Genomic DNA, 112,099 nt, shown 5'->3' on the forward strand with positions numbered 1-112,099 from the left:
CAACACCAAGGACAGAAAAGGTGTTAAACACTCAGATATAGCACCCGCCATGGCAGCAATGGAGGCGGTAAATCCCAGCAACAAATAAATGTTTATTCTGGTTTACGAACACATCTACAATCAAGAGCTCAACTTTCTTGGGAACATAAATATTTAAAGATTGGGATGCCATAAAATTAAATTGTACATATATGGCCACTCCTTCCCTTTTCTGTAATCTGTCACATCTAAATACATTATAATAAGAGACAAAACTATTTAACCATGTTTCCATATAATCATGTTTCCAGAATGTCAGACCAAATATAAATTGTGTCCTATTTTATTAATCATACTTTGCCCATTTACAGTGGGGCAAAAAAGTATTTAGTCAGCCACCAATTGTGCAAGTTCTCCCACGTAAAAAGATGAGAGAGGCCTGTAATTTTCATCATAGATACACTTCAACTATGACAGACAAAATGAGAAAAACAAATCCAGAAAATTACATTGTAGGATTTTTAATGAATTTATTTGCAAATTATGCTGGAAAATAAGTATTTGGTCAATAACAAAAGTTTATCTCAATACTTTGTTATATACCCTTTGTTGGCAATGACAGAGGTCAAACGTTTTCTGTAAGTCTTCACAAGGTTTTCACACACTGTTGCTGGTATTTTGGCCCATTCCTCCATGCAGATCTCCTCTAGAGCAGTGATGTTTTGGGGCTGTTGCTGGGCAACACAGACTTTCAACTCCCTCCAAAGATTTTCTATGGGGTGGAGATCTGGAGACTGGCTAGGCCACTCCAGGACCTTGAAATGCTTCTTACGAAGCCACTCCTTTGTTGCCCGGGTGGTATGTTTGGGATCATTGTCATGCTGAAAGACCCAGCCACGTTTCATCTTCAATGCCCTTGCTGATGGAAGGAGGTTTTCACTCAAAATCTCACGATACATGGCCCCATTCATTCGTTCCTTTACACGGATCAGTTGTCCTGGTCCCTTTGCAGAAAAACAGCCCCAAAGCATGATGTTTCCACCCCCATGCTTCACAGTAGGTATGGTATTCTTTGGATGCAACTCAGCATTCTTTGTCTTCCAAACACGACGAGTTGAGTTTTTACCAAAAAGTTATATTTTGGTTTCATCTGACCATATGACAATCTCCCAATCTTCTTCTGGATCATCCAAATGCTCTCTAGCAAACTTCAGACTGGCCTGGACATGTACTGGCTTAAGCAGGGGGACACGTCTGGCACTGCAGGATTTGAGTCCCTGGCGGCGTAGTGTGTTACTGATGGTAGGCTTTGTTACTTTGGTCCCAGCTCTCTGCAGGTCATTCACTAGGTCCCCCCATGTGGTTCTGGGATTTTTGCTCACCGATCTTGTGATCATTTTTACCCCACGGGGTGAGGTCTGGCGTGGAGCCCCAGATGGAGGGAGATTATCAGTGGTCTTGTATGTCTTCCATTTCCTAATAATTTCTCCCACTGTGGATTTCTTCATACCAAGCTGCTTACCTATTGCAGATTCAGTCTTCCCAGCCTGGTGCAGGTCTACAATTTGGTTTCTGGTGTCCTTTGACAGCTCTTTGGTCTTGGCCACAGTGGAGTTTGGAGTGTGACTGTTTGAGGTTGTGGACAAGTGTCTTTTATACTGATAACAAGTTCAAACAGGTGACATTAATACAGGTAACGAGTGGAGGACAGAGGAGCCTCTTAAAGAAGAAGTTACAGGTCTGTGAGAGCCAGAAATCTTGCTTGTTTGTAGGTGACCAAATGTATTTTATTTATTTTCCACCATAAAAAATCCTACAGTGTGATTTTCTGGATTTTTTTTCTTCTCATTTTGTCTGTCATAGTTGAAGTATACCTATGATGAAAGTTACAGGCCTCTCTCATCTTTTTAAGTGGGAGATCTTGCACAATTGGTGTCTGACTAAATACTTTTTTGCCCCACTGTAAGTGCATTAGTCCAAGTCCCCTATGAGATTTAAAGTCAGAAGGGGTATTAAGCTCCTTCCCATAAGAGCTAAGAGTCATAGCGTCATCTGCAGCTATTTGTTGAGAGAGCTGAGACTTTGTCAAGGTCCCTGGCCAACAACGTGAGAGCAGAGCAGAATGAGCATTTGACAGACCTCCCTCAAGAACTGGGAGAGCAGTGTTTGCAGAGCTCAGTGCACCCAGATGTCCTAGGCCTGTCCTGGGGATGGGAGTAGGGAGGGTAACCAAAACTAACCTGGAAGGGAGGTTGTGGCGGAAATTGATGAGGTTGGTATGGAGGGCAGTGTGGCTGGCAAAGCTCAAAACTCTCATTATATGTAAGTTGATGATGAATATGATACATGGTGTGGACTGCATCATGTGGTGCACTCCCATTGACAGTGTTTTGTCAGACCCTAGGGTAGAGCTGGGCTGAGTTGAGGTGGGCCTGGTCTAGTAGAGCTGTGATGGGCCGGCTCTGGTAGAGCTGTGCTGAGGCGGGCCGGGTCTGGTTGAGATGTGTGCTGTGACGGGCCGGCTCTGGTAGAGCTGTGCTGAGGCGGGCCGGGTCTCGTTGAGCTGTGCTGAGGAGGGCCTGGTCTGGTAGAGCTGTGCTGAGGCGGGCTGGGTCTGGTTGAGCTGTGCTGAGACGGGCTTGGTCTGGTTGAGCTGTGCCGAGACGGGCCTGGTCTGGTTGAGCTGTGCTGAGACGGGCCTGGTCTGGTTGAGCTGTGCTGTGGTGGGTAGCATGGGAGGGAGGTTTTTAGAGGGAATTGAAGAGGGAAGTGTGGCCGGCGATGCTCCAAACTCTGTGTGGGGTCTCTTTTACTGGGTATTGCTTGGGCATAGCTCAGTGTATCTGCATACAGTTCCTGGGAGATAAGTGGTGGAGAGTGGTGTGGGGGGCAGTGTCTGCTGGCTGTTCTCCAGTCTCTGTGAAGCGCCACCAGATACATGTCTAAACGAGTGTCTGATTTGTCTAGGGGAGTTGGTGGCTGGTCTCCAGTCTCTGTGAAGCGCCACCAGATACATGTCTAAATGAGTGTCTGATTTGTCTAGGGGAGTTGGTGGCTGGTCTCCAGTCTCTGTGAAGCGCCACCAGATACATTTCTAAAGGAGTGTCTGATTTATCTAGGGGAGTTGGTGGCTGGTCTACTGCTCCTGTGGGGTGAGGCAGACTGGCCACACAGAGCAACATCTTTTAATGCCCTTTCGAATGTGGAGACTGTCTCTTTGTACATGTGTACACTATCATAAAGACAAGTCCAGGCTGAAGATGGGATGGTGGGCCAGGTGTATGTTGGGGCATAGCACACAGTCCCGAGAGAGGCTGACATTTACCCTCTTGATGGTGGCGGGGTGGAAATCTCTCCTCTGGTGTAGTGTAGATATGACAATCTTCTAAGGGGGAAGATGGTGGAGGCCCTCTCTATCACTCATTGATGTGTAGATATGACAATCTTCTAAGGGGGAAGATGGTGGAGGCCCTCTCTATCACTCATTGATGTGGCTCTCCTGTGAGATGGGGATGAAGTGGGTCAACTGTGTTGGTGCGTTGGTTGGTTGGTTGGTGGGTACTGATTCAGCTGTTGGCTTGGTTCTGGGTTTTTGTGGGACTCTTTTAGAGTGGATGGTTGCACCTGCCTTAGCTCGTGTACTGTAGCTCCTTCTGCATGTGGCTGGTGTTGTCTGTGCTGGACAGTTCCTCCCAAAGTCTGCGCACTTCCATCCTGAGAGCCTGGTTGTTTTTATTTGATTTTTCATTTAAGTTTATTGACTGGAGTGCTGTCCTATTTTTGTTCTTTGGATTATATACGAGGATTCAGTGCCCGATTTAAGTTTATTTAATGTGGAGTTGAGCGTGTTGTTTATCTTTTAAGCAAGCATGGCCCTCATTTATAAATACAAAGCAGGCCTATATGAAACACTGTGAGCTCATAACTTACACCATTGTGCTGTGACTTTGGGTGGACACCAGAGAGATTTTCCTACATTTCCATGGCTGTGCCAGTCAACATAAACATGCACCCAGTAAGCAAAATTATGTTGAAATCACGTGCTTTTCAGGTTAGAATACCTCGTTTCCGGATGTCAGAAATACGTCTTATATGAACGTTGAAAATTCTTCTTATACAGACATTTTAGGTGATGAATGAAAGGTAAAAATACATTGAAAATATATAATTTACAGACATTGAAAATACTTTTTTTCAGTCATGGATTCTATGGCCAAATTTCAACTGCTAGACATTCTAAATTAAGTAAGCATCATATACATTAATGATCGTTCACGTCTCTTAATAGGAAAGAGGAGTCAACTTAAAATTGTATCACGTGCACTTATGTTAGCTTTTTCAAAAGCTTTAAAACTGGCAGCAATGATGTTATAAGTAAGCCAACATAAAGAATAAACCAACAGATGACTTCAACTACAATAACATTCTGAGTAATGGTTACAGATTTTTATGTTGTTGCTATGAATGTGGCATTTTGTTGTTTATCTACCTTAGTTGAATGCACTGGATGACCGAAAGCCAAATCAAATGTTATTTCACATGCGCCGAACACAGCAGTTGTAGACCTTACAGCGAAATGCTTACTTACAAGCCCTTAACCAACAATGCAGTCTTAAGCAAAAAGGTGTTAAGTAAAAAAATAGATAAGTAAAAAATAAGAAGTAAAAGAGAAGCAGTAAAATAACAATAGCGAGGCTAAAAACAGTACAAAGTCAATGTGCAGGGGCAGTGGTAAGTGGATGTAATTAAGGTAATATGTAGTTATTATTGACTATGCATAGATAATAACAGAGAGTAGCAGAAGCGTGAAAGGGGGGGGGGGGCAATGCAAATAGTCTGGGTAGATATTTGATTAGATATTCAGGAGTCTTATGGCTTGGCGGGTAGAATCTGTTTGGAAGCCTCTTGAACTTAGACTTGCCGCTCCGGTACCGCTTGCCGTGCGGTAGCAGAGAGAACAGTCTATCACTAGGGTGGCTGGAGTCTTTGACCATTTTTAGGGCCTTCCTCTGACACCGCCTGGTATAGAGGTCCTGGATGGCAGGAAGTTTGGCCTCAGTGATGTATTGGGCCATACGCACTACCCCCTGTAGTGCCTTGTGGTCGGAGGCAGTTTCCATACCATGCAGTGATGCAACCCGTCAGGATGCTCTCGATGGTGCAGCTGTAGAACTTCTAGGTTTTGTAGTGTCCTCTTCATGATTGTCTTGGTGTGCTTGGACCATGTTAATTTGTTGGTGATGTTGACACCAAGGAACTTGAATCTCTCAACCTGCTCCACTACAGCCCTGTCGATGAGAATGGGGGCGTGCTCGGTCCATGGCTCTGGTTGGGGTATGTATGTACAGTCACTATGGGGACGACGTCATCGATGCACTCATTGATGAAGCCAGTGACTGATGTGGTGTACTCTTCAATGCCATCAGAAGAATCCCGGAACATATTCCAGTTTGTGCTAGCAAAACAGTCCTGTAGCTTAGCATCAGAGTGTGCAGCTGAACATTGTATGATGGAAAACACTTGGTTTGTTACTTTATTCCTTAAATGCGAATACCGAACTTGTTTTTGCGTGATTTTGTACGTTTGCCCACTGACAAAGAAATTATCGGTCTATAATTTTAATGGTAGGTTTATTTGAACAGTGAGAGGCAGAATAACAACAACAAAATCCAGAAAAACGCATGTCAAAAATGTTATAAATTGATTTGCATTTTAATGAGGGAAATAAGTATTTGACCCCTCTGCAAAACAAGACTTAGTACTTGGTGGCAAAACCCTTGTTGGCAATCCCAGAGGTCAGACGCTTCTTGTAGTTGGCCACCAGGTTTGCACACATCTCAGGAGGGATTTTGTCCCACTCCTCTTTGCAGATCTTCTCCAAGTCATTAAGGTTTCGAGGCTGAATTTTGGCAACTCAAACCTTCAGCTCCCTCCACAAATTTTCTATGGGATTAAGGTCTGGAGACTGGCTAGGCCACTCCAGGACCTTAATGTGCTTCTTCTTGAGCCACTCCTTTGTTACCTTGGCTGTGTGTTTTGGGTCATTGTCATGCTGGAATACCCATCCACAACCCATTTTCAATGCCCTGGCTGAGGCAAGGAGGTTCTCACCCAAGATTTGACAGTACATGGCCCCGTCCATCGTCCCTTTGATGCGGTGAAGTTGTCCTGTCCCCTTAGCAGAAAAACACCCCAAAGCATAATGTTTCCACCTCCATTTTTGACGGTGGGGATGGTGTTCATAGGCAGCACTCATCCTCCTCCAAACACAGTGAGTTGAGTTGATGCCAGATAGCTCCATTTTGGTCTAATCTGACCACAACACTTTCACCCAGTTGTCCTCTGAATCATTCAGATGTTCATTGGCAAACTTCAGACGGGCATGTATACTGTATGTGCTTTCTTGAGCAAGGGGACCTTGCGGGCACTGCAGGATTTCAGTCCTTCACGGCGTAGTGTGTTACCAATTGCGTGCAGCATGGTAAGCGTACATTACCAATTGTTTTCTTGGTGACTATGGTCCCAGCTGCCTTGAGATCATTGACAAGATCCTCCTGTGTAGTTCTGGGCTGATTCCTCACCGTTCTCATGATCATTGCAACTCCACGAGGTAAGATCTTGCATGGAACCCCAGGACGAGGGAGATTGACAGTTTTTTTGTGTTTCTTCCATTTGCGAATAATCGCACCATGTCACGGCTGGCTGAAGGACCAAGGTGCAGCATGGTAAGCGTACATTTTCTCTTTATTAAAAATGACGCCGACAAAACAAAGAACAAAACCAAACCGTGATGCTTTGGGCTATGTGCCCTGAACAAAGTCAAAGTTAACTTCCCACAAAACAGGTGGGGGAAAAGGGTACCTAAGTATGGTTCTCAATCAGAGATGACGATAGACAGCTGTCCCTGATTGAGAACCATACCAGGCCAAAACATAGAAAAAAGGACATAGAATGCCCACCCTAGTCACACCCTGGCCTAACCAAAATAGAGAATAAAAAGCCTCTCTATGGCCAGGGCGTGACACACCAGCTGTTGTCACATTCTCACCAAGCTGCTTTGCGATGGTTTTGTAGCCCATTCCAGCCTTGTGTAGGTCTACAATCTTGTCCCTGACATCCTTGGAGAGCTCTTCGGTCTTGGCCATGGTGGAGAGTTTGGAATCTGATTGATTGATTGCTTCTGTGGACAGATGTCTTTTATACAGATAACAAACTGAGATTAAGAGCTCTCCCTTTAAGAGTGTGCTCCTAATCTCAGCTCGTTACCTGTATAAAAGACACCTGGGAGCCAGAAATCTTTCTGATTGAGAGGGGGTCAAATACTTATTTCCCTCATTAAAATGCAAATCAATTTATAACATTTTTGACATGTGTTTTTCTGGATTTTGTTGTTGTTATTCTGTCTCTCACTGTTCAAATAAACCTATCATTAACATTATAGACTGATCAATTCTTTGTCAGTGGGCAAACGTACAAAATCAGCAGGGGATCAAATACTTTTTTCCCTCACTGTATATACGTCTAAAATCAGACAAAATCTGAACGTCTATGTTTGAGTCAAATATAGGCCAGTCCGGACATCTGTAGACATCTATGATTGGTTCAGATTTGTTCAGGACCAGACCAAAAGTCTTACGTACATGGACGTTGAAATCAAGGCAAGTCCGGACCAAAAAAAGCCTGCCAATAGACGTTGCCTGATGTCAAATGCTTAATGGGCAGTGTCCTCCTGTTGTTTTTGTCATCCATTCGTATGTTTGTTTATCCTTCGTTCTCAGGAGCGCCCGTCCTCTCCTCATCTGCCCAGACACTAAGGAAAACACAACAACCACCCTTCTCTTTCTCTCTTCTTCTAAACACAGCAGGCATCATGCGTCACCATGGTTACAGACGTATTCATGTGTAGTCATCGCACATCTCACTGGTGTCCTACACACACACACACACACACACACACACACACACACACACACACACACACACACACACACACACACACACAAACACACACACACACACACACACACACACACACACACACACACACACACACACACACACACACACACACACACACACACAATCAACACAAACAGTACATTTATAGAAAAAGTTTGCACAGTCACAACTTTGTACAGTCACAAGCTTAATGTAGTCATTGCGTGCAAGGAATATGGGACCAAAGATGTAACTTTTTACTACTTTAATACACAAGTTAATTTGTCCCAGTACTTTTGGTTCCCTAAAATGGGGGGACTATGTACAAAAAGTGCTGTAATTTCCAAATGGTTCACCCGATATGGATTCTAATTCCCACAAATTAAAGCTGACCGCCTGCACTTTAACGTCATAATCATTGATTCATTTCAAATGCAAATTGCTTGAATACAGAGCCAAAATAACAAAACATTTGTCACTGTCCCTATACTTTTGGAGCTCAATGTGACTATGAATGACATGCATGTAAAGTATGTGGTACAGTACAGTGTGTGATCTTGGCTGTGTAAAGGCAGATTGCTGAGTGAAGGATAAATGAATGAGACTATATAATGTATTGTGTCAGACACAGACCTTGTGCCACCTGCCTGCCTGCTGTAACCGTCGCACTCTGATGACATTCATCATATGGATAAGCCTGTGATGACCAGGGGCAGCATGGTTAGTGTATTTTAGCAGTGTACTACATAGGGAATAGGGTGCCATTTGAGAAACTGCCGTAGTTTGCCATTATAATTGCTATTGGCCTAACTCAGGGATTGGCATGGCAACGCTGGGCCTGGAGAGCTGTATACAATGTGTATAGTCTGTTCTCCAAGCATTCTCCAAGCACTAACACACCTGATTAAACTAGTCAACTAAACATTGCCTTCTATTTAGATCATGATTAGTTTAATCAAGTGTGTAAGTGTTGGGCTGGAACAAAAGCCTGCACAAACTTCAGACCTCCAGAACCGGAAGTGGCAGTTTACTTGGATTTTTTTTGTAAGGTTTTAAACAAACAGATTCACCCGTTTTGAGTGTTCTATTGTTTTTGTGCATCTCTGAGTGATGTTCCGTCGATTCCCAGGTTCATTTCATGTGCATCTGAGCTATTGCCCCTCAAGCAGACAGAAATTCGTCAGGCCCGCTGTAGTGTGTCCCAAATGGCACCCTATTCCCTATATAGTGTGTTTCCATTGACCAGAGCCCTATGAGTGAATGAGGTCCAATTTTCCAATATGTTATGTTGCATCAACTATCTAGAAGCATAACTTATTAAAGTCCCGTAGATCTCTTCACTATTCCCTTTTTGTTTACAAAGCTCTACTACATTCCGACTTACCTAACTCCGCTATTAAAATATAATAACATAAGATACAAAACCTATTCACAAGGATGGTTAACTCTTGAGGTTCCTCGGGTCTCCAGCGAACTAGAAAAAAATCCACTTTTAGTTTTAAAGCAAAGCAAATCAATTCAAATCAAATTGATTTATATAGCCCTTCGTACATCAGCTGATATCTCAAAGTGCTGTACAGAAACCCAGCCTAAAACCCCAAACAGCAAGCAATGCAGGTGTAGAAGCACGGTGGCTAGGAAAAACTTCCTAGAAAGGCCAGAACCTAGGAAGAAACCTAGAGAGGAACCAGGCTATGTGGGGTGGCCAGTCCTCTTCTGGCTGTGCCGGGTGGAGATTATAACAGAACATGGCCAAGATGCTCAAATGTTCATAAATGACCAGCATGGTCGTATAATAATAAGGCAGAACAGTTGAAACTGGAGCAGCAGCACGGTCAGGTGGACTGGGGACAGCAAGGAGTCATCATGTCAGGTAGTCCTGGGGCATGGTCCTAGGGCTCAGGTCCTCCGAGAGAGAGAAAGAAAGAGAGAATTAGAGAGAGCATATGTGGGGTGGCCAGTCCTCTTCTGGCTGTGCCGGGTGGAGATTATAACAGAACATGGCCAAGATGTTCAAATGTTCATAAATGATCAGCATGTTCGAATAATAAGAAGGCAGAACAGTTGAAACTGGAGCAGCAGCACGGCCAGGTGGACTGGGGACAGCAAGGAGTCATCATGTCAGGTAATCCTGGGGCATGGTCCTAGGGCTCAGGTCCTCCGAGAGAGAGAAAGAAAGAGAGAAGGAGAGAATTAGAGAACGCACACTTAGATTCACACAGGACACCGAATAGGATAGGAGAAGTACTCCAGATATAACAAACTGACCCTAGCCCCCCGACACATAAACTACTGCAGCATAAATACTGGAGGCTGAGACAGGAGGGGTCAGGAGACACTGTGGACCCATCCGAGGACACCCCCGGACAGGGCCAAACAGGAAGGATATAACCACACCCACTTTGCCAAAGCACAGCCCCCACACCACTAGAGGGATATCTTCAACCACCAACTTACCATCCTGAGACAGGGCCGAGTATAGCCCACAAAGATCTCCGCCATGGCACAACCCAAGGGGGGGCGCCAACCCAGACAGGATGACCACATCAGTGAATCAACCCACTCAGGTGACGCACCCCTTCCAGGGACGGCATGAGAGAGCCCCAGTAAGCCAGTGACTCAGCCCCTGTAATAGGGTTAGAGGCAGAGAATCCCAGTGGAAAGAGGGGAACCGGCCAGGCAGAGACAGCAAGGGCGGTTCGTTGCTCCAGAGCCTTTCCGTTCACCTTCCCACTCCTGGGCCAGACTACACTCAATCATATGACCCACTGAAGAGATGAGTCTTCAGTAAAGACTTAAAGGTTGAGACCGAGTTTGCGTCTCTGACATGGGTAGGCAGACCGTTCCATAAAGATGGAGCTCTATAGGAGAAAGCCCTGCCTCCAGCTGTTTGCTTAGAAATTCTAGGGACAATTAGGAGGCCTGCGTCTTGTGACCGTAGCGTACGTGTAGGTATGTACGGCAGGACCAAATCAGAGAGATAGGTAGGAGCAAGCCCATGTAATGCTTTGTAGGTTAGCAGTAAAACCTTGAAATCAGCCCTTGCTTTGACAGGAAGCCAGTGTAGAGAGGCTAGCACTGGAGTAATATGATCACATTTTTTGGTTCTAGTCAGGATTCTAGCAGCCGTATAGCACCAACTGAAGTTTATTTAGTGCTTTATCCGGGTAGCCGGAAAGTAGAGCATTGCAGTAGTCTAACCTAGAAGTGACAAAAGCATGGATACATTTTTCTGCATCATTTTTGGACAGAAAGTTTCTGATTTTTGCAATGTTACGTAGATGGAAAAAAGCTGTCCTTGAAATGGTCTTGATATGTTCTTCAAAAGAGAGATCAGGGTCCAGAGTAATGCCGAGGTCCTTCAAGTTTTATTTGAGACGACTGTACAACCATTAAGATTAATTGTCAGATTCAACAGAATATCTCTTTGTTTCTTGGGACCTAGAACAAGCTCTGTTTTGTCCGAGTTTAAAAGTAGAACGTTTGCAGCCATCCACTTCCTTATGTCTGAAACACATGCTTCTAGCAAGGGCAATTTTGGGGCTTCACCATGTTTCATTGAAATGTACAGCTGTGTGTCATCCGCATAGCAGTGAAAGTTAACATTATGTTTTCGAATAACATCCCCAAGAGGTAAAATATAGCTGTGTAGCTGGTCTAGTTTAGTTTCTCTAATTAACTCACACACTACAGCGGTACTGACAGTCCAGGTTCAGATGTGTAGCTGGTCTAGTTTAGTTTCTCTAATTAACGCACACACTTGCTTTTTAAAACGTTCGTACAGCTCAAAAAAAATAAATACATACCACATCGAAGGACAATTAGTCACCACAAGCCAAGGGTTTTTGTGCTTACATGCAAAACTGATTAATGTTACCCAAAATTTTGGCCCATGTGTGCAAGAAAACAGTGTGTGTGAGTGAGAGTTAGCGAGCATGCTAGTGATCAATCTGTGATAGCTAATATGGTGTGTGTTTCTTTGTCTGTGAACATGTGAGCGCTGTGCGTGAGACTGCGTGTGGGCGGAAATGTGTGTGTTTCCATCCAGTTGCGTCAGCGTGCTGTTATTAACGTGGTCAGACAGCAGGTCATTGCTCTCTCAGGGAGCACCAGCTCTCTTATCTGACTGGCTGCTCTCCATCCCACATAAACTAAACATTATTAAAGATTAGTAAATGGCTTCAGCTGGGACTGCAGGTTGGCTCTGAAAAGCTATTAGTTCTCAACCAATATCTGTTTTGGATTTCAATGTTAGAGCCAGAGGGAGAAATGACAACTCTTTGCTGCAGTCTTGTAGAGATAGGGAGAGAATGAGAGAGAAAAAGAGTGAGCCAGAGAGAGAGAGAGAGAGCGAGCTCTATTTTCATGTAATCTGACCATAACACCGGTTACAATCTAAGTTCTCATGCGGTTTAGCAAACTCCCAGCATTTACTTTTGTTGGACGACATGAAAATAGAACTCTTTGGCCACGACACCAGTGGTGGCTTTGGCATCTAAATAAGGATGCGTAAGCAGAAAGGTCAACAGCATCACAAACTTTACCCAGTACCAGGACATTTTAGCCAAAAACCTGGTTGCCTTTGCTAGGAGGCTGAAACTTTGCCACAAGTGGATATTCCAGCAAGTAAATAGCCCCAACAAACATAAAAATCCACAAAGAAATGGATAATTGACCACAATATCAACATTTTGCAATGGCCATCTCAGTCTCTGGATTTGAACCCCCTTGAAAACCTGTGGTTTGAATTGAAGTGGGCAGTCCATAAACTCAGACAAAGGATATTGAAAACATGGGTGCCCTATCATTTTGAGAAAAATAAAAACTTGTTCAACAAAATCTCTTTCTCTGAGAAAATGTTGTATAAAATAATATACTTCAAAAAAAAAAATGTAGCATACAATATAGCTCAGAATATGTATTATATATTTCATACAGTGTTTTTTGCTCCATCTTTAGCAAGGGTCCCAATAACTTGTGTTAGGTGCTGCGTACATGGGTGTGTCTTTTTCTGGGTGCATGAGGGTTTTGGAAGGCCAATGGGGAGGGTTACTTTTGGGGGTTGATTTATAGAATCCACACTCAGCAATAGGTCGTTATCAATAAAAAGTCGCATTAATAAAGTACAGTATTTCTCAGTTATTTGCTGTAAAACTCTGATGATAGAGCTAAATGTGGAATAATCGGAAATGTGTAGTTCTGACTATGCTCTTCAAGAGGTGATGATATTTAAACCAAATAGTTATAACATTTATTTAACAATCCCTTTGAAAACGGGATTGTTAATGGTTTTAACAGAGCTGGGGGTCTTCTTGCCCCCCAGCAGTCAAATCGAACGCTCTGCATTGTATTGTGACGTTTTCTTGAATACGACCTATATAAACAATTGATTGAAGGTTGGTAAATAGTATGTCCTCCATTATTCTGGAGGACATTAAAATTCCTTTCATTCATCATTCCAAGCCTTCATTTGGCAGACTGTGACCAATCAGTGTACTCAGAATAGTAACTCACGGAAACTCATAGGAGTGGTCACCATCTTGTTCTGAGTCATGATCACTTTCGGAGTCAAAAAGCAAGCTGAGATCTACTGCTCTGAATTTTTTTTCCCAACATGACTTACCACGTTTAAGCCTAATGCTAAAAACAGTTTTGTAGGAATGAGGTTTGTGCTGTAGGCCTAATACATAATCACAGCATATTGGCTATATGCTTGGCCTGCCAATGTTGTTCTTTCTCAGACCATATTATATTTCAAAACTCAAGCTTTGATAAAAACATTTATCAGTATCACTTGCAAGGCATATCTGAGCATAAATTGAAATAATTAGCTAAGAATTATGTTTTTAATTTACTGTACCAAATGGTACCTGTATTTGACGGTCAGTCTCAGCGAAGGGAGGGAGAGAGAGAGAGCAGCAGAGGGTCTGCCTCTCACAGTCCCTGCTCTCTTCCTTCCTCCTGTGAGACTGACCAGAGAGAGGGCCACAAATGCATGTTGTTCCTATGAACAGATGAAGTGAAATATTCCTAGATATTAAAATAGACACAATGAGCTGCAAAGAATAAAAAGGCAGGCCTGTCAATACACTTGGCTACTCATTCATTGCAGCTGCAGTGCTTGTTGTAGCATGAGTGGAAGTAGGGAGAAGTGCATCATATGTTTTGGAGAAGTGTTGAATAAACACAGTGTTGGCAGTGCTGAATAAAACTTAAACATGAACTTACTCTTTGCAGTATTCTTTGACAATCTCTCTCCGGTCATGGTTTTAAAAGTTGTGAAATCTCACATAGGCTAGTATCACACTTTGCTGTGGGGTCATGGAAGCTGTTGACACAATGATTTTTAGCTATGAGATTGGCCAGCGCGGTAGGCACACTTGATTTAGCTCTCCTGGTTCACCGGGAGGCGGAATCTGTCCCTTCAGACAAATTAAATGGTTCAAAATGGGAACACGTTGCCTACCCGGTTTGCAAAAAATAGCAGCGCAAGGCTTTGTCGTTAGATATTCTACAGAAATGTTTGGTGATCGACTCGGAATGCCTTGAAGATCGACTGGTTGGTAACCACTGATCTAGGAAGTCTAAACGGTCTCTGATCAGACACAGGAAAGATGAGCCTGCGGTATAATTGGTCTAATGGTGATGTCAGCAGGGGAACGGGATGATTACAGAGCCTAAATTATGTCCAGATGAGATGTTACAGTCCTGACGTTACGGTGATGACGGGGAGCGTCTCATCCTCACTGTTCTCAACTAAGAGCTCCTGTCCTGTGTGGAGGATGACTTTCTATCACATGTCAGGGGTTAGGGGGTATATAGATCAGAGAGATGGATATAAAATAATTAAGACATGTTACATGACTGACCCCTATGTCACTTGTGATGTGCTGATGAGCTATACATAAGGGTTGGGTTTTCTAGATTACATTGTATCCTACATCCTACGAGCAACCCTGGAGCTGTGTCATGCCTGATATGGAAATGCCTACACCTAGAGAACAGAGAGAGATATAGAACATGTCTGTTACATGTTACAGGCCTGACCCCTGTGTGACTTGTGATGTGTTGATGAGCTATATATAGGTTGGAGTTTCTTGTATGACATACTTTAGAATGATACCAATACTATACAACAGGTGGGTCTAATCCTGAATGCTGATTGGTTAAAACCGCATTCAAGCCGGTTGCCACCGGCTAAATCTATGATGTTGAAATGCCTATTTACTCTATTCCATCTGACTGCGCAATCCACTGTCTCATCAGCCCAGCCAAGCAACGTATAAACTTGATCTCCATTATAAAAAGCATCCAGACATTATCTCATTCTTTTACACTAACATTTAGTTTTCAACAGCGGAGATTTGTATAAACCTTGCTGTCTGTCTGACATTTGCAACATTGTTTCAATTTTCAAATTCGATCTCCTGCTGTCCCATAGTAATGAACGTGTCGTGAGTCGGGACGAGACAGACAGGCAGGCAACGTTTCTCAACCAGTTTAAATCACGATTCAGCTGCCATCATTTTTATATAAAAAAAAAAATGTAATTTGAAAAAAAATATAACAAAACGCAGCTAATTTTCAGTCTTTCCAGCTTCAATTTGAAGTGATTGTGTTACTGTATATGTGTTGTTGGAAAGCTCCTCTGAACAACAGTGTCCTGACAAGTAAGCACATTTTCTATGCCAGGCGAAATCGCGTCTCATCAGCTTATTGTTATTGATGTATGCAAATAAATGTCACTAGAAAACAGTTTATGCAAATGCAGGTACTTTGCTGTTATTCTGGCTGCACTTCGTCTTGGGCCTAACAAGTGGCGCAGCGGTCTAAGGCACTGCGTCTCAGTGCCAGAGGGTCACCTCAGTCCCTGGTTTGAATCCAGGCTGCATCACATCCGGCTGTGATTGGGAGTCCCATAGGGCGGCGCACAATTGGCCCAGCGTTGTCCAAGTTTGGCCGGGGTAGGCTGTCATTGTAAATAACTTAAGTTAAAGTTAAATGCATTTTTTAAATAAAAACAACACCCGTGCCAATATATCCTTCAAATATCAGCTTCTTGGTAATTATTACTTAAATAAATGCCTGCAGCTGGGCATGGGGTGGGGGTTTGGCTTTGCGTCAGTTCAATCACTGTGGAGGGTGGAAATACCTGAAAGCCTCATGCAATGCATGAGGTTTACATGAGCAATACAATACCTGCAACATTGACTAATGTTTTATTATTAGGTAACATGGTCTGGGTAAAAGGGCCTGAGATACTAACGTTATCTAACTAACTTCATCATTAAAACGATGTCAGATAGTTTCAGTCAGGGATATCCCCCTGACTTTGTATAACTTTTCCTTGATATTAAAATCAAACCATAACTCTAAAATAATGGTAGGAAAATTACTACTAAGAAATGGCAGGCTTTGAACATCATTTGATAAGGCGGGGGGTGTAACCGACAATATTTCCTCATAATGTTCCCCTTTAGTTTCTCCAGGGAGAAAGTGATTGTGAAATAAAGTCATGATGAAGACAATGAACTTTGTCATACTTTAACAACTGGAGCAGAGAAAAAGAAGAAGAAGTTCTACATACATTGGTATTTGCAGTTGCCATGAGATCAGGGGAGTCTGTTGCCTTGCCGACCTTGTCTCTAAGGATATAGGTACTATTTGACAAAGGTGAGCTCACATCAGTAGTATGCGTGTGGGTGTGTGTGTGTGCGTGTGTGTGTGTGTGTGTGTAACGTTCGTTGTTGGGAGAAAGAGAGGAGGACCAAGGTGCAGCGTGGTAAGTGTTCATAGCGTTTAATGAAGTACAAGAACACTGAACAATACAATAAATAACAAACGAACAGTCCCGTAAGGTGAATGACAAAAACACTAAACAGGAAATAAGCACCCACCACTCAAAAGTGAAACCAGGCTACCTAAGTATGGTTCTCAATCAGGGACAACGATTGACAACGGCCTCTAATTGAGAACCATACCAGGCCAAACACAGAAATCCCAAATCATAGAAAAAAGAACATAGACAACCCACCCTACTCACGCCCTGACCATACTAAAACAAAGACATAACAAAAGAACTAAGGTCAGAACGTGACAGCGTGTGGCAAATGCATTTTTGTTCTCCTTTTCTGTGAGCTATGCTGAGTGGTCATCCACTCTTCTTCTAATCCCCATTATTAGGTGAGATTATGGTGTTCATTAGTGACACGTTTCATTTAGACAAGTATTTATCCTCTCTACTCTATTGTCCCTGCTTTGTGCCCCCATGGGATTTGGAATGTAATATAGAGTAATTTACTCTTCACTGAATAACAGATACTCTTAAATAACAGGTAAATGTACATTAGAGGTATTGCAGAGGAGAGAAAAATAAGACTTGATTGTCCATTGTCATACCTTGAATGTTTTCACTCCCACGTCTGTCTCCATCTCAGCCCTGCAGAGAGGAGAATCCTTAGAGCTGACCTCATACACACATCACAGCCTGTGTTATTACAGCAGTCTAATGAACCAAATACACACCCAGTCCTCACATTTCTCCTGCCCTGGCACAGGCACTCAACACACACACACACACACATGCAAATAGTTTTTTATTCTATCTTTGTGGGGACCTAAAACTTATTTACATTCTAAATGTCCCTTAAACCTGACCCTAAACCTTACCCTAACCTAACCCTAACCCCAATTGCAAACCTAACACTAAACCTAACCCCTAAGCTTAAAATAGCCTTTGTCCTCATGGGGATGTGGGAAATGGGAGCATTTTCCTTGTTTTACTATCCTTGTGGGGACCCACACGCACGCACACACACACACACAGACAGAGTGGAATCGGTCAACAACCTTCATTAAAGCATTTTTAATGAGGGTAAAACACTTCTTACCATTTTCCAGAAAGTCAGAATGATGACGTAAACCACAGTCAGAACAGGTAGAAATATAAATGACAACAAAATCTCCTAACCAACATCCATTCTGTCTGATTAGTTTCCATGGAGACCAACAGTATGTTTTGGTCCAGACACCTGTCTGAAGCATGGAGAGGGTGGAGGTCTGGGTGAGGATAGGGGTGTGTAATGCTTTGGCGAGGGTCGACACTGAAAGCCAATACCGACCTAGAACCAGACCTTCATGCTGAGAAATAACAGGGCTCACTCGTGCCAGATTATCAGAGGAGTGTGTGTGTGTGTGACCTTGCTCAGATTTGACTTTTTATTTCTCTCTCTCTCCTTTCAGGGGTACCAGGCTGGAGTGGGTAGACTGAGCAAGGGAGAGCAGCACAGAGCATTGCTCTCCACAGGTCCTTATAAAGGCAGCAGACGTTGGGTAAATGCTAGGTAGACGTTAGGTAAACTGAAACAGGCAGGACTCAATCGGTAGCTTTATACATAGCACCAATACGCCTCTCTGAGCTGGCACAGGCATCACTCAACATAGGGTACTGGGCAGGCATGGGGTGTGTAAGTGTGCGTGTGTGTGTGTGCACACAGGCATGCATGAATATGGGTGTGGGCAGGTGGATGTGTGTCGGTCTGTTTGTTTGGTTTGGATAGGAGTCAAGAGAAGCATATCTATATCAGAGGGATCAGCTCTTCCCTCTCTAGCTGTCAAATGGAGTAAATGGGTCAGATTCCCCTCTCACAGATTCCCCTCTCACTTTTCCTGTACTGTTGGACAGATGCCTGCAGTGCTGGCTCATAAATCTTCTCAAAAGGTCACAGCACCCACATTTTGTATGAAAGGTGCGAACCAAATAAGGTTTCTGATATTTACCACAGCTCATTGCTGTTTTCCCCTCAGAGGCACTAAAAACTGTCCTGGTAATTTCCCAGTGGGCCAAGTCCTCTGCCACCACTACCACTGACTCTCCTCTCTTGTTTCTTATTACACGTCTGAGAGGCAGAGTTAGAGTAGTGTTTCATCTCCCTGTCTGACCCCTTTCTACACTGCTGCATGTATCACCTGAGAGAAGGAAAAATGCATACCGTTCCATAAGTATATATTTTATTTTTCCCCTAATTCTTTTTTCTCTCTATTATTCTGGTCTTATTTCACTGCATAACTATGCTACTCCATTAAAGCATACGACCTAATTTGAAAAAGGGGTAATAAAATCTATACTTTCAAGCCCAATTATGGGAGCTCAGGTAGTTCTTTACACACACACACACACACACACACACACACACACACACACACACACACACACACACACACACACACACACACACACACACACCACACAAAACTAGTAAAGTTGTTTCAGACGGGTCTCAGAGCCAACAGTGTCAGCCTGATCAAGTCTCCAAGACTTCTGAGGTGTCCGCATACATAGTTTCGGTTTGCTCCTAGCAGAACTAGGCTAGGCGAAGCGACCGTCTGTGCTCTCATACTCCCTATAAAGAACTTTAACTTTATTTTTTTTCAGCAATATTGCTGTCGTTGGTCCCTCTTGAGCCATCATAGCAACAACAAAGCCAGAAACATTTCCTCAAAATAGTCAGAATTATTTTACGTTTTTGCCGATGAGGTCTTAGTAGCTCAATTTTACATCTAGTTAAGGTGCAGTATTTCTCAATAAAAATAAAAAATATATATATTTTTAAATGTGCATTAAAACTACTCCCCGCTCTTTGAATGACAACAAACACTTAATGTTCCCACTCCTACTAGGGTAGTACCATTAACGAAGGGGCGTAAATTTAGGTTCCTGAAATTCAACTTGCCTCAAGAAAAACATTTGCATTCACGAACAGCCAAAAGAAAACCTGTTCAAAACGATCAAAGCAAACAAAATCGTAACCAAATGTTGTTTTAATATACAGTGGGGAGAACAAGTATTTGATACACTGCCGATTTTTTCAGGTTTTCCTACTTACAAAGCATGTAGAGGTCTGTAATTGTTTATCATAGGTACACTTCTACTGTGAGAGACAGAATCTAAAACAAAAATCCTGAAAATCACATTGTATGATTTTAAAGTAATTAATTAGCATTTTATTGCATGACGTAAGTATTTGATACATCAGAAAAGCAGAACTTAATATTTGGTACAGAAACCTTATAGCAATTTTTTTTTTGCACGTGAGATGGGAAAACTAGTTTTTTGAACAAGTGCTCTTGATGATAGAATGTAAACGTTTGGTCAAATCAAACTTGCTCCTTTTTACTCACCATCACCATTCAAATGATATCACAAAACAAGTTTTGGCTTGTTGTTCCAAAAAATTTGCTCTTATGAAGCCGAATTAAGAAACCACTTTGGCCACCTTGTGTAGACTTGATGTCATTATCCATACATTTCTGGAATATTGTCAGGCATTACATGCATTTGAGCAACGATGTAAATCTATCTACATGTATTTGAAATACATTTTACGGGACATTAAAACTTCTTCGGTGTCCCTTCCACGGGACGGTTGAGCTAATGTATGGTATGGTGGAGGACACGTTCCTCCATCGATGGGAGAGGGTTGGCAGCTGCTCCTGCTGACTCCATTTTTAAGGTGTGGGATTCTGTAACGCCTGGGGTGTAGTGGGGAAGAAGTCAGGCGCAGGAAGCAGAGAGTTCAGGGTAGCGTTCACTTTTAATGCACCACAACGGTGAACAGATGGCAACCAAACCAAATGCCCTAAACACGGGGGACTTAAACAGTCCAGCAAAAACCCAAACACACGGACAACCGTGACATAGAGCCGTGTACGCATGTGCATCGAAATAATCCAGCACAACCAGCAGGCGGGCCGGCTGGTAAATAAAGCCCAACCAATCAGCCTAAACTAGACACAGGTGAAACCAATAAACAGAAAAGGGGAAAAAAGGGATCAGTGGCAGATAGTAGGCTGGTGACGACGACCGCCGAGCGCCACCCGAATAGGAAGGGGAGCCACCTTTGGCAGGAGTCGTGACAATACTTCAACAGGGAAGTGAGGTATGATGGATGCTTGTGGAGCAGAACTTTGTAAACAAGAATTGAGCAATGAAGTTATCTACAGGATTTTAGTGAGGTCTAGCTAACCTTCTGATACAGGATGCAGCGAGGAGTATTAAAACTGTCACCTGTAATAAAGTGAAGGGTGCTATGGTAGACGGCTGCCAAAGGTTTAAGAGTAGTGGCTGCTGCATTCTGGTAAATGGTGTCACCATAGTCAAGAACTTGCAGGAAAGTTGACGTTACAAGCTGCTTCCTGCTGTTCATGGAGAAGCAAAATCTATTCCTAAAAAAGAAGCCCACTTTAAATCTTAGCTTTTTAACTAGCTCATCGGTATGCTTTTTAAACGTTAGATCTGTATCAATCCAAACGGCCAGATATTTATAAGTGAAAATGTAGCCCATCGACATTCTTCCCTAATTTAAAGAATAACATATATTTAGTTTCGCCTGCATTAAGTAAACGTTTTATATCAACAAGCGCTTTTTGTAATGTAACAAATCAGTTTTCAGCTATAACATAGCTTGGTCAACAGTCGGTGCAATGGCATACACAACTGTATTGAGTGAATACAGATGGATATTGCAGGATTTAAATCATAGACCAATATTATTTATATAAACAGTAAAGAGAACAGGTCCCAATACGGACCCCTGCGGTTCGCCTTTCATAATATCGAGGAAACTAGACTTGACACCATCAGAAAGCACACATTGTGTCCTGCCTGTCAAATAGTTCTTAAACCATTTGCAAGACTCCTTATCCGGGCCCATTTCAGGCAGTTTTTGAATGAGTAGGGAATGGTCAACGGTGTCGAATGCCTTGGAAAGGTCTATACATAAGGCAGCACAATATTTTTTATGATCTAGGCAGTTTAACACATCATCTAAGACAAGCGTAGTGGCTGAAACAGATCTATGTCCAGGTCTAAAACCAGATTGTTGCATGTTTAGAATACAGTTAGAAGTTAAAGTTCTTAGCTGGGAGTTGGTCAGGGATTCTAATATCTTGTCTCTGTCTTGTGAACAGTTGACAGATAACTTGGATATTGGATGGTAATTATCTAAGTCAGAAGGAACGCCGCCCTTATCTAGGGGGAGGACATTTGCCGCTTGTCAAATCTTAGGGATAACATCAGTAGCAATTGTTAAATAAGAAATACAGGTTCAAGTTTCAACAATGAGTGGGGCAGAGAGCTCTAGTAAGACGGGGTCAAGTAAATCAGCCCCTGTGGATATGTTTTGCGTCGATCTTTAGCAAGGCACTTAATACATCATAGACAAAATGGTTGAACTGAAAATAAAGTATGTGAGTCTGTTAGAGCATCATTCTCCACAATCTGTTTTGAGGTGACTAAAGGACTCCCTCTAGTGGAATGAGATACATTTTCAGAGACTATCATTGTAAACAGCTGTTATTAAAAGCATATCTACAGTATTTCACTTTTTAATGTGTACAGTATTGCTTACTAGGTGTTGTCCAATGAATTATGTATCCACTCCTTCAAATCAAATGGTGTACCTTAGCAGCGCTTCCCTTCCTTCTTTTAGTCTACACTACAAATTTCTAGTTTGGTACAAGAGGCTGTCAAAACCTGCTAGGGCCACAAAGGGGTGAATCCTCAATTCAATAAATATATTGATATTGCTTTTTTAACCATGCATAGATAGACATCTATTTCTGAAATGTCTGAAGGACTGCCACAGACATAACCCACCAGTCACTCAACCCCAGCTAAGACAAAAGATGTTGCTCATTAAAATGTCTATAATATTCATTTGTAATAATTCGTGAGTGAGATTTAAGGCAGTTTAAGGTCTCTTATGATGGCAATGGAACAAATATTCCATTGCCTGTAAACTTATGAGGAGCATTTGTTAGAATAGTAGCTAAGAGAGTCAATTTTTCGGGGTGTTTAATCAAGTTGAGGCGAGTTAGTTTAGTTGAGTTATATTTAGCTCCGTACAAATATCTTTCAGATTATCAGATGTTGGTGTCAACTTGTCCAGATTAAGATCATCCACTGTTAATAATTCAGATTTAGAATAGTTAGACAGCAGGTCAGACAATTTGTTAAGAGCACATATGGAGGCAAAGGGCAGGTGATAAATCCCCACGAGCTTCAGATCATTACCATGGCTCACATTTAAGAGATGACATTCAAATTGCTTAGGCACAGAGATGTTAATGGATACAAAAACATTTAACTTGCTCTTTATGCATATACATATTTTTCGTTATTGAAAATATTTTTCACAGCGGTTTAGATGGTACAATGATTTTTTGATGTCTTGTTACATTTACTGAAATTAAGCAAACTACTATAATTTTTGCAACCAGGAAATGGTGGAGCAATATCTGCATATTGCACCTTTAACTCTGTGGCAGTGTTCCCCATTTAACTCTGAAAGTGTAAAATGCACACTGTTTTCACTATACTGTCCCACTGTTCTGGTGTTAAAATAACACTTTTGAAAGTGTTATAGATTGAACTATGTTGCAGTGTTCCCCATGTAACTCTTAAAGTATTCAAAGGAACTAAATTGTGGTGCTTGCATAGATTTACTGTGGAGTAGTACGCCACACCTACAGTGTGAAACATAACACTTGATTTAGAGAGTAACGTTTAATTTGTATGTTTCCCAGGGTGCCTTTTCTTTTTGAGTAAATTGAGTTAACACCCATGACTGTATTTGTTAACACCCAGAGACATGTTTGTTGAATTATTTCCATTATAAAGGCCCGTGCTTTTGCCAAGTAGGTACCTAGGGGAACGTTATCATTTAAAATGAAACCCTATGCCAATGCATTACATATATCATAAGGTCTTAATTATTAGTATAGTAAATGGCCTAGATTAACCCTAAAACAGTGGTGTTAGGAAACTCCTGGATGACAGGCCACATCAGGTCTGCAAGTCACATTATGCTTGCTTGCAATGGGTATGTGTATTGGAATCCAGCCTGGGATAGGATATCCAACAGGTGGCATTTTTATTCACCCGCAACCTTCAGATTGACTGTGTGGATTAAGATACTTGGTTAAAAAACACTACCTAAATCATTTAAACCGGAAAAAACATAAATCTAACCAATTGATTGGATTAGATTAGCAGAATGTATGTTATATATCTTTGTGTAGCATAAGATTAATGAATATATCAATATACAGTACATGCAAAAATGCAGATATTTAAAAAAATCGACCTGCAGTAGAGCATGCTGGGAAATGTGATAATGATGGGCGTGGTTTTGGACTATTAAATAGGACTATTTTACTTTCCACAGTGTAAAACAATAACTCTAGCTATTAACACCAACACTGGAGGTTATTTTATACCACTGAATGTTAATTTCACTCTTACAGAGTGAATTTAACTCCTGAATCAACAGTAGAATTATTACACTGAAAAATCAACACTGGCCAATTTGCTGTGTGTCTGTGTGATTGTGTGTGTGTGTGTCACTTTTTCAAAGGAATGGTACTAGGAAGTGCTAATTTCTCTGGCTGATATATCTCCTATTCTTTAATTACGTCTTTCTATGAATAACAAGTTTACATTTCAGTTTCCCCCGTTAGTGACATGACTTCATGCTCTTCTCAGGAAAGGACTGTGTTGAGTGGAAGCCTGCCAAGGACCCTCCACCCCCTCTATACACATACACCAACACATGCACAAAATATGCACATGCATACACACACACACACACACACACACACACACACACACACACACACACACACACACACACACACACACACACACACACACACACACACACACACACACACACACACACACACACACACACACAAACAAACTGTGGGTCTAGAAGAGTGTGCAAAGAGGATAATGGGATGATCAGGTGAGGTTCCTCAGTCTTTACTTGGTGCTACTTGTCATCAACACAGTATCCACTTACTCCACTGTTCTAGAGTTGTCCATGGATATACCGTATTGTATAATGTTCCGGAAAAGTTTCCGTCTTTCTTCAGTTACATTCAGCAGAAAAAACACACATCTGTAATTGCCGTATCAGGCCTGTATAGTTAGTTACCTCTTCCCCTTGACTTAACAAAATGACATCATTTTGGAATCTATGAGAATATCTGGCAGACTGTCCCATTTATTTTCCTTTGGTGGGGTGGGATGGGGGGTGGACCCCCAACTCTCTCTCAATTTCCTTCTCTCTCCATCTCTCTCTCTTTACATCCTCCACCACTCTGTCTTTTTTTGGGAGGGGTGGGATAGGGGGTGGACTCACCCGACTCTCTCCCCCTCTTCATCTCTCTCTCTCTCCTCTTCATCTCTTTCTTTTTCTCCACCTCTTTCTCAATTAACCCCCCCCTCTCTCTCTCTTTTAGGCAACCATGTTTTTATGGCAGGAGTCAACCAAATAAAAGCAGCCCCACCAGTCTGTGGGGGAGAAAAGCCGCTGGTTCAATGAAGTGATCTATTCAACTCAGTGTTTCTTTCTCTTGCTCTCTTCATTAATTCCATACTGTCCTGCCTTTTCATCCTTTCTGTCTTTTGTTTTCTGTCTCTCTTACTTTTTATTCCCCTCCTTCTTTCTCTGGTTGGCTGAGCTCTGACAAGGGGATAGAATCAAGAGTTTGGGAGAGGAGAGGGACATTTGGGAGCGAGATGGCGAGTGGGACGGTGGCGTTGTTCCTGTATGGATTCCTGCTCCTGTCTCTGTGGAAACCTTCACTGCAAGGAGGTAGGACGGGATGGATATCTATTTATAGACACCCCTGTGTTTCAGGTCCCCCTCTAAGCTTGTACACACAAAAAATGGAGGGTTTCTCAAGGGTTCTTTGGTAAGGGTGATTGTTCTATGTGCAATTATAATGAGTCAAAGAACCCTTTGAACTCTTCAATGGTTCTTTACGGTTCACAAAAGGGTTGTTTGCTCTTTTAGTGATAATTAAAATGTAGGGGAGTTGGTACATTAGAATATTTTGGGGTGTGGTTTATGCACAGCTCTTTTTGTAAAACCGTGATTGGGAGTGTCATTCTAGTTTATCTTATGTGTTGTGTTACTGTATGAAATTACATATTTTGAATGGCTATGGCTAGTGACAGTGTCTTGTGTCAATTGTGTCAATTGTGTCTTGTGAACAGTTGACAAAATCGGTCAGTGGGTCTTGATTCTTTCCACAGGGACCCCCAGCTGTTCCTGAGAAAGCTCACGTTATTCAACAAGTAAATTAACATAATAATAACGCATTTGGAATTTTAACAATATAAAATGGTTGACCAGAATAAAAAACCCTGTATGGTTCTTCAAAAGGATCTACAAAGAACCTTTCAGTTTGAGAATGTTCTATAAAGAACAATAAAAAGATCTTCTATATAGCCCCCAAAACGGTTGTAACTGTAGCGGAACCCTGTTTTTGAATGGTTCTTTATAGAACCTTAGAAAAGGGTTCTTTATAGCACAGTGCAGGTGTACACGCTCCAAACGCTCTCCCTGCTGCAGGCACTGAAACCATAGTCCTGAAACCATAATCCTCCTCTCCCTGCCGAAGGCACTGAAACCATAGCCCTTAACCCCTGCTCAGGATTTTGGTTGTATAGTTCACCAGCCTGGTACGCAAGTACAAGGTACATGATGCTCCAAGCTGAGCATTAATCCTTGGTAGAGTCAAGGGTGTTTAAGTGTTTTTAGTTTAAGTGTTTTCAGTTTTGAGCGTTGTACTGATTTGCTCAAGACGTATTGATGTATTATGCTATTTTGATAGATTTGTTAAAAATGTTCTCAACATCTTTTAGATTTCAAAGTGTCTTTCAAAGTGTCCAACATTCTGGAGCTCTACTGTTCTGTGGAGTGACATAGAATCGGCCCGTGGAGCTGAGTGTATTTACCTGCTGGTATTCCCTCTAGGAGTGGGGCTTGTAGTTCGAGTCCCACTCCTCTCCCCACTCTGCTCCCCGCTCCGCTACAGTACAGGCAGTTACATAATTCAGAATTACCCACGATGCCATACTATAGGTAGACAGTGAGCTGTCTGATTGGCTCTTGGGTTTTGTTTAGCTTGTTTTGATAGGCCAGCTGAGGGTTACTGGTTCCTATGATCTCTCCGCTCACTGGAACACAGGACTTAAACAGCTCTGAGAGAGGTCAAAGGGTGGAGGGTAATAACTATGTTTCTAACACTGTAATAAGCATGTAATAAGATCGTAATATCAGTATCTCACATGTTCCACCAAGGTGTGTGAACTGTGGAACCAACTGGAAATACTGTATATTCAGCTACTGTTGGAGGAGAACAGAAGTTGAATAGAAAATGCAACTTTATCATTACACACTGATTGAAGAAAAATGGCAAATCTTGCTGGTCTTTGGTAACAGTGAAATAACAGTGAGGTTTGTGGTTCAGGCTTAAGTTTATATGGAGTGTAACTCAATGAAAGGAAAGATTTGTAGAGCATGGTTCAGGTTTGTATGATTGAGTTCCCCATTGATAGAGAAATACTCAATACAGCATAGGGCCCCTACAAGACTCTTACATCTATGCTGATGCGAGAAATCTGTCCTGTTCTGTTGAAACATACAGAACTGTCGTGTTCTTTTACAGACGATTCTTGGCAGAAGGGAATGAGTAATGTTGTCCACTTCACAGATACTGAATCTCCCACTGTGGATTATAGCAACATGCACAACAATTCCTGTACATTTCCAACCCACTGGGGTCTTGGTTAGGTCCAATGTCAGAACATATCACTGGAGTCTCTGGTCAAAATAGTGCACTTTATAAGGGATATGCTGTCATTTGGGGAACAACCTATACCTTTCCGCTCCACCGTGCTCTTGGTCAAGTCCAATGATAGAAACAGATGTCCTTCTCATGTTCAGTTTCCTTTGAACACAGACCACAACTCTCCCAAAACTAGATGCATCATTTCTTAATATCTCTGAAACAGTGAAGAAACATGGCATTGATGAATGACTGAAAAGGGAAAAGACTAAAGTGTAAAAATCAATAATATAACAGATGACAAAACATAAATAAATTATTATAAAACTGCAGTTCCTCACAATAAAATGACAGCTCTTAATAAAAATTGTTTAAAAAAAGACCAGCTCTATACTGTTAACAAAATTATTTGAAACTCACAGCCTACATCCCAAATGGCACCCTCTTCCCTTTACAGTGCACTAAGGACTCTGATCAAAAGTAGTGCACTATATACTGTGTATCGGCTGCCATTTGCTGATGTAGCTGATGTAACTGCACGAGGGGGGCACAACAGACTTCCCTCCGTCGCGTCATCTCTCTAAGGCCTTTCTGTTAGCCTGCTAGCCCTGTGCCGCTAGCTGCTTGAAGCCACGCACTGGACTTGAATGATCACCCGGCTACGCATGTCTTTCCCTAACGTCACCATGCCGTGTCGATTGCTGTTCTGGTTTGTAACTATTGTTTTATTTCACCGTAGAGCCTCTAGCACTGCTCAACACGCCTCGGCTAACAATTTAGTTCCACCCCCCACACACGCAGTGACATCACCTGGTTTAAATGCTATTTCTAGAGACAATATCTCTTTCATTATCACTATATGCACAGGTTTAACCCCACTGTATTCACATCCTACTATACCTTTGTCTGTACATTATGCCTTGAATATATTCTACCGTACCCAGAAATCTGCTCCTTTTACTCTCTGTTCTGAATGTACTAGGCGCCCAGTTCTGTTAGCCTTTAGCCGTACCCTTATCCTACTCCTCCTCTGTTCCTCCGGTGATGTAGAGGTTAATCCAGGCCCTGCAGTGTCTACCTCCACTCCCATCCCCCAGGCTCTCTCATTTGTTGACTTCTGCAACCGTAAAAGCCTTGGTTTCACGCATGTTAACATTAGAAGCCTCCTCCCTAAGTTTGTTTTATTCACTGCCCTAGCACACTCCACCAGTCCGGATGTCCTAGGCGTGTCTGAATCCTGGCTTAGGAAGACCACCAAAAACCTTGAAATTTCCATTCCTAACTATAACATTTTCCGACAAGATAGAACTGCCAAAGGGGGCGGTGTTGCAATTTACTGCAAAGATAACCTGCATAGTTCTGTCTTACTATCCAGGTCTGTACAATTTGAGCTTCTACTTGTAAAAATGAACCTTTCCAGAAACAAGCCTCTCACCGTTGCCGCTTGCTATAGACCACCCTCTGCCCCCAGCTGTGCCCTGAACACCATATGTGATTTGATTGCCCCCCATCTATCTTCTGAGCTCGAGCTGTTAGGTGACCTAAACTGGGACATGCGTAACACCCCGGCCATCCTACAATCTAAGCTTGATGCCCTCAACCTCACACAACTTATCAATGAACCTCATAGATAACACAGTATATCATCCTAACTAACTCACCCTCCAAATACACCTCTGCTGTTTTCAACCAAGATCTCAGGGTCTGTGAGCAAACGACCACCACTCATCACTGTCAAACGCTCCCTATAACACTTCTGCAAGCAAGCCTTTCTAATCGACCTGGCCGGGGTATCCTGGAATGACATTGACCTCATCCCGACAGTAGAGGATGCCTGGTTATTCTTTAAAAGTGCCTTCCTCACCATCTTAAATAGGCATGCCCCATTCAAAAAATGTAGAACCAGGAATAGATATAGCCCCTGGTTCACTCCAGACTTGTCTGCCCTTGACCAGCACAAAAACATCCTGTGGCGTTCTGCATTAGCATCGAATAGCCCCTGTGATATGCAACTTTTCAGGGAAGTTAGGAACCAATATACACAGACAGTTAGGAAAGTCTAGCTTTTTTAAACTCAAAAATGTTCTGGGACACTGTAAAGTCCATGGAGAATAAGAGCACCTCATCTCAGCTACCAGCTACCCACTGCTCTGAGGCTAGGAAACACTGTTACAACCGACAAATCCACTATAATTGAGAATTTCAATAAGCATTTCTCTACGGCTGGCCATGCTCTCCACCTGGCTACCCCTACCCCGGTCAACTGCCCGGCACCCTCCACAGCAACCCGCCCAAGCCCCCACCATTTCTCCTTCACCCATATCCAGATAGCTGATGTTCTGAAAGAGCTGCACAATCTGGACCCCTACAAATCAGCCGGGCTAGACAATCTGGACCCTCTCTTTCTTAAATTATCTGCCAAAATTGTTGCAACCCCTATTACTAGCCTGTTCAACCTCTCTTTTGTATCGTCTGAGATCACCCCCAAAGCCAATTCCTCCTTTGGTCGCCTTTCCTTCCAGTTCTCTGCTGCCACTGACTGGAACGAACTGCAAAAATCACTGAAGCTGGAGATTCCCATCTCCCTCACTAGCTTTAAGAACCAGCTGTCAGAGCAGCTCACAGATCACTGCACCTGTTCATAGCCCATCTGAAAACAGCCCATCTATCTACCTCATTCCTATACTGTATTTATTTATTTTGCTCCTTTTGCACAACAGTATCTCTACTTGCACATCCATCTTTTGCACATCTACCATTCCAGTGTTTAATTGCCATATTGTAATTACTTTGCCACCATGGCCTATTTATTGCCTTAACTCCCTTATTTGACCTTATTTGCACTCACTGTATATAGACTTTGTTTTCTTTTTTTTCTACTGTATTATTGACTGTATGTTTTGCTCATTCCATGTGTAACTCTGTGTTGTTGTACAGGTATCTTATGTATAATCTTAAAGTGCTAGTCCTTAAATTTGTTTGGTATACAATAGGCATCAACCAAGCATTATTCAAGACAATGACAGGAATAAGCATTTCCACACTTTGTTACGTTACAGCCTTATTCTAAAATTGATTCAATAACACATCAATCTACACACTATACCCCCTAATGACAAAGCTAAAACAGGTTCATAGAAATGTTTGCTAATTTATAAAAAACTAAACAGAAACACCTTGTTTACATACATTTTCAGATGCTTTGCTATGAGACTCGAAACTTAGCTCAGGTGCATCCTGTTTCCATTAATCATCCTTGAGATGTTTACACAACTTGATTGGAGTCCACCTGTGGTAAATTCAATAGAGTGGACATGATTTGACAGTGCACAGTTGACAGTGCATGTCAGAGCAAAAACCAAGCCATGAGGTCTAAGGAATTGTGCGTAGCGCGCCGAGACAGGATTGTGTTAAGGCACAGAGCTGGCGAATGGTACCAAAACATGTCTGCAGCATTTAAGGTCCCCAAGACCACAATGGACTCCATCATTCTTAAATGGAAGAAGTTTGGAACCACCAAGACTCTTTCTAGAGCTGGCCGCCCGGACAAACTGAGCAATCCTGGGAGAAGGACCTTGGTTACGGACGTGACCAAGAACCCGATGGTCATGCTGACAGAGCTCCAGAGTTCCTCTGTGGAGATGGGAGATCCTTCCAGAAGGACAACTATCTCTGCAACACTCCACCAATCAGGCCTTGATGGTAGTGGCCAGACAGAAGCTGCTTCTCAATAAAAGGCATATGACAGCCTGCTTGGAGTTTGCCAAAATGCACTTAAAGGACTCTCAGACCATGAGAAATAAGATTCTCTGGTCTGATGAAACCAATATTGAACTCTTTGTCAGGAATGCCAAGTGTCACGTCTGGAGGAAACCTGCACCATTCCTATGGTGAAGCATGGTGGTGGCAGCATCATGCTGTGGGGATGTTTTTCAGCAGCATGAACTGGGAGGATCGAGGGACAGGATCGAGGGAAAGATGAACGGCGCAAAGTACAGAGATATCTTTGACGAAAACCTGCTACAGAGCACTCAGGACCTCAGACTGGGGCAAATTTCCACCTTCCAATAGGACAACAACCCTAAGCACACAGCCAAGACAATGCAGGAGTGGCTTCGGGACAAGTCTCTGAATGTCTTTGAGTGGCCCAGCCAGAGCCTGGACTTGAACCCAATCTAACATCTCTGAAGAGACATGAAAATAGCTGTGCAGTGACGTTCGCGATCTAACCTGATTGGTCTTGAGAGGATCTGCAGAGTTGAATGGGAGAAACTCCCCAAATACAGGTGTGCCACGCTTGTAGAGTCACACCCAAGAAGACTCAAGGCTGTAATCACTGCCAAAGGTACTTCAACAAATTACTGAGTAAAGGGTCTGAATACTTATGTAATTTTGTGTTTTTATTTCATTTGTATTATTATTTGCAAAAATGTTAAAAAACAAACTTTTTCTTTTGTATTGTGTGTGCAAATTTGCATAATGTCCAAAAGTGTGCAATGGAACAAGTTAGAGTAAACTATCAGAACCATACTGAACAGTACAGGCAATGGGGAAATTAAACGGTGCTTTATAAACTATGACAGATTTAATACAGGCTGGGTTTACAAAAAAAGGAACTGAGCCAGTAGAGAAAATCCTTCCTCTATTTTTCTTATTGGTCATCAGTGTTGCTGCCAAAGGCAATGTTTATCACAGACAATCAATCAACCCACCAATCAACCAATCAATCTGGCAATCAAACACACAATGTATTTAAAAAAAAAAACACAAACTCAATCCCATACCTCACTTGACGATTGATTAGGTATTTTGGTGCTGGACTGGAACAAAAGCCTGGACTCCCTATAACTCTCCAGGACCAGAACTGGTTGTGCTATGTTTCAGGTGTGTGCTTTAGTTGTGTGTATACAGTGGTTTAACATGGTTGTGCTATGTTTCAGGTGTGTGCTTTAGTTGTGTGTATACAGTGGTTTAACATGGTTGTGCTGTGTTCCAGGTGTATACATACCTGCTGGTGTAGGTGAAGGAGCTGGGGCTGGATTAGGAGCTGGAGCAGGAGTCAGAGCTGGATTTGGTCCAGGTGGAGCTGGCACCGGTTTTGGGCCTGGTGGTGTAGGCACTGGATATGGGCCAGGTGGCGGAGCCGGAGTTGGACCAGGAGTTGGACCAGGAGGTGTAGGTGGAGCTGGCACTGGTCCAGGAGGTGCAGGCTTTGGCCCTGGAGCCGGTGGAGGTTACACCAAGCCAGGGAAGACGGGAGGTAAGGGAGAACGTTAAACTATCAACTGCTATTTGCCATATCTTCAATTTAAGTCTACTAGAAAGTGTGTGCCCTCAGGCCTGGAGGGAAGCAAAAGTTAGGCGGCAGGGTAGCCTAGTGGTTAGAGCGTTGGACTAGTAACCGGAGGGTTGCAAGTTCATACCCCCGAGCTGACAAGGTACAAAATCTGTCTGTTCTGCCCCTGAACAGTAACAGTTAACCCACTGTTCCTAGGCTGTCATTGAAAATAAGAATTTGTTCTTAACTGACTTGCCTAGTTAAATAAAGGTTAAAAAATAGAAAGAAAATTCCCATACCCAAGAATAGTAAAACCCCCTTTACTGGCTCAAATAGCCGACCAATCAGCCTGTTACTAACCCTTTGTTAACTTTAAGAAAAAAAATATTTGACCAGATACAATGCTATCTTACAGAATTTCAGCATGCTTATAGGGAAGGACATTCAACCAGCACAGCACGTACAAAAATGACTGATGATTGGCTGAGAAAAATTGATGATAAAGAGATTGTGGGGGCTGTTTTGTTTGACTTCAGTGCGGCTTTTGACATTATCGATCATAGTCTGTTGCTGGAAAAGCGTAAACTATCGTTCAAAAGTTTGGGACCACTTTGACATTTCCTTGTTTTTGAAAGAAAATCAAAAAACATTGTCCATTAAAATAACATTAAATTGATCAGAAATACAATGTAGACATTGTTAATGTTGTAAATGACTATTGTAGCTGGAAACTGCAGATTTTTTAATGGAATATCTACGTAGGCGTACAGAGGCCCATTATCAGCAACCATCACTCCTGTGTTCCAATGGCACGTTGTATTAGCTAATCCAAGTTTATCATTTTATACGGCTAATTGATCATTAGAAAACCCTTTTTCAATTATGTTAGCACAGCTGAAAACTGTTGTCCTGATTTAAAGAAGCAATAAAACTGTCCTTCTTTAGACTAGTTGAGTATCTGGAGCATCAGCATTTGTGAGTTCGGCTCAACACGGCCAGAAACAAAGACCTTTCTTCTGAAACTCTTCAGTCTATTATTGTTCTGAGAAATGAAGGCTATTCCATTTCGAGAAATTGCCAAGAAACTGAAGATCTCGTACAACGCTGTGTACTACTCCCTTCACAGAGCAGAGCAAACGCGGTCTAACCAGAACAGAAAGAGTGGGAGGCCCCGGTGCACAATTGAGCAAGAGGACAAGTACATTAGAGTGTCTAGTTTGAGAAACAGACGCCTCACAAGTCCTGAACTGGCAGCTTCATTAAATAGTACCCTTAAAACACCAGTCTCAACGACAACAGTCAAGAGGCGACTCCGGGTGGCTGGCCTTCTTGGAAGAGTTCCTCTGTTCAGTGTCTGTGTTCTTATGCCCATCTTAATCTTTTCTTTTCATTGGCCAGTCTGAGATATGGCTTTTTCTTTGCAACTCTGCCTAGAAGGCCAGCATCCCGGAGTCGTCTCTTCACTGTTAACGAGGCGTTTGTTTCTCAAACTTCTGTTGAATGCACCGAGCTGTCTGTTTGAACTACTGGCACACAGCTCAGACACCCATGCATTCCCCACAAGACATGTCAGCAATAGTCTCTTCAGTCTCCAAGTCCAATGCAAGCAGTAAAATTTGAATGAAAAAAACACTTAAATATACACCTTATGGAACAGCCGGGGAATATGAAGCAACACAAACACAGGCGCAGACACATGCATATAAACACACGATAACATACGCATTACACACTCATGTACAGATGGATTTTGTGTTGTAGATATGTGGTAGGAGAGTAGGGGCTTGAGGGCACACACTTAATATGTCTTGTAATGTTTTTAAAATGTAACTGCCTTAATTTTGCTGGACCCCAGGAAAAGTAATGGACATCCGTATTACATGCAAATACAGCATATTGCATTCATTTCTGTAATGTCATTATTTAAGTCCTGCTGATACTTTATTAACATAGAAAGCCAAGTCCTTTGTATTTAAGATGAACATGGTTATGAAATCAGCCGTCCACTGTGGACTGAAGGAATGAAGAATGGGAAGAAGGAACTGAGCCAGTAGAGAAAATCCTTCCTTTGTTTTTCTTATTGATCGTCAGTGTTGCTGCCAAGGCCAATGTTTATCATATTCCTATTAAAGTCTTACAATGATTCATGCTCTCACAGACAATCAATCAATCAACAAATTGATAATTGCCTTTATTTAGTCTCAAGGTTAGGATGATGACCTTCGATTAAACAAATATCTGTGTTTTCATTTGCTGGGATGTAATTCTGTTGATGTGACCATTGTATCTTGCAGCTGGCTATGGTGGTCAGGTTGTAGGCCAAGGCCAAGGAGGACTGGGGACTGGAGGTCTGGGGGAAGGAAGAGTTAGACCAGAAGGAGCTGGGGCCGGACCAGGAGGTTATGGACATGGCGGTGGTTTAGGAGCTGGAGGCCTTGGAGCAGGTATACTATGAGCTACTCACTGTTTGTGTTTGTTATATTGGTATTTTCTTGGCTTAGAGATGTAATCTTGGCCGAACAACTGCATTTGGGGCCCCAGGGATATTTGTGGGGGAGTGGGGTAGGGCAGATTTAAAGCAAATTTCCTGCTATACTAAACATTTTTCATAATGCTGAGATAATTTTTTATATGTTTTAAAGCTAATTTCCTGCAATTCTACACATTTTGCTATCATATGGTATCTGCTGGCCCGTGCCCTGCGTGCCCTTTCTGTAATCCGGCCCTGGATGTAATGGACAGATTCAGTTGTGGTACTGATACTTGAGTCTTCCTCTCCAGGAGCTGGCAATGGAGGTTGGGGTCCTGGAGGACAGGGGGCTGGACTAGGAGCTGGAGGTCTGGGAGGAGGAGGTCTTAGACCAGGAGCCAGACCAGGAGGTTATGGACCAGGTGGTTATGGGCCTGGTGCTGATCTTAGTCTGGGTGGAGCTGTAGCTGGAGGTCTTGGTGGTGGTTACGGACTTGGCGGGGGTCTAGGTGCCGGAGGTCTTGGAGCAGGGATGAGGCTCTTGATTTGATCATCTGATCAATTATAACTCATTTCAGTTCATTTTACAGAAATGTATTTTTGATGATTGTTGTGTTTCCACAGGAGCTGGAGGAAAGCCAGAGAAGGCAGGTGAGTGACATGCAGTTCAGGTCTGCCTTAGACTTCTTTTAGGGCTCACAAACTATTGACTTGTTTTTTCAATGGCAGCCTATTTCCTCAGTATATCCAAATTAACACTACACATGACAAAGACCCTCCTAAAGCTTTTAAGCCTGTTTGTTGTTATCGAGAGGATGATGCAGTCAATCTTGATCTCCAGGAGCTGGCTACGGTGGTAGAGATCCAGGAGGACAGGGGGCTGGACTGGGTGTTGGAGGTTTTGGACCAGGTGGCTATGGACCAGGTGGAGCTGGTGCTGGACCAGGTGGCTATGGGCTTGGTGTTGGTCTTGGTCCTGGGGGAGCTGGTCCTGGAGTTTTTGGTGGTGGTTATGGACCCGATGGAACAGGTAAAGAACCCTGAGGTTTACAGGAGTACAGTCAAAGATACCGGCCGTGTTCCCAAAGGGCACCATATTACCTAAATAGTGCACTACTTTTTCCCATAATTGGGTGCGTTTTGGGAGTCACACTAACTCATGCAGTACAACCTGATCTTATGGCCTCTGTTATTCCTCTGCTGTTTCTCCATCTTTCTACAGGAGCCAGTGGGAAGCCTTCCAAAACAGATGTGTGTGAATCTTGTCTCTATGTTCAGTAGACCTTTGAGATGTACTTGTTTTTGTCTGTTTGAGTCTGTATTTCTTGTGTTTGATCCCCAGGAGCTGGCTATGTAGGTCGCAGTCCTGGGGGACAGGGGGCTGGATTAGGAGCTGGAGGCTATGGACCAGGTGGAGCTGGACCAGGAGGATATGGGCCTGGTTCTGGTGTTGGCCAGGGTGGAGTTGGTCCAGGTGGTTTTGGTGGTGGTCTTGGAGCTGGCGGACAAGGAGATGCCCTTGGAGCTGGTAGGGTGTATGGCCTAACTCGTATAGCCCATGAGTCTGATATACTGTAACTTGCTACTGTAGGTGCGTCTTTGGGTGCTATTAATGATGATAAAGTCTGTGACTGCTGTAATGGAGTAAAGCCAAAGCCATGCTACCATCTTTATGCACTAGCATCCATAGAATTAGGAATTTGATTATTAGAATGGACTTTCTTATGATGGTCCAAAGGTCAGCCATGTTGGTCAGGGAGTTTGTCAACCATGGTTTGCCAGTGCTGAGATAAGATATTGTGTAAAACAATGAATGTTAATAATTGATCTGCATTTTGTGTGTGTTAGCTAGATAGCCACAGTTTTAGAGGAATGATTCCATTCATTTTTCAAATGAACTGCCAATATTCCATTCAAGCAATGCAGTCAATCCACAGCCATACACTGGCTGAAATCAGTTGATGATACAGATGTACTGTAGGATCTTCATTTGCTCACTATGTTTTTGCTGATAATTTTCCTGCACAGGAGGAAATGCAAACTTCTAGTGTATTTGAGTTTTAAAAAGGCTTCTAAAGTTTGTAATTTCAACTTTGACATTTCAGACTTGTTTTGCCCTAATGGAAAATGTACCGACCCCTACAAAAAGGTATATTAATTATAATTCACATAATAATTCAAATATCCTGTTGCGGCAGGATTATTTTCCTGCTGTAGCAAGCTGTCTCAAATTAAGATCTTACATTAAACAAGTACTCCTCATATAATCAAATATGATATCTCATATACATATACACTCCATGGTCAGTTTATTAGGTACACCCATTGCCTACAGAACAGTCTGAATTATTCGGGGCATGGATTTTACAAGGTGTTGGAAATGTTCCACAGGGATGTTGGTCCATGCTGTAGATTTGACAGCGGTACATTCATTCTGTGAACAGCCCATTCCATCTCATCTCAAAGATGGTCAATTGGGTTTGGTCAGCAGCAATGTTCAGATACACTGTGGCGTTCAATCGTTGCTCAATTGGTATCAAGGGACCCAAAGTGTGCCAGGAAAACATTGTCCACACCAGTACACCACCGCTGCCAGCCTGTACCGTTGACACCAGGCAGGATGAGTCCATGGACTGATGCTGCTTACGCCAAATCCTGAACCTGCCATAAGCATGAAGCAACAGAAAATGGGATTCATCGGACCAGGCAATGTTTTTCCACTCCTTAATTTTCCAGTGTTGGTGATGGCGTGCCCACTGGAGCCACTTCTTCTTGTTTTTATCTGATAGGAGTGGGACCCGGTGTGGTCATCTGCTGCAATAGCCCATCCGTGACAAGGACTGACGAGTTGTGTGTTCTACACACCGATCTGTTTTTGCCCACAGGCCTGCCGCTGACTGGATTTTTTTGGTTTGTTGCACCATTCTCGGAAAATCCGAGACACTGTCTTGCGTGAAAAGCCCAGGAGGGTGGCTGTTTCTGAGATATTGGTTCCGGCACGCCTTGCACCTACAATCATACCACGTTCATTCTAATGTTCAATCAAAGAGTAACTGAATGCCTGCCTGCCTGCCTGCCTGCTTTACATAGCAAGCCACGGCCACTGTCTGTAGGAGTGATACATTTTTGTGAACTGGGTGGTGTACACAATTAACTGGCCGTTGAGTGTATATCATATGATATATACATGCATATATCATATAATAACACAGCTTTCCAATAAATAAAATGAGACATTTATAGTCTGTTTATACAGAAAATGTCTATATAAACTTTATTTAGAATTATATGACAATACTTTAGGTCGATTATATTCCATTACACAATTTCTGATACATCACATGCTTTAATTGTATTTTCCTGCATAAGTGAAAGCAGGAAATGGATCAAGTTATCCATCATTTAATTTCCTCAGACACAACTGAAGCCTGGGGTTGTTATTTGGATTGTATGCACACCGAACATGCACACACACACATACACGCACATGCACGTACACACACATACACGCACATGCACGTATACACAGGCACACACACAGCTTATATAGAATGAGGAATGTTGATGATGTTATCCGAGGAGCAGTTCTCAATGCTTATGACCCGGCTTTGTGGAACCTTTAGTTAGATGTTCCACCCTTTAGACCAGAGGTCTCCAACCTTTTCTAGCATGAGAGCTACTTAATTTTTTTCTAGCTTTTAAATAGGCACATTCTTCTCCTCTCCCATGCAACTCTTCCTCAGGTCCTTAGTGTATAAGAGAAAGTAATGCGCTACGTTTTCTGTCAATATACCTGGTAAAATAATGGTTAAAAAACAACTTTAAGGGGGGCCCTATAAAATTAGATTTTTTTTCCAAAATTATGTTTTAGCAGTTTTATTTTTCCTGGTTTTATAATTATCATACTAAATGGAGTGTCTCGAATTTATGTCCAGAATAATACAAAATGCTCTGAGACCGAGTTGACTTTGCAGTTAACATTTAATTGAGAAGGTTTTGGGGAAAGTATTTCTGTCAACCCACAAGATGGTTATCACATCAACTGGCTACACACGGAGTGATAGACAAATGCGCACACCATACAGACAGACAGGGGCAATATTGCTGGAAATTAATTGGCAGATATTTTCATAGGTTTGGCTTTTTAAGCCAATAGTGGCTAACCAGGGGTGGGACAACGTCAATGTTGTGTTGATTAGACAGTAGCTGAGAGCTTGCAGTGTCAGATACTTGTGTGATTTGTTTATGACAGTTTGCGATGGATTACATAAAAAAATGCATATACTTTCGCAATTGTTTGGTGAGCTACTCATAGGTGGGCTGCGAGCTACTGGAGACCCCTGCTTTAGACCCTGAGATAGAAAGTGTGCCACAGACCTGGGTTCAAACACTATTTGAAATACTTTAAAATATAACGATGAAAAATGTTTTCCAGATTGTATCTTGTCGATTATAAAAATAAAAAAGTATTGGGTTGAAAATGAGACAACCTGGTTCAATTTGGGTACCGGGGTAAAACCAGTTCGGAAACACTGATGTAGTGTAATACACCTGGGAATTAGACTGCATGCTGTAATGTAACTGGCCAAAGGAGGGCAGTGCTTCATACTCCAGGGCTTAGAGCCGGGCTTGGATTTAATTCAAGCACTAAACCCTTATGTACCCAGTGTGTTTTTAGAACATTAATCTCAGTGTTCTATTTTGAAGTGTTATTTAAAATGTCTTTTACATTAACCTCAGAAAAATGTGCCCACAATGCAAGGATGCCATCATGTGTTGGATACATATAAAACATAATTCCTCCTGTGTTCCCATCAGGGTATGGAGGCCTCGGTGCAGGGTGAGGCCACAATTGAATGATGCCGTCATGTGTTGGATTCATGTAACACATCAAAACATCATGTCTATACTGTGTTCCCATCAGGGTATGGAGGCCTCGGAGCTGGGGGACTGGGATCCAGAGCTACAGGTCAGGGAGCTGGAGGACTTGGAGCAGGCCAAGGTCTTGGAGCCGGCCAAGGAGATGGATACAGACCTGGAGGAGGCTACGGTGGTGCTGCTGGTGGTCTGTACCCTGGAGCTGGAGGAGCGGGGGCAGGCCAGAAACCTCCCAAAACAGGTACAGGCTCCGGGAGGATGGGGCTAGGGGTGGAATGACCAGAGCCATATGTCACAGGTATACAGAGTTTGGTTAGCTCTTTATGGCCACCTGGCTATTGCCTGATTGTTCTGTGCATTTCTCTCACCCTTTTTCATTTGCATTAGGAGCAGGAAGCAGACTAGGAGGAGATGGATATGGGCCTGGTGGTGCTGGTGGATATGGGCCTGGTGGCGCAGGTGGACATGGGCCTGGTGGCGCAGGTGGACATGGGCCTGGTGGCGTAGGTGGACATGGGCCTGGTGGCGTAGGTGGACATGGGCCTGGTGGCGCAGGAACTGGGCCTGGTGGCACAGGAACTTGGCCTGGTGGCGCAGGAACTGGGCCTGGTGGCGCAGGAATGGGGCCTGGTGGCACAGGTGGATATGGTCCTGGTGGCGCAGGAACTGGGCCTAGTGGCGCAGGTGGAGTTGGCCTTGGTGGTTTTGGGCCTGGTGGCGCAGCAGTACCAGCTGGAGGTTAGTAAGGGTTTATCAAACCCGAGAACTACGACATCCACAGAGAACATGCAAAAAAACAGAGCGAGACTGAACACTATTTCATTGTGTAAAGTATATATATTAGACTGAGTGGGAAATGAAGGGAGAAGATATGCTGTACAATACACCTCATTAAGATGTATGATGTATATTGTTGCAGCACCAGTACTTCCACAGACTGGAGTCCCTGGGGGTGGAGCTAGAGAGAAGAGCGGTTGGAAGGCCAACAAACAAGTGCCAGGTAAACTACAAGTCCCAGAGGCCAACTCCATATCTTACTGCAGTACAGATGTAAAGGTAGTAGTTTTATTTCAAAACACAGTAGTTTTGTTTTGTCATATATTCCTTACTTTATCAACACAGGTGTTGGAGTACCTGGACTTTATCAAGGTGGAATAGTGCCTAGTCAAGGTATGTCTGCCAAGATGTTCTGATTTGGTTGATATATTGTGAGATTAGATGAGCTGAGATGCGTTACAATACTTTACATGTCTGCTTTTGCAAAACTTTGCTTTGGTGCTCTCTCATTTCTCCTCCATTATTGTGTTTAGGTTTCGGAGGGCGTGGGGTTCTACCAGGTGTTGCCACTGGATCCGGACTTGCTCCCCAGACAGGTGAGTCTGTCATCCACCTGTTGAACTACTGACCTTTGACCCCTAATTCTGCACCCTGTTGACCTTGGTCTCGTCTTTCCTACAGGGGCAGGTGTGCTGGGCCAGGGTGGAGTTGGAGCTGGCACTGGAGCTGGAGGTAAGGGTTTATCAAACAGAGAGGGACAACAGTGTTATAATTGATTTTATAAGACGTGAATATACAGTGAGCTCCAAGTATTGAAACAGTGACATTTTTGTTGTTGTTTCGGCTCTGTACTCCAACACTTGAAATGATAGGAGTTTAACCTCTTAAAGGGCAGACTGTCAGGGCAGACTGTCAGCTTTAATTTGAGGGTATTTTCATCCATATCAGGTGAAATGTTTATAAATAACAGCACTTTTTGTACATCGCCCTCCCCATATTTTAGGGGACCAAAATTATTGGGACAAATTCACTGGCAGTGCATTTTGAAAGTATTCGGACCTCTTATCTTTTTCCAATTTTTGCTACCATAAAGCCTGATTCTAAAATGGATTACGCAAAAAAAAATGTCCTCATCAATCTGCACACAACACACCATAATGACAAAGCGAAAAAAAATGTTTGATTAAAAATCAAAAACAGAAATACATTATTTACATAAGTATTCAGACCCTTTGCCATCATACTCGAAATTGAGCTCAGGCGCATCCTGTTGCCATTGATCATCCTCTACAACTTTATTGGAGTCCATTTGTGGTAAATTCAATTGATTGGACATGATTTGGAAAGGCACACACCTGTATATATAAGGTCCCACAGTTGACAGTGCATGTCAGAGCAAAAACCATGCCATGAGTTTGAAGGAATTATCTATAGAGCGCAGAAACAGGATTGTGTCAAGGTACAGATCTGGAGAAGGGTACCAAAAAATGTCTGCAGCATTGAAGGTCCCCAAGAACACATTGGCCTCCATCATTTCTAAATGGAAGAAGTTTGGAACCACCAAGACTCTTTCTGGAGCTGGCCACCCGGCCAAACTGAGCAACCGGGGGAGAAGGGCCTTGGTCAGGGAGGTGATCAAGAACCAGATGGTCACTCTGACAGAGCTCCAGAGTTCCTCTGTGGAGATGGGAAATCCTTCCAGAAGAACAGCCATATCTGCAGCACTCCACCAATCAGGCCTTTATGATAGAGTGGCCAGACGTAAGTCACTCCTCAGTAAAAGGCACATGACAACCCACTTGGAGTTTGCCAAAAGGCACCTAAAGGACTCTCAGACCATGAGAAACAAGATTCTCTGTTCTGATGAAACCAAGATTGAACTCTTTGGCATGAATGCCAAGTGTCACATCTGGGGGAAACCTGGCACCATCCCTATGGTGATGTATGGTGATGGCAGCATCATGCTGTGGGATGTCTTTCAGCGGCAGGGACTGGAAGACTAGTCAGGATCGAGGGAAAGATAAATGGAGCAAAGTATGAAGAGATCCTTGATGAAAACCTGCTCCAGAGTGCGCAGGACCTCAGATTGGGGCGAAGGTTCACCTTCCAACAGGACAACGATCCTAAGCACACAGCCAAGACAATGCAGGAGTGGCTTCGGGACAAAGTCTCTGAATGTCATTGTGTTGCCCAGCCAGAGCCCAGACTTGAACCCGATCGAACATCTCTGAAGAGACCTGGAAATAGCCGTGCAGCAACTCTCCCTATCCAACCTGACAGAGCTTGAGAGGATCTGCAGAGTTGAATGGGAGAAACTCCCCAAATACAGGTGTGCCAAGCTTGTAGCGTCATACCCAAGAAGACTCGAGGCTGTAATTGTTGCCATAACTGCTTCAATAAAGTACTGAGTAAAAGGTCTGATTGCTCATGTAAATGTGAATATTTCAGTTTTTTTTTAAATAAATTTGCAAACAGTTCTAAAAACCAGTTTTTGCTTGTCATTATGTGGTATTGTGTGTAGATTGATGAGGGGGAGAAACTATTTAATCAATTTTAGAATAAGGCTGTAATGTAACAAAATGTGGAAAAAGTCAAGGGGTCTGAATATTTTCCAAATGCATTGTATATGTGTATAAAAGTAGTAAAAACTTTTAGTTTTTGTTTGATACATTTGCTGTTTGTTTTAGTTGTTTCAGATTATTTTCTGCCCAACAGAAATTTATGGTAAATAATGTATTGTCATTCTGAAGCCCCCCCCCCCCATTATCTAGCATTAATTTGTACACAAATATTTGGGCACAAAATAATCTGAAACGCAACCAAAGCAAACAGCAAATGCGTCCAACAAATTTGTAAAGTCACAAACTTGATGTTGCGTGCTATGAATATGGGACCAAATACATAATTTTTTACTACTTTAATACACATATAAGTGAATTTGCCCCCATAGTTTCCGTCCCCTAAAATGCAGGGACTATGTACAAAAAGTGCTGTAATTTCTAAATGTTCCACCTGCTATGGATGAAAATACCCTCAAATTAAGATTGACAGTCTGAACCTTAAAATCATTGTATCATTTCAAATCGAAAGTGCTGGAGTACAATACTTTTGTAGCTCACTGTATGTACTCTATATAAACACTCACCTTGTGCATTAATATACAGGTAACTGGCAAAATAAAGGGAAACACTGAATAAATGAGGGACACAAAGTATATTGAAAGCATGTGCTTCCACACAGGTGTGATTCCTGAGCTAATTAAGCTATTAACATCCCATCATGCGTAAGATCATTTATAAAAATTCTCAGTTGCCCATTATTTTGTCTACCGTGGCTAGAAGAAGAGATTTTGAAAGAGGGGTCTCTAAGGAGCATAAGTGTGTGTGTGTCTCAGTTACCAGATCTCAACCCAATTGAGCACATATGGAAGATTCTGGAACGGCACCTGACACAGCGTTTTCAACCACCATCGACAAAACATAGAATTATGGAATTTCTTGTGAAAGAATGGTCACATCCCTCCAATAGAATTCAGACACTTGTAGAATCAAATCCAAGATGCATTGAAGCTGTTCTGGCAGCTCGTAGTGGCCCAACACCCTATTAAGACACTTTATGTTGTTTTTTCCTTTATTTTGGCAGTTACATGTACATTAATATATAAATAAATACATTGTACATAGTGTATATTTTTCTCCTCAGGTGGCCGAGGCAGTTTAAATGGAGTGTTCCGTGGATATCCCCTCATATCACCTAAATCTGGAGGTACTGGACACTCAGCCTGGTCTCATAAACTAGATGTAACATAGTAAACATAAATTCGGGACACTCAAATTTGTATGATATGTTATGTTTTGTATGAGACTTAATGAAAGTAGCGTGATTGGTCGGAGTGGATGGGTGGGCAAATAACGCGAACGTCTATCAACCCAAAAGTTGCAAGTTCAAATCTCGTTACGGACAACTTTAGAATTTTAGCTAATTAGCGAGTTTTCAAATATTTAGCATGTTAGCTAACCCTTTCCCTACACCTAACCTTAACCCTTTTAGCTAACCCTAACCCTTTAACCTGACTCCTAAACTTTACCCTAACCCCTAGCCTAGTTAATGTTAGCCAGCTAGCTAATGTTAGCCACCTAGCACCTAGCTATAATTCAAAACATATCATAAGTTTAGCAAATTCGTAACATATAGTATGTTTCAGAAATGTGTAAGATATTGTACAATTGCGGATTCATAATATATATTACGAGTTGCAATTCGAAACATATCATATGAAATAGGTGATGGACAACAACAAATTAATACATACCATAGTAAAAGCAACATTGAACAATTCCAACGATTTTACAGAGTTACAGTTCATGTAAAGAAATCAGTCGATTTAAATAAATTCATTAGGCCCTAATCTATGGATTTCACATGACTGGGCAGGGGAGCAGCCATGGGAGCCAGGCCCCCTCACTAGGCAGCCAGGCCCAGCCAATCAGAATGAGTTTTTCCCTACAAAACAGCTTTATTACAGACAGAAATACTCAGTTGGGTGGTTGGTCTCAGACAATGCCACAGGTGAAGAAGCCGGATGTGGAGATCCTGGGCTGGTGTGGTTACACGTAGTCTGCATTTGTGAGGCCGGTTGGACGTACTGCCAAATTCTGTAAAATTACGTTAGAGGTGGCTTATGGTAGAGAAATCAACATTCAATTATCTGGCAAATGCTCTGGTGGATATTCTTGCAGTCAGCATGCCAATTGCATGCTTCCTCAAAATGTGTGACATTGGTGGCATTGTGTTGTGACAAAACTATACATTTTAGTGGCCTTCTATTGTCCCCAGCACAAGGTGCACCAATGTAATGATCATGCTGTTTAATCAGCTCCTTTATGTGCCACACCTGTCAGGTGGATGGAATTATCTTGGCAAAGGATCACTAACAGGGATGTAAACAAATTTGACAGAAATTAGCTTTTTGTGCAAATGAAACATTTCTGATATATTTTATTTCAGCTCATGGAACATGGGACCAACACTTGACATTTTGTTCAGTATAAATTGAGTGTCCTGTATTTACGTGTGAAATGCTCTGAGACCAGGTTGGGACACTAGAAAACTACTACAACAATCCACAATCCATATCTATTATCCTGCTATTTCTCTTCCTTTTCTTATTTCATTCCTCCTCTTTGTCCTCTTCTTCTCTTCCATTTTTAGGGGCTGGAGGCAAATCAGCTAATTCCCAGGCCAAGCTTGCTGCTAAATATGGTAAGACTGAATTAATAATTAATCCTTTAGGAAGGTGGTAGTTGGTAGGTTTACGGTAAGACTATATGAACTAGTCCTTAGGAAGATGGTAAGTGTATGTTTGGTGACATAACAGGTTTTATTACCCAGGTATTGAATGATTCAGGTATTTGTGGCCTGGGGGGATTCAGGTGTTTGGTGTGGAGAGGCTCAGGTGTTTGTGATGTGGGGGACCTATGTGTTTGGGGGTTCCGTGATAATTGGAGTCAAAGATGAGAATTGTCTATCCCTGGCCAGCTGGAGCTGGAGGTGTACTTCGTCAAGGGGGCATGTCGGGAGCAGGAGGAGTACCTAGCGGTGTACCTGGAGCAGGTGGGGTCCCTGGTTATGGAGTTGGAGCTGGAGGTGTACTTCGTCAAGGGGGCATGGCCGGAGCAGGAGGCGTACCTAGCGGCGTACCTGGAGCAGATGGGGTCCCTGGTTATGGAGTTGGAGCTGGTGGTGTACCTGGTTACGGAGGTGGAGCAGGAGGCATACCTGGATTCGGAGGCGTAGCCAGAGCAGGAGGCGTACCTGGTTACGGGGGCGGAGCCGGACCAGGAGGCGTACCTGGGGCAGGGGGCGTCCCTGGCTCAGGTGGGTATGGATACCCAGGGGGTTACCCAGGTGGAGGGCGGTACCCAGGGGCTGGCCTAGGTGTAGGAGGTGCCTACCCCGGAGGTGAGTTAGAGACATAAAGGAAAAGAAAGGAGAATACTTGCTGCCAAGTTTTTAAATAAATGTTTTGATGTTGTAAAATTTTGACCATATTGACCTAAACATTGAATCTGGTCCTCAACTAACTCTAAGAGCATCTAAACAGTGTGTGGGGGCATTCTCCTATCTTTCCACATGATATCTTACATATCATACACGTGTAGAATGTGCTAGATCTGTGTACACTCACTCCTACCACCCAGCAGGTCCCTCCATCTGGCTACCTCCCATCCTACACTCTGCATGGCTACGCATTTGGCATTTGAAATACAAAAGGAGTTCACTTAAATATTCTTATTTTTTGAAGGATAAGTTATTTAATCTGATGCCAATGCTAATTTTGTTTCTTGCATCGCTCTATTTTACAGGAGCTGGATCTAAGGCAGCCAAATATGGTGAGAGTTTGCTTCAAAACCAAGAGCACTTAACTATGATTTATTTAAGGTAACTGTCTGCATCCTATTCAGTTTTGGGTAAACTACTCTGAAAATATAGTTTACCAAGCTACCAATTACTTCACACTGGAAGACGTTAAGCTACACTAAAGCTACCCTTAAGAAACGTATAGTTTACTTAGCTTAAATTACTTTGGAAAAGTAGTTCACGACATCCAAACTACTTTGGGGAAAATGATCATATCTAAATCTGAAATGTCAGGCTACAAATTGCAAGAATAGATCACTCTGGAGTCAGAATGGGTAATTTAGCCTATTAAACGCAAACTTACCCATATTATTATTATTACTACTTTTATTATTATATATACAGTTGAAGTTGGAAGTTTACATACATCTTAGCCAAATACATTTAAACTCAGTTTTTCACAATTCCTGACATTTAATCCTAGGAAAAATTCCCTACCTAAGGTCAGTTAGGATCACCACTTTATTTTAAGAATGTGAAATGTCAGAATAATAGTAGAGAGAAATATTTAATTTCAGCCTTTATTTCTTTCATCACATTCCCAGTGGGTCAGAAGTTTACATATACTCAATTAGTATTTTGCCGCATTGCCTTTAAATTGTTTAACTTGGGTCAAACGTTTCGGGTAGCCGTCCACAAGCTTCCCACAATAAGTTGGGTGAATTCTGGCCCATTCCTCCTTACAGAACTGGTGTAACTGAGTCAGGCTTGTAGGCTTCCTTGCTCACACACGCTTTTCCAGTTCTTCACACACATTTTCTGTAGGATTGAGGTCAGGGCTTTGTGATGGCCACTCCAATTCCTTGACTTTGTTGTCCTTAAGCCATTTTGCCACAACTTTTAAAGTATTCTTGGTGTCAATATCCATTTGGAATACCCATTTGAGACCAAGCTTTAACTTCCTGACTGATGTCTTGAGATGCTGCTTCAATATATCCACATCATTTTCCTACCTCTGTCACGCGGGACTAGGTGGGTAAAGGAATCAGGCGCAGAGAGTTCCACCGGGGAAAAGTGCTCTTTAATACGGCACACAAAAATGACAAGCCCAACGACACAGGGGGTGGACAACAAAGTGACTACCCAAAAACACAGGGTGCCAAGTCCAGAAAATATAACCACCTCTACCTAAAACGCACACATGTAACATAAAGACAATCCCACACAAAACAAGGGCGGGTACACGTACTTAAAATAGGGAAGCTCATTAAGCCATACAACAGAACACAGGTGAAACTAATAAGACAAAACAAACAGACAAACGAAAAAAGGGATCGTGGCGGCTAATAGGACGGTGACGACGAGGCAGGGGAGCCAACTTCGGCGGAAGTTGTGACAACCTCATGATGCCATCTATTTTGTGAAGTGCCCCAGTCCCTCCTGCAGCTAAGCACCCCCACGACATGATGCTGCCACCACCGTGCTTCACGGCAAGCATCCCGCTTTTTCCTCCAAACATAAGGATGGTCATTAAGGCCAAACTGTTCTATTTTTGTTTCATCAGACCAGAGGACATTTCTCCAAAAAATACGATCTTTGTCCCCATTTGCAGTTGCAAACCGTAGTCTGGCTTTTTTATGGTGGTTTTGGAGCAGTGGCTTATGTCGATATAGAACTCGTTTTACTGTGGACATAGATACTTTTGTACTTGTCTCCTTCAGCATCTTAACAAGGTCCTTTGCTGTTGTTCTGGGATTGATTTGCTCTTTTCGCACCAAAGTACGTTCATCTCTAGGAGACAGAATGCGTCTCCTTCCTGAGCGGTATGACGGCTGCGTGGTCCCAGGGTGTTTATACTTGCAAACTATTGTTTGTACAGATGAACGGGGTACCTTCAGGCATTTGGAAATTGCTCCCAAGAATGAACCATACTTGTGGAGGTCTACAATTATTTTTTCTGAGGTCTTGGCTGATTTCTTTTTATTTTCGCATGATGTCAAGCAAAGAGGCACTGAGTGTGAAGGTAGGCTTTGAAATACATCCACAGGTACACCTCCAATTGACTCAAAAGATGTCAATTATCCTATCAGAAACTTCTAAAGCCATGACATAATTTTCTGGAGTTTTCCAGGCTGTTTATAGGCGCAGTCAACTTATTGTATGTAAACTTATGACACACACTTCCCCAACACTGGTCCTCTAATTGTTGAGGTATAAGCACTCTTCATACAAGACCATTGCCTCCCTTTCTCCAGGTCAGGGTGGAGCAGGCACTGGAGCTGGTGGTGGGCTCAGCCAGGGAGTGCCTGCATCTGGGATTGGAACCGGAAGACTGCCTGGTGGGGCTGGAGGGGAACCAGGAGGCGGTTACAGGCCTGGCGGTAGCTTCGGTCCTGGAGGTGGAGTTGGACCAGGTGGGGCCAGTTATGGACCAGGTGGGGCCGGCTATGGACCAGATGGAGCTGGACCTGGTGGCTATGGACCAGGTAGTGCTGGAAGATATGGAACAGGTGGAGGGGTTGGACCAGGTGGTGCCGGGGAAGGACATGGTGGAGCTGGCTATGGACCAGGTGGAGGAGTTGGTGGAGTGCCTGGTGGTGGACACAGACCCGGAGGTGGTTTACCTGGTAGTGGTGCTGGTTACGGACCTGGTGCTGGTGTTGGAGGTACATTAAACCAGTGGGTCAAAAAATCTAATATGATTTGTCACATTCTTCGTAAACAGGTGTTGGCTAACAATGAAATGCTTAATTACAGGCCCTTCCCAATAATGCAGAGAGAAAAATAGAAAAATAATAACACAAGGAATAAATACACAATGAGTAACAATAACTTGGCTATATAGACGGGGTACCAATACCAAGTCGATGTGCAGGGGTTCGAGGTAAATGAGGTAGATATATTTATTTAACTTCATTTCACCAGGGAAGTCATATTGATACTAAAGTCTCTTTTACAAATGAGCCCTGCACCATACAAAACAAGTGTATCAATAGACAAGTATAGATAAACATAAATATACACATTAAATAGACATTCAGTCAAAGAACCAGGTGAAGCTGGGGAAGGACAAGGAACTGGAGCTGGAGACATAATTGTATTCCTGTTCAGTGACAAGAATAATCTGTAAAAGAGAAAACAGGATGTGTATTTAATTCATAAATGTGCTCCTTTACAGGATATGATGCAAATGCCAAAGCTCGTAAATATGGTGAGTAAATCCAATATCCTTGTCTTTTGTAAAGTTGAAAGTTCTGTTTTGAAATATTTATTTGTATGCATACTGTACCAGCAGGTATAATACTTTAATAGAGAGGTAAATCAATGTCTCCACTGACAGGTATGCTAAGTGGTGTCCTTGGGACCCCAGGAGGAGGACAGGCAGCCAGCCTGGGAGGAGTACCAGGAGGGGGAGCAGGGACTGGAGTAGGCCAGGGTGGAGTGCCTGGATCTGGGCTTGGTGGTGGTGGAGGTGTCCCTGGTGGTTATGGTCCTGGAGCTGGATTTGGACCTGGCCGTGGAACCGGTGGTGGTTATGGACCAGGAGTGGGTGCTGGGACTGGACTTAGCCAGGGAGCAGGGCCTGGAGCTGGGCTTGGTGCTGGTGGAGTGCCTGGTGGTGGATACAGACCCGGAGGTGGTTTACCTGGTAGTGGTGCTGGTTACGGACCTGGTGCTGGTGTTGGAGGTACATTAAACCAGTGGGTCAAAAAATCTAATATGATTTGTCACATTCCTCGTAAACAGGTGTAGGCTAACAATGAAATGCTTAATTACAGGCCCTTAACAATAATGCAGAGAGAAAAATAGAAAAATAATAAGAAGTTATTTATTGCAAGTTATTTAACCCTGTGAACGGGGTTGATAACTTGTAGTTATAAATTGTAACAGTAAAGATAGGTAAGTTGGAAGCTTGTTGAGCAGGGCTTTATAAACAAAAAGAGCGTAATGATGTGATCTACTGTACGTGACTTTCACCTTTAACCGTCCAGCCAACCTTTGGTAAAGAATGCAGTGATCAGTATACAACTGTCTACTGTGATAAAACGAAGGGTACATCAAAGGGTTTAAGAGTAGTGGCAGCTGCACTTTGATAAATAGTATCACCATAATCAAGAACAGCTAGAAAGGTTGACAGCACAATCTGCTTCCTACTGACTAGAGAGATGCAAGATCTGTTTCTGTAATCTTAGCTTCTCATTCATATGTTTAAAAAAAATGTTAAATCACTGTCAATCAACACACCAAGGTATTTGGATGCAGGGACTTGTTCGATTTATAGAACCATCCGATGATGAATGAAGATGTAATCCAGCAGAGACAATTTTAGGAGAACTTCAAAACAGCATTTATTTAGTTTGCCTGTATAAAGCACGAGTTTTAAAATCAGTAAGGGCTTCCTGTACAGCTATAAAATCTAACTGTAGCCTTGTCACAGCCAGGTCAGCAGTCGGGGAAATTGCATAGTAGTATATTACATAGTAGTATATATAGCATATTGATGAAATGTTAACATTTTTTTACAGATTGACCAATTGCATTCATAACATTTTTGAAAAGAACAGCTCCTGGTATCTACTTCTGCGGAACACCTTTATTTTCAAGACATTTGGACTTAACCCCATCAATCAAGATGGCCTGAGTTCTGTCACTGAGTTAATCATGAAACCATGGGCAGGCATCAGAGCCCAGGCCAATCTAGGACAACTTATTCATTAAAATAGCATGATCAACAGCATCAAAAGCTTTTGACAGGTCCACAAACAAAGCAGCACCTTTCATTTTAGAAAAAGCATTGACAATATCATTAACAACTAATGTGCTTTTTGTGATAGTGCAGTGCCCTGGCCTAAATCCAGATGGATTTATATTCAAAATACCATTGACAGATATAAAATAGTGAAGTTGATTATTTACCAAATATTTGAAAATCTTAGCGAGACATGGAAACCTGGAGATGGGACGATAATGATCAAGTTCACGACTATCCCTGCCTTATGGAGTGGCAGCACATAAGCTGTTTTTCTAACCTTTGGAATAGTTCCTGATAACAATGTTGGATTTACATGTACATACAGTGGCTTGCGAAAGTATTCACCCCGATTGGCATTTTTCCTATTTTGTCGCCTTACAACCTGGAATTAAAATATATTTTTTGGGGGGGGGGGGTTGTATCATTTGATTTACACAACATGTCAACCACTTTGAAGATTCAAATTTTTTATTATTATGAAACAAATAAGAAATAAGACAAAAAAACGGAAAACTTGAGTGTGCATAACTATTCACCCCCCCAAAGTCAAGACTTTGTAGAGCCACCTTTTGCAGCAATTACAGCTACAAGTCTCTTGGGGTATGTCTCTATAAGCTTGGCACACCTAGCCACTGGGATTTTTGCCCATTCTTCAAGGCAAAACTGCTCCAGCTCCTTCAAATTGGATGGGTTCCGCTGGTGTACAGCAATCTTTAAGTCATACCACAGATTCTCAATTGGATTGAGGTCTGGGCTTTGACTAGGCCATTCCAAGACATTTAAATGTTTCACCTTAAACCACTTGAGTGTTGCTTTAGCAGTATGCTTAGGGTCATTGTCCAGCTGGAAGGTGAGCCTCCGTCCCAGTCTCAAATCTCTGGAAGACTGAAGCAGGTTTCCCTCAAGAATATCCCTGTATTTGGCACCATCCATCATTCCTTCAATTCTGACCAGTTTCCCTGTCCCTGTGGACGAAAATGCTGCCACCACCATGCTTCACTGTGGGGATGGTGTTCTCGGAGTGATGAGAGGTGTTGGGTTTGCGCCGTTTTCCTTGATGGCCAAAAAGCTCAATTTTAGTCTCATCTGACCAGAGCACCTGCTTCCATATGTTTGGGGAGTCTCCCACATGCCTTTTGGCGAACACCAAATGTGTTTGCTTATTTTTTTCTTTAAGCAATGGCTTTTTTATTGTCACTCTTCCGTAAAGCCCAGTTCTGTGGAGTGTACGGTTTAAAGTGGTCCTATGGACAGATTCTCCAATCTCCGTTGTGGAGCTCCTTCAGGGATATCTTTAGTCTCTTTGTTGCCTCTCTGATTAATGCCCTCCTTGTCTGGTCTGTGAGTTTTGGTGGGTGGCCCTATCTTGGCAGGTTTGTTGTGGTGCCATATTCTTTCCATTTTTAATAATGGATTTAATGTTGCTCCGTGGGTTGTTCAAAGTTCCGGATATTTTTTTATAACTCAACCCTGATCTGTACTTCTCAACAACTTTGTCCCTGATCTGTTTGGAGAGCTACTTGGTCTTCATGGTGCCGATTGCTTGGTGGTGCCCCTTGCTTATTGCTGTTGCAGACTCTGGGGCCTTTTAGAACAGGTGTATATATACTGATATCATGTGACACTTAGATTGCAGACAGGTGGACTTTATTTAACTAATTATGTGACTTCTGAAGGTAATTGGTTGCACCAGATCTTATTTAGGGGCTTCATAGCAAAGGGGGTGAATACATATGCACGCACCACTTTTCAGTTGTTTCTTTCTTTGCACAAGTAATTTTTTCACTTCACACCAATTTTGAATATTTTGTGTATGTCCATTACATGAAATCCAAATAAAAATAAATTTAAATTACAGGTTGTAATGCCACAAAATAGTAAAAACACCAAGGGGGCTGAATACTGTCGTGGTAATTTCCTGTATTACTAAATGAGGATAGTTACAAACCACACACCAGTCAGAGTTGTACTTAAACTTAATATTTTAATAATATGACCTTCACCATAGCCCTGTGACTCTCAGATCAATTCAGCGTCTATAAATGAATTCTGAGAGTGCTTACAAAAGAATACTTCATATTTTATAGCCAAGATACACCCCTCTCAACTCACAATGACGAACCACAAATCTTAGGAACTTCACAAAGGGCCTTTTACTTGAAAGAGGAGTATCCCATAGCCAGATAGAATTAACTATAAATTATCGTTCAGTTTGGTCTCGTAGACGAGGTTCTACTTCTCGTTCTTGGTACTTCATATTACCAAAACATTACCTCATCCAATGGCATATATCAATTGTTAATTCTAGATACTCCCATCTCAAATACACCCCCTCCTGGACAAGCTCACGGAGGAGAGTGAGCCTCCAGGTCATATACTAGGTCAAGAGAAGGGCAACATCAGAGGGGACATAGAATGGTTCCAGACACTGCCATACTCCTCCCCCAATGGGAAAAGAGAGGGAGTGACTTGAGTACAGACATTATGGAGCCCTTCACATGGTTTCACAGATATATTCATTATGAAGACAATGTTCAAACCTGACTTCTCCCTTTCTGATATTCTGCCTATTACCAGACATGTAAAAGACAAGCCTGACCTCTCCCCTCTCTGGGCCCCAAGTGACTTTTCCCTAGAGGAGAGGAAAATAGTCCAAAAGAAGACATTCTAATGACAAGTATAAAGTAAATAAAACATCTTATTTATCTATGTTACCTAACTAATTCTGATTCAGCTACAACAATACTTTTGCAAGGCACTGTATAGGTAGAGGTAAAGTGACGAGGCAACAGGATAGATAATAAGCAGCAGCAGCTGCATGTGATGAGAGTTAATGCAAAAAGGGTTAATGCAGATAGTCTGGGTAGCTAATTGGTTAACTATTTAGCAGTCTTTTGGCTAGAAGCTGTTCAGAATAATGTTGGTTCCAGACTTGGTGCATCGGTACCGTTTCTCGTGCGGTAGCAGAGAGAACAGTCTATGACTTGGGTAGCTGGACTCTTCAACCATTTTTAGGGCCTTCCTCTGACACTGCCTGGTATAGGACCAACGAAGTGTCTCCCATCATTAAAATGTCTCCCATCATGTGCTCTGTCTCACAGGATATCCTGCTGGGGCTAAGTCTCTGAAATACGGTAATCATTATTTTCTCTCTGTGGAGAGTATTTATGTTAAAATCCTTGAAACAAAACAATATGGCTGCCATATTTATGTTGTCTAACCCTAAACTTTGACCCCTCCCGTGTTGTCCTGCCAGGTCCAGGAGGAGGTGGAGGAGCTCCGGGTGGAGGCCTTGGTGGGCGATTCGGTGCCCCGGGAGGAGGTCTGCCAGGAGGAGGCTACGGACCAGGGTCAGGAGGCGCCTTAGGAGCAGGAGAAGCAGGAGCAGGAGGAAGAGTGCCTGGGGGTGGATATGGGACCGGAGCTGGGCCTGGTGCAGGGTATGGAGCAGGAACAGGGCCTGGAGCTGGGTACGGTCAGGGAGCAGGAGGAGTCCCTGGAGGAGGCTATGAAGCTAGGGCAAGAGCAGGAGGACTACCTGGGGCCGGATATGGACCTGGAAGAGGTTAGTCAACAGCAGAGCCAGGGGTTCCCTAGGACAGGTTGGGATATAGGGGCAGCGTTCTTGTTTGTTGAGAATATGTTCTTAATGATTTACCTGGTTAAATAAAGGCAACTAATAATAGTTGGACTTGGGGGGATTATTTGATTGGGAATCCTTGTTGTGTATTCCAGGGAAAACATTGTTTGTTGGGCTTCAAGCTTCCTACTAAATGGCATTGGTTGGGCAGTTTTTTCTGTTGGTTTTGAGTTCAACATTCTGTAGTGAAAAGAGTCGCTATGATTCTACAGGATATGGAGCCGGATCAAAAGCTGCTAAATATGGACAAGTTGCTGGTGGGGCCGGTGGGGCCCTTGGAGGAGGAGCTGGACAAGGATGTGAGTTTATTTGTCTTGTCAGTCTGGTCGTACGTTGTTCAAGGAAACCAATATGGTAATTTGGGTGAACTATCCCTTTAAGGGAATATAAAAGTTGAATCGATGTCCAGAAAATGTCTAACTTTGACCTGGGGGTTACCTCTTACTTCCATAGTCGGAGGGGTACCAGGTGGCTATGGACCAGGTGAGAAAATATCGCCTATTATTTAGCACCAATGTCGACTTTGCCTCTCAAAGCTACTTACTGCACTACCACAATTTAAGTAACAGCTGAAAATTGTACATATAATCACACTGCAACACCACATTCTAGCTAAACAGATGATACAATATCATCACATCCCTATATTAACACACTCTGTATACAAAGGTGGCTTCGGAGCCGGACCAGGTGGCTTCGGAGCCGGACCAGGTGGCTATGGAGCCGGACCAGGTGGCTTTGGAGCCGGACCAGGTGGCTTTGGAGCCGGACCAGGTGGCTTTGGAGCCGGACCAGGTGGCTTTGGAGCCGGGGGCGGAGCAGGATCAGGAGGGGTGCCAGGTGGGCTTCCAGGAGGTTACAGCGGTTCTCCCTGGGGGAAAAGGGGTAAGTGTGAGGAGAGCTGAGAGAGTGGAGAGGATATAGATGGGTTAGTTCGGGTCATTTCACTGACCTTTACTTTACATAGAAGACAAGTTGGTAAGTACATGAAATGTACAGAGAAAGACCAATGGGTAAGTGTATTGTATCAGTATGTTCTGATGTCTGACACTGGTCTCTGTGTGTTTGGTTGGGATCTGCAGGCTACGGTACTGGATCTGGATTTAAGGCAGACAAATATGGTGAGAATGGGTTTTGTTTTCCAGAATACTGCACTGTTGCATTCAAGTGAAGCCGTTCCCAGAGCTAAACCGGCACCCATTACCCCTACTATACCTTGCTGCTGCATTTCCCATCATCTCTCAGATGGAAAGATGCAGACATATGAACTGCCTTGATGTTTATTTTTCTAGGACCAGGTGGGGCAGGAGGGGCCCTTGGTGCTGGGGCAGCTGGAGGTGCAGGGGCTGGGACAGGGGCTGGGACCGGGACCGGAGCTGGGACAGGTGCTGGAGGTAAGGTCAAGTTGGTACTGTTAGGGATAGAGTCTAGGAAGGGACAGAGCTTATGGTTTATCTGTTTTGCAGGTGTGCCTAGTGGAGCCGGAAGCAAACCTGATAAATACAATGAGGGTCCATCCTTTGTTATCCGGTCTAATGATGACGAGGAGGATGTTGAGGATGACTTATTTCTATTTTTACTTAGTAGGTGCAGGACCTACACCTGGCCCTGGCACAAGAGCAGGAGGAGATGGCACTGTGACAGGAGCAGGAGGAGACAGGACAGGCGCAGGAGGAGCAGGCACAGGAGGTAGCTTACATAATCAGAGTTATTGGTCAAAGTTTGAGTTAACTTCACCTCAATTCTTTATGGGTCAAAGTTTGAGTCGACTTAATTTCCATTCATTTCAACTGAATAATCCTGTTTGAACTGGTTCTGGCATCTATTCATCTCTCTTTACCTGCTGCATGCCCTTACAGAAAAAAACAGGCTTCTGGCAAACAGTTGTGGCAATAATATTTTCACTAAACTCGGCAAATTTGCGACGACATGAACATCTGGCAAACAATTCTGGGAAACTTGTGGAGAACACGGTTTGTTGCAAATTTGTTTCAAACTCATTCTGAATATGCAAATTAGATGAGGTTTTTGATTACTTCACATTGAAATGTCTTATTTACATAAAACCAATCCCACATAGCTTAAAATGAACTTGTTTTTCATAGAGTAAACTAAACAACATGTATTGAATGTCTTAACATATACAAATAAATCCAATCAAATTCTTATCTATCCTACAATTAAAACATAATGCCAAGTGTTACAATGTTACCCTTGAAATCATCAGCATGCTAATGAAAAAAAGAGCAAAGACTGAATATTTCCCAAATAAATGGTTTATTTATGCTTTCACATTGCTACAACATTTACATGAGAGAAATGTGAACACTATAGGGATGTTAGCCTATATAGGGATGTTAGGACAGTATATAACTGTATAGGGATGTTAGGACAGTATATAACTGAGCAATGAGCTTTCAACCAATGGGTTTAAAATAGAATAAACCAAATTTAAACAACAAAAACAAAATCAAACCCAGGTCAGAACTATTGCATTTTTTGAGTGAACTTTGGAGTCCTTCATCCAAAGCTTGTTGAATGCATGCACTGGAACAATCAGAGAACACAAAACAAAAACAAAATGAAGATAGAAAACCTAAACCTAGTACCTAAACATTTAATATTTGTGAGGTAGACTCACCAGCTAATGGGTGGGTTATAGGCTTAGGAAAAACTGGTTCAGCTGTAACAAAGTTGCCTTGATGTTGCTTTTCTTCTAACTAAAACAGATATTCTATATATTTTTCAGCAAGGAAACAATGTTTCTGCCTTGTATAAATTCTATGTAGACAAACGATGTAGCTAGCATAAAGTGGGCCTTAGGCCTACTAAATCTTAAATGTGTGGCTAAATCGTTCCTATACAAGATTTTTCTCCAGCCAAGCCTCAACATAATTGATTCAAACGAATTAACTAATTACGATCTTCAATCTAGACTGCATTCAGACATCATGATGAAGAGCCAGATGTCTACTAGCTGTCTCTTATTCCTGATTTGGGTGTATAAGGCTTGTGTGGAAGAAAAGCAACATAAAATTTAGTTATGCCTAATATGGCTATTTATATAATTTTTCCTAAATTAATTATATTTGAGTTACATCAAGGTAATGCATGCAAGAAGTCTTGATTTGGTGCACACATATTTTGCTTTCCTCCGTTTGAAAGCTTCAATCTGTCTTTTTGCCTGGTAACTGATTGCTTCTAGAAAGAGAGAGAGAGCTCCTAATATAAAGTAATGAAAGATCCAATTGTTACAAAGAATGAATGAGTTGGCGTTTGAGAACAATAGATGCATTTTCTTACCTTATCAAGCTTGAAGACGATAAATATATTTATCAATAAAAAAAAGTCTTAGTGTACCACAAAAATCTTTCCAGGGTGTTGATGCATCCTCTTCCCAAATGCAGCTTCTTCCAACACCATGAGTAGGGAAAAAAAGGGTATCCCAATCCGCAAAAGATGTCAACTCAATTAGTTGCTACCGTAGTTGTTGTGCTAGCTAATAAACATGCTAACGTTACTGAACAGTGACGCTAACATATTGACATGTATATTGGTATTTAAAGACAGCAACGTCTTCATCTAAAAATATGTCTTTAAGATATCAATCGAATCATTAGTTAGCTAGTTATAATAGCCAACTTTAGCAAGCTAAGCTAGCTAGCTAAACGCTAACCATTAGCTAGCTACCAAGTAACAAAATGTGTTTCCCTCTATACCATAAAAACATGACAATGCTAACCAGGCATCAAATACCTAGCGAGTTTTAGGTTTATTAGGACAATTTATTAGCAAGTTATCAGGCACAACTTTGGTAGAAAGCTATTTTACTAGGTTTCCAATTCCAATATATTTTTCTTCTATGGTTAAGTATTTTCGGCAGAAAAAAAACCTGATGAACTGTTTGCCATTAAACATTTGCATATTTCTAGCAACATTTTTTGGCACACTATTTACAGTGAACAAAAATATAAACGTAAATGTAAAATATTGGTCCAATGTTTCATCAGCTAAAATTTTTAAGATCACAGAAATTTTCCAGATGCACAAAAAGCTTATTTCTTTCAGATGTTGTGCACAAATTTGTTTACATCCCTCTTAGTGAGCATTTCTCATTTGCCAAGATAATCCACCCATCTGACAGATGTGGTATATCAAGAAGCTGATTAAACACCATGATTATTACACAGGTGCACCTTCTGCTGGGGACACAACACAATGCTACAGATGTCTCAAGATTTGAGAGAGCGTGCAATTGGCATGCTGACTACAGGAATATCCACCATAGCTGTTTCCAGAAAATGTCATGCTCATTTCTCTATCATAAGCCGTCTCCAATGTTGTTTTAGAGAATTTGGCAGTATATCCAACCAGCCTCACATCCGCAGAACACGTGTATGGCATCGTGTAGGCGAGCGGTTTTCTGATATCCACGTTGGGAACAGAGTGGCCCATGGTGGCGGAGGGGTTATGGTATGGGCAGGCATAAGCTACGGACAATGAACACAATTGCATTTTATCTAATACTTGGTAAAGTCAAAGTACCATTTGGGATGTTACCTAGGTTTATGTGGACAGAGGTAACAGTATTGGAGGTACTCTGGATGGTGCCTCCATGGAATTTAGATATTTAGATTTGGTCTGTTGGAGCATGTTTACATTAACAGTTACAGTAAATATGTGGTTACACATGCCTTAACTTTGCAATGGATGTTTAAATAATATCTAGGATGTCCAATATAAACATTTTTCTCCCTTTTTGTTTGCTATGTCACACTAGAATGTCACTGCATGTGTCATATTCATTCCATTAATATTTGAAACTTTCCCAGTTTTCATAGTACAGGTAACTGCCAAAATAATGAAAACACTTGAGTAAATGAGGAATGCAAGTATTCCACACAGGTGTGGTTCTTGAGTCAATTCAGCAATGAGCATCCCATCATATATAAAAATGCTGTGTAGGCTATTATTTTGGCTACCATGGCTATATCCCCATAGGATGACAATGCCCCCATTCACAGGGCATGAGTAGTCACTAAATTATTTGATGAGCATCAAAACGATGTAAACCATATGTCTCAGTCACCAGACCTCAACCCAATTAAACACTTATGGGAGATTCTAGAGTCAGTTTTCCAACACCATCAACAACATTATGGAATTTCTCATGGAAGAATGGTGTTGTATCCCTCCAATAGAGTTCCAGACACTAATCTATGCATTGAAGCGGTTCTGGCCCAACGCCCTATTAATACACTTTATGTTGGTGTTTCCTCTATTTTGGCAGTTACCTGTAGTTACTTTGTTCCACCAGGTGAGCCTGGTGGTGCCGGTGGGGTTCTAGAAGGATCTGGAAGTTCTGCTGGCCCAGGAGATGGTGGGTGTGGTGGGTTAGGCCAAATCCTATTGCTGAAACCATTCTAACATCATTTCTGGCCAATCAAGATTTAGCCATTGACTTCAATGAGTGCAACAGTGGCTTTAGAGAAGAAGCCATAAACTAAGGTGATGTTTTTCACATTATATAATTCTTATAACACCTTTATCATCTCATGACAGGCACCGGCGTCACAGCTGGTGCTGTTGGAGGAGGGGTGGGAGACACAGGAATCCCTAGCATTGGAGGAAAACCAGGTATGTCTGATAACTACCTGATCAAACATCCCTAGTCCCAGTCTTGGGCTTTAGTTGTATGTGTGAACACGTGCATTTCTCTTTCTTTTCTGTTTAACAGATCAATCGGGGCTCGGGGGGACAGCAATCCCAGGTGTGTTCATCTGATCTTTTAGAGAGAATGTAATAGGTCTCTTCTGCATCTGTTAATGAGCACTGTTTGTGTTAAAGTTACCTTTGCTTCATCCTCAACATCACTGCATCCTCTCTGCAACCTCATTGGCAGTGCTGTGTGCGCAAAGTACCAGTAGTTGGTTTTTGTCTGGCTTCATGTGCACACATATGATACCAGACATGCTGTAGAACACAAAAGGGATGCGTGCCAAATGGCTCCCTATTCCCTGTATAGTGCAATACTTTTGACCAGGGCCCGACAAGGGCTCTGGTCAAAGTAGTGCCTGGTCAAAAGTAGTGAATTATGTTGGGAATAGGGTGCGGAAAGCACACAAAGTATTCTGGTATCATATGTGTGCACATGAAGCCAGACAAAAACCAACTACTGGTACTTTGCACACACAGCACTGCCAATGAGATTGCAGAGAGGATGCAGTGATGTTGAGGATGAGGACCGTAGTCATTGTTCTCTGTTGTCTCTTTTGGCAACAGGCATCGCTATTATCATTAGTGACACAGCCCCTGATTCACCCAGTAAGGCAATATGCATCTCGCTCTCACCCTTTCTCACCTCTCTTCGCTTCCAACTCTGAGTTTCTCACACATCAGCTCTCAACCCTTTTCATGCTAACTTTTATCACTATTATGTAACAGATGTACAGTACATAGTATTGTTTCACTTCTAAAATGTCTGTTTCCATTTGGTTCCGTAGGTGGAATTGCAGTGCCAGAAAGTAAGTGATTTAAGAATCTGACGTTATCTAGAGGTATAATATACTAATCCTGAATTCAATAAGGTGTGGTTTCATTGGCCAACATCTGAAATTCTTGTGTCTTATACAGCTGGGGCTGGAGTTGTTCAACCCAGTGGTGAGTCTGTGGTGCATTGATATTATCTTGATGTCTGTGTCACCATTACATGAAGTCTAATACTATCTTTCATGTCTTGTCTTATACAGCTGGGGCTGGAGTTGGTGAGTATCAGTTGTCTTTGTGTTAATTGTGATATCAATATACATATGTAATAACAGCCTTTTAATTATTGATATCTGTCGCACGCATACGTGACTTAAGGTATTCTTTTTCTTTCTTTCTTTCTCTCTCTCTTTATTTGTCTTTCACTCCATCTGGCTTCCTCTCTCTCTTGCTCTAAATCACCCCCCCTCCTCTCCCACTATCACTCTCTTGAGCTGCAGATGGGGTAGGAGTTCCCTCTGGAGGTGAGAAATAGAATAACCACATATTTGTAAACTAATACCATACCCTTATGTCTACGTGCCTATTTTTTGATTCTGTGGTCTGCACTTGGATCACGTGGTCTGTCTTTCTACAGAGGACTTAGGAGCTGGTGTTGAGCACCAGAGCCAGTCTGGTGCTGGTAAGTGACTGTCAGACCCCTGATGTTCCTCACATAAAGAGGGGAACTAGAGACTAATTAAAACCAAATACTTTTAGACTTTTACTCAAGTAGTATTTTACTGGATGACTTTCACTTTTAATTTTTTTTATTTTAAACTTTCTATTAAGTTATCTACTTTACTCAAGTATGACAATTTGCTACTTTTTCCACCACTGTGTGTCTGTATATAGATATCTATGGACATGATGCTCGTCTAGCATACTGTCTAATATACAAAGAGAAAAGGTGGAGTTTTAACTAAATAAGTCTGTTTGATCCAGTCGAATTGGCTGTTTGAAACTGAATGTAGATTATTTGTCTTTCTACAACACTCAGAAGACATGGGAGGAGCATGAAAGTACCTCCAGAGTGATGACCTCATTGACAACAGGTTCATCTCTTTCAACTTATGGTCTCTTCATCAGGTTCCTCTGGTTCTGGGTCAGGTTCATCTGGTGATGCGATTGGTGTGGGGTTTGGTTCTGGTACTGGTGTTGGTGCGGGCACTGTCGGGCTGGGCGATGGTGGTATTGGGTTGGGTATCGGTATCGGCTCTGGTGGTAAAGCTGGAGGTAAATGAAGGCTCTGTGCCTTGACAGACCAGTACCGTATGGTGACTGGAACCTGGTCATAACATGCCATGATATTGACATTAGTATATGACTGGACATTGTCATAACATGTCAGTCCAGTACAGAATGTGACTGGAGCTTACCATAACATGTCAGTCCAGTACAGAATGTGACTGGAGCTTACCATAACATGTCAGTCCAGTACAGAATGTGACTGGAGCTTACCATAACATGTCAGTCCAGTGCAGTATGTGACTGGAGCTTACCATAACATGTCAGTCCAGTGCAGTATGTGACTGGAGCTTACCATAACATGTCAGTCCAGTGCAGTATGTGACTGGAGCTTACCATAACAGGCCAGTACAGTATGTGACTGGGGCTAACCATAACATGTTTATGCAGAACAGTATGTGACATTCATGTAGATATGCCTGAACTTGGCAGTATTCGCCACTAATAGCTTCAAGAAGGAAACAAGCTGCTTGGTTCACTGATGGTCTGCTTGTTTGTACGGTTTTACTACTACTAATAATAATACATTGTGCAAAGATAAGCCCTTTTATAATCAAAAATTTCTGCTTACATAATTAATCATTCATTTTCCAGATGCTCATCATTGTTCAAGATAAGAGTTAAAAGTGATGTCTCAAACACTTAGTTCAGGACTTTAATCTGGTTATTGTTGTGATCTAACCCTGCCTGGTCTAGGGCTAATGCAGGTACAATTTCTGGATTATTCTATTACTGCATGGCTGTCTCAGCCATTTGGAATTGTAAAACCAAAGTACTTTCCTCTTGCACCGAAAACGAATCAACAATCTGATTCTCCATGACAAATATGAGCGTACTGTAACTAACTTGCCTTAAGCAGTTGTTCTTTTTTAAACAAATTAAACAATAACAATGTACCTGTACAACGTAACCACCAATACTTATTAACATATATTAGAAACAAATTAATCCTAGTCTATATATATATGCAAGTGTCTGAATTACCTCCAGTTATAATCTAAACACTGTCCCCACTGGCCTACACACAATACTCCATAATGTCAACGTGGATTTATGTTTTTTTGACATTGTTTCAAATTAATGAAAAATTAAAAACTGATAGAGTCAATAATTATTCAACTATTTTGTTATGGCAAGCCTAAATAAGTTAAGAGTAAAAATGTGCTTAACAAGTCACATAAAATAGAAATAATAGTTAACATGATTTTTAAAATGACTACCTCATCTCTGTAAGATCTCTGACGAGCAGTGAAATTCAAACACAGATTCAACCACAAAGACTAGGGTGCTATTCCAATGCCTCGCAAAGAATGGCACCTAATTGGGACATGGGTAAAAATATTGCGTATCCTTTTGAGCATGGTAAAGTTATTAATTATACTTTGGATGGTGTACCAACCCAGTTACTAGAGATATAGGAAAACTTCTTAAAACTCAGTTGCTGGAGAGGAAGGAAACTGCTCAGGGATTTTACCATGAGGCCAATGGTGACATTAAAAAGAGATAGAGTTTAATGGTTGTGATAGGAGAAAACTGAGCATAGATTAGCAACATTGTAATTACTCCACAATACAAACCTAATTGACATAGTGAACAGAAGGCAGACTGTACAGAATAAAATATAACAAAACATGCATCCTATTTGCAACAAGGCACTGAAGTAATGACGATCAAAATGTGGCAAAGTAATTCACTTTTTTTCCTGAATAGAAAGTGTTATGTTTGGGGCAAATTCAAAACATATTACTGAGTGTAACGGTTTTCTTCTGTTGAAGGAGAGGAGGATCAAAATGAAGCGTGGTTAGTGTTCAACATCTTTAATAAAGACGATAAACGAGAACACTACAAAATACAAAACAACAAATGTGAAAACCGAAACAGTCCTATCTGGTGAAATGACACAAAGACAACCACCCACAAAACCCAACACAAAACAGGCTACCTAAATATGGTTCCCAATCAGAGACAATGACTAACACCTGCCTCTGATTGAGAACCATATCAGGCCAAACATAGAAATAGACAAACTAGACATACAACATAGAATGCCCACTCAGCTCACGTCCTGACCAACACTAAAACAAAGAAAACGCAAAAGAACTATGGACAGAACGTGACAGTACCCCCCCCCCCCCCAAGGTGCGGACTCCGGCCGCAAAACCTGAACCTATAGGGGAGGGTCTGGGTGGGCATCTGTCCGAGGTGGCGGCTCTGGCGCAGGACGTGGACCCCACTCCGCCATAGTCTTTGTCCGCTTTGGCGACCCTCGCCACCGACCTAGAATTGGCAACCCTACTAAAAGGGCCCCACTGGACTAAACAAACTCCTCCGGACTGAGGGGCAGCTCAGGACTGAGGGGCAGCTCAGGACTGAGGGGCAGCTCAGGAATGAGGGGTAGCTGAGAGGCAGCTTCTGGCTGACTGACGGCTCTGGCAGCTCCTGGCTGACTGACGGCTCTGGCCAGTCCTGGCTGAATGGCGGTTCTGGCAGATTCTGGCTGAATGGTAGCTCTGGCGGCACCATGCTGACTGGCGGCTCCATGCTGACTGGCGGCTCTGGCGGCTCATGACAGACTGGTGGCTCATGACAGACGGGAGACTCTGGCGGCTCATGACAGACGGGAGACTCTAGCAGCTCTGGACAGACGGGAGACTCTAGCAGCTCTGGACAGACGGGAGACTCTAGCAGCTCTGGACAGACGGGAGACTCTAGCAGCTCTGGACAGACGGGAGACTCTAGCAGCTCTGGACAGACGGGAGACTCTAGCAGCTCTGGACAGACGGGAGACTCTAGCAGCTCTGGACAGACGGGAGACTCTAGCAGCTCTGGACAGACGGGAGACTCTAGCAGCTCTGGACAGATGTGGCGCACTGTAGGCCTGGTGCGTGGTGCCGGCACTGGTGGTACTGGCCGAGGACACGCCCTGAGGTGCGAGTGCGGGGTGGAGAAACAGGGAGTACTGGGCTCTGGACACGCACAGGAAGCCTGGTGTGGGGGGCTGCCACCGGAGGGCTGGTGCGTGTAGGTGGCACTGGATAGACCGGACCGTGCAGGTGCACTGGAGCTCTTGAGCACCGAGCCTGCCCAACCTTACCTGGCTCGATGCACACTCTAGCCCGGCCGATACAAGGAGCTGGTATGTACCGCACCGGGCTATGCACCCGCACTGGAGACACCGTGCGCTCCACAGCATAACACGGTGCCTGCCCGGTCCCTCTCGCTCTCCGGTAAGCACAGGAAGTTGGCGCAGGTCTCCTACCTGGCTTCGCCATACTCCCTGTGTGCCGCCCCCCAAGAAGTTTTTGGGGCTGACTCTCGGGCTTCCTACCGTGCCGCCGTGCTCGTTTCTCCAACCTCATTCTCCTGTAACACTCCTCGCACTGCTCCAGCGAATCCCAGGCGGGCTCCGGCACTCTCCCTGGGTCGACCGCACACGTGTCTATCTCTTCCCAAGTTGTATAGCCCAGATTCTGCTCCCATGTCCAGAAATCCTGACATCGCTGCCTCTCCTGCTCCTGCCCGTTGCCACGCTGCTTGGTCCTGTTGTGGTGGGTGGTTCTGTAACGGTTTTCTTCCGTTGAAGGAGAGGACCAAAATGCAGCGTGGTTAGTGTTCAACATCTTTAATATAGATGATAAACGAGAACACTACAAAATACAAAACAACAAATGTGAAAACCGAAACAGTCCTATCTGGGGTGCAATGACACAAAGACAGAAGACAACCACCCACAAAACCCAACACAAAACAGGCTACCTAAATATGGTTCCCAATCAGAGACAATGACTAACACCTGCCTCTGAGAACCACATCAGGCCAAACATAGAAATTGACAAACTAGACATACAACAGAATGCCTACTCAGCTCACGTCCTGACCAACACTAAAACAAACAAAACACAAAATAACTATGGTCAGAACGTGACACTGAGTATCACTCTACATATTTTCAAGCTAGTGGTGGATGCATCTGTAACGAGTTTATTCTTCCTCCTCTGACGAGGAGTAAGAGATATCGGACCAATGTGCAGCGTGGTAAGTGTCCATAACGATACTTTATTTACATGAACACTAAACTACAAAATAACAACGTGAAATACCGAAACAAACGAAACAGTCCTGTGTGGCACAAACACTGACACGGAAAATAATCCCCCACAACTCAAAAGTGAAACCAGGCTACCTAAGTATGGTTCTCAATCAGGGACAACGATTGACAGCTGCCTCTAATTGAGAACCATACCAGGCCAAACACAGAAAACCCAAATCATAGAAAAAAGAACATAGACAACCCACCCAACTCACACCCTGACCATAAAACAAAGACATAACAAAATAACTAAGGTCAGAACGTGACAGCATCATGTTATGGGTATGCTTGTAATCGTTAAGGATTGGGGAGTTTTCTGGAAAAAAGAAAGGAAATGGAGCTAAGCACAGGCAAGATCCTAGAGGAAAACCTGGTTCAGTCTGCTTTCTACCAGACACTGGGAGATTAATTCACTTTTCAGTAGGACAATAACACAAAACACAAGGCCAAATCTACACTGGAGTTTCTTACCAAGAAGATAGTGAATGTTCCTGAGTGGCCGAGTTACAGTTTTGACTTAAATCTACTTGAAAATCTATGGCAAGACCTGAAAATGGTTGTCTAGCAATAATGAACAACCAATATGACAGAGCTTAAAGATTTTTGAAAAGAATAATGGTAAAAGTTGCACAATCCAGGGGTAGAAAGAGGCATACCCAAAACGACTCACAGCTGTAATCACTGCCAAAGGTGCTTCTACAAAGTATTGACTCAGGGGTGTGAATACTTATGTAAAAGAGATACATTTGCAAAAATGTCTTAAAACATGCTTTCACTTTGTCATTATGGGGTATAGTGTGTAGATGGGTGAGATTGAAAAAACATTTTTTATCAATTTTGAATTCAGATTGTAACAAAACCGAAATGTGGAATAAGTGAATTGGTTTTAATACTTTCTGAAGGTACTGTAGATGCCAAATCAAGCTCCGCCCCTATAGCCTTCAGTAGTGCTTGACTAACAGTTATGCTATGTGTACAGGTGATGTCATTTTAAGTCCTTTATCTTCATTAGGTTCGGAAACAGGCATCGGTATTGGTGCCGGTGGAAAACCCTCTAAAGAAAGACAAGCAGGTGATGCTTTCATTGTGTACATGATTTCACCAAAACAATCTCCTGTAAAACTTAAAACATGGAATATCAGCTAAGACTGTCTGAATGAAACTGTTAAAAGAAAGGTTATTAAAACTTCTTAGGGCTGAAATCCCGTTAACGGGATCGATTTGACAACAGCCAGTGAAATGCAGGGCGCCAAATTCAAAACATACAAGTATCTTATACCATTTTAAAGCTAATCTTGTTGTTAATCCCACCACAGTGTCTCATTTCAAATAGGCTTTACAGTGAAAGCACCACAAACTATTATGTTAGGTCACCGCCAAGTCACAGAAAAATTCAGCCATTTTTCCAGCCAAAGATAGGAGTCTCAAAAAGCACAAATAGAGATAAAATGAATCACTAACCTTTGACGATCTTCATCAGATGATACTCATAGGACTTCATGTTACACAATACATGTATGTTTAGTTCGATAAAGTGCATATTTATATCCAAAAATCTGTTTACATTGGCGTGTTATGTTCAATAGTTCCAAAACATGCGGTGATTTTGCAGAGAGCCACATCAATTCACAGAAATACTCAAAATAAACATTGATGAAAGATACAACTATTACACATGGCTCTTTAGATAAACTTCTCCGTAATGCAACTCCTGTGCCAGATTTCAAAAAACCTTTACAGAAAAAGCATACCATGCAATAATCTGAGTACGGCGCTCAGAGACCAAACAGCCAAAGAAAAACTCCATGTTGGTCAACATTAGTCAGAAATAGCATTATAAATATTCACTTCGCTTTGATGATCTTCATCAGAATGCACTCCCAGTAATCCCAGTTCCACAATAAATGTTTGTTTTGTTCGATAATGTCCATCGTTTATGTCCAAATTCCTCCTTGTTTTTAGCACGTTCAGCCCAGTAATCCAAATTCATGATGCACGAGCAGACGAAAAGTCGAAAAGTTCCGTTACAGTCAGTAGAAACATGTCAAACGATGTATAGAATCAATCTTTAGAGTGTTTTTAACATAAATCTTCAATAATATTCCAACCGGAGAATTCCATTGTCTTCAGAAAAGCAATGGAACGGGAGCTACCTCTCATGTGAATGCGCATGACCTGCTCGTGGCTGCTGGCAGACCTCTGACACATTCCCCTCTCATTCGGCCCCCCTTCACAGTAGAAGCCTCAAACAAGTTTCTAAAGACTGTTGACATCTAGTCGAAGCCTTAGGAAGTGCAAGATGACCAATATCCCACTGTATCTTCAATAGGGTCTGCTTTAAAAAACTACAAGCCTCAGATTTCCCATTTCCTGTTTGGATTTCTTTCTCAGGTTTTTGCCTGCCATATGAGTTCTGTTATACTCACAGACATCATTCAAACAGTTTAAGAAACTTCAGAGTGTTTTCTATCCAAATATACTAATAATATGCATATATTAGCAACTGGGACTGAGGAGCAGGCAGTTTACTCCGGGCACCTCTGGGCACCTTATTCATCCAAGCTACTCAATACTGCCCCCAGCCATAAGAAGTTATTAACAAGAGACAATTGCAGCAGTTACAATCGTGGTATTCTGTGTTCCACATCGATCTGTCTGGCAAGGTTTGGGTCTGAAGCCTCTGTCACCTGATTGGTTCTACAGGTGCTGCTAACGGTGATATCACTGGAGGGGGGACTCTACCTGGAGCTAAACCTCTGAAGGCTCCAAGAGGAGATACACCTGGTGAAGGAGAGGGAGATGCAGGAGGAGGAGCAATAGGTGTTGGTGGAGGTCCTGATGGTGCAGGAGGAGCAGGCAGTGGATCTGCCGGAGTAGGAAGAGATGGTGATGGTAGAGGAGGAGGACCAGGAGGAGCAGGCAGTGGATCTGGCGGTGTAGGAAGAGATGGTGATGGTAAAGGAGGAGGAGGACCGGGAGGAGCAGGGCGGAAAGACGGTGGTGCAGTTAGAGTGGGAGGAAGTCCTAACGGTACAGGGGGAGCTGGAGGTTCAGGAGGTGGAGGAGCAGGAGTAGAACCTGGAGGAGGTGCCGGACCAGGCAGTAGTGACAAACCACCCAAAGGTACAGTGTAAAAGCTACTATAACAAGACTATATAGGGCTGTCACTGTCAACGAAGTGAAGATTAAGATGACACTTTAATGATCTGTTGGTCTCTGCAACTTTAGGTTATGGAGCAGGTGGGGCTGGCAGTCTGGGTGCAGGAGGTGCTGGAGGAGCAGCTCTGGTCCCTGGGACTGGTGGTGCCGGTGATATAGGAGCTGGAACCCCCAAACCAGGAAAAAGTAAGCCATGACTGCAAACCAGATAAACCAAACAAGTCTTCTGGTTTCAACTCAACACCACAACAAGATGATTGTCCTGATGTTTTCATTATGGTAATTATTCTCTCTGCAGGCTACGGAGCTGGTGGAGTCCTGCCAGGTGGAGGTATGTTAAAGTTACTGCCCTGTCAGTCTGAAAGGAGTTCACACACATAATGTTAATTTTATTAGAGCATTAATCACAGGCTTGGTTTCTCAGGTCTACGTTACCCAACTGGGGCTAGAGAAGGACTGGGCTCAGGGAAGCCGGGCAAAGGTACCTTTGAGCATTCTTTCAGCTGTCTGAATGTCTTTCTGTGTTTGTATCTCTTCTAAAAAAAATATCTGCTTCAGGCTCATCCATGTAATTTCTCTCTCCTCCACTTAGGATATGGTGCTGGCCAATTTGGAGCAGGAGGACGACATCCTGGAGGATATGGTGCCAGACCAGGCGGATACGGAGCCAGTCTTGGAGGATATGGCACTGGACCCGGTGGTTATGGGGCCAGACCCGGTGGTTATGGTGCTGGTCCAGGTGGTTATGGGGCTGGAGCTGGTCCTGGTGGCTATGGTGCTGGGCCAGGTGGATATGGTGCTGGGCAAGGTGGCTATGGTGCTGGGCCAGGTGGCTACGGGACAGGGGCTGGGCCTGGAGGATATGGATCCAAGCCATACAAGACTGGAGGTGCTGGAGCCGGTGGTGTTGGTGGAGGTCTGGGTGGAGCTGGCAGCCTGGGTGCCATAGGAGCCGGACCAGGAGGAGTGGGTGGAGGTCAAGGAGGCAGTCTAGGTGGAGGTCAAGGTGGAGCTGGACCAGGTGGATATATACCAGGTGGAGTTGGTAGCAGATACCCCACAGGTGCTGGAACTGGTACAGGAACTGGCACTGGAAAACCACCTAAAAGTATGGCAGAAACATTGTCACATACATTTTTAATAATGTCACATCACATTTACATCATGTGTGAAAATAAAAATTTATCCTAGTGTCTGTGAATTCACTGTCCCCTCTGTTTCAGGCTATGGGAGAGCTGTTGGAGCTGGAGATGGGCTTGGTGGTTATGGTTATGGACCAGGTGGAGCAGGGCCGGGAGGAGCTGGGGTCAGACCAGGTGGAGCAGAGGCCGGACCTGGTGGCTATGGCGCAGGGCCTGGAGGTTATGGGCCTGGGGCTGGTCTTGGTCCTGGAGGTTATGGGGCTGAACCAGGTGGCTATGGACCAGGTAGAGCAGGGCCGGGAGGAGCTGGGGTCAGACCAGGTGGAGCCAGACCAGGTGGAGCAGAGGCAGGACCTGGTGGCTATGGTGCTGGGCCTGGAGGTTATGGGCCTGGGGCTGGTCTTGGTCCTGGCGGAGCTGGTCCTGGAGGTTATGGGGCTGGACCTGGTGGCTATGGACCAGGTGGCGCTGGATCTCATAAATATGGTGAGTACATAATCTTTTTAGATGTTCCATTCATTCTCTCAAAGAATAATAATCTTTGTTCTGATGAAGTTCTTCCACTGACAGGTATGCTAAGTGGTTCCCTTGGAGGGGGACAAGCAGCTGGCCAGGGAAGAGTGCCAGGAGGGGGAGCAAGGACTGGGCTAGGTCAGGGAGGAGTGCCTGGAGGGGGAGCAGGTACTGGGCTAGGCCATGGAGGAGTGCCTGGATCTGGGCTTGGTGGCGGTAGTGGTCCGGGTGCTGGGTATGGACCTGGCATTGGAACCCATGGAGGTTATGGACCAGGAGGTGGTGCTGGGACCGGACTTGGTCAGGGAAGAGCCGGGGCCGGACCAGGTGGCTATGGACCACTTGGAGCTGGGGCTGGACAGGGAACTGGAGCTGGAGGTACTGAAAATAACTGCTTTTAAGTGTGGATCAATAGAGATCATCTCTTTGTATTTATTTATACACCTCTCCACTCAGAAAAATGCACTTTAGAGCAAACAATTTGTGATACCTGTTTTGTATTGCAGGGTATGACGCAAATGCAAAAGCTCGTAAATATGGTGAGTATATCATCTTTTTAGAAGTTCCATTAATTCTCGCAAGGAATAATCTTTTTGCTGATGAAGTTCTTCCACTGACAGGTATGCTAAGTGGTACCATTGGAGGAGGACAAGCAGCTGGCCAGGGAAGTGTGCCAGGAGGGGGAGCAGGGACTGGAGTAGGCCAGGGTGGAGTGCCTGGATCTGGGCTTGGTGGTGGTGGAGGTGTCCCCGGTGGTTATGGTCCTGGAGCTGGATTTGGACCTGGTGGTGGAACTGTTGGTGGTTATGGACCAGGAGGGGGTGCTGGGACCGGACTTGGCCAGGGAGGAGTTGGGGCCGTACCAGATGGCTATGGGACTGGGCCTGGTGGTTATGGACCAGGTGGAGCCGGACAGGGTGCAGTGAAGCCAAACAAATCAGGTTATGGCTCCTCCTCCTTGGGTGGAGCTCTCTTTGGACCAGGTATGGAAGAAAACATACTTGTATCCCCTCTGTAGTTAACTGTCCAGGGTATTGGTGTAGCTACAACTGATGATGACTAGACACCTGCTTACCTTTTCACTGGCCTTCTGGCGCTTTTGAATTTACAATCAATCTGTTCTTCAGGTGTGTCCAGTTTACCTGTGTTAGTCCATAGGGGCGTTTAAGAAGGGAAAGATTCCATTTGTTTTGTATATAACCTTGATGCATTTTAGGTGAATTATAAATGTTTTGCCAAATAAGGTATTTCTTTGGCAATTTTGAAACGTAAATATATTTGTAATACATACATTTGGAAATATATTTTCGGGCCAATTCTTTATATTTACCATGTATTTGATATGGGAAGGTCATTGTTTGGCGAACATAAGTATCTGTTTCGGGTTTAAACTGCTGATACAAATAATAATGTGGCTGTGTAGGGTTTCTACGCAGTAATAATAGCAAAGTAATTTGCACTTTGAATATTGCTGGTAAAAAGTCACAGTTATCCATACTAAGATTTGCTATTTGCAGCTTTACTGTAACATTTTGGAATGGTAATTCAAATTGTTGAACTGAAATTGTTCACCGCAAACAGCACCCTTGTTGAACTCCCCTCTATCTTACACACACCCTAACACACCTGTACCTCTTCTCCAGGTGGTGGAGCAGGTGGGGTACCTGGTGCTGGAGCTACCGGGCGAAGAGGAGGAGTACCAGGTTAGTTACCTGGGGTGTAAATATAGGGTGTACCTGGAGTTAGGTAGAAGGTGAACTACCAAGGGGGGTAGGAACATACATCCCATGTGTTGGTATTCTCTGTAGCCTCTGCTTGTTTAGTGCAGGCTAGATGGCTTGTTTACTGTGTGCTCTTTCCAGGTTATTATGGCTCCCAGGGTGTAGCTGGCTATCAACCAGGTTATTATGGCTCCCAGGGTGGAGCTGGCTATCAACCAGGTTATTATGGCTCCCAGGGTGGAGCTGGCTATCAACCAGGTTATTATGGAATCCAGGGTGGAGCTGGTTATCAACCAGGTTATTATGGCTCCCAGGGTGGAGCTGGCTATCAACCAGGTTATTATGGCTCCCAGGGTGGAGCTGGCTATCAACCAGGTTATTATGGCTCCCAGGGTGGAGCTGGCTATCAACCAGGTTATTATGGATTCCAGGGTGGAGCTGGTTATCAACCAGGTTATTATGGCTCCCAGGGTGGAGCTGGCTATCAACCAGGTTATTATGGCTCCCAGGGTGGAGCTGGCTATCAACCAGGTTATTATGGCTCCCAGGAGCTGGCTATCAACCAGGTTATTATGGCTCCCAGGGTGGAGCTGGCTATCAACCAGGTTATTATGGCTCCCAGGGTGGAGCTGGCTATCAACCAGGTTATTATGGCTCCCAGGGTGGAGCTGGCTATCAACCAGGTTATTATGGCTCCCAGGGTGGAGCTGGCTATCAACCAGGTTATTATGGCTCCCAGGGTGGAGCTGGTTATCAACCAGGTTATTATGGCTACCAGGGTGGAGCTGGTTATCAACCAGGTTATTATGGCTCCCAGGGTAGAGCTGGCTATCAACCAGGTGAGAGAGCAACACCACAAAGAACATGGAGCTTTAACAGTGCAAGTGTTATGAACATGTTGCTAACTATGGTTCTGAATTCAAACATGCAGTCCGCTGGCTCTAAGGAGCTGTTCAATACATTTGCAAACATTTCTAGTTTTCACTTTGTCATTATGGGGTATTGTGTGTACGTGGGTGAGAAAAAATATATATCTAATACATTTTGAATTCAGGCTGTAACACAACAAAATATGGAATAAGTCAAGGGGTATGAATACTTTCTGAAGTTACTGTATATGTGGTCACCTAGGGGGGTGAGGGAGAGCGATAATTCCCAAGAGGACAAAAGAGATCCTTGCTTATGGTGTCGAGAGTACACACTGAACATATACACGTTACCACAGAGATCATACATCCATATAGCATCAGAGTTACCCTCAGTGAACAAGTTTCAGATAGATACCAAACATGAATCCTTACTATTATTATATCACACATTCCAATGGTAAGTCCTCTGGATACTGTAGAGAGAGAATTTGGCCTCTTGACAGGGAAGGGCTGACTGACTTTTGGGCATTTGCCATGCGGCCAGAGGTGATGTAGAGCACATAAATTAGGACCGAGACTACAATGTCAATTCACAAATACCAATTCATCTCTGCTTCAAAATAGTCAATAGTGAAATGTCTAAATAACAGCCAAGGTGTCGTAAAACATTTTTGCGACACCATATCAATGCACTTTTTCTCAATAGATCTAAGTGTAATCCTCCACTGTGTATGCTAGAAGATGTTAACGAGTTTTACTATAGAGACCTCTCACATGAGTTTATATTCACTATGTTCTCCCATGGTATGAAAAAAAGATGTTGGAAAAGCTTTGGTATACAATTTTCTGAGAGTCAAAGTCTTTGGTTTTTATAAACATTGATGTTGCAGAGATGTCAGTCCTTTATTTATTATGTTAACAAATGCCTGACAAAAAATGAACAGATTAAATAGTCAGTTTAGTAGGAATGATCAGCTGTTTATTATGACTGATGTGGGTTTGTCTATTTCCTGTTATTTTTCTTCTCCTCTAGGAGGCTACGGAGTAGGAGAAGCGGGACAGTCAGGGCAGAAATGTAAGACATTCCGCTTCACATATTATAATCAATTACTGTCCTGATACTCAAATGCACATCTAAGCACAAATACACATGTACGCATGCTCACTCCCATTTGCTCACAGTTAATTAACACATGTTAATCTTGATTAGCTTGACACCTCACTGAGTCAGAATGATTAACATAATGAAACACAATATCAGCTCAAAGACTCGCAAATAGTTTGCTATTTTTTTGTCTTTTAGGGACTTGGTCTCATTTTGCTTATTGATGAATTGAGTCAAAACTACTTGACCTTATGGCACAACACCTGATACATGAAATAGACATGTTTCTGGCATTCCTGAGCTGTACTGGACACATAAGGTTTAAATAGATGAACCTCCTTGTCTTATTCTACTCTTCCAGCAAAGGCACAGAAGGCAGCCAAATACACAGCCATGCAAGGCTTCCTGGGAGCACGCAACTACAGAGGTAAACAACAACACCAGAGCACAATGTCTTGTGTTGTAAATAATATACAGTGGGGTCCAAAATGATTTACCTACTTGATAAAGTAGGTAAATTATATTATTTTATACTAATACAATAGCTCACAGAAATATATTTTGTTTAACAGGTAATCCATTTTTTTCTCAAAAAGGTAGGGATCAAAATGGTTGAAACCTCTGTTTTTAATAGCTTTCAATACCTCACCTTGCGAGGATGTTTTATTTTTTGGAGAACACATTGGGAGGGATCTTAGTCCATTACTCCGTACAGAATTCGCCTGGTAGAGGTGACCAAATTTTTGGGGAAATGTCCTGGTACTGGGTAAAGTTCATGATGACCTTAACAAGGACCCCAGGACACGTGGAAGCAAAATAGCCTGATAACTTCAAAGATCCACCACCATATTTGTTTTATAGAAAAATAGAACATTTAAAACATCTGTCGTTCTGTCCCTGAAAAAGGCAATTAACCCACTGTTCCTAGGCCGTCATTGAAAATAAGAATTTTCTTAACTGACTTGCTTAGTTAAAAAAAGGTGAACTAAAAAAGGTGACATGGCTGGCGGCCCATGGGCTTTGGAACAGTTTTTTGGGCCATTTTTTTGACAACGTTTTTGCAATTTCTCAATTTATATAATAAGCCACTCAACTTCATGGCTAACAGTAAAGGGCATTATCCTAATTATTCCTGTAATGAAAGTGTCTGCCCTGCCCCTGTGCCTGTTATGCTGGAGTATGCTGCTGTGATAAGCGAACCACTCTCCTCTTCCCCAATGCACTTGAGAGAAAAATGCGTTCTGATCGTAAAACGTTTAAAAATGCAATTGCGGGAAAAACACACCTTTGGAAGCTTCGTCCCCTTGTCCCTGTCAAAGAGAGCAGGGTCTCAGCTTTCTGTATGTATAATTTCTCAACTCTCACTATTCAGCTTAATAACAACTTAATACAACCAAGATATTTGATATGGCTTTGAGATATGGATGGAGCACACACGCCGGAAAAGATTAAACAACTTACTTCCGAACCAAATTAATTTAGTAAATGTCAACCTAGCAAGCCAGGTCATTTCTAACTAGTTAGCTAGCTAGCTGGCTAGCCAGTTCAAATAATGACCAGAGTATAGCTGACAACTTAAGCTACTTTTTATTCGTTATTACAGGAAAATAAATCCACAACATTATTTACAAGGTAATGGCGAGCTTACAGAAAATAGCTTACTGCAACAAGTGTGAATAAATAACAGTAGGTAATTATTTTAGAGAACTTTAGAACTCCTGCATTGTTTGGTCACAGGAGGATTTGGTCTGGTTGCTGTGGAAGTCCGGTAACCATGGCAACGACATTGTGTCAGTCGCAGAGGCGTAAACCTTTTAAATGTCTGTGCGAAAAGGAAACCGACAGTTGCAGCGACGGCCTACAGACATTCCACCAGAGTTTGACTCGCATTCTAAATTGTCTACAGACATGTTAGACCAATTATAAGCCGGCCTTAAGTCATTAGCTTGGCTTTTGTAATGTATAAGGCTGAAGCAGACAGGCTGACAGACAGAGAACAAAAAGAAGCACAGAGTTACAGCAGAGAAGACGCTGAGACAGACAGCACAACAGGGAGGGAAACGAAAATGGCTAGAGCAGAGGCACAGTTAATAGCGGTGAGTTGTATCGCCAGTAGTGTTTTTACACATTGTATTTGCTTAAAAAAATAAGCTGGTTAAAAAAGATGAGGACAATATCTCGCCAGTCACTGGTACAGAAATGGTTGATAAACACTGTACTGTACTGTTATGTGTCAGCACAACTGCCTGTTTTTAACGAAGGTGTGTAGGGGCAGGGCAGGGTAGAGCAGGGGTCGGCAAAAAGTGGCCGATGGGCCAATATGAGTGATTTTTTAGTACAAAATGTTTTATATGTACGGTACCAGACAAAAGTTTGGACACACAAAACTATGAAATAACACATATGGAATCATGTAGTAACCAACACCAAAAAGTGTTAATCCAATCTAAATATATTTTAATGTTGCCTTGACAGCTTTGCACACTCGGCATTCTCTCAACCAACTTCAGCTGGAATGCTTTTCCAACAGTCTTGAAGGAGTTCCCACATATGATGAGCATTTGTTAGCTGCTTTTCCTTCCCTCTATGGTCCAACTCATCCCAAACCATCTCAATTGGGTTGAGGTCGGGGGATTGTGGAGGGCAGGTCATTTGATGCAGCACTCATCACAATCCTTCTTGGTCAAATAGCCCTTACACAGCCTGGAGTTGTGTTGGGTCATTGTCCTGTTGAAAAACAAATGATAGTCCAACTAAGCCCAAACCAGACGGGATGGCGTATCGCTGCAGAATGCTGTGGTAGCCATGCTGGTTAAGTGTGTGTTGAATTCTAAATAAATCACTGACAGTGTCACCAGCAAAGCACCCCCACAACATCACACTTCCTCCTCCATGCTTAACGGTTAAAAGGTAAAAAATTAAATATGTATACATTTGGGACGAGTTGGTAGTGCGCACAGTGATGTGGGCTGGTGAGGATGAAATTCCAGGGCCGAATTCTTGTTCCAGTCCGTCCCTGACAGTAGGTATGAGATTATTTTCTGCTTTCATTTCGATACTAAACCCACCACTGGCGTGCGTGGCCAAAGAGCTCTATTTTCATGTCATCTGACAAAAGCACAGTTCCAATCCAAATGCCGTTTAGCAAACACCAGGCGTTTCCATTTGTTGGATGACATAAAAATAGAGCTCTTTGGCCACGTACACCAGTGGTGAGCTTGGTGTTGAAATGAGAATGCATAACCAGAAAATAACCCCATATCAACAGACAAATATGGTGGTGGATCATTGAAGTTATGGGGCTATTTTGCTTCCTTCCACTGGTCCTGGGGCCGTTGTCAGTAATTTCGGACACCACTGTGCATAATACATGTTGTTCCACCCTTGCTATACTGTAAATATTCTTATTTGATTGTATGTAATTTGATCAAATGGCCCTGAGATGCTGTGCTGTGAATGGTCCTTCAGGGGTCGCCGACTGCCAGGGTATATACTGCGGACGGAGGAGGAAGTGAGAGAGCAGCAAAAAGAAGTGACCTCATCATCAACATTGTGGTGCTACTGCATGATTCAAGAATGTACTGATTTTCAACTACTAATATGTCCTTTTTTTCTTTTAAAGTGTGAATCTCGGGCAATGGCAAAACCAGAGCCTGTTTGATCTTTTATTCTGAAACTGTGATCATGTGTTTATTGTTCCTCACCTGTACCCCTTTAGCCCCTCCTGTGTGTACCCCATTTACCCATTCAGCTCCACCACGAATCATGTTTGTTTAAAACACTGATACTAAGGCGTCCCACAACGGAGTGCCTCTAGACCTGTCTGTATGCTGACTAAACTGTCTGTTTTCTGATTAATGTGACTAACATCCCTCTATAAAGCTATGCTATTGACACACAGGCCCAGACTTACTCCACATTTGCACCTGCACTTTTCAATTATACCTAGTTTTTGTTCAAGTTGTTAAGTTGCAAACTTTTACAATATCTGGCCCAAGGCGTCTTGAGATATATACACACACTGCTGCCATAAATGAAAATCATAGGAGATATCTTTAGAGTGGTAATCTTACAACCATTTTTGATTTAGAACTGTGTCCACTCTGAACCCTCAAAAGGCAGTGTGTGTCCACAGCAACACTCATGTTCTAACTCTGATTCTAGTTTCAGCAGTTCTCAACAACAAAAAAAGGAGCTTATTGCCCTTAGAGCCACTAGTAAAGGTTTTAAGATCTTATATGCAGTCGTGTATAATGCCTTTACAGAATATATATAGTAAGGTTTAACTAAGCCACTTGCCTGAAATATTATCAACATCTTTCTGAATGGCTGTAGAACACTGAATTGCTGTGAGTGTTTTGAATACTTAATCACACCGATATGACTGTGTTAGTACAGCCATAGTTGAGATGACTGAAAATGCAAACGTATATTTTCTTTGTTTAAAATCCTCATCTTGGCTTTACTGAGAGCAACAGTACCTACATGACATTTGCAGTTGATTAAAACTAATATTATAATCATGCTCATCTCCAGAGATTGGCCTGTTTTCAGACCTATCACCGTAAAACATAATTCTGTTAACTCAAATTATTTGAAAAACTGATTGCCCTGACTCATTAAATTAAAGCAACACATTTTTTTGTAAGTTACAGGTTCTCAGTTCATTTAGTTTTAGTGACTTAGAAGATTATGTTACACAGTGAACTGTAGAGAGCATATAACTGCAGACTGTTGACAAAAGCCAAACGTTTTTACGCGCGTTAATTCACCCAGGAAATAGAATGCATGGGAGAGAATGAGAGACAACAGATGGGTCTCAACGGTGTCATTACACATCAGTTTAGAAAGCAAGTCTATTTCTCTCCACATCTACAAGAAGCAATGCTGGTAAAATTAGCAAATAAATTGCCAGAAAATAGACTGTTTGCATCGTTATGTCTGGAAATGTGAAATGTATAGTTAAAAAGTGTCTATTCAGTGTTGATCAGTTTCACTGCCAATACATATATGAAAACAAATGCATAGAATTTCGATCACAGGCATATAGCCTAGGCCAGGGGTCTCCAAAGTTTTTTCTAGCCTGAGTTACTTTAAGAAAAATGTAACATGTCGCTTCTCTTCTCCCATTCAACTCTTCCTCAGGTCCTTAGTGTACAAGAGAAAGTAGTGCACTGTTTTCTGTCAATATACCTGGTAAAATAAGGATTAATAAACAACTCTAAGGGGAGACCTATAAAGTCAGATTTGTTTTCTCCAAAATTATGTTTTCAATTTCGCAAAATACGTTTTCTCTGTTTTATATTTCCTGGTTTAAGATGTTGATTTTACTCTCAAAATTACAATTGTTCATAGAGAAGTTTGTTCTGAGGACATGTCAATGGTTAAATCACATCAGGATACCCTTTTTGGGGGGGGGGAACAAATAGATTTCCTCTTTATTGTGCATCTAGCGAGTAAGGAATGTGCCAGTCTGGCGATGGTTCTGTACTGCTGCTGCTGCTCATTTAATGGCAAAGTTAGTAAATAACAAATAGATACAAATGATATATTTACTTATATCATTTATATATAAACTTCTGCCTGGTAAGCCTACTGCCACAAGACGGTTATCGCATCACCTGGCTACACACGGAGTGATTGACAAACGCGCCACACCATATACAGTAGACAGACGGGCGATACTACCGGAAATTAATTGGCAGATATTGTGAAGGTTTAATTCATTATGCCAATAGTGGCTAACAAGGGGTGGGATAATGTCAATGTTGAGTTGTTTAGATAGGTGGTAGCTTGCAGTGTCGGATAATTGGGAGATTTGTTTATGACAGTTTGCGATGGAACAGATGAAAAATTGCATATGCTTTCAGAATTGTTTGGTGAGCTACTCATACGTGAGCTGCGAGCTACTGGTAGCTCATGATCGACCTGCTGGAGACCCCAGGCCTTGGCAGACTACGGCTGGGAAACTCGAGGAACTACGATTTCAAGAGAGAATACTATTATGTAGGAAGAACGAACTAGCTAAATTCCTTATAGACTGCTCGGGTTTATTAGCTACAACTCTCCTCATGTTCATGAATAACAATTTTTTAGCCTGTGCAGGCAGGTACGGTGGCTCCCATAGGACATCTAAGATGAGTCAAAAGGAACACACAAAAATAGTTCCCAGGTGCTATATAGCGAACATAACAATTACAACTGTTTATTATGGATTATCATGACGATTACGTTGGCATACGCTACGCAGTATATGTGAATTGACGCTGGCCTCTCGCAAGCAGATTTCACACCGTTGACAGGCATCTCCGGGTGTAATTTCGGTTTAACACCGATGCAGTTCAAGTCTTTTCACTCTGAACTTAAACTATTTGTTTACTTTAGCTTTTTAAATTATGAAGGAAAAAAATGCTAAAACATTTTCAACAATGTCTACTCTTCTGATTTAAAAAAAATTAAGTGCTTTATTTTTTTACATTGTCTTTGAATGCTCTCTAATGCTAGTGTTACCTGAGGTGTCATGTTACATGTTTAATGAAACTTTGTAATCTTGAGTTATCATCTATGGGCTCTAGTGTTTATATCATTAAGCCCAGACAGACAAAGAACATCTGTGTTTTACCTTAGAAGAGAATGATGCACTTTTTTTTTTTACACAGTACACAGTTTTTAAATAAAGAAATTACCTGAATGTTGTGTTGTGAGTCTAATCTTTTCCAACACACACACACACACACACACACACACACACACACACACACACACACACACACACACACACACACACACACACACACACACACACACACACACACACACACACACACACACACACACACCTCTAGTGACTGTCTGCTTTTTTGCACAGCAAGAGTAAACAGATACACCCCTCCCATCCCGGCACATGACATTCTGCTCCCAGCATTAACCATACGTGTTCCTCCGCTGGCCTGGCATGCTATACCACCACCGTAACCCTGAGTTACAGCCTGGGGCTATGCGCATCATTAACAGAACCACAGTATACGGTACCAGTCAAATGTTTGGACACATTTTCTTTATTAGACTATCAAAACTATGAAATGATACATGTGGTGGTGAACATATATTTTAGATTCTTCAAAGTAGCCACACTTTAGCTTGATGACAGCTTTGCACACTCTTGGTATTCTCTTGGTATTGCTTTGAAAATTGATACACTTGTAAACTCACTTTTGAGGAAAGGAGCTATTGAATGTTTTGGTACCTACTGGAGAGCTCTCCTTTGTCTACACCCATTCAGCATTGTTCACACCATCCTAAGCCAGCCCCACCCATCTCTTTAAGGATTCACATGAGGTCATGTGCTAAACAGTGAGCCTACAATAAGGAAAAATGTCAGGTAAACAGCAAGCGTCCAGACAGAAATATTTGATAAATATTAGATGACGCTTTCCCAGACACACTAAATTGATGGGTCATGTGAAAGAAATACTTTAACGCCCAGCCACATCCAGTGGTGGAAAAAGTACTTAATAAAAATAAAAAAGTACATTATTTTGGCCGTCTAGTTAATTATAAGGAATTTGAAAAGATTTATACTTTTACTCAAGTATGACAATTGACAAAGTATTTGTGTTTAGTGAGTCTGCCAGATCAGATGCAGTAGGGATTCTCTCTTGATATGCGTGTGAATTGGATAATTTTCCTGTCAAAATGTAACGAGTACCTTTGGGTGTCAGGGAAAATGTATGGAGTAGAAAGTACTTTTTTTTTTTCAGAATGTAGTTTAGTAAAAGTTCCCCAAATATAAATAGTAATGTACAGATACCGCCCCCCAAATACTTTAAATTACTGTAACGGTTTTCTTCCGTCGAAGGAGAGGAGGACCAAAATGCAGCGTAGTTCGTGTTCAACATGTTTAATAAAAGACGATAACGTGAACACTATTCAAATACAAAATAACAAACGTGGCAAAACCCAAAACAGTCCTATCTGTTGCAGAGAACACAAAGACAGGAAACACCCACAAACCCCAACACAAAACAAGCTACCTAAATATGGTTCCCAATCAGAGACAATGACTAACACCTGCCTCTGATTGAGAACCATATCAGGCCATACATAGAAACGGACAAACTAGACACACAACATAGAATGCCCACCCAGCTCACGTCCTGACCAACACTAAAACAAGGAAAACACAAAAGAACTATGGTCAGAACGTGACAACTACTTAAGTATTTTTGAACACTGCCCAAATGTCTTCACACCAGTACATTAGCATACTTTATATACTGTTACACACTTATCATGTAGTATTCCATACACAAGTTAAGGCCATGCAACCTGAGTTGAAACCTGAGTGAGGTGCACATGTACAGTACATAAACAGAACCAAACTTCTTAACCATTAGACCAAAGAAATAGTCAGTCTTTGGCCAAGGGTGGTTTTAAGTTGTATGCCGAGCTACTTCATCACCAGAGTGTTTTAACTCGACTCTGCTACACTTATCCTAGATAAAATAAAATAAATGTGGCCTACATGACTGCTGTGTTTCCCTCTGTACTCACTGAAATATACTGCGTGTTAATGTCAAATCTTTTTGTTTTCAGGAGTTCCAGGGCAAGTAGTATAGGCAATAAATATATTACTTTTAAAAGGCAATAACTTTTTGTAGATTAATGGTTTGTAAAATAGTGGTACAGTCTGCCACGACCCCCAGGTGCCAAGTCTGTGGGGGTTCCAAATCTACATCTTCCAGGGTCCATAAAATGATCTTGGTTCCAAATTTGGTGCCTATACCTCAAAACAGTTCTTCTGAATTGTAAAAAAAAAATGGTAGACCAAACAATGGTGGCAATTTATTGCCTGGCCGGTTCCCCTCTCTCCACTGGGATTCTCTGCCTCTAACCCTATTACAGGGGCTGAGTCACTGGTCTTACTTTCATGCCGTCCCTAGGAGGGGTGCGTCACTTGAGTGGGTTGAGTCACTGACGTGATCTTCCTGTCTGGGTTGGCGCCCCCCCCTTGGGTTGTGCCAGGCCGGAGATCTTTGTGGGCTATACTCGGCCTTGTCTCAGGATGGTAAGTTGGTGGTTGAAGATATCCCTCTAGTGGTGTGGGGGCTGTGCTTTGGCAAAGTGGGTGGGGTTAAAATCCTTCCTGTTTGGCCCTGTCCGGGGGTATCATTGGATGGGGCCACAGTGTCTCCTGACCCCTCCTGTCTCAGCCCCCAGTATATATGCTGCAGTAGTTTATGTGTCGGGGGGCTAGGGTCAGTTTGTTATATCTGGAGTACTTCTCCTGTCTTATCCGGTGTCCTGTGTGAATTTAAGTATGCTCTCTCTAATTCTCTATTTCTCTCGGAGGACCTGAGCCCTAGGACCATGCGTCAGGACTACCCGGAATGATGACTCCTTGCTGTCCCCAGTCCACCTGGCCGTGCTGCTGCTCCAGTTTGAACTGTTCTGCCTGCGGCTATGGATTCCTGACCTGTTCACCGGACGTGCTACCTGTCCCAGACCTGCTGTTTTCAACTCTCTAGAGACAGCAGGAGTGGTAGAGATACTTTTAATGATCGGCTATGAAAAGCCAACTGACATTTACTCCTAAGTTGCTGACTTGCTGCACCCTCGACAACTACTGTGATTATTATTATTTGACCATGCTGGTCATTTATGAACATTTGAACATCTTGGCCATGTTCTGTTATAATCTCCACCCGGCACAGCCAGAAGCAGACTGGCCACCCCTCATAGGCTGGTTCCTCTCTAGGTTTCTTCCTAGGTTTTGGCCTTTCTAGGGAGTTTTTCCTAGCCACCATGCTTCTACACCTGCATTGCTTGCTGTTTGGGGTTTTAGGCTGGGTTTCTGTACAGCACTTTGAGATATTAGCTGATGTACGAAGGGCTATATAAATAAATGTGATTTTAAAAAACTATTTTGAAATTGAATAAATTCACCACTTAACAATAACCAACACAATTCCAGTCAAAAAAAGAAGATTGCAGGAAATACTGTATCCTACCATTACTATATCCAACCGAACTCCAAACGTTGCCTGTCATTTCAGTCATAAAATGCAAGATAGGCTACAGAACTGAACTGCGTTTTACACCTGCATTTGGAACTGAAAGTCATTCATGTTAGTAGGGATATCTGATGTCACATCTCTGGACTCCAGAGCAAGCTAAATCATATGGCCTACTTTTAGCAGAGGTTGCAGGATCGGATGGAAAGCGTACCATCACGTTGGAGGGCAACCTGCCTGCAGAATGCTTGTTGCCAGCCTGGTAGCCCTTTTCTTCCTCACAAATATCATAATAAATTTGCCAGAAAATGTTACATCGTCATCCCATAATATTTAAGGCAGTGCGATGTTACAGCTGCTTATCTTTAGACATATAGCCACCCAAACCGGGCTTATCTGAAATATGAAAATTATCATGAGTCAGTAGTAGATTGCTAAACTGTATTTCATATGGATGATAAATGTAGTCCTACTCTAGTTTTGCTAGGCAAAACTGGAGGGAACAAAACAAGTTGTTTCTGTTCACTAATCTGGATAGGCCCGCCTTGTGTGCCAATGCTGATAACTGGACATTGATCAACAATCAAGACTCGTGGCGCAGCTTTTCGGTTCTGAAGAATAGATATGAATTTAATGACGACTTGCGAGCAATGGGTTCAGAACAACGACCAAAAATGTATAGGGAAAAGGGGCAAGTGCTCTGCACAGGTAGAGCCATATCTGTGCATGTGCCTGAGAAGATTCACTATTTTAAGATTTGTTTTAATAAGCGACCGCCATGAGACCTGAAACGACATCTGGTTCGAGTCAGTTGGGAAAACGTTAGGCTAAAGACATCTTAAGCTGGTCATATTTTGGTCATATGACATTTTGACCAGAATATGCCCATAGTGAGACGTCGAAATGACATTGTGTGCCTGTTGGGGTGTTGTCTATGATGTCGATCATGACGTCATCGACGTGACAGTGGACAACGACGTTAGTGAGGTCGAACGAAATGGGGATGTGGCTGATGGAAGTCTAGTTTCACTAGACCATAGTTACGCAGCTGCGCTTTCTAAAGGTTATTTTGAGACTGATAACTCCAACATTGTGGCACCGGATCACTCCTACAATGAGTCATCTCCAAGAACAATGAAGAAGAAAATGGATTCAACCCAGGGTCAGCTGAAAGCATGCCGTACAAAGGTGAAGATCCAGTGGCAGGAGATCAGCCGATTGAATAGAAAGATTTCTTCTTTGTCATGTCACATAGGAGTACAAAGAAAAACGATGGGTCTCAACAGACTGCGCAGAACTGATGAAGATCTTCAATGATTTACCAAGGGAGGTCCTGTCCAGGTTACAACAACCAGGTTTCAGGGTGTTAAATAGAAGTTGTTGTGGTGACAGTAGGTCCACCAACCGCCCAAACTCTGCAAGCCCATCCATTGTCTGGTGCTACTCTGATGCTAATGTAAGATTGTGTCTTATTAAGTTGTATTTTTCCCTCACACACACACACTCTCTGTCTATCAACATAGCTTGCAGCATTGGCCGAGGAAGAAGCCCTGCAGAGAGGGAAGATGTTTTTCCTTTTGTGTTCACATGTTACTTGCCTGAGATCCTCCTGTGTGTTCCAGTCTCCTGATGCCTGAAGCAACCCTGCTAATTTTCAAATTCATTCATTAACTTGAGTGTGAAAGCTAGAGTTGTTAATCACACAATTTCACTTGTGTGTTCCAGGCCGCCCGACGCCGGAGCTCCAAAGACACAGCTGCTGCTGATTTCTTGTCTCTAGCAGAGAGCTACCTGGCTGATGACAGTGGACCCAATCCTTTTGTTCCTCAATCAGACCGTATGAAGTTATGCTATCGTAAATACAGAATCTTGTGCATTCTAAATAACCGCCCATTTGGAAAAGGAAAATGCAATAAATATATTTACTCTGAGCTGTGCTTCGATAGATTGGTCAAAGATGGAAGGCTGGGTTGCCCAGCAGAGATCTCCCTTGTCCTTTGAAGAATATGTCTTGTTGTAGTACCGTTGTCGTATGGTAGAACGGATACGTTGTAGTACCGTCGTTGTGTGGTAGAACGGATACATTGTAGTCTTTCTGAAGAGATAGACGTCTAGGATGTATCACTTCTTTAGTGAATAAGAGTTCAAAGTTCATACCAAGTTGCCATACTATAAGCTCATGCTATATTCTGGCTGGTATAGTCAACATTCATCCTTCCAGCGTGTCGATCGTCACCTCCACATTGAAATGAGCCCTTTTAAATGTATGGACAGCGGTTCTCACGTCCTCGGGAACACAATGTTAATTTCGTTAGGTTGTAGTCGTTCAACCATTCGTAACCATGGCTCACGCTGAGGTTGGCTTAGTTCTGTAGTTGATATTAGCCCTTTTAAATGTATGGACAGCAGTCCTCACGTCATCAGGAACACAAGCGGTTGACTTTCGTCAATGGGCTTTTGTGGTGGGTTGACCTCTGCTTCTAAGCAGAGCACTGGGTCCATTGTTCCCCTACCCTTCCTGAACATACTCTGATGTGGCGATACTAACTCCCTGTTCTCCATGAAGTTAGTTAGCCTCTCCGTAATCATACGTTCCATAATCTTACATACATGTGATAAGGCTATTGGCCGATAGCTTGTTTGCCTTGTTGTCGCGCACCTATACAACATAAAACAACACTTGACATCAAACAATCTCTGACAAAGACATGAGGGGAAACAGAGGGTTAAATACACAACAGGTAATGAATGGGATTGAAAACAGGTGTGTGGTAAAACAAGACAAAACCAATGGAAAATGAAAAATGGATCAATGATGGCTAGAAGGCTGGTGACGTCGACCGCCAAGCACCGCCCGAACAAGGAGAGGCATCGACTTCGGCAGAAGTCGTAACAATAGCAATTAAACACTGGAATGGTCGAATGTGCAGAAGATGAATGTGCAAGTAGAGATACTGGGGTGCAAAGGAGCAAGATAAATAAATAAATACAGTATGGAGATGAGGTAGTTGGATGGGCTATTTACCGATGGGCTATGTACAGGTTCAGTGATCTGTGAGCTGATCTGACAGCTGGTGCTTAAAGCTAGTGAGGGAGGTAAGAGTCTCCAGCTTTAGTGATTTTTGCAGTTCGTTCCAGTGATTGGCAGCAGAGAACTGGAAGGAGAGGTGGCCAAAGGAAGAATTGGCTTTGGGGGTGACCAGTGAGATATCCCCGCTGGAGCGCGTGCTACGGGTGGGTGCTGCTATGGTGACCAGTGAGCTGAGATAAGGTGGGGCTTTACCTAGCAGAGACTTGTAGATGACCTGGAGCCAGTGGGTTTGGCGACGAGTATGAAGCGAGGGCCAGCCAACGAGAGAGTACATGTCGCAGTGTTGGGTAGTACATGAGGCTTTGTTGACAAAACGGATGGCACTGTGATAGACTGATTCCAATTCGTTGAGTAGTGTTGGAGGCTATTTTGTAAATGACATCGCTGAAGTCGAGGATTGGTAGGATCGTCAGTTTTACGAGGGTATGTTTTACGAGTGAAGGATGCTTTGTTGCGAAATAGGAAGCCGATTCTAGATTTAATTTTGGATAAGAGATGTTTGATGTGAGTCTGGAAAGAGAGTTTACAGTCTAACCAGACACCTAGGTATTTGTAGTTGTCCACATATTCTAAGTCAGAACTGTCCAGAGTGGTGATGCTGGACGGGCGGGAAAGTGTGGGCAGCGATCGGTTGAAGAGCATGCATTTAGTTTAACTTGCATTTAAGAGCAGTTGGAGGCCACGGAAGGAGAGTTGTATGGCATTGAAGCTCGTCTGGAGGTTAGTTAACACGTGTCCAAAAAAGGGCCAGAGGTATACAGAATGGTGTCGTTTTGCGTAGAGGTGGATCAAAGAATCACCAGCAGCTAGAGCGACATCATTGATGTATACAGAGAAGAGAGTCGGCCCGAGAATTTAACCCTGTGGCACCCACATAGAGACTGCCAGAGGTCCGGACAAATGGCCCTCCGATTTGACACACTGAACTCTATCAGAGAAGTAGTTAGTGAACCTGGCGAGGCAATCATTTGAGAAACCAAGGCTGTTGAGTGTGCCAATAAGAATGTTGTGATTGACAGAGTCGAAAGCCTTAGCAAGGTCGATGAATACGACTGCACAGTAATGTCTCTTATTGATGGAGGTTATGATATCATTTAGGACCTTGAGCGTGCCTGAGATGCACCCATGACCAGCTCTGAAACCAGATTGCATAGCGGAGAAGGTACGGTGGGATTCAAAATGTTCCTTAGAAAGACAGGGTAGAATAGATATAGGTCTGTAGTAGTTTGAGTCTAGAGTGTCTCCCCCTTTGAAGAGGGGGATGACCGCGGCAGCTTTCCAATTGATGGGAATCTCAGATGATACGAAGGAGAGGTTGAACAGGCTAGTAATTTTGGCAGATAATTTTAGAAAGAGAGGGTCCAGATTATCTAGCCCGGCTGATTTGTAGGGGTCCAGATTTTACAAGCAACCTACCAGAAGCCAGGACTACCAGAATCTACCTACATCATTTCAATGTATAAAATGAACTGTCCGACATGTGTCCGATCTCTTTTTATTTCCGATAGTTCCATAAGAGCTTGACGAAATGGGGCCGTGCAGCACGAATTACACAGATATCATTACCCTTGAATAAACGGCCTTTACTATACCGTATCCGCCTTGTCCAGAGTCTCGACTTGGTCTCGTTTCTCATATATCTATTCATCAACACTGCCTGTGTATATTTATTCTTAACTTTCCTGAAAAGTTGCATATCACGGGCTATACGCCGCGGGTGGATTTAATTTGTCGAACGTTCCAAAAACTTCGTAAATAACAAGGTTGCATACAGAGTCGTATAACAGTAGAAAGAGATACCGGGTATGGAGTGAGCTATGTAATTACGTTTTTCACTCACCACGTTTATTCTGAAAAAATGTCTCTTCGTTCTGGTAGCCTCCACCATTTCTCATTCGTTGTTTTAGTTATTATTTCCGTTGTTCCTGCATTTGCCGGTGAACTCTGTTGCGCCTTAATTGGGAAATCGCTGTGGTTGAAATATAACTAATGACCGCAAGCCCCAGTATTTTATTAGCTAGGTGGCTTATACGCAATTGTTACCGATGATACTGTACTACTCGTACTACAGAAGCATGCATTGTATTTTGCCAAGTTCTCTCTGTGTTAATCCTGTTTACCAAATATAGCAGGTAACTTGTCTGTCGATGTTGAGTTAATCTTGCCTAGTTAAATAAATATTAAATAAATTAGAACATTTCAAATATATACTTTGATCTATTTCAGGTAACCCCAAGATGCTTGATTCATTATAGCTGCTTTTAAATAACGTTCCAGTCGTTTTTGCTTTACATTCCGACTTTTGAATGTCTGTTTATTGGACATACAGTATATATGTGTCTAATATTTTTTTTTGAAAAGCAACTCATGGAAAGCATCCCATCTGTTTTAAGGTTAATGTGTGTACATGTGTGTAGTGTAGGTCTTCTTGATGTCCACTAGGTGTCAGCACTGGTTCAATAATGTCACACCAGGTTCACAACATGTTTTCACGTGTAACAAATCAAATTGCATTTGTCACATGCGCCGAATACTACATGTGTAGGCCTTACAGTGAAATGCTGAAATGAAGCCCTTAACCAACAATTTAGTTGTAATGCTGAAATGAAGCCCTTAACCAACAATTTAGTTGTGTTAAGTAAGAAATAAATGTAACAAATAATTAAAGATCAGCAGTAAAATAAAAATAGCGAGGCTATATACATGGGGTACCGGTGTTCCATTCAAGTCCAGTGGTGTAAATTACTTAATAAAACTGTATTTAAAGTACTCCACTACATTCTGTTTATCTTTTTGTTTTGTATCTGTACTTTTACTCTGTTTCTTTACATTACATTTTACTTCGCCACATTTTTTAAGAAAATAATGTATTTTTTTACTCCATACAGTTTCCCTGGCACCCAAAAGTACTTTTTGCATTTTGAATGCTAAGCCAGACAGGAAAATGGTCCATCATCCCTACTGCCTCTGATCTAGCGGACTCACTAAACACATGCTTTGTTTGTAAATTGTCAGTGTTCCCATGGCTATTTCTTAAATAAAAATACAAGAGAATTGTGCTGTCTGGTTTGCTTAATATATGGAAGGTCAACTAATTTATACTTTTACCACTGATACTTAAGTATCTTTTAGCAATGACGTTTAGTATTTTACTGGGTGACTTTCACTTTTACTTGAGACATTTTCTATTAACATATCTTTACTTTTACTCAAGTATGACAATTGGGTACTTTTTCAACCACTGTTCAAGACATTTAGCACCCAATACCCAACATTCACTTGGTGGCTTGAAATAGGAGTGCTGAACTAGGATCTGTTTAGCATTTGTGAGTAGAATGAATAACATTACTTTGACGGGGGGTACTGATTCCAGTTCAGCATTCTTAGCCTGAGACAGTTCATAAATGCATACAGAGGAGCACTTTTCTACGATCAGCTTTGCCTAGATCATTCTGAATCAGTTGTCTCTGGAATAAGATTATATGGACAGGGGTGGGTTTGATCGTAGATCAGCACTCCTACTCAACACCAGTTGCTGTACCCTAAAACTTTATAATCCAATTTCCCTTGCTGTCTAACGTCCTTCCGGAACCCCACCTCAACATTGTTCTGTCAAGGCAACAAAAGCAAGTTGGCATACTCTTGGAAGGAATTTAACTCACAACCTCTCCTTTGGGAATACACCACACAAACTACTTCTACAACTATTTCTAAACTATCTTAACATGTGGCTTTCTTCAGGGGGACCAAGACTAGGAACACCTTTGAATGGTCTTCAAAGAATGGCCCCAGGTAAAAGTTGGCTTTTGCAGAGTGTGGTTGTATTGTTACTCCACAGCATAGTATGTTATCACAACTCTCTTGAAATTACATTTGAAACAAGGTGTCACTTCATTCTTGCTATTTGATGGGAACTAGCCCCTTTTCCCCTCTTGTTTGCTCTTTCAGGCACACAAAGGGCAACAAGAAAGAAGTTGTTCCATTAACTGTTTCTCTGGGATTTGAACTCTCAAACTCTAGTTTGGGGAGCAACCACCATAACTACTACTCTACCAGACAGACAGAGACTAAATAGTAAAGGGAACTTGAAAATGCACACATCAAAGACAACACTTCAAAGGTTGGAGAATGGTGTGGGGGCTTGTACTTCTTGGGTCCACCAACCGTTCCTCAATCTTCTTCTGATGACTACAAACATTATGAATTTTCAAAACCTACACTATAGGATGGATGTGTTTAGGAATGGGGGACGAAATTTGAAAGGGACGTGTTTCCAATTACCAGCAAATAGACCCTAGAAATGTTATTCCAGCATCTTAATATTGGAACTTTGTCCCTTAATTTGCCTACTACTGTCTATAAGCTATCATAACATGTGTTTTTTTTCTTGGGGACAAGGTATCGGAACGCTTTTGAATGGTCTACAAAGCATGGCCCCAGGTCAAAGTTGGCTTTTGCAGACAAGGAATATATTGTTACTCCACGACATAGTATGTTATCACAACTCGATTAAAAGGACATTCTATACAGGGTGTCAATTCAGTCCTTCTATGTGATGGGAACTAGCCTCTACCCCCCTACAAACCTCAAGTTAGCTCTTTCATGCCAACAAAAGGCAACATCAAAAATGGCTCTCTAAAAAATGCTCTCCTCAGATTTGAACTCTCAATGTCCAGTTTGGGAAGGAAACACCATAACCACTACTCTACCAGAGACTGACTCCTTTTACTTTTTCACATGCTGTAACCTTTTTCACATGCTATAACCTAACAACCTTATTCTAAAATCGATAACGTTAATATTTTCCCTCAATCTACACACAATACCCTATGATGACAAAGTTAATATCGGGTTTATACATTTTAGCAAATTATTTACAAATTAAAAAACAGAAATACCTTATTTACATAATGATTAATCCCCTTTGCAATGAGTCTCAAATTGAGCTCAGGTGCATCCTGTTTCCATTGATCATCCTAGAGCTGTTTCTACAACTTCATTGGAGTACAGCTATGGTAAATTCAATTGATTTGACATGATTTGGAAAGGCACACACCTGTCTATATAAGGTCCCACAGTTGACCGTGCATGCCAGAGCAAAAACCAAGCCAAATCAAATTAAAATGTATTTGTCACATGCGCCGAAAACAACAGCTGTGGACCTTACCGTGAAGGTCTTACTTACAAGCCCTTAACCAACAATGCAGGTCAAGAAATATAGTTAAGAAAATGTTTCCTAAGTAAACTAAAGTCAAAAAATGTAATTAAATCCATAAGTAACACAAGACAATTACATAACAATAAGGAGGCTATATACATGGGGTACCGGTACCGAGTCAATGTGCGGGGGTACAGGTTAGTTGAGGTCATTTGTAAAATGACTTTGCATTTATAATTAACAGTGAGTAGCAGCAGTGTAAAAACACTGGGGAGGTGGAAGCTCTTTGACTATTTTTCGGTCCTTCCTGTGACAACGCTTAGTATATAGGTCCTTGATGTCAGGAAGCTTTGCCCCAGTAATGTACTGGGCCGTACGCACTACCCTCTGTTGAGCCTTATGGCCAGATGCCCAGCAGTTGCCGTACAGGCGGTTATACAACCTCTCAGGATGCTCTCGATGGTGCAGCTGTAGAACTATTTGAGGATCTGGGGATCCATGTTAAATATTGTCAGTCTCCTGAGTGGGAAAGGTTTTGTCGTGCCCTCTTCACAACTGTGTTGTTGTGTTTCCACCATGATAGTTTGTTGGTGATGTGGACACCAAGGAACTTGGAACTCTCGACTCACTCCACTTCAGCCCTGTCGATGTTAATGGGGGCCTGTTTGGCCCTCCTTTTCCTAAAGTCCACGATCAGCCCCTTTGTCTTGCTCACATTGAGGGAGAGGTTGTTGTCATCAGGCTAGGAAGTCCTGAGGCATGGTTCCAGGGCTCAGGACCTCTGGAAGGGGAGGGAGAGGGACAGAGAATTAGAGGGTGCATGAGACAGGAGAAATACTCCAGATATAACAGATTGACCCTAGCCCTCTGACACAAACTTTTGCAGCATAAATACTGGAGGCTGAGATACGAGGGGTAGGGAGACACTGTGGCCATGTCCTATGATTCCCCCGGACAGGGCCTATGATTCCCCCGGACAGGGCCTATGATGTAGTGGACCCTACCAAAAAACCTTTAGTTTTTTAGAGGGTGCATGAGACAGGAGTAATACTCCTGTCTCAAATACGTGTGAAAAATTAACCAGGTTCTTTCTGTGTATATGCAGAACAGTATACAAATACACTAATAAAACATCCAGTCTCTGGTTATTGGTGATACTTTCCATTCTGCCCTATTGTGACCTTTGACCCCTTGCAGATGACATTTCCAGGCGAAAGACTGAAACACCTGGAAAAGTACACTGACATGACCAATAACCCACCACCATCCCCAAACACATCATTCATGCCAGAGTACCAACCTCGCAACTTAGCACAAGTGAAGAACACAATTCGTCGAGCAAGGGACATTACTGTTTTGGACCAGGACGAGTTGGTGGCACAACACATATGATGGGTGATGTGAAATCCCTTGCTTGCTGCTGTTGGCTGTTGCCGTGGGGGTGGGGGACAGCGGAAACCAAAGTAGTGAACTAGCACAGTATGAGGCTGATGCAGCAACTCATACTCCATTTTTTTGGAGCCCTGGTGCTTCCTTCCCTGCATACTATCGCACCCCAGGTCCCTTGATTAAGGGACCTTGGGTAGTGTAGGTGCAATCTGGGAGACGGAGGGGGGTTGCGCATTGGCTATACTTCCCTTCCTCCACACGTCGTAGAGTTGACGATGATAGCTGAGGGTGTTAGACCTTTCCAGTTCAATGACCAGCACCGAAAATAATCGTTTTCCTGATGTTAGCACGCTGCTCTAACTTCGTCTGGTGAGAGGCCTAGCCTTTTAACAACTGAGGCAATGTCAACAAAAGTTGGGGCCCTCATTCTTTTTGGCATTCTGATAAGTATGGAGATGACACATAGGACAAGTTTTCCAGACAGTTACAGGCTAACTATATGGAATGTTATATGGAGAAATGTCCCCTAGTGCTTCAAATAGTTTTCCAGCTAGATTGGGGTCCATTCAGAATTAAATTGAGACATGTTACATTCTACATCAGTTACTTATTTTTGAATGGAAATAATCCGTATACAGAATTTGACATCGAATGTAAAGAACATGGATTGAAAGTGAATTACAATAGTAATTTCTTTGAACCATATCCCCCCTGTAATCAATGATCATTTCTAAATACATGACTTGCCCAATCATGTCTAAGCAATGATTACTTCCAGTGAGGATGGAATTGCGCTATGACGCATAACCACAGTGGGCTGCAGGCATAATCCACATAAGCAGTAGCTAGGGGGCCACCGACCATTATTATCATTATTATTTAATTTTTTATCAGCGGTCACTTTACAATAGTAAAATACACAAGGTGAAATTTAGAGATTTGGTTGTGAATCAGCATTTGGTTAGCAAATAAAAGTTTGTCACATACACATACAGTGGGGCAAAAAAGTATTTAGTCAGCCACCAATTGTGCAAGTTCTCCCACTTAAAAACATGAGAGACCTGTAATTTTCATCATAGGTACACTTCAACTATGACAGACAAAATGAGAAGGAAAAATCCAGGTCATCACATTGTAGGATTTTTTATGAATTTATTTGCAAATTATGGTGGAAAATAAGTATTTGTAAGACTTAAAGCATAATAAATGCAAAAAGTAACTAAATGTTTTTTGGTAGGGTCCACTACATCATAGGCCCTGTCCGGGGGAATCATAGGACATGGCCACAGTGTCTCCCTACCCCTCGTATCTCAGCCTCCAGTATTTATGCTGCAAAAGTTGTGTCAGAGGGCTAGGGTCAATCTGTTATATCTGGAGTATTTCTCCTGTCTCATGCACCCTCTAATTCTCTCTCCCTCTCCCTCCCCTCCCAGAGGTCCTGAGCCCTGGAACCATGCCTCAGGACTTCCTGGCCTGATGACAACAACCTCTCCCTCAATGTGAGCAAGACAAAGGGGCTGATCGTGGACTTTAGGAAAAGGAGGGCTGAACAGGCCCCCATTAACATCGACAGGGCTGAAGTGGAGTGAGAGTTCCAAGTTCCTTGGTGTCCACATCACCAACAAACTATCATGGTAGAAACACAACAACACAGTTGTGAAGAGGGCATGACAAAACCTTTCCCCCCCAGAAGACTGACAATATTTAACATGGATCACCAGATCCTCAAAAAGATCTACAGCTGCACCATCGAGAGCATCCTGAGAGGTTGTATAACCGCCTGGTACAGCAACTGCTGGGTATCTGGCCATAAGGCGCTACAGAGGGTAGTGCGTACGGCCCAGTACATTACTGGGGCAAAGCTTCCTGACATCAAGGACCTATATACTAAGCGTTGTCACAGGAAGGGCCCAAAAATAGTCAAAGAGCCTCCACCCCCCAGTGTTTTTACACTGCTGCTACTCACTGTTAATTATAAATGCAAAGTCACTTTACAAATGACCTCAACTAACCTGTACCCCCGCACATTGACTCGGTACCGGTACCCTATGTATATAGCCTCCGTATTGTTATTTTGTTATGGGGCGGCAGGGTAGCCTAGTGGTTAGAGCGTTGGGCTAGTAACCGAAGGTTGCAAGTTCAAATCCCCAAGGTACAAATCTGTCGTTCTGCCCCTGAACAGGCAGTTAACCCACTGTTCCTAGGCCGTCATTGAAAATAAGAATTTGTTCTTAACTGACTTGCCTAGTTAAATAAAGGTAAAAAATGTAATTATCTTGTGTTACTTAAAGCATAAGAAGCTATTATCTGATGATGGGGTTAGCATATTTCAACCCTGCAGGCGCTACACAAAGCGCTGAAATAAAATATAAAACATGCATTACCTTTGATGAACTTCTTTTGTTGACACTCCAATATGTCCCATAAACATCACAATTTGTCCTTTTGTTGGATTAATTCCGTCCATATATATCCAAAATGTCCATTTATAAAGCGCGTTTGATCCAGAAAAAAAAAACGTACAAAAACGCAACATCACTACAAAATATTTCAAAAGTTGCCTATAAACTTTGCCAAAATATTTCAAACTACTTTTGTATTACAACTTTCAGTATTTTTAAACGTTAACAATCGATCAAATTGGAGACGGGGCAATCTGTATTCCATACAGGAAAGAAAACACACCAGAGCTGCTTTTCACGTCTTGCGCAACTCACAAAAGTGTTATCCAGTTCCTAGTTGGCCTACTTCTTTATTGCAGAAAGGAATAAACTCAAACAAATTCCAAGGACTGGTGACATCCAGTGGAAGCGGTAGGAACTGAAAACAGGTTCCTAAGAAATATCCCTTGGCAATGACATCTCAGGGAACAGAGAGAGGCAAAAACATTTTTTATCTGAACAGTTAGTCCTCTGGGTTTTGCCTGCTACATAAGTTCTGTTATACTCACAGACATGATTAAACAGTTTTAGAAACTTCAGAGTGTTTTCTATCCAAATCTATGAATAATATGCTTATCTTATATTCTTGGCATGAGTAGCAGGAAGTTGAAATTGGGCATCTTGGGGTTACCTGAAATAGGTCAAAGTATATACACTGCTCAAAAAAATAAAGGGGACACTTAAACAACACAATGTAACTCCAAGTCAATCACACTTCTGTGAAATCAAACTGTCCACTTAGGAAGCAAAACTGATTGACAATAAATTTCACATGCTGTTGTGCAAATGGAATAGACAACAGGTGGAAATTATAGGCAATTAGCAAGACACCCCCAATAAAGGAGTGGGTCTGCAGGTGGTGACCACAGACCACTTCTCAGTTCCTATGCTTCCTGGCTGATGTTTGGTCACTTTTGAATGCTGGCGGTGCTTTCACTCTAGTGGTAGCATGAGACGGAGTCTACAACCCACACAAGTGGCTCAGGTAGTGCAGATCATCCAGGATGGCACATCAATGCGAGCTGTAGCAAGAAGGTTTGCTGTGTCTGTCAGCGTAGTGTCCAGAGCATGGAGGCGCTACCAGGAGACAGGCCAGTACATCAAGAGACGTGGAGGAGACCGTAGGAGGGCAACAACCCAGCAGCAGGACCGCTACCTCCACCTTTGTGCAAGGAGAGGCAGGAGGAGCACTGCCAGAGCCCTGCAAAATGACCTCCAGCAGGCCACAAATGTGCATGTGTCTGTCTGCTCAAACGGTCAGAAACAGAATCCATTAGGGTGGTATGAGGGCCCGATGTCCACAGGTGGGGTTGTGCTTACAGCCTAACACCGTGCAGGATGTTTGGCATTTGCCAGAGAATACCAAGATTGGCAAATTCGCCACTGGCGCTCTGTGCTCTTCACAGATGAAAGCAGGTTCACACTGAGCACATGTGACAGACGTGACAGAGTCTGGAGGCGCCGTGGAAAACATCCTGCTGCCTGCAACATCCTCCAGCATGACCGGTTTGGCTGTGGGTCAGTCATGGTGTGGGGTAGCATTTCTTTGGTGGGCCGCACAGCCCTCCATGTGCTCGCCAGAGGTAGCTTGACTGCCATTAGGTACCGAGATGAGATCCTCAGACCCCTTGTGAGACCATATTGCTGTGTGGTTGGCCCTGGGTTCCTCCTAATGCAAGACAATGCTAGACCTCATGACGCTGGAGTGTGTCAGCAGTTCCTGCAAGAGGAAGGCATTGATGCTATGGACTGGCCCGCCCATTCCCCAGACCTGAATCCAATTGAGCACATCTGGGACATCATGTCTCGCTCCATCCACCACAGACTGTCCAGGAATTGGTGGATGCTTTAGTCCAGGTCTGGGAGGAGATCCCTCAGGAGTCCATCTGCAACCTCATCAGGAGCATGCCCAGATGTTGTAGGGAGGTCATACAGGCACGTGGAGGCCAGACACACTACTGAGCCTCATTTTGACTTGTTTTAAGGACATTACATCAATGTTGGATCAGCCTGTAGTGTGGTTTTCCACTTTCATTTTGAGTGTGACTCCAAATCCAGACCTCCATGGGTTGATAAATTTGATTTCCAATGATAACTTTTGTGTGATTTTATTGTCAGCACATTCAACTATGTAAAGAAAAAAGTATTTAATAAGAATATTTCATTCATTCAGATCTAGGATGTGTTATTTTAGTGTTCCCTTTATTTTTTTGAGCAGGGTATTTTAAATGTTCTAATTTATTTAATCTTTATTTAACTAGGCAAGATAAACTCAACAACATCGACATAGACACAAGTTACCTGCTATATTTGGGAAACAGGATTAACACAGAGAGAACTTGACAAAATACAATGCATGCTTCTGTAGTATGAGTAGTACAGTATCATCGGTAACAATTGTGTACAAGCCACCTAGCTAATAAAATACTGGGGCTTGCGGTAATTTGTTACATTTCAACACAGCGATTCCCCAATTAATGCGCAACAGAGTTCACCAGGAAATAATAACTAAACCAACGAATGAGAAATGGTGGAGGCTACCAGAACGAAGACATTTTTTCAGAATAAACGTGGTGAGTGAAAAACGTAATTACATAGCTCACTCCCTACCCGGTATCTCATTCTACTGTTATACGACTCTGTATGCGTTGTTTGTTGGCAACCTTGTTATTTACGAAGTTTTGGGAACGGATTCCTGTTGGAACGTTCCACAAATTATTACCCACCCATTCGACGCTAATGCAGTACGCCACAGGATGTTTTTGTGCTGGTCAAGGGCAGTCAGGTCTGGAGAAACCCAAGGGCTATATGTTCCTTTTTAAAGTTTTGTTTGGAATGGGGCATGCTTCAGATGGTGAGGTAGGCACTTTTAAAGAATAACCAGGCATCCTCTATTGACGGGATGAGGTCAATGTCATTCCAGGATACCCGGCCAGGTCGATTAGAAAGGTCTGCTCGCAGAAGTTTTTGGGGAGCGTTTGACAGCAGACCCATTATGTATGCAGGCAGTGATTGCAGATCTTGGTTGAAAACAGCAGCAGTGTATTTGGAGGGCAAGTTGGTTAGGATGATATCTATGAGGGTGCCTGTGTTTACAGATTTGGGGTTGTACCTGGTGGGTTCATTGATAATGTGTGAGATTGAGGGCATCATGCTTAGAGTGTACGGATGGCCAGGGTGTTAAGCATGTCTCAGTTTAGGTCACCTAGCAGCACGAGCTCTGAAGATAGATGGGTGGGGCAATCAATTCACATATGGTGTCCAAGGCACATCTGGGGGCAGAGGGAGGTCTATAGCAAGCGGCAATGGTGAGAGACTTGTTTCTGGAAAGGTGGATTTTTAAAAGTAAAAGCTCAAATTGTTTGGGTACAGACCTGGATAGGAAGACAGAACTCCGTCTATCTCTGCAGTAGATTGCAACACCGCCCCCTTTGGCAGTTCTATCTTGTCAGAAAATGTTAGTTGGGGATGGACATTTCAGGGTTTTTAGTGCTCTTCCTAAGCCAGGATTCATACACTGCTAGGACGTCCGGGTTGGCAGTGTGCTAAAGCAGTGAATAAAACTTAGGGAGGAGAATTCTAATGTTAACATGCAGGAAACCAAGGCTTTTACGGTTACAGAAGTCAACAAATGAGAGCACCTGGGGAGTAGGAGTGGAGCTAGGCACTGCAGGGCCTGGATTATCCTCTACATCACCAGAGGAACAAAGGAGGATTAGGATAAGGGTACAGCTGAAGGCTATCAGGACTGGTCGTCTAGTGTGTTCAGAGCAGAGAGTAAAAGGAGCAGGTTTCTGGGTGCGATAGAATAGATTCAAGGCATAATGTACAGACAAAGGTATGGAAGCATGTGAGTACATTGGAGGTAAACCTAGGCATTGAGTAATGAGAGATATTCTCTAGAGACGTTTAAACCAGGTGTTGTCACCACATATGTGGGAGATGGAACTAAATGGTAGGTTAAGGCATATTGAGCAGAGCTAGAGGCTCTACAGTGAAATAAGACAATCACTAAACAGGACAGTCATGGACAAGGCATATTGATATTAGGGAGAGGCATACGTAGCCGGGTGATCAATAGGGGTCCAGTGAGTGGTTGGGCTGGCTGGAGACATGGCGATTCAAACAGCTAGGAGGCTGGGGCTAGCAAGCTAGCAGAAGGGCCTTAGAGGGATGTCTTGACGGATGAAAGTCTGTTTTAGCCTCCTCGTGCGGTGACGTCGATAGACCAGTCGTCATGGATTAGTAGGGTTCCGAGTAGCAGAAGGGTCCAAGTCCAATTGGCAAAATGGGTATAGTGGCCCAAGAAATTGGTCGATGGATCTATACAGCTAACAGTCTAATATGCTCTAGGCAGCTAGTGGGCCGCGGCTAGCAGATGGGCATTCAGGGGACGTCGCCATGTAGAAGCCGCTGAGTACCCCCTCGAGCAGATTACGTCGTAGTCCAGTCATGAATGATCGGCGGGGTTCCGTGCCCTGTACCGGCAGTAGAAGGGGTCCGGGTATTGTAGCCCAGGAGTGGCTGATGGGCCTCTTTAGCTAGCTGGGAGAAAGGGCCTAGCATAGGCTAGATCCAGGACAATTGTTGCTTGCTCCGGGACCGACGTTAGCCAGTAGTCACTCGGATAGCAGCTAGCTAGCTGCGATGATCCAGGTGAAAATGTCCAGAGTTTGCAGTAGGAATCCGGGGATATGGAGAGAAAATAGGTCCGGTATGCTCTGGTTTGGGTCGCGTTGTACAAACTGGCGAGAGCTTTCCGAGCTAAAGGTTAGCTGATGACCGCTAGCAGTGGTTAGCTGACTACTAGCTAGTAGCTAGTGAGCTGGCTAGCTTCTGTTGGGGGATTACAGATTCGAGGTGAATAAAAATACTTTAGAAAAAAGACAGATCCGCACCACATTGGATGAGGCGGGTTGCAGGAGAGTGTTTTGAAGTTGAGGTTTAGAAAAAAATATAAATAAGTTATGTGAAGAAAAAGATATATACATGGGACAAGACGAAAAACAAAGACGTCTGACTGCTACACCATCTTGGCTCAAGCTTGATATTGTTAATTGTTATTCATGCTTGATATTGTGGGGTTAGGAGGAAGAACGTACAACTAGATAAACCTTCCAAACAGGAAATCCTTTATCAGGCAGCTGCCTGGTGGATAATGGTATACCACAGGGGAGTTTGATTAGTCCTATGTTGTTCTCAATCGGGATTAATGATGTTTACTCTTAGGTACAGCCGGATATTGGGAGGTCATTATTTGCAGATGATGGGGCCTTATGGATGAGGGGAAGAAATGTGCCAAACATAGTCAGGAAGGTACAGGGAGCATTTGATGAGGTAGAGCGGTGGGCATTAATGTGGGGATTCAGGTTCTCTGTAGAGAACTGTGTTCTTTACCAGGAGGAAGGTGTGAGATGAGGTATGCTTGGAGCAACTTTTAGAGGGTGGGAGCCTTCAGGTTCTTTGGGGTTTACTTTGATATTAGAATGACCTGGGCAGAACACATCAAGTGAGAAGTGGGGTGTAAGAAGGTACTAAATGTGATGTGCATTTAGTAGGGGGCTGGGTGTGCCTCATTGAAGACCATATATGTTGCATTGATCTGATCTGTTATACACTATGGAAGTATAGTGTATGGATCTGCAGCCCGGACATCATTGGAAAGGCTAGATGTCATATAGGGACAAGGACTCAGAATATGTAGTGGGGCATTTCGGACGTCCCCAGTGGCTGCACTACAGGTGGAAATGGGGGGGAAATACCATTGCAGATAAGGAGCAGCTGGCAATGAATTATTGGGTCAACCTATAGGGACATGGAGTATCTCATCCTATAAAAGGGATGCTGGGAACATGAGCAAAGACCGAACACAAGCTTTAGGTGGGTGGGTAATGCCAGGCGAAGGAGATGGGACTGTATGGAAGGGAGTTTAGCCCAACGTTAGCTATTCCTGTAAATCCACCATGACTACCCCCGCTTCCAGTAGTTGATCTAGAAGTATTGGAGAGACTACAGAAAGATAGGGAGGGTGTTGATCCATCTAATTTGTTTTATAGATTTCCGGATCTGGATTTTTTTTGGCCATTTACACAGATGGTTCAAAAGATCCAAGGACAGGATATACTGGGTCAGCATTTGTAGCACAGGAATGTTGGGTGGCCGTCAGGAAATGTATTACAGATCATCTGGCTGTATATACGGCGGAGCTGATTGCCATACTGTTGGCCTTGCAGTGGGTGGAGGAAGTTAAGCCAGAAAGGGTAGTAAATTTGCTCTGATTCATGTGCAGTGTTAAGGCATCTCCAGTTCTTTATATCACGTAGCAGACAAAACCTGCTTTATGTGGTACTACAAACCCATGGCAGGAGTAAACAAGTGGGTATACAGATAATATTTACATGGGTCCCAGCTCATGTGGGAGTGGAAGGGAACGGGGCAGTTGATATACTGACTAAACAAGCACTAAGTAGTGGGGATGTTGATGTGGTAGTTTCAATGATACAGAGGAAAGTTGGGGAGGGGAGAATGGCAGGAAGGGACAGAAGAGAGGAGGCTATATTTACAAGATTAAGGGTGGGACACAGCCAGTTGAACAAGACCTTAAATGTGATAGGAAAGCATCCAACAGGAAAGTGTGATTATTGCCAGGAAACACAGTGGTCCATGTATTGATAGTGTGGACATTGTTGGAGGGAAAGAGAGAGGATGAGATCTAGTATGAGGGAGAAGGGGATACAGGAAATTTGTTTAAAGAGTATATGGAGTAGAACGTCATTAGGTATAGTGTCAAATAGTTTATATTTTTAAGAGCAACAGGGCTGGCAGGTAGGATTTAGTTTCTGGTCCCACTCTCCAGTACAATAGGTGGCGGTAATGTACCATAACGTTGGATGCCAACCACCGATAAACCCCACCGAAGAAGTCTAGCGCTGCACCCCCAAGGTAGCGTTGCCGTCTGCTAGATTGATTTTAAAAGGGAGATTGGCCAAGATGGCTGCTTGAACAGACGCTTTTTTACCGAGCTCCGTACCAAACTTCAGAAAGATTGTGAAAATAGTTTTTTTTTCTTTAAAGTTTAGTCATTATTATTTTTATTTGTTCAAGATATAAGACCTTTCCTGTGACTGGAATGATAATTGGATAATTTATTTCAGCATGTCCATGCAAAGTCGTGACAAAAAAAGAAAGGAAAAAGTTAGCCGTTCTATTGCTAATCAACAAGAGAGAAACGTGCTTATAGACAACTGCCATAACTACACTTGGCCTATGGATAATATCATGCTTTCGAATGCTGAAGATGACGAATTCCCCTCTTTACCGGTTACTCCGTGCAAACCACCACCCTCCAAAAAACCCAACATGAACTCTGACATCGTGGCTATCCTCTCCTTACTCATCAACTCCAGGTGTGACGCCATTGAGAAAATGGTAGGCGCGAACACCATGGTTATCGAAGGCTTGAAAAAGACTGTGGAGTTTGCATGTGGTGAAATTAATGATGTGAAAACGAGAGTGGCAAAAGTTGAAAAAAATGTGGAAAGGGTGGAAAAGAATAACAATGTCTACCATAGACGTCTCACTGATCTGGAACAATACACAAGAAAATGGAACCTGAGACTCTACGGCTTGCCAGAGGTGGAGAATGAAGATGTGCGAGGAGAGGCTATCCGTATCTGCCAAGAAGTTTTGCCTGCAGAGAAGAACAAAGTTGGTGATACCATCGACGTTGTACATCGCCTCGGCAAGAAGCAACAGAAAAGCGATTCAAGACCCAGGGGTATCATCATCCTATTCACTACCAGATTCTACAGGGATGCTGTCTGGAAAGCTGCTAGGAAGAACGCCTTCCTTCAGAGCCATGGTATGCGTTTCGCCGAGCATCTCAGCCCGGAAGACATAGAAAGAAGGAACAAGTTGTGGCCAACGATCAAGATAGCACGAAGTGAGGGGAAGGCTGCTTACTTCGTCGGAGGACGAGGTTTCATCAACGGTTCAGAAATCCATATTCCTCCCTAAAATCTCACCAGAAGGAACAGGTTGATGGTTTCAGCCATGGTATTCTCATTTTCCTTATGTGGTTTACCTAACAAGCATCAGGTGACTATTTTAAAGGAATACTCAGGTATTTCAATTCATTAATTTGTTCTTGTATGACCAGAAGTCCTATTTTGTTTATAAACTTACGAAGAAGATTGAAAGCTGAATTTATGTTTTATGTATACAGTAACTAAGATACTGTCCTAAATGGCATACAGGTCTGCTCTGACTTTACACGGTTATTGTTCTATTTAGTTATTAATACTTATTTCCAAAAAAGGTCTTAGGAACGTTTATATGTAAAACATTTTGTTATTCAATTATTTTATGATCAGTTTTCATATGTACTTAAAATAGTAGGTACCCTTTTATTTAAATTATTATTTATTTTATTTCTCAAAATAGTTCCTGATTACACTAAAGAGGATTTTTAGTCTCTATTACTACAAGAACCCTTGGTTTGGTCTTGAACATAATTTCCAGTTGAGTTGAATTTCAAAGGTTATGGAATAAGCTATTTTCACTTTAAATTGACTTAAATGGTGCAGATCTCGGTTCCTTATCGTTTACGTTCACTGCTCCTACGTCTTTGACTCATCCTACTACAGTTTATACTTTTATATAATCTTTGTTGTTTTGTCTTTGTCTATATTATCTCTTAATGCTAGGGGGTTACGAAACAGTGTGAAGCACAAGGCCTTATTTCTATTTGCTAAACAATTTCGAACAGATTTTTGCTTTTTTCAAGAGTCTCACTCAATTTCTGCTGATGCCAACTTCTGGAGGTCACAGTGGGGCAACGATATTTGGCTTTCCCATGGATCTGAACGCTCTGCTGGTGTCACTACAATGAAAAATACCTTTGGTGGTAATATTCTACACTCGGAATGTGACCCCTTTGGTCACTTTATTTGTCTTGTGATCAGTTACAATGACATTACACTCATTACTGTAAACTTCTACGGGTACAACACCAAACATGAGAATGATGAGTTGCTTGAATCTATAGAGAAACATATACTTCATTGGTTATCTAAATTTCCCAATTCGTTATTATTGATAGGAGGGGACTTTAACATTACAATAGATAATTCAACTGATAGATGGCCCCCAGGTAGGCCAACCAATCAGAATTTGGGTTTAATACTTTTTATGGAAAAGTTTGATCTTACTGATATATGGAGAGAGAGGTTTCCGGCCAAAAGATCTTTCACTTGGAGTAACAAAACAGGCTAGTGAGTGTGTTACTACAAATATTTGTACTACTCCCCTCACAGACCATAAGGCTATTTACATTGATATCAAAATATTTACCCCTGATACGAACCTTGGTAGAACATCCTACTGGAAGCTAAATGGCTCATTATTAAATAATGATATAGTTACATTTGAGGTTAAAGATCTGCTCTCACACTTTTGGAAAAGGGCTTGTGAAGAAAAATCTTATTGCAAGAACTGGGAGCTCTTTAAATTTGAGGTGTCCAAATATCTTAGAAAATATGGTAGTAATCTTGCTAAGACCAGAAGAGCTGAGGAGGAAAAGGTGATCATTAAGATAACTTCCCTTTCTCAGAGGTCCCCAGCTGACCTCTTGGGGGAGGAGAAGATGGAACTAATTGAGTTACAAAATAAACTGGATAATATATATAAATTAAAAGCAGAAGGAGCCTTTATTAGATCTAGGAAAAAATGGATTGAGGAGGGAGAACAGAATTCATCCTATTTCTTTAGACTTGAGAAATTTCACTCTAAAAATAACACTATCCATAAGTTAAACATTGATGGTGTTATTACAGATGACCAAAAATTAATCGCTAAATACTGCAGCAATTTTTACAGAAAATTGTATAGCTCTACGTACTGTCAGGAATCCACAGATATGTTTTTTAACTCACTGAATAATGTTCACTCTATCAGTGATATAGAATCTAAACAGTGTGATGAACCCATCAAAGTTGAAGAGATTATAGAGTCTATCAAACATCTAAAGAACAATAAATCACCAGGTGTTGATGGAATTACATCAGAATTTTACAAATTATTTTCTGAACAAGTAGCTCCCTTCCTATTTGAAGTCTTTTTAGAGAGTATTAAAAACAATGTTCTCCCTCCTACAATGAGTCAGGGGTTAATAACACTGATACCTAAGCCTAAAAAAGAAGTGCTGCTCATCGATAACTGGCGTCCAATTTGTCTTCTTAATAATGACTATAAGATATTAGCCTCACTACTTGCAAAAAGAATTAAAGAAGTTCTGGATGCAATCATTGATGAAACACAGTCTGGCTTCATTTTATTTATTTATTTATTTTATTTATTTTACCTTTATTTAACCAGGTAGGCAAGTTGAGAACAAGTTCTCATTTACAATTGCGACCTGGCCAAGATAAAGCAAAGCAGTTCGACAGATAAAACGACACAGAGTTACACATGGAGTAAAAACAAACATACAGTCAATAATGCAGTATAAACAAGTCTATATACAATGTGAGCAAATGAGGTGAGAAGGGAGGTAAAGGCAAAAAAGGCCATGATGGCAAAGTAAATACAATATAGCAAGTAAAATACTGGAATGGTAGTTTTGCAATGGAAGAATGTGCAAAGTAGAAATAAAAAATAATGGGGTGCAAAGGAGCAAAATAAATAAATAAATAAAAATTAAATACAGTTGGGAAAGAGGTAGTTGTTTGGGCTAAATTATAGGTGGGCTATGTACAGGTGCAGTAATCTGTGAGCTGCTCTGACAGTTGGTGCTTAAAGCTAGTGAGGGAGATAAGTGTTTCCAGTTTCAGAGATTTTTGTAGTTCGTTCCAGTCATTGGCAGCAGAGAACTGGAAGGAGAGGCGGCCAAAGAAATAATTGGTTTTGGGGGTGACTAGAGAGATATACCTGCTGGAGCGTGTGCTACAGGTGGGAGATGCTATGGTGACCAGCGAGCTGAGATAAGGGGGGACTTTACCTAGCAGGGTCTTGTAGATGACATGGAGCCAGTGGGTTTGGCGACGAGTATGAAGCGAGGGCCAGCCAACGAGAGCGTACAGGTCGCAATGGTGGGTAGTATATGGGGCTTTGGTGATAAAACGGATTGCACTGTGATAGACTGCATCCAATTTGTTGAGTAGGGTATTGGAGGCTATTTTGTAAATGACATCGCCAAAGTCGAGGATTGGTAGGATGGTCAGTTTTACAAGGGTATGTTTGGCAGCATGAGTGAAGGATGCTTTGTTGCGAAATAGGAAGCCAATTCTAGATTTAACTTTGGATTGGAGATGTTTGATATGGGTCTGGAAGGAGAGTTTACAGTCTAACCAGACACCTAAGTATTTGTAGTTGTCCACGTATTCTAAGTCAGAGCCGTCCAGAGTAGTGATGTTGGACAGGCGGGTAGGTGCAGGTAGCGATCGGTTGAAGAGCATGCATTTAGTTTTACTTGTATTTAAGAGCAATTGGAGGCCACGGAAGGAGAGTTGTATGGCATTGAAGCTTGCCTGGAGGGTTGTTAACACAGTGTCCAAAGAAGGGCCGGAAGTATACAGAATGGTGTCGTCTGCGTAGAGGTGGATCAGGGACTCACCAGCAGCAAGAGCGACCTCATTGATGTATACAGAGAAGAGAGTCGGTCCAAGAATTGAACCCTGTGGCACCCCCATAGAGACTGCCAGAGGTCCGGACAGCAGACCCTCCGATTTGACACACTGAACTCTATCAGAGAAGTAGTTGGTGAACCAGGCGAGGCAATCATTTGAGAAACCAAGGCTGTCGAGTCTGCCGATGAGGATATGGTGATTGACAGAGTCGAAAGCCTTGGCCAGATCAATGAATACGGCTGCACAGTAATGTTTCTTATCGATGGCGGTTAAGATATCATTTAGGACCTTGAGCGTGGCTGAGGTGCACCCATGACCAGCTCTGAAACCGGATTGCATAGCAGAGAAGGTATGGTGAGATTCGAAATGGTCGGTAATCTGTTTGTTGACTTGGCTTTCGAAGACCTTAGAAAGGCACGGTAGGATAGATATAGGTCTGTAGCAGTTTGGGTCAAGAGTGTGTCCCCCTTTGAAGAGGGGGATGACCGCAGCTGCTTTCCAATCTTTGGGAATCTCAGACGACACGAAAGAGAGGTTGAACAGGCTAGTAATAGGGGTGGCAACAATTTCGGCAGATAATTTTAGAAAGAAAGGGTCCAGATTGTCTAGCCCGGCTGATTTGTAGGGGTCCAGATTTTGCAGCTCTTTCAGAACATCAGCTGAATGGATTTGGGAGAAGGAGAAATGGGGAAGGCTTGGGCGAGTTGCTGTTGGGGGTGCAGTGCTGTTGTCCGGGGTAGGAGTAGCCAGGTGGAAAGCATGGCCAGCCGTAGAAAAATGCTTATTGAAATTCTCAATTATGGTGGATTTATCAGTGGTGACAGTGTTTCCTATCTTCAGTGCAGTGGGCAGCTGGGAGGAGGTGTTCTTATTCTCCATGGACTTTACAGTGTCCCAGAACTTTTTTGAGTTAGTGTTGCAGGAAGCAAATTTCTGCTTGAAAAAGCTAGCCTTGGCTTTTCTAACTGCCTGTGTATAATGATTTCTAGCTTCCCTGAACAGCTGCATATCACGGGGGCTGTTCGATGCTAATGCAGAACGCCATAGGATGTTTTTGTGTTGGTTAAGGGCAGTCAGGTCTGGGGAGAACCAAGGGCTATATCTGTTCCTGGTTCTAAATTTCTTAAATGGGGCATGTTTATTTAAGATGGTTAGGAAGGCATTTAAAAAAAATATCCAGGCATCCTCTACTGACGGGATGAGATCAATATCCTTCCAGGATACCCCGGCCAGGTCGATTAGAAAGGCCTGCTCGCAGAAGTGTTTCAGGGAGCGTTTTACAGTGATGAGTGGAGGTCGTTTGACCGCTGACCCATTACGGATGCAGGCAATGAGGCAGTGATCGCTGAGATCTTGGTTGAAGACAGCAGAGGTGTATTTAGAGGGGAAGTTGGTTAGGATGATATCTATGAGGGTGCCCGTGTTTAAGGTTTTGGGGAGGTACCTGGTAGGTTCATTGATTATTTGTGTGAGATTGAGGGCATCAAGTTTAGATTGTAGGATGGCTGGGGTGTTAAGCATGTTCCAGTTTAGGTCGCCTAGCAGCACGAACTCTGAAGATAGATGGGGGGCAATCAGTTCACATATGGTGTCCAGAGCACAGCTGGGGGCAGAGGGTGGTCTATAGCAGGCGGCAACGGTGAGAGACTTGTTTTTAGAGAGGTGGATTTTTAAAAGTAGAAGTTCAAATTGTTTGGGTACAGACCTGGATAGTAGGACAGAACTCTGCAGGCTATCTTTGCAGTAGATTGCAACACCGCCCCCTTTGGCAGTTCTATCTTGTCTGAAAATGTTGTAGTTTGGAATTAAAATGTCTGAGTTTTTGGTGGTCTTCCTAAGCCAGGATTCAGACACAGCTAGAACATCCGGGTTGGCAGAGTGTGCTAAAGCAGTGAATAGAACAAACTTAGGGAGGAGGCTTCTAATGTTAACATGCATGAAACCAAGGCTATTACGGTTACAGAAGTCGTCAAAAGAGAGCGCCTGGGGAATAGGAGTGGAGCTAGGCACTGCAGGGCCTGGATTCACCTCTACATCGCCAGAGGAACATAGGAGGAGTAGAATAAGGGTACGGCTAAAAGCTATGAGAATTGGTCGTCTAGAACGTCTGGAACATAGAGTAAAAGGAGGTTTCTGGGGGCGATAAAATAGCATCAAGGTATAATGTACAGACAAATGTATGGTAGGATGTGAATACAGTGGAGGTAAACCTAGGTATTGAGTGATGAAGAGAGAGATATTGTCTCTAGAAACATCGTTGAAACCAGGAGATGTCATTGCATGTGTGGGTGGTGGAA

General features: G+C 42.7%; 1 protein-coding gene across 5 annotated transcripts; it reads left to right on the top strand.

The window, feature by feature from the left end:
* Positions 1–25,292: 25,292 nt before the first annotated feature.
* elnb (elastin b) lies at positions 25,293–82,773 on the top strand. 5 transcript variants are annotated; one of them, XM_031797811.1, is made up of 50 exons: positions 25,293–25,577; positions 32,555–32,818; positions 35,131–35,280; positions 35,618–35,728; positions 35,931–35,957; positions 36,148–36,336; positions 36,649–36,834; positions 40,231–40,425; positions 40,572–40,922; positions 41,104–41,184; positions 41,307–41,354; positions 41,495–41,557; positions 41,643–41,693; positions 44,664–44,726; positions 46,173–46,223; positions 46,500–46,922; positions 47,327–47,353; positions 49,577–49,987; positions 50,500–50,532; positions 50,662–51,009; positions 55,176–55,208; positions 55,331–55,639; positions 55,927–56,013; positions 56,168–56,197; positions 56,384–56,599; positions 56,797–56,835; positions 57,007–57,108; positions 57,299–57,403; positions 61,032–61,094; positions 61,277–61,351; positions 61,452–61,484; positions 62,218–62,238; positions 62,348–62,374; positions 62,464–62,478; positions 62,701–62,724; positions 63,329–63,475; positions 68,590–68,649; positions 70,281–70,700; positions 70,806–70,922; positions 71,035–71,067; positions 71,161–71,217; positions 71,329–71,844; positions 71,960–72,364; positions 72,449–72,769; positions 72,898–72,930; positions 73,012–73,374; positions 74,035–74,094; positions 76,015–76,056; positions 76,448–76,513; positions 79,555–82,773. In XM_031797811.1, the coding sequence occupies exons 1-50, from the start codon at positions 25,502–25,504 to the stop codon at positions 79,599–79,601; spliced, it is 7,014 nt and encodes a 2,337-aa protein (XP_031653671.1). In that variant the 5' UTR covers positions 25,293–25,501; the 3' UTR covers positions 79,602–82,773. The 5 variants fall into 5 exon arrangements, with proteins under 5 accessions (XP_031653671.1, XP_031653672.1, XP_031653673.1 ...); XM_031797812.1 differs by having other exon boundaries at positions 57,302–57,403; XM_031797813.1 differs by having other exon boundaries at positions 46,500–46,838.
* Positions 82,774–112,099: the final 29,326 nt, after the last annotated feature.

This window comes from Oncorhynchus kisutch, linkage group LG19, assembly GCF_002021735.2.
Source record: "Oncorhynchus kisutch isolate 150728-3 linkage group LG19, Okis_V2, whole genome shotgun sequence".
Taxonomy (NCBI): Eukaryota; Metazoa; Chordata; class Actinopteri; order Salmoniformes; family Salmonidae; genus Oncorhynchus; species Oncorhynchus kisutch.

What these genes read in the sequence shown, in the direction of transcription:
- elnb (XM_031797811.1), top strand. Translation starts at nt 25,502, where the DNA reads ATGGCGAGTGGGACGGTGGCGTTGTTCCTGTATGGATTCCTGCTCCTG. An exon ending in CGGACTTGCTCCCCAGACAG is followed by an intron (nt 41,558 to 41,642) that starts GTGAGTCTGTCA and finishes TCTTTCCTACAG; the next exon opens with GGGCAGGTGTGCTGGGCCAG. An exon ending in CATATCACCTAAATCTGGAG is followed by an intron (nt 44,727 to 46,172) that starts GTACTGGACACT and finishes TTCCATTTTTAG; the next exon opens with GGGCTGGAGGCAAATCAGCT.